This window comes from Megascapheus bottae, chromosome 7, assembly GCF_031878675.1.
Source record: "Megascapheus bottae isolate mThoBot1 chromosome 7, mThoBot2.hap1, whole genome shotgun sequence".
Lineage (NCBI taxonomy): Eukaryota > Metazoa > Chordata > Mammalia > Rodentia > Geomyidae > Megascapheus > Megascapheus bottae.
In genome coordinates this window covers 83,810,663-83,954,841 of record NC_143515.1, presented here as the reverse complement: position 1 = coordinate 83,954,841, position 144,179 = coordinate 83,810,663, and the positions used below count along the sequence as shown (strand labels likewise).

Genomic DNA, 144,179 nt, shown 5'->3' with positions numbered 1-144,179 from the left:
ATATAAACACCTTTTAATACTCAAAAAGTTAAACAAGTATAAAATGCTAAAATTCTTTTTATATGCTAGGGTTATATTTTTTGTATTCTGTCACCTCATTGTTAATGTCATGACAACTCTTCTCTGGTCTGCTATATCTGTTTGGTTTGAGCCTATTACTTCCTATTGGTTGCCAGAAATTTCTGGAAAAAATAAAAACCCCATACAAAATCCCATTACATTAATAACAAAGCTTTTCCTTTTGGTAACTTTCAATGTTTTCTCTTGCAATTTTATGATTGCCTTGAATCACTTTTGTTGCCTTCTTTCAACTCTCATTTGTTTCTGTCCTCCTTAGTATGATTTATTGTAGGTCAGCTAAGGGTCACCAGAAAAGAAGAGAAAATACAGGGACTTTGCAGAGTCATCTCCCTGTCAAAATTGGGGCTGAATCCCTGCATTCCAGGCTACAGGCACTGGGAGGAGTCAGCCATCCTCTGGTAAGCAGTGAAACGTTATCTCACAGCCACCCACGGGTGTGGAAGCCAAATCTCCATCTGCAGAAATTCCTCTAAGTGTGAAGGGAAACCAGTCAGAATGACAAAGTGGGACAATTGTTCCTTAACAAGAACTCCGTGTGCTTACATCAAATGCTGATATTTCAGCTGGAGTGGTGACAAACTGCAGTCGTGTGTTATAGTTCTCTCTATAAAACGTTAAAGGCATTATGTCATGCTAATCTTCAATAAATATGATTTTGGATTCACAATGGGCATATCCCACATTGCCTGGATGTGTTCACACAGGCAGGTGATGCTACTGGAGCCTTAAAACCCATACCAAGAATCTAAGTGTTCAATCCGTGGCTGTGTCAGTAAGAGATGCTGGAAAGGGCAAGCCCTAGGCACATGCCTCTCTGATGGCCCCATGACAACTATGTCAATGTTTAAGAGCAGCCCTGCACATGCATCTCATTCCACATTAAAGATGAGAAAGTTTCTAAATCCAGTTTCTAAGAACTGGTTATTAATTATTATACAGGAAACGAATATATTACTTATTCAGATATATATTTTCTAAGGTGATTGCCAAGTTTACTAATTTATTTTTTGCTAAAATGAAGAAATTTACTGATTTAGGGACTTTTTTTTCTTAAAGCTTAGGTATTGATAGACATGTAGATATAGGCCCATGGACACATTTGTTCCCGTTTTTGGCTCACAGGGAAATTCTGATTATGAATTAACACAAGGCTTGAAATGGACACTGTGTTAAAGCCAGGTGGACTATAACCAAATCTTACCTCTCCCTTGCTAGTTTTGTGGCCTCACTAAAATCAGCATCTTCTCAGAACTGTGCTGAGTGGCTTTTCCTTCACACCCAGCATCACAGGAGGGAAAACTCTGGCAGATCAAATATTTCCTTGCATTCCCTAATAAATCTCTTTTCTCCTTATCTTGTAGCTCTTCTCTCTGCCTCTCCAAACCTAGGGTCCCTAGCCTGACATGTTCCTGAAAGCCAGCAGAGCTGTGCACAACACAGCCTGTGCATCTCCACAGATATCTAAGGTGAAATTTGTTATGCAATACTTAGAGAAACATACTGAAACACTTTCCCAGAAAGTACATTGTAAACTTTCTACAGAACCCAACTCACTAACCCAATGGGGAAGATTGAGATTGACCTTTCCTTACAGCTCCCTGTTCAATGCTAGAAAGAGGTTCCCTTGAGCATCAGGGGAGTTTGGTTCCATGTCTGTGAAAAACTCCTGCCATTCAACTAGAATTCTTCTAGTTTTTGAAAAATGACAGAGGTAAGCAGATACCCTGAAAACTTTACAAGAAGGAAGAGGAAATACATTAGGATTCCTTGGCACAGGACAAAACTTTCTTAATAAAGACCCAGAAATACAACAAATTAAAGAAAGTTTGGACAAATGGGACTGCATTAAACTGAAGCACTTCTGTATGGCAAAGGACATGGCTGGCTAGTTAAATAGAAAACCCACTAGATGGGAAAAGATCTTCTCTAGTCATACAACAGACAAGGGCCTCATATCTAAAATTGAATCTCAAAAAACAAAAAAAATTGAATCTCTCCAAAACAAATCTTCAAAGAAAAAACCATCCCATCAACAGGTGGTTAAAGACTTAAAGAGAGACTTCTCTGAAGAGGAAATAAAAATGGCCTATAGATACATGAAGAAATGCTCGACATCTCTGGCCATAAATGAAATGCAAATCAAAGCAACTTTGAGATTCCACCTCACTCCAGTTAGAATGGCCATGATCAAGAAGATGCTGGAGGGGATGTGGCCAGGAGGGATCGCTTCTACACTGTTGGTGGGAGTGCAAACTGGTTCAACCACTATGGAAAGCAGTATTGCCATTCCTCAAAAGACTAAGCCTAGAGCTCCTCTGTGAGCCAGCAATTCTACTCCTTGGCATTTACTCAAATATCCAGAAATAAGGCATACTAAAGCCACTAGCACAACGATGTTTATTGCAGCATTATTTACCATAGCTAAGATATGGAACCAGCCTAGATGCCTCTCAGTAGATGATTGGATCAAGAAGATGTGGTACTTATACACCACACACTGCTGCCATCAAAAAGAATGACATTGCCCCATTTGTAAGGAAATGGAAAGATTTGGAAAAAATCATACTAAGTGAAGTAAGCCAAAACATAGGCTCAATGGTTTCCCTCATTGGTAATAATTAGTACACATTTAGAACTCTCCTAGCAGAGGATTACCATAGCTCAAAACTTAGGTACATAAGATCATATAGGATGAGACTAAATGAAAGGATCTCTAGGATATAGAAACAAGAGCTTTGTTTTGAGTGATTACTGTTCTTAATGTACTATGTTATTTCTCTTCTCTCTTTTTGCCCTTTGGTTATTCTCATATGGCTACTTTATCTGACTTTGTTACCTGGTATATAATATATGTGTGTGTGTGTGTGTGTGTGTGTGTGTGTGTGTGTGTGTGTGTTTATTTGTTTATTTGAAATAGGAAAAGGAAATGGGGACAACAAGGTGATTGGGAATGGGTGGGGGGAAATGGTGACAAAAACATGAGAAAGGGTATCAATGTGTGAGAAGTAATGTACCTACTACCTGCAAATGTAACTATAACCCCTCTATACATTACCCTGGGAATTTTAAAAAATGACAGAGGTAAAATAAAGCATTATAAGAACTCTCTAGTACCACTTTGGTCTCTAGAAAAAGTAGGCATATACATTTGGCAGATTGAATACATAGTACAACTCTTTCCTTTTCAGCATTCCTTTCCTCTGGCTGTCAGGCCTCTCATATGTAAAAGGAAGTCCTTTCTCTTCAAGACTTATGAAATGTGAGTCATTTATGTTATACAGTATATCTGTATTCATGTAATCTTTCAATGTGGAAAAATATATCCTGTATTCATGTAAAATATATCCTGTACACATCATGAGTTCATGTAAAAATATATCCTGTACATATCCCGTGTTCCTGTAATCAATTCAAATGCAATTATTCATGTTAAGAAATATATCCTGTTGGGCACTGGTGGCTCACACTTGTAATCTTAGCTAATCAGGAGGCTGTAATCTGAGGATCATAGTTCAAAGCCAAAAGGGGCAGCAAAGCCTATGGGAGTCTTATCTCCAATTAATCTGCAAAAGGTCAGAAATAAGAGGTGTCGCTCAAATGGTAGAATACCAACCTTGAGCCAAAAGCCAAGAAAGAATGCAAGATCTAAGTTCAAGCCCTAGAAACTGTACACACAGATACACACACACAGACACACAGACACACAGACACACAGACACACACACACACACACACACAGACACACACACACACACACACACACACACACACACGAAGAGGAGGAAATATATGTAGAACCAAGTAGCTCAAAACTGAAGATAAATGTTTTAAAGAAGTTTCATCTGTGGTAAATAGTGCTAACTCCGAGTCATCATTTACTCAATTTTCCTGGAAGAACTATATAATCACACACAAAAAATGTCATTCAAACCTGGCCAATCACACGGGGTGACTTTTACAGGGAGACCCATACAGAAAAAAAAAAAAAACTGAGCCTGAGTTCTGGTCTCACTTGCTGAATATTTCTTGCATGTCTCATGTCTGAGGGTGAGGCCTGAGTCAAACTCCATGCAGTGTTTACCTTGTTTAGGAACACAAAATGGTGGTGACTGGATAGGGACAGCAGAATTTGTGCCTCATGACCTACGAATGTACAACAAGAGCCCATAGCATAGGTGGCTTTGACAAGCAAACATTATTCCTCTGGTAACAGCGCAAGGGAGGATATGGGATGAATGACACTGGGCTCCTGGGAAGTCTGAGACCCCGTGTGTGAGGACAGATCCTTCTGCTTATTAGCAGAAGCTGTGTGCGGCATGGGGTGTGGTGCTGGACAATACGTCTACTTCACTCTGTGTTAGAAAACAAGAAAGGACAATAACTCCCTTGGAAAGAGTGGCTTGAGGAGGATGGGAAGCTCAGGATATGTGTCCCCACCACATGCCAACCCATAGTCAGCCAGAACTGGGAAGAAACAAGTTACATAAAGACTCTGACCTGACTGGACACTGTTAAGTGATGTGCCTGAAAAAGTACAAAATGGGCTAAATACATAGCTAGAGTCTGAATTCAGTGACATGAGAACTACAGCAAGACAATGCAGGGCAAGGTCATTATTTATACCTCCAGCTAAAGGGTATCTATCATCAGAAATGGAGGCAATGTCTCACCTTGTATAAAGCATACAGCCACTGCATTTATTTCTTGTGCTTCCATTAAGCAGTTCTTCATAGAAACATAACAGTTGTTTAGCAAAAGAGTATAAATTAGTTTTCAAATAGTACAATATCATGATTGCAAGGAAGTAATACATGTAAATACATTAAGGGAAATGAAAATTTAGACCTGCATCGCACAGACACTGGACTTTCATCTCTTACCTCATGGCTATGCTCCTGGGTAACCCTCAGCAGCACGATCGTCCTGAGACATTTGGGTGAGAACATTCGAAGGCCCAGATCCACTCAGAAACACATTTTCAGAAGGCAGGTGCTGTGTTAGTTACTTTCCATGCCACAGTGCCAGTAAGGTAGATAGGCCTGTTATTTCTCCTTTGCAGTTGGACCCGAAGCCCAGTGAATTTAGGATTTGACTGCTTCCTGGGTACCTAGATCACGGGCTGCTATCAGGAAGCCAAATATGGAAAGGCCTCCATTCTCCAAGGAGATGGGTTTCCTACATGCATGAGGAGCACAAGCTAACCAATGTTCCAGGAACAAAGTGTGTTAATTGCAGTGTGGAGTCCGGAATGTGTATTGTTGATGTCACACCACCGTCATCATGGTGAGGGAGCCACCCCATGCAAAAAAAAACCCCAAAAAACAAAAAACAAAAAAACAAAAACCAGAACCCTGCAAAGCTGGGCTTCAGTGAAATTTAAAAGTTTTGTTTTTCATTGTCTTCATTCTGCTAAGAGAATTAAAATATTTAGAAAATGTGTCTGTGATTGAAGATCAGTCACTGTATATTATATTGATCACAGAATCCAAATAATGAAAATAACTCTCGAAACTCGACAAACTAAAAACAAGCAAAATTTCTAAACAAACGCCTCACTGAAGAAGAAGAAGAAGAAGAAGAAGAAGAAGAAGAAGAAGAAGAAGAAGAAAAAGAAAAGAAGAAGAAGAAGAAGAAGAAGAAGAAGAAGAAGAAGAAGAAGAAGAAGAAGAAGAAGAAGAAGAAGGTAGGCAAATGGAATAAAGCATATGGAAATATGTGCTCTCCCAAGGCATGAGGGGATCTCCAACCAAAACAACACAGCCAGAACATATTGGCATGATTGAAATCAAAACGCAGAGCATATCAAGAGCATGTAGAGATAAGGGATGGCAGAAAGGCTAGCTCATGCTGATGTAAATGGCCCAGCCACTGCAGAAGGCAGTTAGGTAGGTAGTTCGTTGGTTTTTCCCTTTAATGATCGTTGCTATTAGTTTGTTTGAGGAGATGGATGGGATGAAACCCTGAGTCTTTCACATACTTGGCAAGTGCTGTACATTTGCAGTCCTTGGCAGATTCTCCTATCATGTGATTTTGCAAGTATGTTCCAAAATATTTCCCCAAGAAGAGTTATATTCACAATCAATATTCACAAACATGCTTTATAAACTGTATTCACAATTGACAACTCAATCTATAGAATATCATTAAGCAGTAAAGAAATTGAGCATGCATAAGACCAAGGGAAAGAAACAATTTTCAAAGGCTATTAGTAGCAGACCTAACCATGAGCACAAAAAGGCTCGGAGATAGTGCTCAAGCCCCGATTTTTAAGCCCAAGGCCCGGCAAAAAGAAAATGAATGAAAAAAATATTCCTTGAGGTGAACCAAGGTAAGCATGGTATTCATAATAAACCATGTGGAAATGAACTATGCAACTTGTAGGCAAAGGTGGAAGGGGAAAACTGAAGAAAAATGAAGGGAGAGGTGATGTTGTCCAAGAAAAGAAATATATTCATTACCTGACTTATAATGTATACAACGCCTTAATAATAACAATAAATAACATTTTAAAAAGAATCTTAACTATAAATTGCTGAATTTTTAAGAAATGACCAAGTAGTTTAAATACATTTAGACACTATTTAAAAGTATAGTTATCAACTTAGAATGACTTTCCCAGAAGCATTCTGAATCATGAGTGGATATCAGTGGACCTCCAGCAGTGTTCTGCACAACAGTGCTCCATGTCCACAGCTTTTGTGAGCTGCAGGGGGTAGCATCTGTCCAGTGAGGAGGAGCTTAAGCTCTGTGCTTTCTAAATCACACCGTGAACAGCAGTGCTCCCCATCTTCAGAGCTGCTGCAGATGTGGTGCACTTGGGAAAAAAAGAAATACAAGCTTTCTGAATATGAATAGTGTGGAACAGTAAATGATTTTAGCTTGGTCCTTCTGGACTCTGAGACATTAAATGAAACACAAACACATTGATGCAGTTTCAGATAGGCTTCATCATATTAAGGACAGTTTAGAAATTGAAATGCCTGAAAAAATATATATCTGAGAATTGGACAATACAATCATTGTTCAGGTTATTTATAGAGTATGAGTGTCACTGGAATTTTCTCAATTTCTGGCTTCCAAACCACAGCAGTGTGCAGTCTCCTTATCTCTAATATAATAAGCTGTTTCCTGTCTCTGTGAGCCTGCTTAACCATAGGAAGGGTCTCTGGGACCCCACTGCTCTTCAGTGGCACCGGCTGGAGTCGTGTCACTAGAGGGCACCATGAGACTACTGCAGGAAGCAGAAACAAGGGACAGTGACCACCACACAAAATCATCTTTTGCACATCATACATAATAAAAGAGAAGCAGAATAAATGTATGCCTCCAGTATGGACGCTAATGGTCATCATTAGCCTTAGCAAAGAAATTACACAGGATGAACCTCTGGCATGAAGTTCATTTAGGAAACAGAAAATCTTGCTATTTCAAACTTATGAGCCTGTTTTCTCCTCTATAAAAAGGAAACAGAAGTATTTATAACTTCTCTTCAGCCTGTTTCTACCATTCCAGGAAGGGGCTGAACATGAGTAAATGGAGTGTTCGGTCATTTTTCCAAATGAAAAGAGGTTAAATGGTACCACACAATATTTGAACTTTCAAACACAGTATCAATTTATGTGGAAAAGGAAGATATCTGATATCAAATAAGGAGCCAATTATACTGCATTTAAGTGTGGCAAATAAAGCATTGCATGAAAACTTAGTTAATGCTTCTTTAGTGTGGAAAAAAATCACACAAATATGGCATAACGATTTGATCATTCTTCCCCCATCATAACTTAGGAAATCCAGTAATTTAGTGCCTCAGATGCTTAAGTGGGGTGAAAGAGCTTCGTAGTAGAATGCTTGGCTAGCATATATGATGCCTTAAGCTCTATCTCTAACTTTTTTTTTCTTTTGACATTTATTTTTTCCCATATAATTTTCATTGTCATTAATAGAAGGGTTACATTACATTCGCCAAATGGAAGGTGCATTATTTCACAAACATTGATACCCTTTCTCATGTCTTGGTCCCCATTTCCCTCCCCCCACCCCCACCCTCATCATGTTTTCCCCCCTTTCCTATCCAATTTCAAATAACCAAATACGCATATATCCAATATATCAGATAACAAAGTGAAATACTGTTACAAATGGAAAGCAGTATGGCAGTTCCTCAAAAGACTAAACATAGACCTCCCCTATGACCCAGCAATTCCACTACTTGGCATTTGCCCAACTGTCCAGAAACAAGGGCATACTAAATCCACTAGCACAACGATGTTCATTGCAGCACTATTTACCATAGCAAAGATATGGAACCAACCCAGATGCCCCTCAGTTGATGAGTGGATCAACAAGATGTGGTATTTGTACACAATGGAATTCTATGCTGCTGTCAGAAAGAATGACATCACCACATTTGTAAGGAAATGGAAAGACTTAGAAAAAATCATATGAACTGAAGTAAGCCAGACTCAAAGGAACTTAGGCTCAATGGTTTCCCTCATTTGCCATAATCAGTAGAAACCTTGGGCTCTCCTAGCAGAGATTTGCAATAGAGCAAAACCTTGATACAAAAGGCCATATAGTATGACGCTAAATGAAAGGACATCTAGGGTATAGAAACAAAAGCCATATAATGAGTGATTGTTGTCCTTAATGTACTATGTTATCTCTCATCTCTTTTGTTGTCCCTTGGTTATCTCATATTGTAACAGTATTTCACTTTGTTACCTGATTTATCTCCAACGTTGTAAAAATGAAACAGCAACAATAACAACAACAGCAGTAGTAGTAGTAGTAGCAGCAGCAGCAGCAGCTTCAAAAAAGAATAAAGGGTGCCGATAGCAGATGCCGACATGGTATAAGAATCCTAGAAAATGGAATTCAAGGGTATGCGGTAGAGAAACACTGAGGCAGGTATCTGAAACAGGAATGCATCAAAATCTGCACAGTGGACAGTTAGAATTGTATGTTGTTTTCTTCCTCGTCATTGTCGTTGTCGTCGTTATGTCGTCATCGTCATCATCGTCGTCGTCCTCCTCCTCCACCTCCACCTCCTTCTCCTCCTCTTCCACTTTCTCTTTCTTCTTCTTCTCCTCCTCCTCCTCTTTCTCTTTCTTCTTCTTCATCTTCTTCATCTATTGTGGAATCAGGGCCTGGGTGCTGTCCCTGTGCTTTATGTTCAAGACAAGTACTCTATGCTTTCTACTTTGATCCACAGCACCACTTCTAGTTTTCTGTCAGTTAATTGGAGATAAGAGTCTTATGGACTTTCTTTCTTAGGCTGGCTTTGAACCCTGGTCCTCAGATCTCAGAGCTCCTGAGTAGCTAGGATTATAGATACAAGCCATTGGTGCCCGGTAGAACTCTATGTCTTATCTCCCCTTCTTAGCTAGATGGCTGCTGGGCACCAGTATCTTCCAGTCAGAGGAGGAACTCTTTTACAGAAATGACATTCTTCAGATTGAAGGCATCACTGACCAGTATTTGGGAAACTGCCAGCATCTTGGCCAACCAAAATCAAGATTATTAGGTAAGTTTCAGAATGGACAATCCAGATTCTGCTTCCCTTTTTGTGTCAGTCATAATGTGCATTGACAAAAGGCATGCCAGGAGTTTACAGAAACCACTTGCAAAGGAAGGAGAGACTGAGATGGACTAGTAGATAGAATTACATCTCAAAAACAGTCCAACAACATGAGAAACAAGTAAGTTTTACATCATTATTCACCAATGGGTACTGATTGGAATTTCAGTCTTTAAAATCTATCATTTTGATACTGTTTTAATTATTAGGATAAATCATGGTAAACTGCTACTCTTAGAGTTCAAAATCACCAATGCATTCAAATATCAGCAATGTCACATGCTCAACATAATTTTTAACTAAGGAGAAATGAACAAAATTCATTTGGTAGGCAACCGAGGAGAAAGCAAGAAGCTGGAGGTTCTATAATTACCTACTTATAGCAAAATGTGAAATTTTTATTGACCTTTGACATTATAAAACATTTATTTAGCTTACGTCGTTTGGCGTGTAAACAACCATAACAGGAGCAGATCTGCCCTCCGAAAAGATCCATAAAATATAAGCCCTCCTGCCTCTGTTCATTCAGTTCCACTGAGGATTACACAAAATCCCTCTTCCCTCTGCTGTGAGTCTTCTGTTGACAAAGCCACTGAGGTGCCCACTCCCCGGAGAGAACATGGGTGCCCTTGTAGCTTCAGGGTTGTAGGGCTCGCCATGCTGCACTACCACCTCCAAGCTGCTGATTTGCTCTCACTGAGATTAGGCTCTGGCACAGAGGCTGGGAAGGCACTGTTCTCCATTCGTCTAGTGTTGGCTGCATATTACTCCAGTGCATTGCATACAGTGCTGTTCTCTGACATTCAGGCTACTGACTAATTGTTTCAAATGTCTACTTTTTGGGACATAGTTCTCCTTTATCTTTTTCTGTTTTGGAAATAAATGAAGATAAAAACAGGTTGAAATACTCTGACTCCTCAGAAACAAAAAAGAACTCACTATATCCTTGCAGTCTAGGTCATGCTCAGTCAGGATTGATGCAAGTATGTGTTCTCTTGACTTAATCTCACTTGAAGGAAATCAATATGGCAAGATTTTTGCTACTGCTCCACAAAAGTTTATCAGCAATGTCCTTGACTTCTCTTTTCAGAAAATAAAATAGAAAAATGACATACAAAAAATATCTAGCGCTCATTCAGCATGGTCCTGGACCTGTGAGGTCCACGCAGAGAAGAGAAAACACAGCAGCCAAGCCCTCACAGTCCTCAGGCAGAGAGATCAGCATTACCATTGTGAGATACCATGCATTTTGGCTTTATGGACATCATACATTAGGCAGATCTCACTTGCCAAATGCTATAGGCCACACCTACAGCCTGCTTTTAAAGTTACTGGAGGGCCAGGAGTTTGGCCTAGGGGTTAAAGTGCTTGCCTAGCATGCATGAAGACCCGGGTTCGATTCCTTGGTACCACATGTATAGAAAAAAAGCCAGCAGTGGTGCTGAGGCTCAAGCGGTAGAGCTCTAAATTTGAGAAAATCCAAGGACAGTGCTCAGGCCCTGAGCTCAAGCCCAGGACTGGCAAAAATAAAATAAAATAAAATAAAATAAAGTTACCGGAGAGAGCATACTTACAGTCATGGCCACCCAGAAGGCTATGCCTGCAAACTTCTGTGCCACCACCCTCCCTCTCAGAAGTGTGTTTAGATTTTACACATTTTTTGCTAGATTTTGTTATGTGAGTTTTATGTCATGAAAGTTTTAATTAAAGATTTTTAAATATTGAGTAAGTATTCACCAGCCTGCCCTCCTCTCTCTATATATAAAATCACATAATTTATTTTCTTTAAAACAAGCCTCATGCAAATTACCCATGGAACTTGTGTTTAGAGTGTAAGATCATTTAGGGCTTAGTGTCATGTCAACAAAATTCTCTAAAATGCTTGAGTCCTTCTTTGGGGTGCTACACTCTGACAAGCCAATTGAACCAGGTCTTGTCAGCTGTTGGACAAACAAACCTTCTAGTCTGGGAGCTCTGTGCCAGCTGGAGTGTGTCCCTGCTAAGCCATAAGCTCCTGATGGCAGAGTTTCAGTAAAGCATACAGATTTTAACTCATGCATTTGGATCTAGCAAAGATTATATATATATATAATTATGATTATGATTATCTCAATAGATCAAGAAAAGGCATTTGACAAGATCCAACGCCCTTTTATGTTAAAAGCTAGGAATCCATGGAACATTTCTCAGTACAATAAAGGCTGTGTATGACAAACCTACAGCTAGCATTATACTTAACAGCAAAAAGCTAAAGCCATTTCCTTTAAAATCAGGAACGAGACAAGGATGCCACTCTCTCCACTCTTAGCCAGAGCAATAAGACAAGAAGCAAAGATAAAGAGAACGTGACACTTTCCCTCTTTGCAGATGACATGATCTGAATTTAAAGAACCTGGTAAACTCCATTCTCAAGTTACTTGAGCTGATTCAAAACTTTGGCAAAGTAGCAGGGTATAAAATTAACATTCAAAAATCAATGCCAGGGCCGGGAGTTTGGCCTAGTGGTTAAAGTGCTTGCCTAGCATGCACGAAGACCCAGGTTCGATTCCTTGGTACCACATATATAGAAAAAAAGCCAGAAGTGGTGCTGAGGCTCAAGTGGTAGAGCTCTGGCCTTGAGAAAGTCCAAGGACAGTGCTCAGGCCCTGAGCTCAAGCCCAGGACTGGCAAAAAAAAAAAAAAATCAATGCCAACAATCAGGAAAGCAACTCCTTTCTCAATAGCCTCAAAGGAAATAAAATACTTAGGAATTAACTTAAGGTTGTAAAGGACCTTTATGATGAAAACTTTAAAAACTCAAAAAAAGAAATAAAAGCAGAATTGAGGAAGTGAAAACAACTCTTCTACTCCTGGATTGGAAGAAATAACATCATGAAAATGGCAATCCTGCCAAGGGCTAACTACAAATTCAATGAAACACCCATCAATATCCCAATGTGTTTGCAAAAAAATTGTATTAAATAAAATACAAACATTCAACAGTGACAAATACTGACAAATACCAACTATCAACATGGTAAACATTTTTAAATGTGTAATTTTGAACTTATGTTTCTACTTTTTTTCCCCGGCTTTTGCTGCTGCAAAAGATTTTTTGCTGCTGCAAAAGATTTTTTGCTCAAGGATTGTTTGGATAAGATGATGCAATGAATTATGGAAAAAATTGCAAACTTCAGGAATTTTTTCACATTTACCTAATGATGTATGTTGTAATTGAGATTTATACTTAGGTTGATTTCATTAAGGACACATCTCACGTCTAAAACAAGTCAGTTCTTCTTTGCTAATTGTGCCATCATATTGAAGTGTTGGGAGCCAGAGTGGAATCAAACTGTACTTTGATTTGCATCAGATAATTGCTTGATTGTCTTATTGTTTTTTGGCCTTCTCCTGTTCAATTGATCTGAGATTTACCATATGAATGTAATCCCCAACAGTTCCCTGATTAACCATCTGGATGTAACACCTGGCAGGACCCTGGTCTCAAGAAGGGATATAAGCTTTGAGTTGATAATAAAGGGGCGGCAGTTTTTGCCTGGGCTGCAGACCTCCCGGACCCGATGTGTTTGTCTCTCTTCTATTTTTTCCAGTCCCTGCCCCCTATTTCAGGAACCCCAATTTGCTGCCGGTAGGCCCTGGCATTTAAGTACATTGGAAATCTCTTCACCTTAATTCCTAGTTAGCCACAGAGAACGTACACAAGGAAGCTGTTCTTCTTACTACCTGTGCTGGGTGGGTGTGTGGACAGAGAGCTTTGAATAAAGTATGACCATTATCCACCCCCCAAAAAAATCCTAGCTTAAAGGCTTTTTTCTTTCTTTGTACAAGTCAGGCATCTCTCTTACAGGGATTGCTTCATTAGATTAAAATAAGGCACTGTTTGTTTTCTAATCCTGTGGTATAGTCCTCAAGACTCCAGATATCAGCACTTGCTCACACTTAATGAACAGAAGTTCAATTGTTTCTGTTTTGTTCACACATTCGTTTGGTAATACCCACTTTCACCAGTTTTAACTCACTCCCCTTTTTAAATTGGTCCTTTAATTTACCATCAGTTGTTTTAATTTCATGTCTCTATTCATTTTTAAATATACATTGGAGGATGAGTTGGAGAGAGGGATTAATTTCCCCTTAGATACTTAAGTAAATGTTTCTCAAAGGTAGTAGCCAGGATGGAGAAATGTATCTTTCTTCCCAAGATGATGTAACAAAACACCCCAAAGCATAGTAAATTCCAAAAGTCTTTTAATTTGGGACTCTGAGTGTGGTACTGCTGTTCCTATCAAGACATAGTTGCAACTGAATTATTGCCAGGCCTGAGGTCTCTGAACACAAACACAGCTGCCTGCTATGGAAGTGACTCAGGAACAAGGGCCTAACACAGAGCTCAGAAACTTGGTGACTTCATGGTTGGGGAAAATCCCATCCTTCTAGCTACATTCCATTTGCTAGAAGCAGGCATTGCAGGTTGCCCTCAGGGTTAGAGCTTTCTTGGCAGCAGAAGCCACAGCACCAGAGTCACTGGCATCTCAGGGGCTTAGCTGCCACCACCTGGAAAGGGCTCCCAGCAAGAGATAAGTCACCAGCTGCTGGCCACATCCAGCTCATCCTCCAGGTCAGTTTGATGAAATGAGTTTTATGCATGTCACCAAAAGAAAAACTTAGTACTTCCAAACTCTTACCATGGAGATACATTTCTTCTGACAGATTAATTGGGATGTCCACCTCTCTTAGAAAAGTTTCTATTTGGGTTCCTGGGGAGTATAGCGCACTGCCAAAAATCACAGACACCTCTACTGGGGAGCATCCATCTCAAAATGTCTGCGCTCTTGAGGCTGACAAGTCCTCAAGAAAATGGAACCCCAAAATGACCCTTTATGCATGTGTCATATTTCCTAAGATTAGGCCTTCGATTCCAGGCCTACTTAGCACTTAAGGGGAGAGCCTACAAAATGCCTTCACTTACCCAACTGACTGTGAGTACCAAGCAGGAATGCTTCACCAGGAAGAAGAATCTGGTTGGAAAGGAGGAAAATGGCCTGAAAAGGCAAACCATTATCTAAAGACAATGCCATCATATACACAAGAAGATGCTCATCCTAACTAATGATTAGAACATTCAGGTTGGAACCATGAGAAGGTCCTCACAAGCATGGATGTGGTCTATTTCAAAGGAGTAGAAGACAATAAGCACCTGTGAGCCAATCAGAAGCCTGCCTGCTCAGTGCTGGGGTGGGGAGAAGGGATCTCAATTGTGTAGTGACTTCAGAAAACAGTCTGGCCATTCATCAGACAGTTTAAATGAACCTTCAGTTTGCCTCTGGGTGTATGCCCCCAACAAATTCCAAGCAGGGTCTTGAGAATAGTTGTCATTTCTAGGACAATGAATGGAAACTCCAGCTCAATCATCACGTTAAACAAAATTAACCAAAATGGGAAGTTCAAATACTGCTTGTTATCTCTCATATGAGATTCTAGTCCTTAACACTGAACGATGGGAATTTAAAATGGGTTCTGTGTTGGGGTGAGTACAGGCAAGTGACGTGGGGGCAGAAGATGGGGTATTGGAGGAGGATATGGTTGAAGGAGTCTACACACGGGTATGATAGCACAACAATGAAACTTGTTGAATTCATTTCAGGAAGGTGAGAGAGAGATGAGGGAGAGTGACAGAGTGGAAGAACTTGAGAAAGATACACCGAGTGAAACCCCTGTGTGCAACTAATACATGCTAAGTAAAATGAGAAAAGCTAATTTTGCATTCACGTTCACAATGGCTAGTTTGGAGCCAATGACAGTAGTGCAGGTACAGTGGCATCAGTGGGGAAGGAAGGGCACTCCAGTACAATCCAAATGCCCATGGAAGGAAGAACAGAGAAAGAAAATGTGAAACTTGCCGTCCAACATTATACCTCCTTAAAAAGAAGGGAAATGCAACATGTGCTACAAAACGTTTAAGCCTCAAGGACATTATGTTAGATGAAATGGACCAGTCACAAATGGACAAATGCTGTGCCTCCCACGCATATGTGAAGTATCTCAAATAAAAACCATGGAAACATTATAAAGTGGTAAAATCTCTGTACAACACCTTCATGATAACAATAAAATTATATTAAGAGTATCATGAAATGGAAAATGACTGCCAAGAGCTGAGGGATGGGAAGGAAGGAAATTAGTGTTTAATAGGCTTAAAATTTCAGTGTTGCTAAATAAAAAATGTTCTAGACATCTGGATGCAAAAATGAAAGGTACTTCACATTGCTAAGTACTCACTGAGAAAAATGTCTAGGAAAATCATTTTAAGGTTTTGTGATTGTAAATACCGTTAAGAATCAAGCAAAAATTTAAGAAGCACAAATGCTTATCTAATCACACCATATACTCATTCTGACTAATAGAACTCATAGAAACTTTATGATGTTAAGGGAACAAAATGATATAAAAATAAAGCCCAAATCAGTAAGTTCCTCTCTCCACTCAGTGTGAATCAATCAGCCACTTTTGCAGGCCTGTTGGCACCACAGCAGCTGCTCCATGTGGCCAAGCCAGGGCAGCAGTGGCTCACCAGGAGGGATGAATCCAGTCTGGATGCAACTGGAAAGTCAGTGGTTTGTGAGAATATCAGAGAACTTAGCTGAACAGAGTTTGCATTTTCCTCTAACAATAGTGAAAGAAAAATAAACATGTGGTAGCCTTACTTTTTTTTTCTTGAGCAAGAACACTAACCTGGAAAGAAGCATGTACTGAATGCTACCCATGAGCCTTTGCATGTTTCATGCATGCCTTCTCATATCTTGTGCTAGGACTTGGGCATCTTGGAGATCTAAGACATCTCCATGTTGCTGAGGGTACCTGGCTGCAATTAGTAATGAGTTCTAGCTTTTCCAAACCACAGGTGTAAGCTTTTTCCATCTTTGTCACATCAAGTGTCTTAGCACCTTCAGTCACATCTTCACTTTTATTAAATGGCTAAAGAACTTTTTTTCAGACTAGTGAATAGAACACAGGACATTTCTCTCACAGGAAAGACACTGTTTATGTCTGCTTATTCAGGAGATCCTTCCTAAGGCTTGAGATTTTCATGTTTGTCTCCTGGGGAACCACCTCCTAAACTCCAATTCCTGGATGCCATTTCACTGGAATTAGCCCACTGGCCTCTTCTTGTGCTGAGAGCTCTTTGATCTCTGTTTAAGCCTGTGTGCAGGTGCAAGTCTGTGAAGGACTTGGAGCTGTGACGTGCACTCTGGTGCCTGAGCCCCCAGTAGTTTCTTCCGTTTCTCTCAGGGCTAGTGCCTGGAGTTACAAACTCTTCCCAGGGACATTATGTCCTTTCCCAAAGCATCTGACTCCTAATGTTTTCTAGTGTGTGGAAGCAGGGACAGACGTTTATTTTAGATTAAAAAACTTTCCAATTTTACACGGTCTTGGACCTTCTGTGGCCCATACAGACATTTTCCCATAACCAATAACACTCAGGAACCCAGGGGGAAAGTTATTCATTTTTTTTTAAAGATCAAGCCTTAAAGAACCTGTTTTTCTGTGTAATGTACCAGCTGTTTCATGGAGCACAAGGCTGAAATTAGCTCACATCAAATAGCACTGCGGATGTCTGCAGAGGCTTCAGGGAGGTGGGAGGTGGGGGTGAAAGGCCCACTGACAGGGCACACTGCAGAGATTGTGTGTGACACTGCTACGACACAGCAGCCACAGGCTCCTGGCGAGTGATGAAACTCACTGGCAGCGTGCTGACCTCTGCTGTGGTGGGAAAGCCCATCATGGTCTTGTAGACATCGGAGGCACCTCTGTCTTCACTGCTGACATTACAACTCACTCATGTACTGCTAGGAGTCTTCTTGTATTGTACAGAACTTTAGAGATCAATTGATGCAGAAACAGTAACATTAAAATATAAACCTCAGAATGATTTTATTTGTACTAATGTTGTCTGACAAAAAAAACCTAGAATTTGCTTGTATTTTCCCATGTACTCTTTTTTTTTGCCAGTCCTAGACCTTGAACTCAGGGCCTGAGCACTGTCCTTGGGCTTTCTCAAGGCTAGAGCTCTACCACTTGAGCCACAGCACCACGTCTGGCTTTTTCTATGTATGTGGTACCAAGGAATTAAATCAAATGCAGGTTTTCGTGCATGCTAGGCAAGCACTCTACCACTAGGCCACACTCCTGGCTGACCAAGTGCTCGTGAATGTGTGTTCCTGTGTGTGACTGAAGAAACAAGGAGCACGGTGATTTTCTCCGTCTCTCAAAGTCGTTGCTCTTGCTGCACCTTTCCTCATTCCAACTCCTTTAGATTAAATAAACCTGTAGATTTGTCTCCATCTGCAGGAAACGCTCCCATGTCTCAGAGCCTTGGGCTTCTCCTTGTCTTTTATCAGCCTCTGCATTTCTTGTAAACAAGATCCACCGCAAATAACAACCAGCTAGAAAATTAGTTCTGAGGCAGCTCAGGCAATTTGATAACTCTAAAAGTAAACAGCAACACAACCAGGATTCAAACATCTAGGCGTTCTGGTGAGTGTTGCTTTCTTCTTTGGTGGTGTTATATTTCCACTTCTAAAAGGCTATGTTGGAACTCCAGGAGGGAGACAGCAACCTCAGACTGTGGGACCCACTCACTGTCTCTTCAGTTCCATCATCAGATCGCTTGGTGAGTCTACCTGGAGAGTTGTAAATGTAAAATGTTTTGTTTACCCCCCCTTCTCCCTCTCTCGTCTCTCTCCTCTCTCTTTCCCCTCTTTCCTTTCTTTGCCTAATTTCCCTCTCTCCCTTCTATTTCCTTGTCTTTTTCTCTCCCCCCTCTTCTTTTTTACTTTCCCTTTCTATCTCTTTCCTTCATTCTTTATTCTCCTCCCTCCTCCCTCCCTTTCTTCTTCCCCCTCTTTCTGTCCTTCCCTTTCTCCCTCCATTCCTCTTTTCCTCCCTCCCTCCCTCCCTCCCTCCCTCCCTCCCTTCCTTCCTTCCTTCCTTCCTTCCTTCCTTCCTTCCTTCCTTCCTTCCTTCCTCCATCTTTCCGTTTCTAAGTCAAATAGTTTGTGACTGCGTGTGTACAGTTCCATACTGTCTCCCTCGTGGCCAACATGTGCTGTGTGTTTTACATGCTCTGGAATTAGTTAAACATAATAAGTCTAGTCATCCTATTCTGTCTTTCACCTTTTCCTTGGCCACAGGCTCTCCACTGCATGAATGTTCTGCTCGATCAGCAAAGACCCCAAGTGTGCCCCGTTTCTCCCTCTCTACCCATCCTGAGCCTCAGCATTCCCACAGTTTAAAGTCTATTTTAAACTTTATCCTTTCCCACATTCTTTGTTTCCTTTAGATAACATGCATGTAATTAGGAAAATAAATTCAGACGCAGGCTAGCTTTAGGGAGAGATGGGTACAGAGCAGAGTGACCAAGATCTGCACAAAGAGTACTTCATGACATGCTTACTATGTGGGAAGAAGGAAGGGGATTATTCTAGAATGCTTAGGAAGATACTTGGTAAAGCACTAGAATAAATACTGGAATAAATCAACTCTGGAAGTCAGAGGTCATTTTTGAGTTCCTCACATAGTCACCCATCTTATCATCACCTGTGTTATGTTACCTTACTCTGTTAATATGGTGTCAGATCTTTGTAAGAATGGAAGCTACAGAAAGACTTTCTTCCACCTGAGCACTTGGGGAGAGGAATGAACTAATAGGAAGATGAAGTGCACAACACATAGCGCCCTTCACACCAGGAATGCATAGTCCTAGAGTAGACATATAGCGGGGAAACACACTCTTCCAGAAAGCTCTGTGATGGCGTGGGTGTCCCAAGTCCGCCAAGATGAAGTGTTGCAGGTCTTGGGGACTGCACAGAAGACAGAGACTTGACTGACATCTAGCCATGTTGCTTAGGAAGACATTACAGTTAGTTCCACCAAATGCTACAGTGAATATACTTGTGTGCTAACTTTCCAGGCTGGGAAGAGGAGTCTCCATTTCATACCAGCTCAGTCAGACAATGCTCTAACTGGTTCCTAGGTAATCCTCATTCCACTGAACAGGCAGAATGCTTCCCTTTTAATTCCATTTAGTATACACAGAAGCTCAAATAATGGCTGGTACACATTATTCAACAAATAGTGTGGATTGAATTAGCAAATGATTGCATTATCATTTCCAGTAGCCCCACTCCCCACTGATTCTGCAAAGTAAATACATTCAGTTTTCTGTGATGACAGAATAATGGAATGGTTGGAAAATATTGATTATACAAAAGATAGATTTTTATGATTTAAATAAAATATTATTTTAGGATATTTTTACAACTCTATGAAAACAATTTTGAGCATTTCAGCTAATAGAAACTAATTATATGAAATTCAAGTTTTGCTTTATTGTTGATGTACCCTCTACCTTACATATGTAACTAATACCCATCTGTACATCATCTTGACAATAAAATAAAATTAAAAAAAAGTACCATACCAATTAACTCTCGGACAAGTAGCCACTTTGAGGTCAGTCCAGAGTTACTGAATTGTTTCTTGAATTTATCTAAACTAATAGGAATGACATCTTTTCATTTGTGAAGCCAGATGAAGCCTGGGGTCTGGCTGGTGGCATTCTCCCACCAAGGAATAACAAGTACAGGTCATGATGGTTTCTAGACCAAGAAGGAGGACTCAAGACTAATTCTCTTCTGTTTCAAACTCACAATGAAGACTGGAGAGATTTCACAGAATGGTCACTCAACACCCAGGCACACAGCATAAAGGCTGCAGGGAAGACACATAGAACACAAAGCCTTCCCAGCACACAGCCAAATGTCCTGCCCTGGCCAGTCTCTCTCCTCCCCTCTCTCTCTGGAAGCTATGTTGAACACAGATTTGTTTTCACTGCTTTGTTTTCATTGCTAAGAACATAGTGATGAAATAGTATAAATGTACATATAAAATTACGTAGGTGGGGCTGGGAGTTTGATCTAGTGGTAGAGTGCTTGCCTAGCATGCACAAAGCTCTGGGTTCGATTCCTCAGTATACACAGAGAGAGCTGGAAGTGATGCTGTGGCTCAAATGGTAAAGTGTTAACTTTGAGAAAGCCCAAGGACAGTACTCAGGCCCTGAGTTCAAGCTTCAAGATTGGCCAAAAAAAAATACATAGGAGGGCTGGGAGTTTGACCTAGTGGTTGAGTGCTTGCCTAGCATGCACGAAGCCCTGGGTTCGATTTCTTGGTACCACATACATGGAAAAAGCCGGGAGTGGCGATGTGGCTCAAGTGGTAGGACACTAGCCTCTAGAAAACTCAAGGACAGTGCCCAGCCCTGAGTTCAAGCCCCAGGACTGGACATGCATGTATGCATGCATGCATGTGTGTGTGCACGTGCACACACACACACACACACACACGCACACACACACACGCCAAACACAGCAGTAGGCCAGCCAAGCACAGAGACTGATTGTAACTAGACATTGCCATGAAGTGCCTGGCTTTAAGAAAACCAAGCACAGGAACATAGGTCCTGAAAAAGAGTTCAAACAACTCTTCAAAGCATCCATTTTGAACCTGTAAATAAGGGGAGGCACAGAAATGGAGGAACAAAGGGTACACAAATGTAGCCATGGTGCTCTCTAGATATGAACCGTGCAACTTGTGACTGGGATAGGAGGAAAAACTGGGAAAGAGCTAGCTAGGGAAGGGGTGATATTATCCATAAGGAAATGTACTCTTTGCCTGACTTACGTAACTGCAATCCCTCTGTTTTCAGAATTTTCAAATAAAAATAGTAAAAACTAAAAACAAAACAAAACAACTACAAGTCCATGAAGTTCAAGGCTTGTGTCCTTCAATATTTCGTTAAATAACTTCAGTAATATGAAGTTTGTAAAATAGATTCCACTTATTTCCAATATCAGGTCTTATGTACTTCAAGACATGATGAAGATCAAGAAGCAAATAGCTACTCATGCCTTACAAAGATCTTATATTTGCTCTTTGAAGTTCTTTTTCATTCTAGGATCAAATCCAAAAATTCCACATTGCATGTATTGTGTACACAAATAATTTCAATGTCTATCAGTCCCTCAATTTTTTTCTTGTCTTTTGTAAAAAGAAAGAACTTTTAGTACTTTGGAAAGGCACCACTGGTCAGGTAATTGTTGACTTTCTCAATTGCTCTTATTAACAAAGTTAACCTTGATAATCAGGCCAATAATGTAATCTCCCAAGTTTCTCCTCTTGAAATTAAAATTTTTCCCTTTGTAATTAGTAATGTAATGAATAAATGTCTTGGAGGCATAGTACTTGAGGCTGTGTCCCCTGTTAGTATAACCCTACCACTTCCACTCTCCTAGGCTGACCTTGCTGGAGATGCCCTCTACTGTGTGTCCTCTAGTATGTTGCCCTGGCTCCCTAATCCCTTCCTTTCTCATCCTCAACTCACACCTTCCTGCTAGGAAGATCTAGGAGTAACTCCCTTGTTTATACCGCTGTGGAGTCACGAGGGTCTTCTCATGTAATGGTAAGTTGGCAGTTCCCTTGTTTATATCCTCACTCACAGCAATCTCTGTTTAATGGGGACTTTAGGGGGGGGGCTCTGGTGCTGACTGCTGTCTCTGCTGACTCTGGGTACATTAAGGCTGCAAGCTGGTGGAGCCAGCCAATCTTGTTCGTCCCCTTTACTGGCATTTACATGGTCTATTTATCCTGTGTAGAAACAATGACTTGGGATTTCAGCACAGGCAACACTGCTTCAAGTTAGAGCCTAGAAATGCCGATGGAGTGGGGTCACTGGGCTCATGTACCAGAAAGCTAGTTTTCACTGAAGAAAGAATTCAAGCATGGGCACAGAGGACACATAAGTATAAACGTATTTATTAATGCAAAGCACAGCAAAAGCAGAACAAAAGCGCATTTCTACACAAGAGGGTGGTAGGACAGCGAAGGAGCACCTGCTCTGTGTGTCCCAGGACCCAGGCCCCTACTGAGGTCTGCAGACAAGGGAGTGGAGTAGTCAGGCTTGGAAACTGGCTTAATGTGTCATTAACTTCTGGAGACTAAGTTGTGAGTCATCAACTTCTCCCACAGGCCAAATAGAAGAGTCCTTGGCCTTGGACAGACTGAGCTGCCATTTTCATATGCTTTGGAGGCTCTGGCTCTGGGTCAGCAAGGTCTTGCTGCATGCCACAGCCCTCAGGCTGTGATTCTCTACCAGTAGCCAGCTCAACATTTTTAGCCATCAGGTCCCCTACCTCCATGTTTAACTCTCTCGTGAAGAACAGTGTAGGAGTCTCTCTGCATTCACACTCTACCATGCCTCTGATTTGAACTCACATTACAGCTTTTCTCTGCCTTATTCCTGGTGTCATGTTTTTATTTTTTATTTTTTGACAAGGAAAAAAACCTACAGCAATCATTAGCTACAGTGCATTTTTTCTACTCGTTCCACTAAGAGATCATTTCCTAACTAATTATATCACCAATGGAGAGGATATTTACTTCATCACTGACTCTTTTGTCTCAACTTTCTGCATGTTTTATGGTTTTTGACTCATTTACCGTGCCTCCTTCTGCTTTCAGAGCTGTGAAATGGGTGGTATCTGTCAATTTGGTGGAGTGTTGTCAATCTGTTTGGAGGGTTAGCTGAGTTCTCCAGCATAGAGTTGTCTGGGTTGCCTTGTGCTTATAAGTTGCCTGCAAGCTGAGTTACATGTCACTAAGAATACTGTTCAGAGAAATAGAGTTTCCCTCTCAAACTAAAGTTTCTCTGCAGTATTTGTCAGATTTGATATGGTGCAATGAAAATTTTATCTTTTCTTCATTGTGTGACTTTCCTCAGGATACATGGCCACATGGATGAATCTGTAAATGGACATGTAAGTGGATGAATGAGTAGGTGGGCATATGGATTATGAGTGGATATGTGAGAGGGTAGGTGGGTGAGTGAACAGGTGGATAGATAGATGTATCTGTAGGTGGATGAGTAAATGAGTGGATGGATGGTTGGTGTATGGGTAAAAGGATGAATGGGTGGATGCATGAATGGATGGGTGAATGGATGGTTGGTGGATGGAGAATGGGTGGATAGATATATGGATGGATGCGTATATAGATGGGTACATGTATGGATTGCTAGGGTTAATTTTCTGTCTTTACTCTAGAACAATTTGAAGGAGCATAGACTTCCCGCTAGTTTCTGGGGCCACCAGAGACTGGCTTCCCCTCATCTGATTTCTTTGTCCCTACTTAGTACTTGCTGCTTTTGCTTTGTCTGGTGCTCTATCAACTGAGCCATGCCTCCAACTCCTCTCCTTATATCTTGTTATTCAAGAAAAAGAAACTTTGCTATATTCAAGCCAATATTCTAATACCTCCTGTTACTTGTTGCTACTTGGAGTGACAAGCTTATTTAGGCATGGATTTTCATCATTTCAGATGGGCATTTTGTCAAGAGTGTGCCTGGGAAGGCTGTGGACTGCCCAAGGAAGGCAAGACGGGAGCAAAGCCAAACAAAACCAGAGCAGGAAGCCCTCCTGAAGTGACACAGCACACCAACACCACCAGCAGGCATTCCTGTCTTGCTACCTTTTGTTGTGCAAATGTGATATTCAGTATTAGAGACAAGGGATGAACAATAATGCCAAAACACCTTCGATTTTCTTTATTTTTACTTGACTCACAAACATTTTTTTTCTCCTGAATGCCCTTCTGAGAAACACAGTTAACTTCCAAATGGCAAACATAAAAGTGTTTTTCAGATTGCTAGGCTTTGAGGGCTGGAGAATAAGGACCCCTTGCTTAGAAACAGAGCCCCACCCTGAGGTCTGGTCCCCAGTGGTGGCCCTGGGGACCACCAGTGAGTGTTTGCTCTGATCTGGAGAGCATCTCTGTTTAGACAGACTCCTTAGCATGACTAGTTCAGCACATGTCCCCCACTGGACTAGGAGGAATGCCAGCTGTGGGGCTTGTAAGTCATGCTATCCAATTGGTCCAACTCCAACTTTCATCCATCTTTAATGTGGGAGAGGCAGCCTCTGACTCAAAGAACAAGGTGTCACTATTCTTATCGGGCACAGTGAGTACCGACCCCAAAGCCCACAGCTCTGTTAATCTATGTGCACACTCACTGGTAGAGTGCAACATGTCCACATGCAGCTGTTACAGCACTGCTCTGGCAGTGCGGCCTTCGCAGCCTTCCCAGCCTGATCTCCCTGAGTCCTTCTTCAGGAGAAAGCTGTGGGCAACATGACCCCACTGGTGTGGCTGCAAGGGCGGCAACTCCACCTTGCTTCCTCTCACACGATCATGGTACAGAAGAATTGGATCGAGGTTTGTTCGTTGGTTATTAAACAGATTTCTATTTTAAAATAACTTTGCTTATTAGCAAATAGCTACTCAGCTGATTTATTCTGCACCCTATACAGACTTCACACAAACTCAAGTTTGAGGCTAGGTTTTTCTTTGTTCTTGCCTTATTTGCATTTTTTAAATAAAGTGACATCATACTCATGTGAATTTGCGTAAGACTTTTTAGCAATTGTTAATTAATCTTCATGATTAATAGCTGAGCTTCAGTGTGCCATTTTTAGTGTGTCATGGACATTTTAGCCTAATCTATACATCTCCGTGATGCCTGGGGCAGCTCTCGGTACCACTGAGCCACATCAAGTAAAGTGGATCTGGAATGAATTAGTCAGTTTTTGGCAGAAACAGGTTTGCACTCAGACTGTCCTGTCTAAAGCCAACAGTTCTCCAAAACAGTGTAAGTTATTTTAAAATTTATTTTTTTATATAGATGAGTAATAAAGGCATTTGGCACAGAAATGGATAATCTATACAATTTCTGAAGAATTTTAAGCCTTTCAGATTTCTTATGTGTTTTTCAAATTCTGAGCACAAAATCCTGAGATTTACTAGCCTTAAGCATTGCACTGTACCACCTGCTGATTCAGTTACTAGGACATTACCCTAAGGACTTGTTCATTCCTTGCTGGGAATGTAAGCATAGAAATTTGAGGCTGACTCTACTTGTCTCAAATGCCTCTGGAAGTACTTGTACCAAGTGCCTGTCAGTTTAGACAGCCTGGCATTCCTTGTAGTCTAGAAAGTGCCAGAGAGCAACTGTCAACACATACTTCATTTAGGCTTGGCACTCTACTCAGAACACCATTCTCCCAAGCTTGGAATGTCTTCTCTACTGGGTTGTTACTGTTGAAACATAAACAGGCTACCCTGTTTCTATTAGGACCTGTGCACATGTATGGCCCGCACACCCCCTCTCCCTTTTCCTTTTCTGGAATGTTGAACTTCCCATCAGGTGTTCCAAGATCAACCCTCAGATCTCCTTATTGTGATCCCCACTCACCATCTCCTCAGAAGCTCAGAGGTCACCCTAAAATTGACATGGCTAAAAATTACTCTTCTCCAAGTCCTGTTCTACTCCTTTCTAAATGTCTCTTATCTCTGTGCAGTTCAAATTCTTGTTTTCTGGGCAGCATCTTCATTCTTCCTGTCCCCAGACATCCTAGCTAGAGTCTCCATTTGTCCTGCAAGCCTTTTATAAACTACACAACCCATTTGTTCAGATTATGCCCACAGCCCTCCACTCTCCATAATCCTCTCCCAAGTTTTTTTTTTTTTTTGATGGAACTATTGAAGCACTCCTCTTGAAGACTGCATTGGATCATTTTGTATCCTTAATAAAGCATGTTGGGACTGACTTAGGGGAGGAAGCCAAGTGCTGGTGGCTCATACCTGTAATCCTAGCTACTCAGGCAGCTGAAATCTGAGGATCACGGTTTGAAGCCAGCCCAGACAGGAAGGCCCAAGGGAATTTTACCTTCAATTAACCTTCAAAAAGCCAAAAGTAGAGCTGTGACTCAAGTGGTAGAGCACTATCGTTGAGCAAAACAGCTCAGGAACAGTGCACAGGCTGAGTTCAAGCCCCAAGACTGGCACATGAGAAAAATGTGGGAGTTAAGATGAGATGCAGTGTTGAAGGATGAATCTGGTCATCCTGTCAAAATGAAACTCCATTGTGCAACTGATGCTAATACAAAGCAGATAGACAATGCAAGTGTGTCATCTGGAATAATAAACATTTTTTTAAATAAGATAAGAGAAATGTAGGCAAGTCAGGATGAAACCCTCCTGGGGTAGAGCCCAGTGTCTGGTGGACAAAGCCTTCTTTCGGCCTTCATTTCTTCTTGGGGTTTTGGTGAACAGTTTCTTTTGATTCAATCCAATGCTACTTTCTTTTCTTTAAAAAATAGTTTAAAGTTTGCTGTATCTGTGATCTTCTCCTGAAGATACATTGATATTAACTACAGTGGCCACCCCATACATCAAATGTTCCCAGTCAGTCCTCTCTGTGGTCTCACTTAGAAGGGCCTTCTTGGTCATCTTCAGTGCAGGTACATCCTTGTTCACACCCACCATCAGTTTTATTTTCCTTGCAGTGTTCTACATAGTATGTAAATGTCTACGGCGACTATTTATTTTCTGCTTCCTATTATGATGGCCTCATTCAGTTTTCTACCATTCTATTAAGATATCTGCATTCAGTTTTTCATAAACCTAACAGGTATATTAAAAGCATTTAGGCCTTGGCAGTGCCTCCATATGATCTATGAAGGGAACTCAATAGTAAATATCCACCTTGCCTTCAGACTCAGCACCGATCCATGTCTGGTGAGACCTTCACCACTCTGCAGATTCAAATGGTTCAGATAATGACCTCTAAAAGCATGACAGGCCTTGCAGAATCTGGCTTCACGAAGGCTTCCCAAGCATGAAGATGCTGTTCAAAGGTGTTATCTCTGCACCAGGACAGGGGGACTGGGAATTGTGGAGGATGAACGTGCTTGTTGGCCTTGGGCTGCAGTTTTACAGCTGTTATCCGAGCCTCTTATAAGGCTGATATATACAGGACTGTGGTTTGAGGCAAGAACACAGAGAAAAATTCACCAGACTCCATTTCCAAAATAACCAGCCAAAAGTTGGGCCAAAGGTGTGACTCAAATGGTAAAACCAGACTAGTGAGCTTGAGGCACAGAGTTCAAACCCTAGTAACACAAAAAAGTAAACTTTCCTTGCATGGTTCCTTATCTACACTGTTAGCTCAACTTGTGACTTAAAAAATTTGTGTAGGGTTGGGAGTTTGGCCTAGTGGTAGAGTGCTTGCCTAGCATGCACGAAGACCAGGGTTTGATTCCCTGGTACCACATATGTAGGGGGGAAAAAAAGCCGGAAGTGGTGCTGAGGTGCAAGTGGTAGAGCTCTAGCCTTGAGAAAGTCCAAGGACAGTGCGCAGGCCCTAAGCTCAAGCCCAGGACTGGCAAAAGAAAAAAATCTGTGTAAACTAGTATATCAGAGTATTTTCTGATATCACAATATACAATAATAGTTGCTAATATTTATTAATTTCTTCAAAAGTACTACTCTGTTCTAAAGATTTAAGGGTGTGTTTCACATAATCATATGTGGTAATGTTGAAGCATAGAGGAAAAGGTAAATTGTTCAGGGTGAAGCACAAAAGTGGTCCTGGGCTTATAGTTTTAATCACTGTGTGTACACTCCCGTGCAGGGAAGGTATTTATTATACCATTCAAGAAGGCTGACTCTTGCTAGCTGCAGACGTGGAAAAGCAAGCCCCCTTCTTCTGGCCCACTGTCCAGTGTCACAGCTAATCTTGCTATTCTGAAAGACAAGCCAACAAGAGAAATGCGCAGTACACTTACTCGATCATCACTTTGTCTGTCCTGGGGATCTTCACACCTAAGACCTTAGGGCCAGGGAAAGTAATCCAGTTTTATGGTAAGGTTGAAGAATGAATGTGTAGAACTGTGCCTGTGCAGAATATTTTCATTTCATGGTGCAGCCATCTTCCCCCCAGAATGGACAGAGGCCTCTGGAGCAGGTGTGTAATTTATCACACAAGGTAGAGCAAACTGATATGACCCTATTTAGGTCAGTGATGTAGAAGAGTAGGGAAGATCCATGTGTTAAGGCTCTATGGCTTGCTCTGGGGAAAGGAAATCTAGTTTCTTTGACCAGCCCTGGGCAGAGAAGACCAAGTTATTATGACTCCCCAGAACAGAATGGAGAACCGAGATAGGAGGACAGGAAGTAATGGTCTCCACTTTCAGATACTGTTGAGGCCCTCCCCACAAAATGAATTCTATCACACACTTCTGTGTTTGCGGGGGACGGGGAAGCTCCCCTCAGCCCCAAGTTTAGCAATCAATTAGCTGCAAGAGGACTTCAGTCAAAACCACCAGTTAGAAGTTGCATGCATATGTGTAAATTAATATAGGCCTTTATGTAGAGTGCTGGTGACTCATGCTTATAATTGTAACTAGTCAGGAGGCTGAGATCTGAGGACAGTGGTTCAGAGCCAGCCAGCCTGGACAGAAACATCAGCAAGCATCATACCTCCAATTAACTAGCAGAAAGCTGGAGGTGGAGGTATGGCTCAAACAGTAGAGTGAAATCTGAGTGGGAGGCTCTGAGTTCAAGTCTCAATACTGGCACAAAAGAAAAGATCTGATCTTTTACATCTTCCCTGTGCTGTGAGAACAGCCCCTCCCTGGGGCTAACACTGTGTTTGTTGCAAATATGGATGAACATGAACCCCAGGATTCCAATGGAAAAAAGCAGGTAAGCCTATTGTGGCACCACTCTGTCCAGCTGGGAGCTATGAGTCTTCATGTCCATAATCTAATTTCATCCACCAAAACCTGTTAAAACAAAATGCTAACAATCGTTACTGAGGTCCCATGAAACTGACTACTCTCCACAAACCATATCTTCCTCTGCACTGAACAAAGCAGAAACAGCACACCGCTGATAGGCTGAGTGATGTTTGACCTGCACAAAGGAGCCATGACCACAGACAGGATGTGCAATAAAATTAGTACAAAATGCTGAAAGACAGGTAAGTTAGCCATTTATTTATATAAAGAGAAAAACCACATATAACTGAATTAAAGGTCTGAAGGACAGGAATGCTTTAAACTTATACTAAACAATGCTCAGCTGGATGGTAAATCATATCAGTGTAGAAATAATTTTTGGTAGCTATCAAAGAAGAAAATAATACAAAAATTTTAATCTACAGATACATAGTTGGCTGGAAAAATGCCAGTTTGACTTCCAAGTGTTCCTTCCCACCAATCAAACTGTGAGTCAGATTTTGAAATAACTGTGATTCTATCTCCAGCTTGAAAACTCAAGTCCCCAGGCTGCTGCCCTTCAAAAGAGTACAGTGCTGTCACTTCTACTGGTTGACAGGAGCTGTCTGAAACAAGAAAAGAATCCAAGTTATTCATGCTTTCTAGAAGAGAAAAGGAAGCATGTATAAGACAGAAAGTGATTACTTAGGGTTCAGTCTTCTGCCTCGATGACACACAGTCCTTGTAATGCTTGCATGCCATCAAACTTTTGTAAACAGTGAATGTTTACCAATATTTCCTATATCCACACAAGTCAGAACTACACATTATTACATATTTTATGTACCTGGCAAGTGTTTGTGGTATAACTCTGAATTGTGTGTGTATGTGTGTGTATTAGTGTTGGATTTTCTGTAGGATTCACCTGTGTGTGTACTCCTCTCTCTGCTTCCTGTCACCCTATCAGCTACCCTTGGAACACACCCTTTGAATTGGTTCCTGAGACTGCTGTGAGCAGACCCCTGTAACCCTTAAAAGTAGAGGAAGGGAAAGATGCCTTCAGTTTTAGCTTTCCTATCTCTCTCTCTCTCTTGCTTCCTTGCTTGTTTTCTTTCCTTCCCTTTCTTTCTTACCAGTCCCTGGGCTTGAGCTCAGGGCCTAAGCACTGTCCTTGGGCTTTCTCAGGGCTAGAGCTCTACTATTTGAGCCACAGCACCACTTCCAGCTTTTTCTCTATATATGTGGTACCGAGGAATTGAACCCAGGTCTTTGTGCATGCTAGGCAAGCACTCTACCACTAGGCCAAATTCCCAGCCCCACTTTCAGTTTTAATCATTTCTGTTGGTTAAACTCATTTCTTACCCCATGGTGGACTTAAAATATTAAACTACTAAAATAATTGCAAAATATCACAGCATGAGGCAATCCTCCATCCATCTTCATGGTATCTGCTGAGTAGAACCAGCAACAGAATCAAATGACACTATAGATTAAATGGACTCGAAAGACATCTACAGAGTATTTCATCTAACTGTTGTATAATACATATCTAAATTTCTCCCAAACAGATCATATTTAGGACATAAAGCAAGTCTTACCAATTATAAGAAAATTAAATAATTCCCTGCATTCTATCAGACCCTGGCATAAGATTAGAACTCAACAAAAGAAGCTCCAGAAAATATTAAAAAACACAGAGATGCAGTAATACATGACTGAATAAGGAGTGGATCATTAAATAAAAAGAGGGCAGAAATCTTAAAGTTCTTAGAGTTCACAGAAAACAGAATAAAACCTAGAAGAACTTTTGGGATACATCAAAGGCAATGCTCAGAGGAAAGCTTAGAGCGATAAGTTCCTATAACAAAAACCAAAAGAACTACCTCAAATACGTAGTCTAATGATATACCTTAAACTAGAAAAACAAGCATTAATCAAGCTCAAAATTAGCAGATAGAAAGAAATTAAAAAAAAAAACAGGGACAAAAGCAATGAAATAGGGCCTTAAAATATAATTAAAGAATGAATGAAACAAAAAGTTGACTACTGGAAAAACTAAGATAGCTAAGGCTTTCTGCAATCTGATTAGAGGAGGGGAAAGGCTTTATAAATAAAAGTTGAAAATGGGGATTATCACAACAAATACAAAATAACATTCAGAAGTCATGAAGAAATATTTTGGAAATTTATATTCAAATAAACTGGAAAATTTTGAAAGAGTAGATATATTTTTAGATGCACTTGATCTACCCAAATTAAACCAAGAGGCTCTAGCACTTAAGCAGATCTAAAAAAGGGAATGAAACTGAAATAGTATAATGGTCTCCCGTCAAAGAAAAGTGTAGGACCACACAGATTCACTGCTAAATTCTGTCAGATCTTTAAAGAGCACCTAACACCAAGAAGGTTTTCAATGAGAGAGGATGGGAAATAACACTATCAAATGAATTCTATAAGGTCAGCATTTCACTCATTTTAGAAATAAATATGGATACACCACAAAGAGCCCTATGCTGGGAAACTAAATTCAACAACTTATCAAAAGAGTCAAACTTATGTTTAATGCATACTTATGCCCCATAATCAAGTTGTTTTAATTCCAGGTATGCAAACTTGATTCAACAAATATGGATTAATAAATGTAAAATAACACAGAAATAGAATCACGGATGAGAATCCTATGATCATCTCAACGGATTCAAATTGGAAAGAAAGAATTAAAAGTATCCCTATTTGGAGAATATGATCCTACACATAAAAGAACCTAAACACTCCAAGCAACACTCCTAGATTTGACAAACATCTTTCACAAAATAGCAGGACACCAGATCCACATACAAAAAAATCAGTACCCTTTCTATATTCCAACAATCAACAAGCTGAGAAAGAAAATAGGAGAACTGGACAGATAATTCTCAAAAAGAAGTATCAATGTCCAACAAATATATGAAGATGTGCTCAGCATCTCTGGCCAGGAAATGTAAATCCAAACAACAAGGATACTTAACCTCACTCTAATCAGCATGACAGTCATCAATAGCACAGCCATGGCCAGTGCTGGCAGTGATATGGAAGAAGTGGAATGTGTATTCCTACCACCTGAGGATGTAAAACAACAAGACCGTTATGGTAATTAGTATGAGGTTACTAAAAAGGCTAAAAATAGACCAAGTACCATACAATAGAGTAATGTCATTCCTGGATAAATATCAGAAGGAATGTAAGTCAGGATACCACAGAGGCACTTGTACATGCAGCACTAGTTATGTTCTCTATATTATGGAAACAGTCCAAATGGTCTAAAACTGATGAATGGATTAAGAATATAATTTGAGCTAGATGCTGCTGACTCATGCCTATAATCTTAGCTGTTCAGGAGGCTGAGATCTGAGGACTGCAGTTTTTTCATCAGCCTTGGAATGAAAATAGAAGATACTCTTATTTCTAATTAACCAGCAAAATGTCAGAAGTAAAGCTATGGCTCAAGTAGTAGAGTGTTAGCAAAAATGCTCAGGGACAGCACCCATACTTTAAGTTCTAGAATCAACATGCACACACAAAAATAAAATAAATTTGATACATATAAATACACATATACATAACTCAGCCATAAAAAGAATGAAATTATATTGTGTGCAAGAAAATAGATGGAATTAGAAAACATGTTAAGTAGATAAGTCAGGGTGGGAAAGACAAAGGTATCATGTTTCTCTCATATGAGGATTCTATGAACACACACACAGAATCCTACATGTGTAAGTCTGCCTATGTTTCATAAATACTCTCTCTTCTCACATTTGCCATTCTGTAACTGAGATTAGAGGAGGGTATGTTAGAGAGTGAATAATACCAAAACAAATATATTGTATTTGTGGATGAAGATAATAAAAATGAAATTGAAGTTACTATAGATGGGCAAAGTGAGATTAAACAAGGAGCTAATCTGATTTAAAAAAAATACTGTGTAAGAACATAGTACATTAAGGACAACAGTCACTCATTATATGGCTTTTGTTCATCTCTTTTGCCATCCCTTGGTTATCTCATATTGTTACAATATTTCACCTTGTTATCTGATATATTTTATGTGTGCTTAACCTTAATTGGTTATTTGAAATTGGATAGGGAAGGGGGGAAATCAAGATAAGCGGGGGGAGGGTGGGAGGAAAATGGGGACCATGTCATGAGAAAGGATATCAATGTTTGCGAAGTTATGCACCTTCTATCTGGTGAATATAATATAACCCTTCTATTAATCACAATAAAAATTATTTAAAAATGTACGGACAGATAAAAAATACTGTGTATGTGTATGTAAGACTCCTTTGAACTAGTAACATACACTAAAAAAAAGTGAATGAGCTTGGAGCCAGCAGTTCATGCCTGTAATCCTAGCTGCATAGAAGGCTGAGATCTGAAGATCATGGTTCACAGCCAGAGTGGACAGGAGAGTACATGAGACTCTGATCACCAATGAACCACCAGCTACTCTGGAAGTAGAGCTGTGGCGCAAAGTGGTAGAGTGCTAACCTTAAGCAAAGAAGCTCAGGGACAGCCCTGAGCTTCAATGACCAATGTCAACAACAAAAAAAGTGAATGCAGATCAGGAATGTAAAACAGGACCTGTCTCGAATGAGGAGGGGAGGAGAGAGGGTTAAAGAAGGAAAAAGAGTCAAAATACTTTGTGTACATATGTATAATAAGGGGCTGGGAGTTTGGCGTAGTGGTTAAAGTGCTTGCCTAGCATGCACAAAGACCCGGGTTCGATTCCTTGGTACCACATACATTCAAAAAAGCCGGAAGTGGTGCTGAGGCTCAAGTGGTAGAGCTCTAGCCTTGAGAAAGTCCAAGGACAGTGCTCAGGCCCTGAGCCAAAGCCCAGGACTGGCCAAAAAAAAAAAAAAGAAAAACATATGTATAATAAAACAATGACACTGGATGCATGACTTAGCGGTTAAAGTGCTTGCCTAGCATGCACAAAGCCCTGGGTTTGATTCCTTGGTACTACATACATAGAAAATGCCAAGTGGTAGAGTGCTAGCCTTAAAAACAGCCAAGGACAGTGCTCAGTCCTAGAGTTCAAGTCCCAGAACTGGCAAAAAAAAAAAATCCCCCCAAGCAAACAAAAAAAACAATATAGCTTGTTGAGAGTAGTGGGGAAGAAAAGGAGGGGAGTGGGATGATGAATAATAATAGAGGGATATCTCTCATCAAGGTACATTACATAAATGTTTAGACAGTTCAAAATTAAAACCTCTTGTATAACTAATTAATGCTAATAAATCAGAAATAAAAGTGATTGTAAGATGGTTATGAATTAGTTTCAATGAATCATTTTTCATTTACCAACTTTCTCGTGATAGCCAGAAAGCTCAGGATACAGCTTATATTCATTTCTGTTACCTGAAAGAAAGGGAGAAGATTTAGGAAGGTTAGAGGCATGGCTCAAGAGGTAGAGGGCCAGTTGTGATCAAGTAAGTGAAAGAAGAGCATGAGGTCCTGAGTTTACCCCCTGGTATATAACACACACACACACACACACACACACACACACAAAATTTCATAATTGACATAACTGCTATGCAAATATGCTGCAAATACACTTTTCAAAACTGTCAAGCTTATACTGACCTTAAGGTGTCAGTTAAAAACTATGCAGCAGCATAAATACACATTTACAAAATTATTTTAGGGATTAAACAAGCAAGAATATTTAGAAATCATGGACTGTGAACTTTTTTTCTCTCTTTTTGGCAGTGCAAATTTATTTATTTAGTCAGCTAGTTAGTTGGTCCTGGGGCTTGAACTCAGGGCCTGGGCATTGTCCCTGACTTTTGTGCTCAAAGCTAGTGTTCTACTAAGTGAGCCACAGTTCAACTTCTGGCTTTTTGCTGTCTAATTGATAATAAGTCTCAAAGAGTTTCTGGCACAGGCTTAGCCTTTAACTTGATTCTCAGATCTCAGCCTCCCTAGTATCTAGGGTTATCGGCGTGAGCCACTGCTGCCCAGCTGCATTCCTGAGTTTTGAATCCAGGTCTTAATACTTCCTAGGCTGGTGTTCTGCTGCTTAAGCACCACTTCCAGTCCTTTCGCTTTGGTTATTTTTGAGACAAGTCTTGCTTTGTGGCTGGCAAGGGACACTAGACTCTGATACATACGCTTCCAACTTAACTGGGGTAAGACACCTCATTTCTGTTGAGATGGCATCTCATGGACTTTTCTGCCAAACCTGGCCTCTAATACCATCCTCCTGAAGAGCCAGAAGTACAGGCATAAGGCACTCATTGATGTATGAATCACATCTCATTGATTAATGAAACTGTACAAACTCCAGTGATCCGAATCCCATTATCAATAGCTAAAGAAAAGCAACAGAATAAAAAAGGCTCACTTTTAATCTTTGAACCATATACACTTTCATTCACCCAGAGATTTTACAGTAGTAGTATATAATTTATTTTAAATAAACAGGGGTCTGTCTGTTAAATAGCTTCTTGTAGATTCATTTATTATTAGAGTCTCCATTTGTAGATGAATACATTTACTCTGAATTTGTTAGTTTATTAAACATAAAAGTTTTCATTTGAAATACATCTCAATAGATGGATGGGATGAGACTTCTTAAAATTGTTTGTGTTCATACAATGACTATCTTCTGGCTAGAAAACCAAAATTATAGTTCAGTGTTCCTTTTGCCTTTTTATAGATACAGGTGCAAAAGGGATAAAATTTTGTTTGTGTTTTGAAACTGAGTCTCACTATGTAGCCCTGGCTTTTAATTCTGGGCACAAACAACTACCCTGCTTCTGCTTTCCAAGTACCCAGGACTACAGGTGCTATCACAGTAACAATAATAGGATAGTTCTTCCTGAAATTAGGCAAAGTGGGCAGGTGGTATTTCATAATAACAACTTAATTTTCATAGTCCTGAGATACAGAAATTTCCAAAGCAACATAGTAAAAATAATATACTATTATGATGATAGATGTTTCGTTGAATGATCAGTATGTGACTTCTGATTACTATATAATTTTATTAATAATTATGATACAATTATGATACAGATACAATGTTCTCAGTATAAATTCTGATGACAATTCAATCAGATCATAGCTCAACTTTGTTCAAAATAAAGAAAGAAAATAATCTATAAGAGGACTAGCTGCTGAATGATGAAATGATGGGGAAAAAATGTATAGGTCATAAAAGAGAAGCTGATAATAAGCCTGCTGATGTCTGAAGACTTTTAATTTTCATTCTGTTCCCTCTTCTACTAGGAATAGTTATTATTTCTATACTGAAGTTTTTTAAAGGCACAATCTAAATTAAAGTCATCTTTGTGTTTCCCACAGACACGGATGAATTCTTCTTGGATAATAACCTTTACCTGAAAGATATCCCACTTTGACATAATTCTTTTAACTGGCGACTTTTATTCATGAAATATAGCATTTTAAGAGTGAGTCACAAAAACAAATGATACCAAAAAAAGGGTAAAGAACAAAACAGTGTTTCCTAACGTTCAAATAATTTTTAAAAAGTAACTTCAACTATAAAGCAGTGTATACTTTTCTATTACAGCTACTGAGGAGGCAGAGAAGGGCTGCAGATTCAAGGCCAGCCTAGCCTGAAGTTAGTAAGACTGCCTCAAAATCAAGAGAATTGGCCAAGAGTTTGGCCTAGTGGTAGGGTGCTTGCCTAGCATGCATGAAGATCCAGGTTCCATTCCTTGGTCCCATAAAAATAGAAAAAGCCAGAAGTGGTGCTGTGGCTCAAGTGGTAGAGCACTAGCCTTAAGAAAACACAAGGATAGTGTTCAGGCCCTGCGTTTAAGCTCTACAATTAGCCAAAATAAATTAATAAATAGATAGATAAATAAATAAATAAATAAAATCGAAAAATCAAGAGAATTGAGGGATGTGGGTTAAGTTTTATAAACTTTTGCCTGGAAAACTCAAACAATCTCTGAGTTCAATCTTCAGCAACACAAAAAGAAAAGAAACCAAAAATAGAAAAGGAAGGGAAAGAAAAGGAGACAAGGAAAAAATCGCCATCTATGTGATCTTGAGTTCCCAGAATATATGGTAAAATACTCAGAAATGTACACCTATGAGTATGCATGGAAAGATAGACTGTTCCCTTTTCCAAACACTGGGAAAATAGTCTTCAGAAGAAATAACAAAATAACAATTTTAAAATTACAGATAAACTTTAAGGTAGATTTAAAAAGCATCTTATGGGGGCTGGGAGTTTGGCCTAGTGGTAGAGTGCTCGCCTAGCATGCATGAAGACCTGAGTTCAATTCCTCAGTACCACATACATTTAAAAAAAAAAAAAAGCCAGAAGTAGTGCTGAGGTTCAAGTGGTAGAACTCCAGCCTTGAGAAAATAAGTCCAAGGGCAGTGCTCAGGCCCTGAGTTCAAGCCCAGGACTGGCAAAAAAAAAAAAAAAAAAAGAAGAAGAAAGCATTTTATGAATGAGAACAGAAGTTTTCATAAATAATAGGACTGAAACATTTACTCATGATTTGGAAGAGCTAGAGGATTTACTTTTAAATACCCAGTCACTCTTTCTCCCTTTTTTTTTTGCCAGTCCTGGGCTTGAGCTCAGGGCCTGAGCACTGTCCTTGGACTTTCTCAAGGCCAGAGCTCTACCACTTGAGCCTCAGCACCACTTCTGGCTTTTTTTTCTATATATGTGGTACCGAGGAATTGAACCCGGGTCTTCACGCATGCTAGGCAAGCACTTTAACCACTAGGCCAAACTCCCGGTCCCTCTTTTTCCTTTTTAAAAGTATAACCACATTGCTTGATTGTTTACCAACAATATTTAAAAACTAGTAAATTTTTATTTAAATTGCATTAAGAATACTTACTTTGGGAGCCAGAGTTCAGCTGACCTGGTTCAGATGGCTGCTGTGGTCTTGATGATGGTTTTGGAGGTAATTCTTTAACCTGGGAAAAACAAGGATTAATACAATTCTATGTAACTGACTTGTGTAACTAAAACCCTTCTGTTTCATAAAGATTTTTTTTAATAATAAGAAAAGACTTTTAAAACACTAAGCACAGAACATTTTCTGGTTCTCATAAGTTTGTATAGCAAACTTCATCCCATGTACTACTAAGTAGGTACCCTGAAACTCACAGGTAGGTTTGTATCTGTGTGATACAATTGGAAAAGGAAGCCTAAATGTGGGCAGGTGAATATCCACCCTTTATTTTTGGTTTAATTTAGCATTCAAGGGCCAAAAGAAACCTCAATAGTGTTGTGGGGGCAAGATGGTAACATACAAAAGCCTGGATACTTTACAGGCTAACATTGGTAGCAGTTGGTATTGGTTCCATTCATTAACGTCACTAAGTTTCATTCTTAGGGAAACTTTGTGTCCTTAAATTCTCCACAGAGTCCCAAGACATTTTTAACCGGGAGGTTTTGTATACAAGTAATAAAAGAAGTCCAGTTAGACACAGAAACTTGATACCAGGGAAAGAAATCTCTGGGACTACAGAAAGAAATGGTGAAAGCAGATATTACCCACCTTCCTCTGCTCCCTGGCTGCTTTTCTGGCATTGATGCGTTGTCCTTCGTTTTCATACTTTTCAGTAAAGGAATCAAGAATTTCATAAAGATCTTCTGCTTGAGCAGGCCGTGGGACATCTCCAAATAAAATGTCATAAGCGCGAATGTCCTGACAGTAAAATCTAGTAAGAACATAGATTGCAGAATATTTCTCTAAACTTAAGAACATATGTTTAACATACTATAGAAATCCCCTAAAAGTATAGTCTTAAGAAGAACATGTCTTTTAAGAGACAAAGATATTTCTAGAGTGAAACATACAATGTGCACACTGTGTGATCACTCTCATGTCAGACTACCATATTTTAAAACTTACAAGCTTTATCTCATGTTCAATTCTCCCTCTAAGCTCTATATAAAAGGCATAACCACATATACATAACACACACACACACACACACACACACACTCACACCTACACCCACATTCACAGAGAATTACACAAATATATATGCAGGCATATATGTTTTCATGTTTTTACTTTTTAAACTTGCTATAAAATTAGTTTTTACATATATACACTTTCTTTAAAATGTTCACATTTTATTCAAAATTAAATGAAATTTTCCTTGAGTCTGGAAGCCCAACAATTCACTAAAAAGTTGTTTCAGTTTACCAAGAATTAAGTTGAGATTTAGCAGAAATATCAGCCAAAGGCTTAGGATAGGAAGTTTGTAAAATCATGTGTAAGTTATACTTCTCAAACTGAGGAAAACACAAGTAAAAACACTACTGTTGAGTCTATGGTCTTCTTATTACATCTTCTTTTCTTTTCTTTTGCCAGTCCGAGGGCTTGAACTCAGGGCCTGGGCACTGTCCTCAGGCTTTCTCAAGGCTAGTGCCCCAACACTTGAGTCATAGCACCACTTCTGGCTTTTTCTGTGTATGTGGTACTGGAAGAATTGAGCCCAGGGCTTTGTTCATGGTAGGCAAGCACTCTACCACGAGACACACTTCCAGCCCCTCATTACATATTCTTTAAATCAAAAAATTACTTTAACTTGAGCTTACTTCCGATTAGTTTCTTTCCTTTCAATCAGACAACTCCCTTCTAGAGAAATGCCAGCAAAGAGTCCCCTTGATTTGCAGTATGTGAAGACAGCTGCAGAACTTCTCAGGGCCACATTTCCTTCTAGGTTCCTGAAAAGGATGGGAGAGAGATGACTGCTTGAATACTCTGAACTTTTAGCCAAGAGGAATGTCCCACTGTGTCCCAGCTATCTCATGGGAGGCGGGGGAGTGGAGGGTGGAGGGTGGGATTTCTGATGGCTATGCTAGCATTTTAATGTGGCCTACACCGAAGACAGGTCAACAAGAACACCCCAAGTGGAATCACTGCAGAATGGAATGATGGGAACGATGGCATGGGAAGGTCACACTGGAGAGAGAGTTGGGAATCTGGCATTTCCACAGAGGCAAACTCTCAAGAGTATTAAAGAATGCAGATGCTTCTTAAGTCAGGTGATTTTGTGCAACATACACATCTGTTCTATGGCTTTACTGTTTAAGTTCTACCTTGCTTAATAACCTATGAACAGTATTTCATCAACAGAAAAGGAAATTACAACTAAATTATTATAAACACTGCTCAGGTAAGGCTTAGCCATTTCAAATTTCCATGATTTACTTGAAAAAAAAAAAACAAATATTTTTTCTTTCTTGATCAAAACTGTTCTTTTTTAAAATTAGTACAATTTAACTTGCTTTGGCTTTGTCAATTTCAATAGAAGCCATGACTTGTAATTCTGAAACTTGTTTCTTCTTGTGAGTTCTGCTTTGAGATTTTCTAATGCTCCCACCAGCTAGCATGTTTGTTTTTCTGTGTATGTGTGTGCTTTTTTTTCTTTGTTTGATGGCTCCAGTCCTCTGGTTGATACAAAAATCATAATTTGGTTGGTTCATTCTAACTTCCAAAATATTTTGTATGGCTTACCTTCCCAAAGGCCCAACTGCCACAGTAAAATTTCCCCCAAGTGTCAGGTTTCCACCCTTTGCAAAAGCTTCTACTGCTCTGTCATAATTCAAAATGATTACCAAATCCGACACCTAAAATGTAGAAAGCCACTTCTTTAAAAATGGTTACAACTAAATGCCATGTAAAGTAGATGTTAATTTAAGTACAAATACATGTAAACCATGTAATTTCCATGTAGAGGAAACAAATATGAAGAGCCATTATTTTGAATGGATACAGGCAGAAGTCAACACTGTGGTGACAATTATGGTAGATGCCTGTGGGCTACCCTGTGCAAAGCTTCACAGGATGTCTCCTGCTGGCCTTTATTCCTACCAACCATTCATGTACAGCTGAGGCCCAGTGGGCTGCAAGCTGTCACTACTTATAACCAGAACCATGAAAAACAGGTGGCCTGAGCCACCTCATGCCCAATAGATTCATTTTTTTAAATGGTAAGAAAAATGGGTAGAACTTTATGAGTGAGCAAACATGCAGGCAAGCAAACAGATGGGCAGATGGGCAAGCACACACTCTAGTAGAGTGTGGGTGCTCTCAATGGGAGGGGGAGGGGGAGGGGAAGGAGAGGAGGAAGAGGGAGGGGGAGTGGAAGGGGCAGAAGGGAGAGGGAGAGGGGGGAAAGGGAGGGAGAGAGGGAGGAGAAGAGGGAGAGCTCAGTTAGATTCTCTATAAGTGTTGAAAACCCCATCCATGCAGATTTCTCCTTGTGAAATAAAAGTTCTGGGTTTAACTGGTGCCATCTTGGCAATGTAACAGATGCGAGGGAATGTCCAAAAACTCTTGGAGGTGATGGCTGTCCCCCATCTCCAGGTGATGTGCATGCCTAAATCCCTAGAAGAGGGGCGGGGACCTAGACAACAGGTTACTAGACCTGCCAGATCTATACATGAACTCTCAAGATCCCTGTGATGCTGCCTCTGCCCAAGACCCTGTCTAGGCCCCGACCACCCAGCTGCCATTTTGCACCATACTTCCTGTCTCCTGACTCGCCTCAGGGCACCATGGTGTCCCTCTTCATCTCTCCAGTGGAGTTGATTTGGTTTGTTGAGATGTTTTTCTGCTCTTTACTACCCTCTTGGCTCAGTGTCCTAACAGTAGTAAGTGCATTCAAGGCTGCAAGCGTTTTGAAGATGACTGCTCACAGTGGCCAGCTTTCTAATTAAGACTCCTGATTCAACCTCTAAACTACTGCAAATTGCATGGCTTCTTTATATCTCATGATTGAATTCCCATAGAACATTTGCTCCAGCTATTTACACCTTATATTTAGACCATTTCTAAGGATTTTGGTATAGAATGACAAAGATTCATGCAAAATCAATCACTTTTGCCAGTGATCATGTAACCTATACATCATAGACAATTTGAAATAACATGCTATTTTGTGTTTTTTGGTATTTACACTCAGAGAATATAAAATTTTGACCTGACCAGCCTCTTTAGTTGTTTCTACATTCATTAAGTTCTTCTGAAATAAGTATGTTAATATCCTGTCCCTCCAAGTGTGGTTGCTTAAGCCTGAAAACATAAACTAATTGGGAGGTGGAGATAGTGGATTCATGATTGAAAAATTTTTAAAAAAAGGTTCAAGCTTTTGTGCAGCAGGGACTGTAATTCAGACCAGTTTGGACATAAAGTAGGAATCTATCCTGAAAATAACCAGTATAAAATGTCTTTTAACAATGAGCCTTAAGCCGTGTGCAGTGGCTCATGCCTGTAACCCTAGCTACTCAGGAGGCTGAGATCTGAGGCAGCCGGGACACTAAAGACCATGAGACTCCAATTAACCACTAGAAAATTGAAGTAGCGCTGTGGCTCAAGGTGTAGGGAGATAGTCTTGGTCTGAAGAGCTCAAGGACAGTGCCCAGGCCCAGACAGAGTTCAAGCCCCACTAACGACTGGGGTGGGGGGGAGTGGTATCAAAGAATTTCAGTTCAGCATGTCAATTTGTGAGTACAAAGCATCTTGATCAGTGTAACCCTTTTCACCATCCTCATTTCCCACATTTGTACACTGAATATTTTAACTGCATTTTCCCATCCTTCCTCTCTCCATTAGCTTGACACACCTTCCTTTACCCCTATGGCACATGTTCCAGTTTCCTGATATTCTTTTTATTAAAGAGAAAGTTGTTTAAAGGAGTTACAAACATTGTTGGAAACTTCTGCAGACACCATATTTTAGTAAATGTGCTGTGAATATATGCATGTGACCTTGTACATACTTAGATGTATATTTGTACTTTAGATCTAGCTTCTACATATGAGAAAACATGCAACCTATGTCTATCTGATCATCTTACTTCAGTTAACATAATTTTTCCCCAGTCTATTCATTTTTCTGCTAATCATATAACATCATTCTTCCTGACGGATGTCTGAAAACCTACTACATATATAATTTTCTTGATCCATTTGTCCATTGTACGGCATCTAGGCTGTGTCCTTAAGTTGACTATTGTGAATAGTACAGCAATGCTCATGTGCATGCAGGAGGTATTACTGTATCCTGTTTTATAACCTTTTGGATAAATGCCTTAGAATTGTATTGCTGGATTATAGGGTAGTTCTATGTTTAGTTTTTGCCAAACCTCCAAACTGCCTTCCATAGTAGTTATACCAGCAATGTAGTAGGGTTCCTTTCCCCCCACATCCTTGGGGAAAGCATCTTGCAAACTGGCTTAAGTGGTAGAATGCATGACTAGAAAGTAGGAGATCCTGAGTTCAAGCCCTATCTTGATATCTCTTAGGAGACACAGAACTAGCCACATCTTCAGCAGCTACAAAAGTGTGTGAGCGCTGGCAGCTCAGGGTTTATTATTTCCACAGTTGAGAATGTGGAACACAACAAATTCTCTATAAGACAACTGGGCAACAGTCAAATGTTGCAACAGGGAGCTGCGACTGAAAAAAGAGTGAATCAAAATACAACTAATCATGAAGGCACAAATTTTTCAAATGTGACAAATCTTTAAATTTAAGGATTCAAACTGGCAACCACCAGAAGGAAAAGTTGGGGCCAATATTCTAGGGGCCTTCTGCTCTTTGACCTCTGTGCTATCTCCCTGTGTCTCTGAATGGTCCCCCCCCTTAGTAAAAACAAACAACAACAACAACAACAACAAAAACAAAACTTGCTCCACTGGTGTGATACATGGTACCTGAAAGCTGGAAAGCCCACATCTGAGTACATGGTAAGAAGGCTTGAGGCTCCTTTGTTTGGTGGTGGAAGTGTCTCCCTATCAGTCTTCCACAGAGATTGGGCCTTTCTCTCTCTTCATTCTCTAAACCCACCTTAGCCCTACTTGGGCGTTCCCTAACTGCCCTGAAAACCTTAGTATCTGCATGAAAATCTTCATATGTCATGCACATAAGAGGCACTGCAAATTACACAAAGAAAAATTAGGTGTGGACATCATCTCACAATATCTTTTTTTATTTTTTGTGCCAATCCTGGGGTATGAACTCAAGGTCTGAGTGCTGTCCTTGGGATTTCTCATGGCTAGAGCTCTATCACTTGAGTCACAGCCCCATTTCCAGGTTTTTCTATGTGGTACTGAGGAATCAAACCTGGGTCTTCATACATGTTAGGCAAGCACTCTACCACTTGGCCAAACTCCCGGCCTCATCTCACAATATCTTCCCTCCCTCACACACACACAGGCCCTTGAAACTTGGAAACAGATTTCTGACCTCTCACAATAATTTCTCTCAATCTAAGTCTAGATTCTGTCCTCTTCAGTAAGGTAAAATTGTTTACCCACATTATCCCAGGAAAAAGCTGTCTTTTTTTTAATCCTCAAAATCCAGTGAAAGGAAGATTGACCACTCTACCACTAGTGCACAATTTCTTAAAGTCTGATGTTTAACTCTCCACTGAGTAGTCAAAAGAGGCAACAAGCCACCCAGAGCAGCTTTGCAATGCAGTCAGTGGAATTCTGGACTTCACCTGTCTTGCTCTCATTAGCTGTAAAGACTGAGATTATGTACCAGACAGAAAAACCACTACAATTCTCCAAGTTACCCACTACAAGTAATGAAATGAATCTGGGGAATAGAGGGAAGAAAATGCTCCTTAAACCACCCTCTATACTACAGTAATCCAAGATTTCACTGGAGTGGAAATATGGAAGGTATACAGAGAGATGTCTACAGGACAAATGACCAATCCAAGCTGACAAGTGATGAACCCAAATGAAAAGCTTTACTACTAGATACAAATATTTAAGGGACTAAGGAGAATTTAAGAATCACCTTCTTTAAAAAATTTAATGTTTTTGTGGTAGAGAGCCAGCCTTGAGCTGAAGAGCTCAGGGATAGTACCCAGGCCCACAGTTCAAGCCCCACGACCACCACCAACAACAACAAACTAATGTTTTAACTTAACAATTTAAGTTGACTCTGTACCCAATTATGTGTCTGTAAGCCAAAATGCCATCTGAAGATAAAAGGGTCTTGGAGCAGTGCAAAACTGGCTAAGAACACATTGAGTGGGAAAAGACTTCCAAAATGGTATGTCCAAAGCTCTTTAGATTTTCTCCATGTATCATCAAATGTAAGCAGTAACAATTATTTTTAAAAACATTTAACATATCTAGAATTATAGATACATAGTAAATATGAAGATTTCATGAATATGATCAGTGCTTTTGTCAAGTCTTGGCAGATAGAATAGGAGCTGGTGACTGTTTCTACCAGTGGAGCCACTTTGGGGAGGGGCAGTGAAAGGGCACAACTACAGCAAGAGGTTATGGACCCTTGCTTGTTGGGAGCCAGAGTGGAATCAAACTGTACCTTGATTTGCATCAGACAATGGCTTTATTGTCTTATTGTTTTCTGGCCTTATTCTGCTTAAATGACCTGAGATTTACCATATGAATGTAACATCTGGAAGTTCCCTGGGTCTCAAGGAGGGAAGAAGCTGGAGTGGAAAATAAACTCGGCAGTCTTTACCTGGACTGCAGACATCCCGGACCCGGTGTGTCTGTCTCTCTTCTTTTTCTTCCTAGTCCTTGCCCCCTATTTCAGGAACCCCAATCTGCGAACCCTGGTTTGCTGCCGGCTGGCCCCGGCACTTGCTCAGTGCAATCTGTGTCCCACCTCAAGTAAAAGGAGCCACAGTCCCAGCTTCCAACCCTCAAGTGATGGCACAAGGATATTCACCAGAGAGAAAGGCAGAGTACATTAACAGAGAGCTCCATAGCTCCTCCAACGTCCCTGGAGCTGGAAATGGTTAAAGTCTAGAGTCCACAACAGTGATGTGGTTGTCACACAGCAAGAGGAGGCTGGCAGATCCTAGAGAGCAACAAGCTAACCCACAGGTAACCTATAAAGTTGACAGGAAAGAAAACACCTAGGATCCCTCCTCCAAAAACAGGAAGTGCTTGTTAGACAAAACTGGGAAAGCCAATATTAAAAACAAAGATGCAATCAGAAGGCTAATACCACCCTGTGACACCAACAGTCTAACAGCTAAATGGAGAATCCAGGGAAGGGAACCCAGTTAACCCTCTGTATGGTCCTAGCCGTACACTATTAGGGTGTGGCTACAGAACTCATGAATAGCCCTGCCAAAACGCTCATGAAATTGCTTTAAAGCACACCTGCTTCACTGCCCTGAATTCCAACAAACACGCTTTTATATAACTCTGTGTGACTACCAGAGTTCACAAACACAAGGATGGCTACAATGTGGCCACATAATACAATTCTTAGGGAATCACTGTATATGTGATTCCTGGTTGAGAGAAGTGTCAGTAAATGACAGGAGATTGTATTACCTAAAATATTCTGTTTTCATCAGCATCAACAACTATAAAAACAACAAATAAACCAGAGGAGACAAGCAAACACAAAGTTGTTACCAATACATAGACAGGAAAAAAAGGAAAGAAACTAGAACATCTGACATTCTAGTCATCCAGATTTCAAGTTTAGTAGACCGAAAACATTCAAACTATGCTCAATGAATTGGGGAAAAAAAGTTGAGAAGTAAAACTTCTCTGCAAAGCAATTCTCATCAAATAGAAATACTTAATTGGTATTGTGATAAGGAGATAAAAATCATGCAAAAGAGCAAATGAAATTCTGGAGTTAAAAATTACATTAATCAAATTCACTAACTGGGCTTAATAGCAGAGGCAGGCAGGAAATAATCACTGGATCTGAATAGAGAATAATAGAGACATGAATCATAAAAGCTAAGAAAAGACTGAAGAAAATAGCAGGAGTACTGAGTCTCCAAGAAGTAGGCAGCTTGTGTGACATGGGCCAGAGAGGTGGGGAGAGAGAAACAGTTTTTCAAAGCAGCATTTATAAGAGGCCTGTTTAAAAGATACTTTTGTGCCAGGTCCAGTGGTTTACACCTATAATCCTAGCTACTCAGGAAGCTGAGATCTGAGGATCAAAATTCAAAGCCAGCCTGGGGCACGAATGTACATGAGACTCTTATTTCCAATTAACCATCAGAAAACGGGAAGTGGGGCTGTGGCTCAAGGGGTAGGGTGGTAGCCTTGAGCTGAAGAGCCCAGGGACAGCGCCCAGGCCCAGAGTCCAAGACCCACAACTGATTCCTCTCCCCCACCCTCCTCCCCCCCAAAAGGTATTTTTGCTGGGCCTGTGAATAGTATCTGCATTCTCTGACCTGAGCTATTCTCTGCAGACAAACCAGCCCTCAGTCATAAACAGCAAAAACTAGAGACTACCGGCCAATCCTACAGATGCAAACACTGAGCTATGGTCAACTAGGCCACAATACCACTAAAATGCTGTCTTCCTATGGCCGCCATGGAATAAATCTTCTGCCCTTCACCAGCTCTCTTTATTTGGCATATGGTAGTCACAAATGGCCAGATCTAACATGGGACTCCTGAAGTTTGGGCCTGAGCTCTAAGATCTTGATTTTATGATGTCTGGTGGAAAAATGCTAGTCTGTACTCATGACGTACACAGAGCAGTGTAAGCGTGAGGAGAGTCACCAGATACAGAAATGTTAAATGTGGGGACACAAAGAAAAATTCCAAAGGTAGTAAGTAAGGAAAACGGTGCTCCATTAATGCACCAAAACAATGGAGGCCAGCAGGAGGTAAGTGGCAAGAAGCAGTGCCTAAGGGAACGCCTGTCAATCTGGAATTTGAGGGCAAGAACTTCTTTGGAAAATGAAGGTATCTCCAGATTAAAAGAAAAAAGTTACTTTGAGGGAATTTGTTACTAGTGGACCCATTTAGAAACACTAAAGACATACTTCAGGTTGAAATAACTCTAAGTAGTAATTGAAAATCATATTTTTAAAGTCCCAGTACAGATAAATATGCAGTTACCAGCAACAGTATAAATGCATATTCTTTTTTCTTCGGATTAAAACTGACCTTTTGGATTGATTGGTAACTTAAAAAAATGTTTTTGTTATCTTTAAGCAGTTTCTGATTGATTGGTAACTTTTTTTTTGGGGGGGGGGGTCGGTCGTGGGACTTAAACTCTGGGCCTGGGCTTTGTCCCTGATCTCTTCAGCTCAAGGTTACCGCTCTACCCCTTGAGCCACAGCACCACTTCCTGATTGGTAACTTTTTAAAAAAATGTTTTTGTTATCTTTAAGCTGTTTCTGAGTACAATGTGTCTTGGTCCATGTTGGCCCTTTGAATATTCTCACTCAAAACGTCCAACCCACCCACCCTTCCCCTCACTTTTCTTCATTTTGCAGAATATTCATTCATTGTTTCGAAACACAGGCTTCACCCACTTCTCTTCATTGATCTAAAACCATTCCCTAACCCCAGGCTTCCTTTTCAAGTATTTATTTTCAGGTGTTTATTATGTCGACCTCTGATTAGCCTTTCTAAAGAATTACACTATGTTCTTCCCAGATTCTACCCTATTTCAGTTAATACATTTGTGCATGCTTACAAACTACCTAATGTATTTACACATGTACTTATAAGCTTATTCTAGCTTCTACATAAGAGAGAAAATATATAATCTTTGTATCTCTAGGCCTGACTTAGTTCAGTTAATGTAAGACTTCTATATAACTATGCCTTTGGCCTATGACACAGAAATCAGAAGGGCAAGTAGGAATGGGGCTGAGGTGCAGAAGAAAAATAACTGACATCAGACGATGATTTGAATTCAGAGAAAACCAAACAGAACCAAACAGATATTTGCATCATAATGATGATAAAATATTTACTCTAAACTCATTACTGACACTTTTTAAAGGATATAAATTACATAATAAAACACATTATAACATACAATAGTAAATTATATAATGTATAATTTTATATTTTATAATGCAATTTATATATTATTTTGTTATATATTTATACTTTATATATTTATTATATTACATGTTTTATATTACTATGTATAAAACATATTAAATATTATATATTTAACTATAATAACTATAGTTGGGCTTGTAACATATAGATGTTATGTAACAGCAACACCACTAAAAAGGAGGAAAAGGAACAGACTGTAGCAAAAGAACCCTTTTTAATCTTATCAAATCATCTCAGTTTTTTGATAACTGAAAAAATGTTACAAACTCTACAGCAACCACTAAGAAAATGATTTGAAAACAAAGCAAAGGCATTATCAAAGAATTTTTAAAATTCACCTTACTAAACATTCACTTAATTTAAAAGGAAGTGTAAAGTAGAAACCAAAGGACAAAGCCAACTGAGATATATAAAAGAAGCAAAATTCTAGACACAAATCCAACTATCAACAATGTCAATATCAGGACATGAACCAAACAACTCAATAAAAAGGCCATAGGGATATATTTAAAAGGTCCAAATCTATACTGTCTATCAGAGGCACAATTTGGAATCAAAGATGGCAACAGACAGAAGATTAAAGAACTTAAATCTCTCAGCACTTCTAAAATAAGTGCTATTTGACACTACTTTAAAATTATGTGTTTAAATGGAGTCAAGGGTTGTGCAAAGAGGGGTCAGGTCATGTATATTAAAAGCATAGCAAGCTGATCTGGGTGAAGCAAATTCTCACCCAGGCAAGAGATACATGGGAACAGAGGCTGCTGGGAATACACTTTCCAACAAGGCACTGTTTCTAAAGGTACTAATTCTGCCTCACACAACGCAGAGATGTAGCCTAATGAGCAGAAATAAAACACAGACTTCTTTATACTGATTTATGTAGATTTAGTGCAGAGGAGAAGGCAGAAAGACAAGAAGGCAGGAAGGCAGGAAGGCACGCAGGCAGGCAGGAAGGAAGGAAGGAAGGAAGAAAGGAGGGAAGGAAGGAAGGAGGGAAGGAAGGGAAGAAGGCAGGCAGGAAGGCAGGCTTCACAAAAACATTTCCTTCTAATGAGGTCAAGAAATTTAAAACTAGGACAATAAATTCATAAAATAATAGCTGTAGAGGAAACTGAATGATTTCAGAATAATTAGATTCAATTTACCAAGTGAAAAGTTAGCAGATAAGGAAATTGGATGAAGAAAGAAGTGTCCCACTTGGCAGACCTCTGTCAATAGTACCACCTAATTGAGGGGAGTGGTAAGGAAGGGAAAGGACAAGAGGGAGGGGAACAGGAACACAGAAAAGTGAAGGGTATGTAGTAGGAAGTCTCTGTTTTTGTGTAAGTTATATGCTTAATCCACTTACCTCAATTCCTATTTCAAATCCCCCACCAAGCCCAGCTATTCCGATGGCTGAAGGTGCAGACCATTCTGATAAAACAAACAAGTAAAAACTTATTGCAGCATTTAATGTTCCTAACATATGAATATAGGAAGGAAAAACTTGATTTCTTTTAAAAGTAATGAGACTCACATGTTTTTCCTATAAATTAAAATTATTTGTAGTCTTTTAAAAGCTGGAGATATTTGACAGATATTAAATATTCTGCATGCATGACTCAAATTCACAGACTCATACTTTCTAAGGCTTCCCTAACTACACGCACAATACCAGACGATTAGTTTTCTGGGCACTAAACATTTGATCATTTTGATTACTGGTGTACACACATATATATGTATATATGTTTATCAAAAGAAAACCTTATTTCCACACACACATATATATATATATATATATATACGTATATATTTTTTTATAATTTAGCTGTAGTACTAGTCTTTGGTTGCAATTTTATCACAGAATTAAGGAGGATTCACAAGTTCATTAAAATCACTTCTATGAGTAGCATGACATTAAACTGTGCAGCTATTTAATTTTCTCATGTCAAAAACTTTTTGGCTCCTTTTGTGCCTAGTAGAAAAATAGGAGTTAGGCTAAAAACTCAAGATCATAAAATTCTAATAGGATAAATTTCTTTACATTCATAAACTAAACACAAGAATTCATTTGTCATAATATAGTATATTTTAAGGCTGCTATGTACTTACTTTTCCTGATATAGAAACTGTTATGTAAAACAAGACTAAAAAAAGTATTTTTAATTTGGTAGAGGAAGGCAGAGTCTAATAATGTTTATTCTATCCCAATAATGCCGTTCTTCTCCTCTCCTTTCTTTTTCCTGCTGGTGCATGTGAACGCATGCTATAAGGTAAGTGTTGCTTGACACATCAAAAACTGGCCTGCTTGGAGGTGCTGTGACTACAGAAATCAGTAATCCCCAAGTTAGTTTTTATTTCCTGTGCTGGGAATGGCGTGGCTTAAGGTCTCTCCTTTGGGTTTAGGAACTTGCCTTGCCCTACTTGGACAGCTTTTATACTACTTAGTAGAGTGTATAGGAGGATGGGGAAAATAGTTTTTGAAACTAATAGGAAAGTATAAACAGAAACAATCCTGTCAGAGAGACTGAAGGGCGCAGACTTCAGGGCTTAACTGCAGACACCCATCTCCTCTGACAAGGATCCCAACCTCCCTGCCCTCCCTGAGGGTGCATATGGCTTTGTTTGGTTTCACTGCTGGGATGGTTTTTCATGAATATTTGGTCAATGCTTAATAAAAAAAAAGAAAAGCATCAACTTTTATAACTCTCTAAAGAGCTGACTTTCTATGTATAAACTCTCATATTTTAAAATGTATATATTTTAAAACTTACGACAAATAATTGATTTAATAAGCTGAGCTATTTTGAATGCATGTTTATTTTATATGACAGGTCTGCAGAGGGAAGACATTTGGTGAATATGATATAGGAGACACAATGTGCCTCAATGATTAGAGCCAACATTGAGCTATGAAAATTATGAAAATAGGGCTGTAAAGCCAGTAGAAATTCCCATCTGCTATGGGGACACAGTGGTAGGAAATACCAAATCCAATGAATTCATACCTTAAGAATATGTGTTCACCAAAACCTCTATTTATTGTCTGTAAGTATAAGTTATTTATAATGAAAAAGCTATAGTTGAACAATGTTTCTTCTTATGTGACAGAACAGCAAATGTCAAATTATACCTAAGGGGGGAAGGAAGATGGCGCCGAGACAATAGGGATGCTGCCTAGCTCTCTCTCACAAAAAGAGAGAACGAGGGAGTCCCACGAGCCAACTACCTTAAGAAATCCACAACAACAAACTCAAAAAGCAATGGAGAAGGACTCAAACCGGAAAAGAAATCCAGATAAAGCTTACATCCAACTTTCTCAAAGAATTCGGAACGCGAGGACCCCTCCCCCACCTCTCGCTGCCGGATCCAACCCATGAAAGCCGCGGAAAGCCGCGAAAAGCCTTGAAAAGTGGCAGCTGGCACCGGCTCCAAGCCGCGAAAAGCGGCGGCAGTGGAGGGCGCCAGGCCGGGAGCCCAACTGCTGCAGAAACCAGCACAGAACCGGGCCAGCGAACGGCGGAAGCAGCGGAACCCAGACGCAGAACCAGAACAGCAAGCAGCGGAACCCAGATGCAGAACACAGGTGGCGGCAGAGACCCGAGGGGAGTGAAAGACTCCCCACCACCGTGGAGCACCCGCAGACGGATGCAGAGGCGTGAGTAATACAGCGCGTCCCCAAACACATCGGGAAAGTAGAGCGGGTGCCAAGCAATAGAACTTAACTCAGACCCCTCCACCCAGCCCGAGAAAGACTGGCGGGAGCAGGGGGGCAAGGAATTTAGAATCCTGTCCCTTCCCTCAACAGCCCCCTCCCTCAGGCCATTGACTGGAGATTGACAGGCGGGCTACCTAAGACCCAGCATCCCACCAAGGGAGGCGGGGCTGTCCCAACTCCCACTGGCCCAAGGGGCTCAACCCCCAGCCCTCTGACTGGAGACTGACAAGCGGGCGGACCCTAAGACTCAGCACCCCACCAGGGGAGGCGGAGCTGTCCCAGCTCCCACCTGCCCACCAGGCTCCTCTCCCAGGCCACTGGATCTGGAGAGTGGAGGGCGCTGGGACCCTGCCTTACAACAGCTGGTAGGGGGTGCGGGAAAATAGGAGCCAGCATCTGCCCCCCCCTCAATTCTTGAGCTGGGCATCCTCCAGCTGGGAATCCTGAGCAAGACAGCACCGAGGGGCCCCCCACAGTCACAGACTCTGACAAAGCAGTGGAAACACAGCTGGGATCTGAAGGGCCCACCAGCAGCCAAGCTCCCCTTCTGAGAATCAAAAAGGCGCAGTTCCGCCCTTGGAGCACACATCCTCAGCTGGGCCCCGCCCCCAGGAACAGAAGGGTCTCCTGCTGGTCCTGCTGAGAGCCCCTGAAACTCTCAATCCCCAGACCCTTGGCTTGGGGCCACCCCTGGAAGCAGCACAGGAAAACGTCTGCCAACCGCGCTCAGACAGAAGCTTGCAGATACAGCCCATGGTCCACTGTGAGACCACTGTTTGGGCTAAGAGCTAGTCGTGCAGCAACACATAAGTTTTATTCTAATACTTTCCAAACTTTGTACTCAAATACGCTACCTACTTACCAACTTAGGTCAGTAATCCTTACGCTATACCTTTTCTTCATTACTACAATATTCTTACACTCCTACGTTAATCCTCTTGTACCTCCCCTGACCTCTCTCATTCTATTTTTCTATCTCTGGACCTCTGTTCGTCTTTCAACCCTTATACTGCATGGATCTACACTTGATGGCTGTTGAGCAATACTGTATATCTAGGTGTTTAATTATTCTCTAGGCTCAGAGGGACTTAAAGACAATAGAGATTGGATTGAGAGGCTTATTGTTTTGGATATAAATCGCTTATCAGTGGATGTATTAGACTGGTCGGTAACTGCACAAAAAGAAAGAGTGATAACACCAATCAAAACTTGTGAACATCTAGTGTCTGCCAGCTACAGAGGTCTAGGTTGGTTATATCTGAAAAACTATAATCGTGTTTAGTATTAATCTTGCTCCCATTTTCAAATGGGCAGAACAAGAAACTCAAGAAAAATGTCAAATCAAGAAACAACATCCCCCTCCCAATGTAAACAGACAATGGAACAGTCACCGGCAAACCTAGAGGAGAGTCTTCCAAGTGCTACACAAATGCAATTGATAAACATCATTAATGAAAAATGTGAAAATATAAAGAAAGAGATAAGGGAGGAACCATAGCTGAACAAGAGGAAACCATAAACAAGGTGATAAGTGAAAAGGAAGAAGCCATAAAGGAGGCCATAATAAAGGTTTTTCAAAGAAAGATGGATGAATTCATAGAATCCACAAATAAAAAGATTACCGAACTCCAGCAAATGTTTAAAGAAAATAAAGCTACTGAGCTAACCACTCAAATGGAAATCAAGGAGCTAAAGAAATCCATACATGATCTAAAAGAAGAGATGCAAGGCATCAAAAATGAGCAATTAGAAGCAAGGGAGATGAAAAATAAAGTAGATAGCTTTGATAGCAGGTTAGACAATGCAGAGGAGAGAATTTCCAGGGCTGAAGATAATTTAGTTATTATAGAGAAAGAACAGAAAATGAGTCAATCCAAATCTAGGAAAAATGAGAGAGCGCTTCAGGAGGTCCAAGACACAATTAGGAAGCCTAATTTAAGGCTAATTGGTATTGAGGAGGGCCTGGAGAAAGAGGTCAATGGTATTGGAAATATACTTCAGGGAATCATCTCAGAGAATTGCCCAAATATCCAGAAGGGCAGGCCCATCCAGATACAAGAAGCTTTTAGAACCCCAAACAGACCTGACCAGAAAAGAACATCCCACCGCCACATCGTAATCTGAACTGGATCAATAGAAACCAAAGAAAGGATCCTAAAGGCAGCCAGGGAAAAGGGATCAGTAACCTATAAAGGAAAACCAATCAGAATAACCCCAGATTTCTCAGCAGAGACCATGCAAGCAAGAAGTAACTGGAAGCATATATGTCATGCCCTTAAGTCAAATAACTACCAATCAAGAATACTGTACCCAGCTAAGCTCTCATTCATAACTGAGGGAAAAATAAAAACATTCCATTCCAGGGAAAAGCTGCAACAATATGTCGCAACAAAACCAACACTACAGAGAATTCTCAAAGAGGTTCTATACATATAAAACCAAAATAAATGCAATATAGGGAAAGAAATGGCACCTAAACAGCATACCATCTAAGGACCACAAGAACTGTCAAGACACAGGCCCTAATAAAAGCTTTTAAAAATGGTAGGAACTAATAAATATCTCTCAATCCTAACTCTCAATATCAATGGACTTAACTCTCCAATTAAACGGCATAGGCTGTCTAGTTGGATCAAAAAGCAAGAGGCATCGTTCTGCTGCCTTCAAGAGACACATCTTACCCCAAAAAACAATCATCTTTTGAAAGTGAGAGGCTGGAATAAACTCTATCAAGCTAACGGCCCCCATAAACAGGCTGGAGTTGCCATCCTCATATCAGATAAAATAGACTTCAAACTAAAATTAGTAAAAAAAGACAAAGAAGGTTACTACATACTACTAAAGGGATCTTTCCTCCAGGAAGACATAACGATCCTAAATATGTACACACCCAATCCCGGAGCTCCGAACTTCATCAAGCAAACTTTACTTACACTGAAACCATACATAGATCGAAATACAGTCATTGTCGGTGACTTTAACACACCACTCTCACCTATGGACAGATCAACAAGGCAAAAACTCAACAGAGAAACCTTAGAACTGAATAACTATATAGACCAACTATATCTAACAGACATCTGCAGAATATTCCACCCAGCAACAACACAATATACGTTTTTCTCAGCAGCACATGGAACATTTTCCAACATAGATCACATCTTAGGCCATAAAACAAACCTGGTCAGATTCAGAAACACTGAAATTATTCCATGCACACTCTCAGACCACAAAGGCATCAAATTGGAACTGAACACACATCTCCACCAACGAAAACCCTGTAACTCATGGAGACTGAACAACACATTGTTGAATCACCAATGGGTCATCGAAGAGATCAGAACAGAAATCCAACAGTTTATGAAATTTAATAGTAAGGAGCACACAAAATACCAACTCCTTTGGGACACAGCAAAGGCAGTACTCAGAGGAAAATTTATAGCGCTGAGTGCCTACAACAACAAGTTGGAAAAATTGCAAACCAACAAGTTAATGTCTCACCTTAAGCTCCTGGAAAAACAGCAACAAACCAACCCTAATCCCAGTAGAAGAAAGCAAATTATTAAAAATCAAAGCAGAATTAAATGAATTGGAATCCAAAAAAACTATAGAAAGAATCAACAAAACAAGGAGTTGGTTCTTTGAAAGAATTAACAAAATTGACAAGCCCTTAGCAAATCTTACCAAAAAAAGAAGAGAGCATATCGAAATAAACAAAATCACAGATGAAAATGATAATATCACGACAGAAATGACCAAGATCCAGAATATCATGAGGGAATACTTCTCAAACCTTTACGCCAACAAATTTGAGAATCTAGATGAAATGGATGAATTCCTAGCCAATATTAACATACCCACACTGAACCAAGAAGAACTAAGCCAACTCAACAGGCCTATTTCAAGCTCTGAAATAGAAATGGCAATTAGAGAACTTCCACCTAAGAAAAGCCCAGGGCCAGATGGATTCACAGCTGAATTCTATAAGGTCTTCAAAGCAGAGCTCACACCAATACTCCTCAAGCTCTTCAACGAAATTGAAAATGAAGGTTCTTTACCAAACTCATTCTATGAAGCCAGTATAACCCTCATCCCCAAACCAGACAGAGATTCATCAAAGAAAGAGAATTATAGACCTATCTCTTTGATGAACATCGATGCAAAACTTCTCAACAAAATACTGGCCAACCGTCTACAACAACTCATCAAAAAAATTATACACTATGATCAAACTGGATTCATCACGGGGAGGCAAAGCTGGTTCAACATACATAAATCAATTAATATAATTCAACACATCAACAGGAGCAAGGACAAAAATCACATGATTGTCTCAATAGACGCGGAAAAGGCATTTGACAAGATCCAACACCCTTTTATGTTAAAAGCTCTGGAGAAACTAGGAATCCATGGAACATTCCTGAATGTAATAAGGGCTGTGTATGAGAAACCCACTGCTAGTATTACACTTAATGGTGAAAATCTAAAGCCATTCCCTCTAAAATCAGGAACGAGACAAGGATGCCCACTCTCTCCACTCCTCTTTAACATAGTACTAGAATTCCTAGCCAGTGCAATAAGGCAAGAAGCAAGCATAAAGGGGATCCAAGTAGGGAAAGAGGAAATAAAACTATCCCTCTTTGCAGATGACATGATTCTGTATTTAAAGAATCCTATAGACTCTACTCCCAAGCTCCTTGAGCTGATTCAAAACTTTGGAAGAGTAGCAGGCTCTAAAATCAACCCTCAAAAATCAACTGCCTACCTTTATGCCAACAGTGAGAGGAATGAGGCAATAATCAGGAAAGCAACTCCTTTCACAATAGCCTCAAAGAAAATAAAGTACCTAGGAATTAGCTTAACTAAGAATGTAAAGGACCTTTTTGACGAAAACTTTAAAATCCTAAAAAAGGAAATTAAAGCAGAACTAAGGAAATGGAAAAACCTCCCATGCTCCTGGATTGGAAGAATCAACATTGTGAAAATGACAATCTTGCCAAGAGCTATCTACAAATTCAACGCAATACCCATCAATATCCCAATGGCATTCTTTAAAGAAATAGAAGAGGCAATTCAAAATTTCATATGGAATAATAAAAGACCCCGTATAGCAAAAACACTTCTTAGCAGAAAGAACAGCGCCGGAGGAATTTCAATTCCAAACTTTAGACTCTATTACAGAGCTATAATTATCAAAACAGCTTGGTACTGGCACAAGAACAGGCCTGACGACCAATGGAATAGAACTGAGGACCAGATATTAAACCACAGACCTATGGCCACCTAATCTTTGACAAGGGAGCCAAAAAAATAGAATGGAAGAAAGACAGCCTCTTCAACAAGTTGTGCTGGCAGAACTGGTTAAGCACATGCAGAAAACTAAAGTTGGATCCTTCTTTGTCACCTTGCACTAGAATTAACTGCAAATGGATCAAAGACCTCGAGGTAAAAGCCGACACACTGAAAACTTTACAGGAAGGAATAGGAGATACACTAGGCCTCCTTGGCACAGGTCGAAACTTTCTTAATAAGGACCAAGAATCACAACAAATCAGAGAAAGGCTGGATAAGTGGGACTGCATTAAACTTCAGAGCTTCTGTATGGCAAAGGACATAGCTAGTAAATTAAGTAGGAAGCCTACAGAGTGGGAGAAGATCTTCACCAACCAAACAACAGACAAAGGCCTCATATCTAAAATATATCAACAACTCAAAAAATTGAATCACTCCAAAACTAATCTCCAAAGTAACAACCATCCCATTAAAAAATGGGCCAAAGACTTAAAGAGAGTCTTCTCTGAAGAAGAAACAAAAATGGCCTATAGACACATGAAGAAATGCTCAACATCTCTCGTCACAAAAGAAATGCAAATCAAAACAACTCTAAGATTCCACCTCACTCCAGTTAGAATGGCCAGGATCAGGAAAACGAATAATAACAGATGCTGGAGGGGATGTGGCCAGGAGGGATCACTACTACACTTTTGGTGGGAGTGCAAACTCGTTCAACCACTATGAAAAGCAGTATGGCAGTGCCTCAAAAGGCTAAACATAGAACTCCCCTATGACCCAGCAATTCCACTAATTGGCATTTACCCAACCATCCAGAAACAAGGGCATACTAAATCCACTAGCACTACAATGTTCATTGCAGCACTATTCACCATAGCAAAGATATGGAACCAACCTAGATGTCCCTCAGTTGATGAGTGGATCAACAAGATGTGGTATTTGTACACAATGGAATTCTATGCTGCTGTCAGAAAGAATGACATCGCCCCATTTGTTAGGAAATGGACAGACTTAGAAAAAATCATATAAAGTGAAGTAAGCCAGACTCAAAGGAACTTAGTCTCAATGGTTTCCCTCATTCATCATAATCAGTAGAAACCTTGGGCTCTACTACCAGAGATCTGCAATAGAGCAAAATCTTGATACATAAGGCCATACAGTATGAAGCTAATTGAAAGGACCTCCAGGATATAGAAACAAAAAGCCATATAATGAATGATTGTTGTCCTTAATGTACTATGTTGTCTCTCATCTCCTTTGCTGTCCCTTGGTTATCTCATATTGTTATAGTATCTCACTTTGTTATCTGATATATTGAATTTATTTGTATTTGGTTATTTGAAATTTGATAGGGAAGGGGGGAAAACCAAGACGGGTGTGGGGTGTGGAGGGGGAGGGAAATGGGTACCAAGACATGTGAAAGGATATCAATGTATGTGAATTAATGCACCTTCTATCTGGCAAATATCATGTAACCCTTTTACTAATTACAATAAAAAAAATGAGAAAAAAAAATCTCAGCCACCTAAGGATCTAGGATTATAGGTGCAATCCACCATGTTTGGCTTTACTGCCTTGGAAAAACAGATATTTTTAAATTGTTTTAATTAGCTATGGCTCACTGTTTGAATTATAACTATGTAAATATTATTCACACCTGAACTGTTTCATTTATTATGACTGCATTTTCTTTCCATATAGTTCTTGGTCTTTTCAAGTGTCACTCCAATAGTTATTAAAAATGTTTTTTTACCTGTTATTGATTCCTATCCAAATTATTGCTTGAAACTATAACTTTTTCTTGGAAGCATTTGTTATTGAATTTCCTGTTCTCCTACTCTATAATCTGAGTTAGCTCATTTTTCATCATAGTTGCTATTCTATGATGATAATATCCACTGTTTAAGTGGGGTCTCCATTTCGTGACTTTGCTGCATTCTTTTTTCTTGGTATGGGAGGTGGACCAATGGCCTTCACGCAGCTGCCCAAAGCCCCAAGCCCGGGATCTACACATGCCACTCTGAATGACAAAAGGGATTTTGCAGACATGAAGGGAAGATTATTCTGGATAATATGGATGAATTCACATACTCTGGACCCAACGTAATCACCTGAGTTAGAGTAAGGAAAGAGGAAGCAAGAGAGTTACTGTCAGAGCCAGTGACACATTTGAAGAGGCTGTGCCACTGCCTTTAAAAACAGGAGAAGATGCTATGAAACAAGGGGTGAACACAGCATTAAAGCCAGAAAAGACAAGGCCCAGAACTGGCAAAATAATAATAATAATAATAATAATAATAATAATAATAATAATAATAATTAAGATATTTTGGACACAACAGAATACCAGTCTTGCAGGTATTGTTTCTTAAGATTCTAGGAGGGCTATTCTACTAAATTAAAGGGTAATCCACTGTATTAGTTTTCTATTGCTGCCATCATATATTATCATGCCCTGAGTTGTTTAAACTATTTAGGTTTTATGTATAGCCCCAAGACCAGCAAAACAACAACAACAACAACAAAAACACCATCATTTCCCTAGGTAACTATAGGAGAATTTGTGTCCAAATTGTGTAAATTACACGTATACAATAAAACCTGTAAATTGGAAAAACAAAAACAAAAACAAAAACAAATTATACCTAAGGCATTTTAATTGATTATAACACCTACATAAGCTTCAAATATTACTGTATGATACCTACATAAGTTTCAAATATTAATATAAGCATTGTTTATATTTATATCCATAGAAAACATTTTGATTTCAGTTTTCTAAAAGATGAGTAATAGATTTTATCTCAGAAAGTAACACCAAATTATACTACTCTGGACATGATTCTAACGGAGTGTGAAGAATATTTACTTGACTTTACCTGTCACCCTCTGTATGGGAAGACCACGAAGAAATGGAAGAGAAGAAACAGTGTCTATAAATGTCAACTTACTTCCATCCGGAAGGCGTGCCAGGACAATCCCACTGCCTCCTCTAGCTGTCACCAGAAACCCAGCCTTGATCACAGACAGAACTGCAAGACCTTTTGCCTTTGCAATCACATGGGCTGTAGACAAAAACAAAAACAAAAAACAAAAGACCAATAATGATGAAAAAGCAGCTTGTAGCAGAGCTATGATCTTAAACAATGCATCTATGTTTACCTTTTACTAAAATGAAATGTTAGGTTCAAGTGATTGTTTTTCATGACTCTAAAAACTTCTAAGTTCATAAAACAATTTTATATAGTATTCAAGTGCTTTTATCAGTACTTGAATTTAGTACTTGACTTTAGCATTATAAAAATATTATCAACATATTGCACACTATTTTACTAGTACATTGAAGATATTATTGAATCACATTTCAGGAGTTCATTTGCTAAAATGAGATTACTAAATTACATATCCAATAAAGGAGAAAGTCCTCATTCTGTGAATTTTACTCAACAGTACATCCTTCAAAGAAACTAAATATCACTCAATGATAGTTCAATCTACAATAATCTTCTTTGCTAAATATTTTGTCAAGGAAATGAAAGCAGACATTCTTCTAGAACACAGAACACATGTGAAATTTCTAATATAATTATGCCATTTCAAAACTTACATTAGTAACAGACCCTTGGGAACTATGCTTTGCATATGCCAATAAGCATAAGAGTGGCAGAGCTATTCTAAGATATTATAAATACATTGCATAGCTGGGCGCGGTGGTTCACGTCTGTAATCCTAGCTACTCAGAAGGCTCAGATCTGAGGATCATGGTTCAAAGCCAGTCTGGGCACTAAAGACCTGTGAGACTCTTATCTCCAATTAACCACTAGAAAACCAGAAGTGGTGCTGTGGCTCAAGGGGTATGGTGGTAGCCTTGAGCTGAAGAGCTCAGGGACAACACTCAGGCCTAGAGTTCAAGCCCCATGACTGACAAAAACAAAAACAAAAAACAAAACAAAACAAAACAAAAAACAAACAAAAAAAAAACAAATAAAAAACTTGCTTTAAAAAAAAAAGCACACCCTAGGCTTAGTTCTGAAATAAAAAGGAAAGCTCATGAGTGCAAAAGCAATTTAGAAAATGAACCAATTTAGAAATTTACCTACCAGGAATGATCTTATCTGGTCCATTTCTGGAAGTTATTTCTGTGAATTCTCTTAATATTTTTGCAGCCTTCTTTGCTTCTGACTTTAGGTTTGAAGGTATAGGGTTATTCACTGAAAGAATTAAAAAGACAAATTAGTCAAAAATCTACTACATAGGTGTCAGGAATTTGTTGTAGCTTTGTTATTCTCATACATATTAACAAGTCACATGCTGCAAGCAAAGACAACTTGTAAGTCCTTAAATTATTAACTTCATCTTGCTTTTCCTAAAACATCAAATCTACTTATAAAAAAAACCTCAATGCAAAATCGAGATTATAAAATGATGGGATCCTAGGATTTTAGAAAAACAAAATAAAACAAAACTGTCTCTATTCTCCAATACGCCTTCTCTCCATAAAGTTAACTCATTTTAATGAAGCATAATTGTCTATATAACAGACAATATACAAATTTGTCTATTCTCATCAGAAATGTTTGAACTGGCTGCTTGTATACTTTCTACAAGTGAAATTCTGAGCTACTCTGATACTACGTGACTACATCCAGCATTGCATGCCTGTCTCTATATAGCATTTTATGTTTCCAATGTTGTCTGAACATCTTTTTTAAAAAAAATAATTGTTAATATAAAGGTGATATAGAGAGGGGTTACAGTTATTCAAGGCAGGTAAAGAGTACATTTCTTTTAGGTAATGTCCCCTCCTGTGTTTCTTTGCTATAATTGTGTGTATATTACCTTTGAGCTCTTGAGTGTGTTGGGGAAAGCAATTCATTCTCTTGCCACTGAATGAGGGATCAAAAGAGCCAATGGATTCTACCAGTTCTTGTGTTAGGCCAGGTGGTAATAGAATTCACTTTTGTGGTTTATGCAAGAAAAATAAAAATGTGTGTGCACCCCTTTAATCCTTTGGAATTATTCTAAATGGTTTACTCTATTATATTTCAGAATAGTTAAATACTGGTTCTCTATGTAGCCTTCACAATGTAACTTACAAAAATGAAATTCAAAGGGGATGAACCACATTTCTATTCCTGCCCACTACACTTTAAAAAACACATAACATTTTCTCATTGTACAAGGAATAAAATTGACGGGAGGTTTTTTGTTTTGTTTTGTGGGTCACAGGGCTTGAACTTGGCCTGGGCTCTCTCTGTCCTGAGCTCTTCGGCTCAAGGCTACCACCCTTCCCTTAAGACAAGCTCCATTTCCTATTTTCTAGAGGTTAATTGGAGATATAAGAGTCTCAGGTCCTTTTGTGCTTGGCTGGTTTTGAACCTTGATCTTCAGATCTTAGCCTCCTGAGTAGCTACGATTACAGGTGTGAGCCACTTCGCCCAGCTTTTTTTTTTTCTTTTATAACATCAGGGTGTCTTATGTGTGGGTCCACCATAATTTGTTTTTCCTGTCACATACTGAAAGACAACTATGTTGCTTCCAGTTTGGGGCTATTTCAAATAAACTGACATAAATATTCTCAAAAAAAATCTTCTGTGAACAAATGTTTAATTTCTCTTGGATAAATATTTAAGGTAGGAAAAGCTAGTTCCGAATGTTAAGTACATGTTTAATTATATAAGAAGCTGCCTGAGCATTATCTGAAGTGATAACATTTTAGTTTCAGCAATAATTTCTAAATGGCCCAGTTATTTCACATCTCACCAACTCTTGTTATAGATGATGTTTTAAATGTTTCTTTAGTAGTACTTCAGTGTAGACTTTTCATTTCTCATTTAAATAACACTTGAAATTTTCTTATGTAAATTTCTTTTTAATGGCATATGTCCATACTTTTATCCATTTTTGTTTTAACTTGGGTGTAGAGCTTGAACTCAGGGGACTGGGTGCTGTCCCTATGCCCATTTGTGTTCAAGGCTGCTCCTCTACCACTTGAGCCACCACACCACTTTCCCCAATTTTTTTTTTTTTTAATCAGAAACTGGTACTCGAGCCGGGTACAAGTGGCTAACACCTGCTATACTAGCTACTCAGGATCTGAGATCTGAGGAATGCAATTCAAAGTCATCCCATGCACTAAAGGTTTGTGAGACTCATCTCCAATTAATCAGCAGAAAACTGGACATGACACTGTGGCTCAAGAGGTAGAGCACTAGCCTTGGACTGAAGAGCTCAAGGACAACGCCTAGGCCCAGAGTTCAAGCCCCATGACCAAAAAAGAAGGAAAGAAAGAAAAGAATGAATGAACCTGGGATTCGAATGCTTGACACTTTGTGTTTACTGGCAGGCCCCTACCACCTGAGCCATGCCTCCAATGTCTCTTTTACCCATTTTAAAATGTGAATTTTTTCTATTGTGAAAAATTTCCATATACTTACAATACTCTTACATAACACTTATCTAACACTTCACACAGACATCATTACACCATACCACACAAACCTTTAATATTTTTCCAGCTTATGGTTAACCTTTTCATTTTTTGTCATTAAAATTTAGGGGCTATTTCTTAAAACACATTTAAAACTTCCTTCTCAATCTTACTGCTTTCATTCCAAATCTATTCAGTCACTGCTCTGTTTTTTGTCCTAGAGTCCACTTCACGTCCCTTGTTGGATATCTGTTGGAAGCAGCCACTTCCAGTCTGTATTTACTCATTTTTTTACTGTTTCTTCTGCGTCTCTGACTGTGTTTGCCTGTCTGTCCCTTCTAGTAGTATGAGAATGGCTAGACTTTGCAACCACTGTCAGTTAGAGAGTCTACATCTTGTCTTGTCGGTCATGATGTACTAAAGTGTAGCCTGTGGCTGTCCTGGGCCTGGTTCAGCCTCTCAGGCCTGTCTTGGCTGGTTAGGAGGGTGCCCTTCCAGTCCAAGTCTTCTGGTTCTCTTGGTGTGCACAGTGTTGCTCTCCACATCCCTTCACTTCAACAATTCCTGTGTTGGAGGGACCCCTCTTTCCCAGTGCATTCCACCAGTTCCAAGAGCTTCTGCAGATTTCTAGCTTTATCCTCGTTCTCCTTCCAGTTCCCTTTCAATTAGACCACATCTCTGCCCTCCCCAGTGTTTGCAAAGAGCCCTGTGGAAGCAAAACCTGCAAGGAGGAGTTACCTGGCTCTTTCCCCTTATGGATCTGAGATGTGTCTGTCAGGCCAGGGAAACAGAGCCTTGGATTTTGCCAAGTTTCTAGCTGTTCATACATTTGTCAATTCCAGTCCAGTTTCCATGTAACCAGCTCATTCTCAGATTTTAGTCCTGCTTTAATGTAACATACTGAAGGTGAACATCTTTATCATCTTCTAAAAATTTTCAAAGGAAGAAAATAATACATTGAAAAGCGTATTTTCAAATATCCAAATTCCCAGTTTCCAATTGTACTTAAACAGTCCATAGATTTTGAAAACTGATCAGTGAGTACATATCCCTGAGGGGCAGACCTTCATTTCCATTTTGATGGCTAAAATGGAGAGAAGGTATTGGTGGGAGTGAGCAAGACAAAGAGGATATGACCACAGAATTGCCTGACATTAGGCTATTTATAGTCAATGTAATACATATTATGAATTGTGTACTAGTTTCCTCATTTGGGGGTGAGTGCCAACGGCAAGGACACACAATCTAAATTTTCAGAGAATGACAGAATTGCACATAGAATTTGTACTGCTACTTGTTCATCCACTTATGTGCTTCCCTATCATGGGGCAACAGTGCCCTGGAAAACAGGGGCTCAGACAATGATGCGTCAATTTTCTTGCTTGCTGGACAGAGAAGGCTTCTGAAGGTCCTACTGAACTGCACACCATAAATGCCCTAGCTCTACAGGAAACACCCACTGGAGGGAGAATTGATTCTTGCTGCATTAGGTAGTAGAAATGTAGGGACTTGTTATGTGGCTAACTATACCCTAATGAATTTAAAATTATTTCTGAGCTCAGCCAGGTGTGGTGGCTATTGCCCATAATTCCAGTTATTCAAAAGACAGAGTTGGGAGGACTAAGGTTCCGACCTAACCCAGGCCATAGGCTAGTGGGACCTCCATCTCAACCAACGGCTGGACACAGTGGCACTCTTCTTTCTCCCAGCCAAGAGGGAAGCACACATAGGAGGATCTTGGTCCAGGTTGCCAGGGCAAAACATAGGACCCTACTCAAAAAATAAGTCCAGACCCCTAGTACTAGGGACGAAAACAACAACAAGAACAACAACAAAAACCCTACTCTCCCCACTGTATTTACTGAAGAAGAAAAGTAGGAAGGAGGAAGTATTTACAAAGTTAACTTTGTCCATAGGACTAGATTCAACTGTGTTTTTGATGTGGGTTTTGCTTGTGTGGTACTAGTGCTTGAAATTGAGGCCTCACGTTTGCTCCACTTGGTTTGCTCATTTGACCCACTACCATTCATGCCATGCCTACAACCTTGCTCTTTGATGATTATTTTGGAAATGGAGTTTCACACACTTTTTATACCTAATTGTCATTCTCTGGCTCTAAGCCTACTGAATATCTAGGATTACAGGTCTAAACCACCAGTGCCAGGCAAGAATCAACTGGATTATATCTGCATTCTAGTCACTTGAAAGGTGAAAAATGAATAAACACTGCAAATATAATTTCCTATATGTCAATATTTACCTCTGTGTAGTATATCTAATACACTGTTAGCAAGGCCTTTACAAAAAGCAAAATTGTGGTTCTGCCTTTTCATTAATTTTTGTTAGGTGGATATAAAAATGTTACCTTTGCTGTAGCAAGTGTCCCTACTGGCCTGGACACCTTAGAAAAATGTGCTGCAGAGTTAATCCCAACACTGGCCTCTCAGGAACCTTTTTCTGCTGTCTCCTCCTATGTTCTCCTGGAGCAAGTATAGGGTCCAGATCTATGCAGAGGATAGAAACTTGAGAGCCAGCTATGGAAGGTGGTGTCTGATGTGAAAATTACTAGCTATAGCAAAAGATATAAGGAAATGACATGGCTTCTGGAAGCAGGAAAAGCAGCCAGCAGACTCAGGAAAGCTGGGCAGCCTGATGGGTCCTTCAGCAGGCCAGCCAGGTGCTCTGGGTTCTGGATGGAGGGGTCTGAGGAAGAAACTTCTGTTTGATGTCCAAACCCTGGCTAATGAGATCCCTATGAGCTTCCTTTTGTGGTGTTCCTCATGACCCATGATGAGGAAACTCACATTAGAGGTTCCTCATTCCAGGGGTATCTCCAGGTGAATAAGTGATCCAGCAAGTTTATACCTCCAGGTGCTCTGGAAGGAAAGGCCCCCAAGTGCTGGATCACTTATTAGTGATTAGTTTAGCAAGCTATACCAAGGCCAGAACTAGCCTCTGCCTCTTCTTCAGCCAGAATTGATACAAAAGAAGACCAATGTTTTGTGTGGAAAAGCATTTTCAGGAGAATTGCATTAGAGACTGACTAGAAGTGGGTATCCATGTGGTACTAGCTTAAAAAATGCAGATGAACTTATAGTTCTTCCAGTCTTACCCATGCAACTCATTGTAGGATAGCACTACTTTTTGGGTTTTTATTGATTAAAAAAATATATTATAAAAGTACCATTTCTCTCTTGATAAATAAGTGCTAACCTGAGTCTGAGTGCAGTAGTTCACATTTGTAATCCCAGCTACTTGGAAGGCAAAGATCAGGAGGATCAAGATTTGAGGCTGGTCCAGGCAAAAATTTATTAGGACCCCCCCATCTCAAACAATAAGGGCTATGTGGTGGTAATGCCTGTGATTTCAGCTATAAATAAGGCATAGGTAAGCACTGCAAAAAGAAAAAAAAAGCAAGACTAAAAAATACCTTAAAAGTAGCCAAAGTGAAAATGGCTGGGTATATGGCTCATGTGGTAGAGCTCTTGCTTAGCAATCACAAACCCCTAAATTTAAACATAGTACTTGCCTTCCCTAAAAAGAACTAATACAACATTCTAAATTCCACTCCCTGCTTTGTTAGGCCCAATTTAGGTGCCATCTGGCCTTTTTAAAAAAAACAACAACAAAAGGAATCCCTGACACGCAAAGCTAAGCTATGCTGAATGCTGCCTCTGATGGATGATGCCATTCTGCTGCAGTCCATCAGCACTTAGCTCCCTCATTCCCAGGGTTCTAGCATCAGCCTTAGGTCTCCTGGTACGTTGGGGAACTTCCCTGCCCTCTAGGTTGGATTTCTTCTCCACATAAAATGGCCACATAAGGAGGATCGGAGATACTTTATTGTTAATTGCCTTCAAGGCTGTCATCCCCTCTGGAGTCCTCCTCTTCGGTTTTGGACCCTCAGGTGGCCTCAGGTTTAAAGTATCATCTGTATTTGACTGCTTCCCTCAGTTTAATCCATTCCAAATCTCTCCCCAAACTCCAGCTTCAACTGTAGCAGCTCCAACAGGAACAACTCAGCTCTACTCAGATGTGACTCCTTCCTACTTGCTGGTCACATGATCCCAGCCTTTCTTGCAAGACAGGATTAAGGGAGCCCAACCCAAAGCCAGGCTGTAACTTTTCTCCTTTACCACGGGAGAGCACAAGCCTATAGAATTTATTTACATGATGATCAAATCTTGCTTCCTCCTAGAGTATATTTTATGCTGGGTCTGCTCACAGCTTCGTTTAACTCATATAGTCATTTCTACAAAGCCAGGCTCCATTCAGATACCTCAGAAAACACGTTTCTATTACTTGATCTCTCCAAGTTTCCCTGTATCACCACCATGTGTGTGTAAACATGTGTGGCATGCATATGTACAGAAGTGCAGACATGCGGTGTGTGCATGTGCTGTGTCCACATGCACGTGGGTTTAAGTGTATAGTGCATGTACATATTTTGTGTATGCGTGCACACTGCATACATGTGTACAGGCATGTGGTGTTTGCATGTATATGGGCATGTAATGTTTGTAGAATGTGTACATGTGTGAGGTACGCATGTGTTGTGATTGTTTGTGTATATTATGTGATATTTTATTAACTGTAATATCCCCAACACAATAATACCTCTTTATGGTAAGCACTCAGTACATAGATGTAAAAGGAATACAGTATTTGTGTAGTCTGGAAGTACCTATGAGCAATCCTTAGGAAGATTCATTTACATAAAGTCCAGCAGATTTTGGTGAAAACATTGTGAGGAGTAGCAACATTTTTCAGACTCTCATGTTATATTCCCCAGATCTCGAGAGCAGGGCAGCACAGATGATGGGGGAGTGCCCAAACAGCTCCAACCCAGGAGGAGAGCACAGGAACAGATACAAAAACAACTATGAGAGCCAGGTGCTGGTGGCTTACACATGTGACACTAGCTACTCAGGAGGCTGAGATCTGAGGATGGAAGTTCAAAGCCAGCCTGGGCAGAAAAGTTCCCATGAGACCTGGGCAGAAAAGTTCCCATGAGACTCTTATCTCCAGCTAACCATTAGAAAACAGGAAGTGGCTCTGTGACTCAAAGTGGTAGAGTGCTATACTTTACCCAAGGCGTAAAAGGAGTAAAGGGATAGTGCCAAAGGCCCAACACTGCTGCACATGCTGAGGAGATGGACCACAGCTGTCAGCACACCTCACAAGCTTCCTCTCAGGGGGCAGTGATATCGCTTGTGGAAAGAAACCTCACCAGTGTGAGAAAGTTGGTCCTTCTGATTAATTAAAGATGCAAGGTCACCAAGTAGTGTCCTTAGAATTAATGATTACAAGGACAGCACAATCCCATCTTAGTGGGCAATGAGACACTTGATCATGTATGTGCTGCCTATGCTTTCCTGCCTCACCCATCTAACCACCGTGCTATGTGGTCCTTGTAGAGCAGTCACAGTGCCTCTACTCACCCTGTGTCCTGACCATTCCCTCATCCAGACAATGGCTGAATGGAATTACTCAGCTCTCTTTGCTGGGGAACATGTACTCCATTTATTTAAAGAGCAGCACAGAGTGTCTGCTTTCACTGATACTACTGTGGGGCAGGTAGACAAGTCGAGGTAGTAGGATAGTTTGCTCATGGGCATAGCACTGGTTCCAGCACGGGTCCAGAACAAGAACTGGACCAGGGAGCTGTACGGGTACCACTAGGGCCTGTCCAAGGCACTCTAGCACTTCTGTGTGTACTCGGCCAGACAGGGAAGTGGTGCAGGGAGATGTGGGAGATGCCCCAGGACTACACTGACTTCAGAGGAGTCCTGCCCTTGTGGTCACCAGGGCCAGGGAAAATCCATTCCTGTTAAGACCAGTTTAGACCAGATTTTTCTGACATGTGTAACTAAACAGAGTAAACAATAATAAGCTATATCCACAAAGACTTTTTATACTTCACCTCTCTTAATTGAGCTGTATGGAGCCAGTCACACAAGCATACTGCATAGCTAGGTATTAGCTACAAAAATATCCATTCCAGGGGGAAGGGTGGGGCATGAGAGCTACTGGATTGAGAAGCTTCTACTGAGCCACAAACCTCAGAGCTGTGCTAAGCAGGCGGTCCAGGTACCTGGATGGACTGCTCAAAAGTCCAGTCACAGTGAGGACTCCTCAGTAAATATTGGTAATTCGGTGAGATTTTCCACAAAACTGTACTGCAATGCACTTCTAACAGAAACAAAATACATGTGCTGCCCTCAGCTTCAAATCCTGACTCTCACATGCAGAAAACTGGAAGTAGAGCTGTAGCTCAAAGTGGTAGAGTGCTAGCCTTGAGAAAAAAACTTAGGAACACCCAGGCTCTAAATTCAAGCCCCATGACCAACAAAAAGTAAGAATAAATAAATAATAGACTTCACAAAGAGGGGCCGGGAGTTTGGCCTAGTGGTAGAGGGCTTGCCTAGCATGCACGAAGACCTGGGTTTGATTCCTCGGTACCCCACATACATAGCAAAAAGCCAGAAGTGGTGCTGAGGCTCAAGTGGTAGAGTGCTAGCCTTGAGAATGTCCAAGGACAGTGCTCAAGCCCTGAGCTCAAGCCCAGGACTGGCAATAAATAAATAAATAAATAATAGACTTCACAAAGAAAAACAAAACAAAAAAAGCCAGGCATGGTGGCTCATGCCTGTAATTCCAATCAGCTACCCGACTAAGTTGGCAAGACTATTGCAACCAAATAGTCTGGTGTGGTAGCATGCACCTGTGATCCCAGTTACACTGGAGGCATAGGAAGGAGAACCAAAGTCTGAGATTCACAGACAGGGGCAGAAAAAAATAACTAAAGCAAAAAAGGGCCTAGGATGTAATTCAAATAGAAGAGCAGCTACCAGGAAAAATATGAAGCTCTTTGTTTAAATCTAGAAAAAATGTGTGCGTGCATTTCAGTCTCACCTAGGTGGCAGGAAAGTTTGTTTTACCACACCATGGGCAAATAAGCCAATGAGTACAAGGACTGTGACTATCCTGGAATACCTCTGACCAGTATTAACTTTGTTTCATTTTGAAACACCAATCCCTTGTTTGAGAAGTCTTAGTAGGGAAGTCTCCTGAGCAGAACATTTGAAATGTTTTAATTTTGAAGATGAGAGGTAGTAATGACTTATTCTCATAGAAATGTTGTTTAAAGGGGTATGAGTGAATCAGTAGCCAATTCTCTTTAACTTAAATGCAACAAACAGTATGGATGTTACACTGTTATTCTGATTACTTTCATGTCCAACCTAGCAATTTCCAGAAGCTGCTCAGGTATTTCAATAACAGGCCAGCTTGGAGTAAAAAGTACCTTGAATCGGAGACCTATTATTCTCCAAACTGTCTATGCAGATTTTCTGACTAACTCATCATTCTTTTTTGCTCAAGGCTAGCTCTCTACCACTTTGAGCCACAGCACCACTTCCAGTTTTCTGCTGGATAACTCGAGGTGAGAGTCTCAAGGAAACTTCTCTGCTTGGGCTGGCTTTGAACGGCGAGTCTCAGACCATCAGCACCTGACCTAATGCATCATCTACCCAAATATCTCCTCACAACTGAATGAACAAAATGCAGGACATGCTCATCCAGAAACAGGCCTGGCACACTCTCGCCCTGCCAGCGGCCGGGCTTCCCTCCTAGCTGCCAGAGCAGGCTGTGGAGACACCTGAACCGGCGGAGAGGAGGGGAGGCCGGGCTTCAGCCAGCGGGGAATTTCCATAATCTCACTGCCCTTCACACCTGAGAAAAGAACGGTCACTGCAGCACGGAGGCCCTCAGCAGCAGCTGCTGCAACAGCTCCAAGGTTAACCCCAACCCGGAGACCTTCACCCCCGGGACCGTCACTCCCGGGACCGTCACCCCGGCGGACCTTCACCCCGGGACCGTCACTCGGGGGACCTTCACCCCGGGAACTGTCACCCCGGGGACCTTCACTGCAGGGACCATCACCGCAGGGACCGTCACCCCTGGGACCGTCACCCGGGGAACCGTCACCCCGGGAACCGTCACCCCGGGACCTTCACCCCGGGACCGTCACCCCGGGAACCGTCATCCCGGGGACCTTCACCCCGGGACCTTCACCCCCTGGACCATCACTCCAGGACCGTCACCCCCGGCACCGTCACCCCGGGGACCTTCACTCCCGGGACCGTCACCCCAGGGACCTTCACTCCCGGGACCGTCACCCCGGGGACCGTCACCCCGGAGACCGTCACCCCTGGGCCGTCACCCCGGGGACCTTCACCCTGGAGACCGTCACCCCGGGGACCTTCACCCCCGGGACCGTCACCCCCGGGAGCCGTCACCCCAGAGGACTCCACCCCGGGACCATCACCCCCGGGACCGTCACCCCAGAGGACTCCACCCCGGGACCATCACCCCCGGGACCGTCACCCCAGAGGACTCCACCCCGGGACCATCACCCCCGGGACCGTCACCCCAGAGGACTCCACCCCGGGACCATCACCCAGGGGACCTTCACCGCCGGGACCGTCACCCCGGGGACCTTCACTCCCGGGACCTTCACTCCCGGGACTGTCACCCCGGGGACCTTCACCCTGGAGACCGTCACCCCGGGGACCGTCACCCAGGGGACCTTCACCCTGGAGACCGTCACCCCGGGGACCGTCACCCAGGGGACCTTCACCCTGGAGACCGTCACCCCGGGGACCGTCACCCAGGGGACCTTCACCCTGGAGACCGTCACCCCGGGGACCGTCACCCCGGGGACCTTCACCCCGGAGACCGTCACCCCGGGGACCGTCACCCCGGGGACCTTCACCCTGGAGACCGTCACCCAGGGGACCGTCACCCAGGGGACCTTCACCGCCGGGACCGTCACCCCCGGGAGCCGTCACCCCAGAGGACTCCACCCCAGGACCATCACCCCCGGGACCGTCACCCCAGAGGACTCCACCCCGGGACCGTCACCCCGGGGACCTTCACTCCCGGGACCATCACCCCCGGGACCGTCACCCCAGAGGACTCCACCCCGGGACCGTCACCCCGGGGACCTTCACTCCCGGGACCATCACCCCCGGGACCGTCACCCCAGAGGACTCCACCCCGGGACCGTCACCCGGCTGGGAGCGAGCCGCCGCCCAGACGGGCGGGGCCCACGAGAGCCGTCCACCGGGACAGTTTCCACCGGAAAACGGCGGAGTGCTGAAGGGAGGCGGGCGCGGTTCGAGAGCGCAGCCCTCGCCGGCGCCCCAGGTCGGCCGGCCCCGTCCCCGCCGGCCTGACCGGCCCCGCGCGCGTCGCCGCGCCCCTCAGGGGATCTCGGCGGCGCGGGGTCGGCGGCTCCGGCCGAAGCCCTCTCTCCAGGGAGGGCGGCGGCGGGGACCGCGCGTCTGTCCCGACTCCAGGCCAGGCTCCGGCTCACGCCCCCCGTACTCACTGGTGCCCGGTGCCGCCGCACTCCGCGCCCCTCGGGCTCCGCACACCTGCCGGGAACAGGAAGGAGCCGCGGCCGGCCCCGCCCCGGGGCGGGCGCAGAGCGGCCTCAGGTGGGGCCGCAGGTATCCGCCCCGAGCTGGCTCGGGCTGCCGGGCGCCTCACGCCGACGTGCCCCGACTTCTCACCCCCGGGCGCCCCCACGACGGGGCCTTCCGCGACGCCCCGCTTCCAAATCGGGGTCCTCACACATGGGCCGACGAACGGGCCTTCCGTACGCCCTACTTCTAAGGCGGGGTCCTCCAGGACCGGCCCTCCGGGACGGAACCTTCCACGACGCCCTCTTTCGCGTCTGGAAACGCACGCACGGTGAAGTGGCCGCACCGAGAGGCTCGGGGCGCGAGCGCAGCCCGGGACCGAGTCCAGCCAAGACCCGGCTCCGAGGGCGCAGCTCTGCAGAGCCTGGGGTCCCAGGGGTCACTGGGGCCGCGCACCGGCAGGGGCAGCCAGCCAGCCCCGCCCCGCCCCGCCCCGCCCCTCGTCACCCCGCCCCCTTCACCCCGCCCCGCCCCGCGACGCCCCGCCCCGCCCCCTTCACCGCGCCCCGCCCCTCGTCACCCCGCCCCGCGTCGCACTTCCCCGCCCCCTTCACCCCGCCCCGCGTCGCCCCGCCCCGCCAGCCTGGCTCAGACTCGAGGCCCCTCCCACCACCACCCCCGCCCTCAGCTCGTAAGGGCACGCCCACCGCGTAGGTACCCCGCCCTCCTGCCTCCCCCGCCCTCCGATCGGCGCGGGCTCCGGGAAGCCAATTGCCTGGGTGCGCCGGCGGGACGTCCGCAGTGAGCATGCGCCGTCTGAAGACGCGCCGACGCAGTCTTTAGGCGCCAGCGACCACCGGGAAGATGGCGGAGCGCAGCCCCAAGTCCGTGCTCTTCGTGTGTCTGGGTAAGGGTGCGCCCGCCTAACGCTCTTCCTGCGTGGAACACCGGGGGCCCCTCGTGTGCTCCGTGGGCCTGGGGAGGCCCCGCAGCCGTGTGCTCCGAGCTGGCCGGCGCGTCTGCAGGGCGGGGGGCGGCCGCAGGGCCGGGGGGCGGCCGCAGGGCCGGGGGGCTGCCCGCAGGGTCGGGGGGCGGCCGCAGGGTCGGGGGGCTGCCCGCAGGGCCGGGGGCTGCCCGCAGGGTCGGGGGGCGGCCGCAGGCCCATCCTCTCAGGATTCACTCCACAGCGGTCTCCAGCCCGTGTGTATCTGTTTCTTCCAGATACACACTTTCTGCAGAACAAAGCACCTCCTCTTCAGGATGGGCTTTTGCCACAACTCCTGCCCTCCTTTACCTGTTCCCACCCACATACGAGTTTGCTGATCCGATCCAAATACAGGCTCTTGTTAAGATGCCTTGCTTTTACTGGACACTGTTGCGTCCTGCCTGGAAAACCTTGTTTTATAAGGTTAAACTCAAATATACCTCTTTGCTTCCTTTGGCCCTTCAGATATTTGATTCCATAAATGTCATTGTAATTACTTGACATTGTAATAACTGTGGCATGTTTTTGTTTGGTTTTCAGTTTCAGGGTAGTATAATACATGAACCTCACTAAACATCAATTTCTGTAAGGCAAAATGTAAAATACCACCCTGTTGATGGTGACCATTGTTTGATTTTTAGGCCCTTAATGAACACTGGTGAAATCAGCAAATTTATTCAATTGTTTCAGTTGTCAGTATCCCACGGATGTATTTATTTTTGCTTAATATTGCTGATTGTTTTCATCATAGGGGCTATTAATAGGCAAGCATATGTGTGCATATATTTTTCTTTACTACAGCAACTTAAAAACAAACAAACGCTCACTATATTCCAAGCAGTGGGAATGGTAGGGTAATGAATACCACAGAGAAAACTTCAGAACTATCTCAGTCACTATTTGTCAGTCTAGCAGTGCTAGTGGGCTTCTGGTTCACTTAAAGGGAAACCAGGAGTGGGGTATGGGTGGGGTGTAGTTTGGGATTAGGAAAGTCTCACCTGAAGTGACCTGTGAGCACAGACTTAAAGAGAGTGAGGAGGCCTGTTCATTTTGCATCAGTTGTCAGCTGGCATGGCTTTTAGACAGTCCTGCTGGCCACAACCTCAAATAGGGGAAGCTACAGTGGTTAGGCCTGGAGACCCAGTGAAGTTTCTCAACCAGGAGTCCCCCTTGCTCTCTGGGAGTCTGCAGATAACTTGAGTGACTGTTTTCTCTGCTTCCATAGATAACTCATATCATTCTAGACACTAGCAGACATTATACACAGTATATGCTTTTAGGCCTGGTTCTGTGTATCCTGTAAAGATCCAGGGTGAATACTTCAGCTTTGTGTGGGAAACTGTTTCCCCCCCCCACCTCCTCAATACCTTATAAATGATCAATCTTGACTATGTCCCAGTAGAACTTTATTCATAAACAACGGGGCCATTGGAACATTACCTAATGGTTACATGTTACAAGTTTTTCTACTTTTGCATTTTTTTCAACTACTTAAAACTGAAAATTATTCATGACCCTCTGTGCAGTATACTATGCAGTATATAGGCCAAGAGATGTAATTTCCCTATTTGAGGTGCAAATCTTGTGTGAGGACTTGGGTTTGCTGTGGGTTAGATAAGGCATCATAGGTTCGGAGCAGGGATGGTGAGGTATATAATTTGTTTCAGCTGCAGTGCTGAGATTAGACTGAAGGAGAGCTGGTTCTAATGACAGTGCCCTTGCTAGTCAGGTGGAAAATCTGGTGGGGGGAGTATGGATGCATTCTGTATAGTAAAAGAGTTATTCCTTCAGAGCCATTAGTTAAGGGTAGAAAAGCAGCAGAGGTATGTCAGTGTTTGGGCTCTTGGTTGAGCAGAAGAGCTTCTTCAGCAAGTTTATGAGAAGAGCTTTGTGCTTTTATGCCAGAGAACTACTGAGGAAGGTGGCTTTAATCTGAGCCCCAGCCATTGTGGCCGGTAAGAGAACCATGGTGGCATGTTAATTTATTTGAGCTTGTTCTGAAGATAAAGCCTGAGGCTGTACTGGTAAGCCAGTTATGCTCCATTTTCTATTGTTTTTATTGGTAAACAGGATTGAGCCCAGGGTCTTGTACATTGGTAGGAAAGGTCCCTGCCACACAGCTAAATCCTCAATCCTTGTGGATTTTAATAACGTTTTATAGTATTAACATTGGGAATCTGGAGACACTAGGTTACGTTTGAAGTTCTTTTCTGTTGATTTTACACTTGGTATTACTTGTAGCTTTTGTAGTAGAGCTTTTTTTCAGTCTGTACTTTATATTACTGCTTTAAATATAACTATCTGGAGGCAAAGCGTGAATGGATATCACCTTAAATAACTCATTGGCTCAAATTTTTCATTATTATGGGGAAATTAAGCTGTTATTTTACAGCTAATGATAATTATTAATAAAGAGGTAGGGTAGGGCTAGTTTATTACTGTTTTGTTTGGTGGTGGTACTGGGGTTGAACTCAGGTCTTGTTCATAGATAGAAACTCATCTCTTGAGCTACAACCCCAGCCAGTAGGGTCCTGTGGGGTTTTTTGTTTTTCTCCCAAAGCCATTTTAGACCAGGGTCCTATGTATGCCTCCAATCTAGCTAGAGTGACAGTAGTATGACACCATATTAAGGTAGAGTCTTGCTGTCTTTTTACTCCTCTGATATCAAAGTGCTATCCCCTGATGTATGTCTTCCAAGTTGCTAGGTTTATAGGCATGAGCTACCACGCCAGCCCAAAGTTCATCTACTGTGTTTTTAAATGTTGAAATGTAGGCATCTATTACTATTTCTAGAGTTCTAAAACGATAACACTTATCCTCATTTGACATATAGTGCTGGCTGTCAAAGTATTGCCCTCAAGGTATAGTCTGGTAATGAGTGATCATACACTCTTAGGAAGCCTTTCAATAATAAGATCTGTGCTGGTGACAATACTTGTTGTTAAATGGTTTGTTTTGTTTTGTTTTTTTAGCAACTATAGGAAACCATGATGTATATGACAAGGGCTCAGGTCTTGTAATATAGAAGCTGAGGAAAGTGGAAGTGAACTGGTCCAGGGACTGGGGCATTAGTGTTTTATCACATGTCAGAAGATTCTGGTTCATCTTGTTTACCAAAAGCTAGGACAGTCCAGCTGTGGAGGGTAATGTCTGTCATGTAATACCCTCTCTTCTAACAATTTCACCATCCTCTCTTGACTGTTTATAGCCACTTTTTTTTTTTTTCTTGCCAGTCAAAACTCAAGGTTTGAGCACTGTCCTTGGGCTTTTTCAAGGCAAGAGCTCTACCACCTGAGCCACAGTACCACTTCCAGCCTTTTCTATGTATGTGGTACTAAGGAATTGAACCCAGATCTTCATTCATGCTAGGCAAGCACTCTACCATTAGACCAAACTCCCAGCCCCTATAGCCACTTTCTGAATCATATTCCAAATGTTGGCTTACATGAGACCCTAAAATACAGTGCTTTATCTTTCTGAGTACTTTGAACAAAAATTAAAATGTCTGTTCTTGTTTCTTATCCTTGAAGCTAAGTTAAATTTTTATAAGGCATATCATAAAAATAAGAATTCTTCTCTCTCAAGCCTTAGGCCTAGAATGATTAATCCTCCTCCTTCCTTAAAAACCTTCATTTCGGTAGGGTCCTGCCCCATATTTGAGAAGGCTGTACAGATAAGTCAAGAATGATCTGCCTTGCAGAGTTATACTGTCTTTCACCATCAGGTAGTGTCTTTGTCCTGTCATTCTGCACTGTTGCTCATTCTTCATTGAACCTTAACATGAAACTGCAACTGTCTATGCGTTTTCATTCTGAAGGTTCCCATGGCACATAGAGTTGATTAAATACAGCCGTTACGTTTTTCTTTTGTTGACCTGGGTGATGCTTTGATGAGTGGGGAAAGGTGTTACACCTTTCTACCTTCCACTGTTGTCCAGTGGCATTTTCATATTCACCTCATAGATGGATTCTTTGTCTTCAATTCTGTGTTCTTCTGATGTTCTCTAAAAAGGTCAGCAGTTATTTTCCTAACTTGTATCAAGGAATTGTGTTGTAAACAGCTTTCTGTCTATGTACCCTAGTACAGTGCCTGGCTCAGAAGTAGTAAGGGTATTAACTCTTTGCTGAACTGATTGCATCACCATTCCCCTTGAGCTTATGAGTTCCTGTGGGCTGTATTGAGTCCAGACTGGGGTATGTTGTAAAGACCACCAGGGCGTGGCCCCTCGCTTGTATTCACTGCCATTTACTTATGAACAGGTACAACTACACCTTTGAATCTTGCCATCCCTGAATATAGTACCTCTCTGCCTATTACAACCCTTTATCTGTCCAGTCAGAGTTTTCTTTACATTTTGTTTTTGTAGAAAACTTTAGTTTTTTGTGCTCTTGGAGAATAGTGCTTATCTGCCTTTATTTTATTTTGATTTTGATAATTGTGTCTCCCCATGTACAGGGCTGGCCCACACAGATCTGTTTACAGAGATCAAATAATACCTTTTGTCTTTTTCCCTGTGTGGTAAGAAACTTGGCCCTTCTGTTGGCACTGGGGAAGTCACCTCTAATTTCTTGGGAACTTTCTAGGAGTTATGGAGTGTCAGTTACTCACAGTGGCCCTGTAGTTGATAGTAGTGAGAGACACAGTCTTAAGCTAGAAGCCCTGTGAGCCACATACAGCAGGGAGAGGGCCCTGAGTTCAACCATGTGACTGATTCAGTCGGTTGTCCCCCATCTTTAAATCTCAGTAGCAGCCCTGTCTACCAGCTACAGGGCAAGCTTCCTCAGTAACAACAGTGCTTTTGGGGTGCTGTGAACATTTGTGGCAAGAGGGCCCATTATCCCCAAGGACAAGGAAACGTCCTAGTCTGTGCCTTGTCATTCTCTGGCTAGTTCTAGAATCTTCTTTTAATAAAACTGCGCCATCTGTATCCAACTTCCCTGGCTATGGTGAGTCATTCTAGAGATTCATCAAACAGGATTCGTCTCACAATTCACAGGGTCTGTGAAAATCCCTGCTGTGTAGTCAGCTGGAATGGAGAAAGAGTAGCTCTGCAGACTGTAACTTGGCTGCTGTACTCATGGGCAGATGTGGCACTCAGGAAGGCCTAACCCTGAACCTCACTCTGGTTGTCCTCACACTCCTCTTAGCATAGGGTCCTAGCATATGATCACTCAGTAGATTGTGTTGACTTCATTTAAACATATTTGTTTATTTGGGTGTTGTTTTATGAATTAACTCATTCATAAGTGGGATGTGCTCTGAGAGCCCCACTGCTGGCAGGGAGACAGGCATTTCTAGTTCTGATACTTCATTTTAAACTGGGTTGCGACCAGCTTCATTGATTTCATTACCTACTGGCTGATTAGCATTCTTGTGAGGAGTGATTTGACTATTACTGCTTTCTTCATATTTTGTACCTGAGCAGTTGGTGACTTCACTGTACTTATGTTTGATTCTGTTCTGTCTAATGGTTCGCCCTAGATGGCTGTGTTGGCCTGTGGTCCTCCACAGGGAAGATTACAGCTACTCTGCCTTAGCTGCTCAGGGTGGATTGCCTTCATGTTAGGAGTCACTGTCCTCCCTTCACCACGGCTAACACTCTGTTGTGCCCTCTTCCTTCTTTCTAAGGTAACATTTGCCGGTCACCCATTGCAGAAGCAGTTTTCAGAAAACTTGCAGCTGACCAAAATGTTTCAGATAACGTAAGTACCATTCTGTACCTTAAAGAGGCCAGCCTACACACCTTTGGGCAGGAAGTGCTGGAACATTCTTTTTCTCTCCCACAGTGGAGGATAGACAGTGCGGCCACATCCACATATGAAGTGGGAAACCCCCCTGACTATCGAGGGCAGAGCTGCATGAGAAAGCATGGCATCCCCATGAGTCACACTGCCCGACAGGTACTGTACTGGAACTTGACCTGTGTTTTTTGTTACAGTGGGCCATTGACAGTGGTGCTGTTTCCGACTGGAACGTGGGCCGTGCCCCAGACCCAAGAGCTATGAGCTGCCTAAGAAATCATGACATTAGCACAGCCCATAAAGCAAGACAGGTAGAAGAGATCTTGTTATAATTTCTGCTCCATAGACTCTCATAACCTGAAAAGTTGCATGACTGTCTATAAAGGTTACATAAATCATAATGGGAGAGCTTTGGCCCCATGTTATCCTAGGCTTTCCTATCATGTAACAACATACCTTTCAGTTTCAATGAGCCTGGCTTTGTACTTATGGTATACATCAGAGGTAACAGTTTTAAGAGTTCTTCACTTAAATAAGGAAGGACTGGCCATATCTTAAATGGATTTTTCATTGGACAGAAAATTGAACATTTTCATTCTGATCTCTTCAGGCTTTTGTATCCTTGGCCAGTCTTTGCCACTGCCCAAGGCTTTCTTTTGAACAGTCCATCCAAATTAGTCCATCTGATTTTAAGGTCTATTTTTTTGTACCCTCAGTATATGAGGTGGATGCAAATGGAATATTTAGACAGATATGCCTTGACAAGCAAAGCTAAGAAACTCAAGAGCAGTTTCATGTTGTATTTCCACATAACTTGCTTTTTTATTCTTGCTTTTATGAAAATTCTCAGCAATGTTATTTTTTATAGCAAAGTACTAGTTAAGTATGTTTTATAAGTTGGTATATTGGCTGGTTTATAAGTGCTTTTTATTCTTGCCACAATTTGTATGTTTTCTAGTATTTTATAAATCTTAGTTTTTATAAAAAATTAAACCTAGGTTTAATAAATAGCATAGCCTTAGGGTGCTGTTTCTGAAACAAATGTAGTTTCTTGGATGTGAGCTGTCACTGTGGTCAGGTGAGTGGGATCTCTTCTTGTTGTATATACTTGCCTTTTCTCAGTAAATCTCACTAACTCATGCATAGACTGAGTTCCTGATTCCCTTGACAGCTGCTAACCACTCTTACAGAGGTGATCTTAAAAGTTGTTTCCTCCTTTCACTGTTGAAGGTGGTATCTTAGTAGGGATATGTTCTCTACAGTCAACTGCTCTGGGAGAGTCTCCACATAGCTCCTCCCAGCAGTCGTTCTCTTTTGTTATATCCTGCACTTGCTGGACACATGAAGAATTCCAAGTTTGGGGTTAGATGGTGCTGCTGTGGGGTGGGAGGTGGGTGCATGTGCTTGGAGTTCTGAAGGGTTTTTACCCAGCATTATTCTCTATATGTCAGGGTTTCACAGCCTCATGAAACAGCACTGGAGATGTGGCTTTTTTTCTTCTTCTTCTAGATAGTATTTCTGATTTTATATTTTGGAAAATTTTAGTTCATTAATTTTCTGTTGTTCCTTCGAAGTTGCTGTCATTTGCTTAAGTGCTGTATGGGTTGTTAGTTATTGGTTTCAGCAGCTTTGTTGGGGATTTAAAGAATACTTCCTGGTTGTTTTTCATCAGTAAGTTGTTTGGAAGTAGGGCTTGAAAAAGTTGGTAGTTAAGGGGAACTCTGGCTGTGAAGTTTGTGATCTCTGCATTAAGGTCTAGTCAGTGCTCAAAGAGGTCAGGAGGTAAGGCTTACACTGTTCTGTGCTTGGGACTTTTGGAACTCATCCACACCTGATTTTTTGCTGTCTGTGGCTGTGTGCCTGCTCCAGTTTCAAAGCTGAAGACTTTCTGGAGAGAGCGTGTGCCCTGCAAGAGCCAAGTCATGGGTGGCCAAGGAGCACATTCATAACTTGAAGATGAATTTCAATTTCTGTGTGTTTTTTGGTTGTTGTTCAGAATAGGATTGATTTTCAGAAGCTACTGCCCGACTAGCTTTAAGTAGAAATGCTTTTTGTAAGATGTAAGTCAAATCTTCTCTCAGTCATATATGGACTGACTTAATAAGTTCTTAAGCATTTTTTTAGGATGACTTAATTACTATGAGTCCCAAATAAACAATCTTTAGATAATTCTCACAACCAATTTGGAAAAGTAAAATATTTAGTACTCTTAATACTTGTTCTAATGGATTTTGAAATAACTTACTATTGTGGAATGTTAAATACAGTATAGAACTTTGTATTTGTTTGAATGGTACACTAAAAGTAAAGTATATACATTTATAAATGTTGACATATTTTTTATAAAATGACCAAGAATATTAATTGAGTTTTGCGCTTGTCTTTTTGGTCAGTCCATTTTGACCAGGTTTTCAGTGTTCCTTTTATAATTTCTTTTTACAATTATATGTACATATATTTCTGAGCTCTGTCCCCAGTCCTTTTGGTTTTTTTAGGGTTTTCTTGTTTTTTGGTATTTTTTACATAGGGTCTTCAGCTTTTCTTCAGGCCTTATACTTCAGTCCTGTTACTACCTCCACCTCCTGAGTAGCTGGGATTACAAGCATGAACCAACACACCTGACTTGATATAGGTTTTATTTTTTTTATTTTTATTTTTTATTTTTTTGCCAGTCCTGGGTCATGAACCACAGGGTCTGGGCACTGTCTTTAGAAACTTTCTGTTCAAGATTAGTGCTCTGCCACTTGAGCCACAGTGCAACTTCTGGCTTTTTCTGTGTATGGGATACCAAGGAATCAAACTCAGGGCTTCATGCATGCTAGGCGAGCACTCTACCACTAAGCTATGCTCCTGGCCCTTAATTTAGTTTTTTGAGATAGGGTCTCACTTTGCCTAAGCTTACTTTGAACTGTGAGCCTTCTGATTTTGTTTCCCAAGTAAATAGAATTCCACGGGCCACCATATTCATAACCTTCATATTTTTAAGTTTTTTTATTGTTCAAAAAGATTTGTTATTGAAGTTTTATTTATTTTTACTTTTGTTTTTGATCCTTTATTTTCCTTTTCCTTTTGATTCCACCATTATAGTAGTCATTAACATTTTAAATAGGCTTACACTTATGATATCAGAACACAGTACATTTTCATATTGCAGTCAGTAAAGGTCCTGCAAGGAACTATTTTCTCTGTCAGCCTAATTTGTGGATTTTGAATCAGAGAGAAGAAAGCCCTACACTGTAGAGAACCAGTCAGTCCATTACCAGCCTGCACTTGATAGTCTTACTGTAATTTGTCTTCCTCCTGCATTTTCCTCTCTGCTTCTTTTTTTTCTTTCTTTTTTTTTCCCTTAGAGGCATTTGCCTTTTGTGTAGTCCCACAAGGACAAATTCTGTCACTCCATTTGGTGTATGTCGTCATGGCTTAAGACATTCCACGAGAATCGAGAAATGAGTAGAGAGTGGAGAGGATTAAGTATGAGTCATTTTCATATGGTATTAGAAATATACATTGTTACTAGAGGACCAAAACTAATGATGAATTTTTGTGTTCATATCATACACTATTTTGTAATCATCCCAGGGAACCTGTGATATAATATTTCTTTGCAATGCAGTTCACAAAGTATATTAACTATATTTTAACCTAAAAATGTCTTGAATTAATTACTTAAATGGGTTAATGAATAACAGACTCAAACACAATGTACTTTTTAAACTAGTATGTCTGATCCTGATATAAATATAGACCCTGTGTTTTGACTTATTTACTTAATTTTAGGTTACCAAAGAAGACTTTGCTACATTTGATTACATACTGTGTATGGATGAAAGCAATCTGAGGTAATCATATTTTAGAGTTCTCTTAGTTCACTATTAGGCCAAGTTGTTTGTTGTGTAAATGACCTTTTATTATCTTACAGTTTTAATGTACAGTGATAGTTACAGTATATGGAATGGTTTCTTTAGAATAGCAGGGCATGCAGATGGTTTGCCTGGTAATTCTGTTTATAAAGATCTAACTCCATGGGGGTTGGCTGATTCACCTGGACACCAGTGGGGTTGTGATCTGTATTTGTAGAAGGAAATGCATTGATTTGTACAGATTGGTTTTGTTACTGCTATAATGATTTATGACTAGGGTATTTCTTATTCCCCCAGAAAGTCTGACAAAACAGAAGAATTAAAAAACTGTTGTTTTAATTTGTTCTGCAGGCCCCAGCACATCATGGGTAGATTGAGTTTATTATCAAAGGAACTCAAAGTTACTTCCCCTGATTCATTGAGCTAACTACAACCCACCCTCTATCCTTGCTCCATCCCCTTCCTCTCTCCAGTCCTCACTTGTCCTGCCTTGCCTGTCCATCTCTTAAGATTTGGCAAAGATGGCTTTCTTACTTCCTTTCTGTTGCCTTTGCTTGTCTCTGAAACAGTATCTTTTCTGGGGTTGTATCAAAATATATTAAATAGAAGAAAACTTGAAGATGTATATTTTGTGTGGCAGAATCCCTGCAAAGGTGCTTTTGTTGCATGCTGCTGCCTGACAGCTGACACAGCTTCATGGGGGTCTTGCAGCTCTATAAAGGATTATGTTTCATTTCAATTCAGGTCACATTGGCTTGACTTTGATATCACTATTTCTTAAACCCTCAGCAGATGTCCCTGTTTAACTTGAAACCATAGGTCAGAAAAATAAGTTCATGTTTCGATTTTACAGAGATTTGAATAGAAAAAGTAATCAAGTTAAAAACTGCAAAGCTAAAATCGAACTGCTGGGGAGCTATGATCCACAAAAACAACTCATTATTGAAGATCCCTATTACGTAAGTACAGTTCAGGTTGGGCAAGTTGTATCCTGTCATATTAAATGACAGGCTGAGGTCACTTAAGGACATCCTTGTTATGCAGCATTGCTAGTGTTTCTTCTTCTGTCCTTTCAGGGAAATGACTCCGACTTCGAACTGGTGTACCAGCAGTGCCTCCGGTGCTGCAGGGCCTTCCTAGAGAAGGCTCACTAGACTAGCCCTGCCTGCAGCCAACCCAGTGACTCGCCCACTAGTCCTGTGCCTAAGTGTAATGGCTTTCCTTAGCCCCAGCCCCTCTGGTTACTTCAGCTGACTTACTCTTTCTTATCTTAAAAATAATTGTAGGTGACAATTAGTTTTTTTTGCCCAAGAATAAAAGGCTTTCGTTTGGGGAAGTTAGTTGACTAGTGGAACTTCTCATTTTTCCCTGATTACAAAACGGTGGAACAAGTAAATATGGAAGAACAAAATACAACCCAGTGAAGTCATAATGATCTGAGGGGTGCAGTCTACCTGGCATGTTGCGTGCCTAGCACTGCTCAGTGCAGCTCCTCACTTTGTACCTGGCTGGCCTGTGCTTCTTCAGAGTCACAACAGCTCTACTGATAACAGCTCCCTCGCCTACCTGAGACATGTTTTAGCTCAGTCTACTCACAGTGTATACTTGTATGTTTTAAGATAGAAGCAGGCATGGCGGTGCCTGTAAATCCAGCACTCAGGAGGAGAATCATAAGTTCATTTCCAGGCTGGGCTATAACTTGCCTCAAAATACAAAATAAGGAAATACAGAATAAGGAAAATTGGAGGAATAAATCTTTAGCAGTCTTACTACTTGTTGCTTTGTATCTAGTTTATTTCATGGGAATCAGCTTATTTGCTCTGATTTGAGCCACTTTGCCTTTAAGAATTGAATTCTATACTGGAAGTACACTTGTATTGCAGGTTACCTTTCATCAGTAGAGAGTATGTTTTCCCTTTACTCAGGTGTCCAACAAAAGCTGACCAGATGTGAAAACTTTTAAAAATTGCAGATTTCTGTTATGTTGGTGTACCATAATGGTATGTGAGTAGTAATTCCTTCATCAGTATTTAATAACTTCCAGGCAAACAGGTAACTTAGGTGTACCATCAGCTCACCTCAAATCCTATTTCAGAAAATATTGTTTTCAAAATAAACTGTGGCATTATATAAGATCAATCTGGTGTTGGTCTGCATTGTTACTGACAAGTAAAAAGCATTTGCAAACATTCCCTTACTGTGTTCCTTTCCACATGGTCCGTGGTGGTATGTGTATTCTCAATCTTTGGGAACTAAAATAGGGAAACAGCACATTGTTGCTACACATAGTGTCTCTAGGTCATGGGAGACTTCCAGGAACTGCCTAGAAACATACTTGCCAGGGCTGGCCTCACAGAGTCAGTACCCCAGGCAGACCGTGGGTTTGGCAAGTGAGTGGCTGCTTTACCTAATCCCACTCCAGTCCTGCTCATGGTTCATAGTTGACCTCTAATCCTGGAGAATTGATAGTCAAGTGGTGACTTGTTCTCAAAAGCTGAGAGGAAGCAAGGAAGCATGGGTGCATGGCATCTTCCAGGCTAGGGTTGCCATTTCCTATAGCAGAGGACTGTTTAATCCTTGACTTGCCAGGGGACAGGGCTTACCTAGTCTCTTCTGAAAGAAAATAGCTTGCTCACTATCTCTGGCTTCTGGGGAATTACTGGTACATACAGAAAATTTAGGAGGGTAGGTTAAGCTGGGACCAGGATAAATGAAAAGAATTGCAAACTTGAGTGGTCACCCATGAATAAGAAATAATCAAATAAGACCAAAAAGTCTCTTGTTATAAGTTGATTTTTAATCTCAAATTCTTACTGTTGTGACTTAAGTGAAATTCTGATTTTCTTTAATGATTATATGTATATATGAAGTAAGTCTTCAAGCATACAGGACTTGAGGGCTGCTTGTTCCTTAGTGCTGGTTCACAGAGTACCATCTTACAGGGGGCTAGGTTTAATGGCTTTACCTTTGTAGTTAGAGCAATTACATCTGCTTGAACTCTACCCATAGAGATCTGGGACTGCTTAAGAGTCTTAGCGTTCCTCTTTGTTTGGGGTTGTCATAACTCAGATGTGGGAATAGTGGATGCACTCACTTCTATTAGCTATCAAATCAAGCATAGTTCAGGAAATGTCAGTAGTATTTAGTAACCTCTACTTTAAAAAAAGGCTGCTAATTTTCTCATGCAGACAGGAGCTTTTCTCTTGGCAAATTCCCAGTGATGAATTTAAGAGTTTAAAGTCACTTTGAAGATTCCATATGACAAACATTTCATTTCATTTACTACTTGTTTTTATTTACATTATTTACATATTGCACAATAGCTGGGATGCTATTTTACATTTTTCTTACATAGGATAAATGGGGTTAAGTTGGATATATTCAGATTTATGCACTACTTTCTCCAAAACAAGACTGAAGTTTTTTGGCTTAGATTCTTTTAAATCTTTGTGCAGTTCCAAGTAATACTCTGGGAGTTTAAATGTAAAAGTAATAACAAAATATCAAATCATACTGTATGCTATATGAAAATATAGTTTTAAGATTTCTGCCTATGTTTCTAAAGAAATACTCTGATTTCGCCTAACCAGAAAACTGAAACAATTTTCTTCTAGCACAACACATCAAATGTAGAGTGTTTTCTTGTTGTTGTTGTTTTTTAAATAGTGTGACAAGGATCATTGTCAAGTACACTGATTTACTGAATATATATCTGCACAGTGTCAACGTACAAAACAACGGAATTATGGAAGTCTGTCTGTAAAAATAAATCTTTTCCACAGGGAATGGTAGAGAAGATGGTTCTGCTCCCTGTTTTCCAAGGCACTTCTCAGGGTTCTTGGCATGTTGCTTCTTTGTAGCTGAAAACAAGTACATTTGGTTTCATATAACCACTCAATTCTAAAGGACCTGTGAACAGCAGCCATGTAATGTAACACATTTATAAACAAGGAATCTCAGTATGCATGTGTGTTTATGTTCCAAGAAGTGTAGTCTCATTTATTCTGGAGATCAGCTTAGTTGTGTAGTTAGGTGTCTACTGTGCCAAAGGGATGAAAACCACCATGCCCACGTGAATGTTTAAGAAATAGAATTCAGTCTTGTGTGTGCAGTTGGAATCTCCAGAAATTCCATCCACAGTAATTGGCGGATTTTGTTTGTGGCAATCCTGGAAGAGCTGGCCTGCCTTGTACCTCTTCACAAAAGTAAACAAAACTACTAACTCATCAAGGCTAAATGCTGTTTCTATTATTCCATGTTAGAATACTATGCATTGTTTATTTTAAAAAACAGGGATAAGTTCAGTTACTAGGATATAGTCAGCAGCCTACACTTGGTACTTAGTTATTTACTAATCAAAACCACATTAAAATTTTAAAAACGTTTCGGAGCTCAGCATTTCCTTTAACTGAATCTGTAGATCCAGTAATGTGTGGCTCTTAGGGAATGTACAGCTTCTCTTTGACCTAAGAAGGTAAGTAACAGCTCCCTAGCGGAGACCCACGAATTTCTTTCCTGGCTCTCCTCTTGGACCTCGTAAAGACATTACTTCCTCTGGCCGTTAAGAAGGAGGCTTTGGTTTGGACTGGAGTTTGGACAAGCATCTAATTCATCCTAGGATAGAAGATGGCACTGGGTACAGAATGTAACCGAGGACAAGACTCAGACATGTCAAAGAGCAGAGCGTGTGTACAGGGGACCCCCAGCATGCCTGGCCTGGCAAAGTGTTGGGTGACGTGCTCTGCCCCAAGTATATCACTAGTGTCCTGAAACAATCTGCAAGGTAGAGAGAAACCTGGCTGTGTCTACATTGGTGGCCAGCAAGGCAGAGGTTTTCTATTGCAGTGTAGTCCTTTTGGAATTTAGTCTTCAAAAACTCCAGCTTATGAACTTAATTTACCTAACAAGAATATCTGTTTTAAAGTATCTACTTCTTTGCAAGAATAAGCCTGTGGCAAATGGGACGGCTGTGACCGTCAAGCAGATGGCCTCGCAGTATAAGCTCGTGTGCACAAGCCTTAGCTGCCTGCGTACTGTGCTTCAGATTCCCCGGGCAAGTGGGAGAGGACCAACATGGGACTCCAGTTTCCTGCCACACCTACCAGGCCTGCCACATGTTTTGCCTGTGGCTTTCCTGTGATGTACCCATGTTCAGGCAAGCATAGCTGCAAGGGTCAGATTGTGCAGGAGGTCAAGTTCCCTGATGATGACCTGGCTTTAGGAAACAACCATTAGTCCTTGTAGGAGCAGTAAGCTGTCAGCAGAGGGGAAGCCGTGTAACATGCAGATGGGGTAGGTAGGTCTGTGGGTATACTTACTACCCCTTGTCAGCAACAATTTCAAACACTTGAAATATTTTCTAAAGGTGCACCTGGTTACCTCTTTAACAGTGGTGACCCAATTAGAAAAAAAATATAACAAAAAGTGACATTTTAATCTCCCCAGCACATCAAATTGGGAAGAAAACTGGAATATATCTTTACATTGTTTTAAAGAGGGAAAAGACTCACTTCACAAAAGACAGTGGATGAGACTGGAGAGCATTAGAGTCAGAAGGAAAGCAGCATGTACTTCACAGCTTTGACTGACATTAAAACAATAGCAAAAAGAGCCAGTTGTCCTTTTACAGCCTTCCACTGTCCACTTGCCTCACCCTGGTGTGGTGCCTGTCATTTAATGGCACGTACTCCTGATAGATGAGTGTAATGAGGCTGTGGTGGGCTGTGCTCTGAGGCTCCAGCCAGGTCAAATGTTCATATCACTGCCTTTATCTAGACAACATCAGTGCATAGAACAGTACCACTCTCATTTGTTAATTTCTTGAAACAAACTAGAGCAACCACTTGAAAAATTAAAAAAAATATATTTTCACTATTTTCCTGGATAGCTGGGATGTTTTCTGGGAACTGCCATTTGCGGGCAGGAAGCACATCTTACTGGTGATGGCATGTACCCCCTGGCAGGGACTAACACCCACAACACATGATACCAAACTGGCGAAATTGAGAGTTTTACCCAGCTGTCCAAAGTGCCTGAATCCTGCAGCATTTGCATTAGGGAAATGAGGCATTCTGTCTGTCATTCACTATTGGCTGCACAGTTGTTGCCTGCTGCTGATTGTCATATATCATTCCTGAACAGGCCAGTGCAAAATGGTAAACTGTAGACCAGCCAGGATCATAGCTCAAAGCTAATCCTGGCTGTGGGGTGGGGGAAGGAGTTCATAAGGCTCCATCTCAACCAGTAGTTGGATGCAATGTTACATGCCTGTAATCCCAGCTACTCAGGAGGCTGAGATCTGGTGCAGTTTCATGACAACCTGGGCGGGAAAAAAAAGAAAGAAAGAAAACCAGGTCCCCAAATCTGATTTCAATGTGAAAAAAAGCTTAGGTGTGTTCCCATAAGCCTATCATCCCAGCTTCATGAGGAAGTGTAAGTAGGTAGATCTTGCTTCAGGCCAACCTGGGTAAATAGCAAGGCCCTCTTTGAAATAGCCAGAGCAGAAAGGCTGAAGACATGCTTCAAATGATAGAGGATATGCCTAGCAAGCTCCAAGTCCTGAGTTCAAATACCAGTACTGCCAAAAAATATCCGGATGTGACCTGTCCCTGGGTTGATACCCAGTTCAGTGGTGGTAGGGGCTGTAAGCCACAGCTCCCAACCAGCCACATCGGGAGGTAAGTTAAATGGAATGTGTTTTCAATGGTGGGTTTATCAGGAGGCACCTTGTTACAAATTGAGCATTTGTATTTGTTTACGAGTGTTAGTCAACATGGGAAAGCCTAGAGGTAAATATGTGTGGTTTTAAATGTGTGCCTCTTCTGGGTTCTCAGAATTGAAACCAGCTGTGGGAAGTGTGTGTAGCTGCACTGCTGGGCCACTGAGAATGGCCAGCAGAGGGCACCTTTTGCTCACAGCCAAAGCTTTGAGACTTTTTTTTTTTTTTTTTACTTTCTAGTTTGCTAAGAATAAGGCTATATAAGCCAGATAGTTCACATTTTATACTCCTGTGGATTTTTTTTTTTACAGCCCAAAAGGGTTCTGATAGGGGAGCTTACCTTATCCCTCCATGCACATGGGACTAACAGCCAGCCGGGTTAGAAGCCTGGCACATCTTTTATAGTCTACAGTGAAAACAAACCACAGACACTTGTCAGTTACTGAGCAACAACATATAGTATCTTTGCTTCTGCAAATGAATCAACTTATTTCTTCAGATAGTGTCCTACACTGACCTAGAAGCAATGTGGAAATCTGTCATCCTAATCATGGGTCCTGATTTATCTGTTTCTTCAGGTATGCTATGACAAGCAAATGTCAGTAATGCACCTGAGATTTGTACACTGCTGCCCTTGGTTGCATGGCTGTTAGGCTCATGGAGATGACTGTAGAGTTCTTTCCAGGGAATGATGGTATCTTTCCACATTCTTGTGTGACTTAACTTGCATTTTGCCTAGACTGAGTCTTCATCTGTAGCAATTATGACAAAAATTTCTGCATTTCTGTATTAACATTCTAAGTAAAGTAAATCAGAAGCAACAGCTGGGTAAAAGTAAAAGCTGAGTGTGGCCACATTCCTGTTGTCCTGGTCCCCAGAAGGCAAACAAAGCAGTAGCACTGAATTTGAGGCCAGCCTAGCCTAATGGTAAGATTTTGTCTCAAAACCCATACCAGAGCCAGGAATGTGCCTTAGTGGTACAGTGCTTGCCTCACATGCATGAAACCCTGGGTTCAATTGCTTGGTACCACACCTGTAGAAAATGCTGAACTTGGCACTGTGGCTCAAGTGGTAGAGAAAGCTCAAGGACAGTGGCCAGGCCCTCAAAACAAAAAAACAAACAACAACAACAACAACAAAAAACCCCACTATGTTAACCTTGGGGGGTGGGGAAGCAAAAACAAAAAAAAATCGGGGTAAGTGCCCAAGCTCTGAGTTCAAGCCATAGGGCCGTAGGTCCAAAATGAGGGAGGGAAGGGAAAGAGTGAAAAAGGAAAGAAAGAGAAAGAGAAGGAAAGGAAGAAAGGCCTACCACAAACTCTGCAGACATTTGGACTAGACTTGGAAAGAAAGCTGTAGGATCACTTCTGAGCACATACTGATGTTCTTTATGCCTTGTATGTTTGCCATTCTATTCTCCTGCCTGGTGCTACCTCAGAAACCACATATTAAAAAGTCTACTGGCTATATCCAGGAATTTCTTCAAAATGAAGTGGAAAGCTATATAGTTCATCACAAATTACTGAGGTTTTATTTCACAGGAGTAGAAAGGGACAGTTCATACTGAGAATCTGAATGAAAATTAGTAAGTTGACAATAATGAATCTGTACAATATGCTAGATAAGAAGCTAACTTGAGTTCTAAGAACATGCCTCCCCCAAATTAACAATCTATACCCTTCAGTTTGAGAGCTGGTCATGTACCAAGCTTTTATTGCTCTTCTATACTCTTAGGAATGTAGCTTACTAAATATGTTATGTGCCAAAGGTGAGTGGGTTTTAAATTAAAGGACTGGTCTCATCAACAAATCTACTTCCATGTGTAACAGCCCTAGAGATCACAGCTGGTCCCCATCTCAGTACAGAGTCTCTAGCAATGTCCCCCTCACCCCAATACACAATAAATCACCTAGAGATCTTAAATGCAGATTTCATTCCATGGGATAAGTAGGAACTTAGTTCTGCATTCCACAAAGTTCTCGTGGCCTATACTGCTTGAGGAGGCTCTAAGGTCCAGCTTTCCAGGATCTCAGGGATTTCCCTTTGTATACAGTGGACCGGAAGTGGTCAATGCCAGCTCCTGAGCCTTTTATGCTCTCAACAGTGGTAGAAGTAGCCACAAATCTCATGCATGGCTATCTGTTAGACTTTAAGATACCTGGAGATGCAGGAGAAGCTAAGGCCAGGACCTCTAGTCTTACAGAAAAGGAAGTGGCTACTTTGAAAAGGCTTTGCAGAGTTAGGCAAGGGCCTAAAGCTGACACTCAAGTGACAGCACTTGGGCAATTTAAGTTGTGCCTCATTCACAAGAATTGTACCTGCTGACCCAAAGTTCACTTTCAAATTTAAAAGTCTATGTTCTAGATCAACAAAATGCATTTACTCACATTTAAATACTTAAAAGGTTCTATGGTCTCAGGAAGCAATTTAGTAATTTTCAGCAAAGGATACGGGAGGATAGTGGGACAGAGGGTTCACATCAAAGCCCAAAGGATGAGAACAGTTCAGACCTCCAAAAGTGGAAACCTGAACTCCAGGAGTATGTGCTCCCCTTGCACTGCGAGCCTTGCTTGCTGGAAAAGAACTAATAAGAAGGGCTTATTGGGCCCTGACCCACAGATGTGTCCACACACCTAGCAGAGTGTTCTCACAAAAAAGTAGCACTGTAATGAAGATATTACCATTCAGAATGGCTCTGCTGCCTAAGCAGAGGAAAAAGTTTTATTCTATGTAAATTGGAGCTTTTTGGAAGGCAGGATGGGCTGCTCTAATTTGCTGGATGTCTGGGTTTGTCATGGCTTTTCTCCTGAGCTTTAAATGAAGTAAAAGTTGCCATCCAGTTTTAAGGAAAAAAATCATTTTATTAATAGAGCACACAATTATTTGGCAAAATAAAATATTGTGTTATGGATAAATTCCCAAAGCATGACAAAGAGAATGAAAAGCTAGAGGAGAGAAAGTTTGGTTAAGATTTGGATAGGAGCAGGAACTTTACATTTCTAAACTGAAGAGTAAAATTTAAAAATAGCAAATAAAATTCCTGGATGATGAGGTTATTATTGATGGAAAGAAGTCTGTTCAGAGCAGTGGAGAGGGACTGGACAGATTAGCACTCGTTCCAGGTAAATACTCTTCAGTGTGGTGTCCACTGCTGTAGACTTTAGCTATTTGCTCAGGTACTTGGGCACCCTGGTTTCGAACTTAGACAGGGACGGACATGCCCCTTGGGCATTTCAAATCCCAGAGCCTACTGCACGGGAGGTCATGGAAGGCTGCTGGCCAGTTAGGTATTGACTTACATGCAGGGATGGTACAGTCTCGAGTGTTGTGGTAAAGTCTGTGGAAGTGTTTGCTGCACTTCGGACTGAAATAAAGAGGTCCTGGAACACAGAAGAAGATGGTCATGAAGGCTCTGGGAACAGGAGCAGGGAGGGCTGAGGAGAGAGAGAATACATACCTGTGAGGTGCTTCAAAAACTTGTCCTTCATCCTTAGATCTCGAGGGACAATCTCTGGGGAGAGAAACCATTCCATCACAATGTTTGATTCAAGTACTTATCAGATGTGACTTGAAGTTAATGAAGAGAATTTGGAGGATTACACCAACAAATTACAAAGCATTCAAATAAAATCCTTGACTCTTACATGAAATACAATGTAAAGACTTATTAGGTGATATCTTTTCCAATAGTATTCTTGTAAAATTCCAATATTACCTATTTTATGACTATGATAGAGTTAGAGACCATAAAGTTACAAGGTGAAGATTTACTTTTTTCATAGGTTCCATTGTATAAATCACCCTAAGACCCTTCATACTAAAGAGCTTGGAAATTAAATTCCACAATATTTCAATGTTCTAGAAAGAAATTCTGATCATACAAACAAAAGATATGCTATAAAATTTCTATCTTGAAGGTAAATACATAGATAAAAGGACAAAATGCTTTTCAAGCCACTTGCTATGAAGGCTGGTAGGCATGAATTGGGGATTCCAGGAAAAGGCTCTTTCATACTCCCCTTCTTCCTTAGAAACTGTCTCCAGCAAAAGGTTCCTTGTCTGCTTTCTGGTTTAGGCCTTGGTTTTTGCTTTTATTACAGTTCTCTGTGGTCAATTCTCATTTCCCAGACAAGGCCAGTAATTTCTCTATGATTATATCCAAGATGCCACACTTTATTTGTACTGGAAATAACTCTTGGTCCTTTCCCACATCTCAAGAGGGACATTGGAGTTTGGGTCTTCCACATGCAGGGTGGGGACCTCCCAGTGTCAGTCTTCATTTACTTTTCACTTGAATCAGTCTGCACAAATTTGACCTTATCATATTTGACCTAATTGTGTCATGAAAGCATTAAAAGCTTGCATGCTTCTCTGGGAAATTCCCCATAGGCGGCTGCTCTGGGAAGGCTCCACCAAGGGGAGAGCTCAGGCCATTTCCTCCCCAATCAAACACTGTACTGAGAACACTGGTATCTCCAAAATAACAGAAGCCAGTTTTGTGCAGAAATTCCTATCCTAGGCAACAGCTTCAGGTCTTAGATGTAAACTAGGAATGGTTATCTGAGGGGCTTAAAAACCTCCTGTTACTACCAGGTCTTTTGTCAGAAGAAAGGAAGAGAAAAGAGAGGCAGGGAGGAAAAAGAGGGAGAGGAGAGCCAGCGAAAATTCTATTTTTCTTTAAACTATCAAAATTGATTTTTAAATGTGTTTCTCAAAGGCAATTTTATTTGCAATAAAATACTAATCTTGTTATTTGGCATCTGGAGGGCTATACTGCCAGGATCTTGAGCAAAGCGCAGAAGCCTCTTGGCTTACAGTGCTGCTGGCATTCTCTTCCCTTCAGGAATGCCCCTGGACCCTCACCCACTGCCTCTGGATTCTCACCCACTCTGTCCCTGGACCCTCACCCACTCTGTCCCTGGATCTTCACCCACTCTGCCCCTGGATCTTCACCCACTCTGCCCCTGGATCCTCACCCACTGCCCTGGACCCTCACCCACTGACCCTGGACCCTCACCCACTGCCCCTAAACCCTCACCCACTCTGCCCCAGGACTCTCACCCACTGCCCCTGGATCCTCACCCACTCTGTCCCTGGATCCTCACCCACTACTCCTGGACCCTCACCCACTCTGTCCCTGGATCCTCACCCACTCTGTCCCTGGACTCTCACCCACTCTGTCCCTGGACTCTCACCCACTCTGCCCCTGGACTCTCACCCACTCTGCCCCTGGACTCTCACCCACTCTGCCCCTGGATCCTCACCCACTGCCTCTGGACTCTCACCCACTCTGCCTCTGGATCCTCACCCACTCTGTCCCTGGACTCTCACCCACTCTGCCCCTGGACCCTCACCCACTATCCCTGGATCCTCACCCACTCTGTCCCTGGATCCTCACCCACTCTTCCCCTAGACCTCACCCACTCTGCCCCTGGATCCTCACCCACTCTGCCCCTGGACCCTCACCCACTCTGCCCCTGGATCCTCACCCACTCTGTCCCTGGACTCTCACCCACTCTGCCCCCGGACTCTCACCCACTCTGTCCCTGGATCCTCACCCACTCTGTTCCTGGATCCTCACCCACTCTGCCCCTGGACTCTCACCCACTCTGTCCCTGGATCCTCACCCACTCTGCCCCAGGACTCTCACCCACTACCCTTGGACTCTCATCCACTCTGTTCCTGGACCCTCACCCACTCTGTCCCTGGATCCTCACCCACTCTGCCCCTGGATCCTCACCCACTCTGCCCCTGGACCCTCACCCACTCTGTCCTTGGATCCTCACCCACTCTGCCCCTGGATCCTCACCCACTCTGTCCCTGGATCCTCACCCACTCTGCCCCTGGACTCTCACCCACTCTGCCCCAGGACTCTCACCCATTGCCCCTGGACTCTCACCCACTGCCCCTGGACCCTCACCCGCTCTGTCCCTGGATCCTCACCCACTCTGCCCCTGGACTCTCACCCACTCTGCCCCAGGACTCTCACCCATTGCCCCTGGACTCTCACCCACTGCCCCTGGACCCTCACCCACTCTGTCCCTGGACTCTCACCCACTCTGCCCCTGGACTTTCACCCACTGCCCCTGGACCCTCACCCACTCTGTCCCTGGATCCTCACCCACTCTGCCCCTGGACTCTCACCCACTCTGCCCCTGGATCCTCACCCACTCTGCCCCAGGACTCTCACCCACTGACCCTGGACCCTCACCCACTCTGTCCCTGGATCCTCACCCACTCTGCCCCTGGACTCTCACCCACTCTGCCCCAGGACTCTCACCCACTGCCCCTGGACCCTCACCCACTCTGCTCCTGGACCCTCATCCATCAGCGGCTGGGGCGCGCCCTGCCTGGACACTTACCCACTCTCTGCTCCTCGGGATCGGCCCCATAGTCCGCCGCTTCCCTGCGACCCAAGGCGAAGTCTGGCTCCCCGAGCAGTTGCAGCTTCTTGGCCTCGCCCAAGTGGAATTTCTTCAGCTCCTGGACCAGCTCCACAAGGAGCCTCAGCAGCGTCTGTGGATCCGCTGGCCCCCGGGGCTGCGCGCGCCCCCAGCCGGGTCCCGCGGCGCTCAGAACCAGCAGTAACCCCAGGAGAAGGGAACGCCCGGGAGCGCGCATGGTCCCGGTCTCAGCGGCTGCCGGAGGGAGGGAGGGAGGGCGGTGCGGGCCGTCGGGGCCGGCGGGCGGCTGGAGGACGGCGGTGAGGGCCGTCGGGGCAGCCCGGCCCGCTGGGGAAGAGCGCGTCCCTCACTTGCTCCGCGTCCCGCCCTACGCCGGGGCCCGCGGCTGCGCCCCGCTCCAAGTTCCCGCACACGGTGCCCCAAGAGGACCGGCGCCCGCACAACTTTCCGTAACCTCTGGGAGCCTGGAGGAGGACGCGGCTGCCAGCAGCGCCAGCTCAGCCTCCGCCGCCGGCCCGCCGGTGTCCAGAGCTGGAGGCTTCGGAGAGGCCCCGCCCGAACCTGCGGCGGCTGGGTCCGGCCACCTGTGCCCGAGAACCAAGTCCCCCCGTCGCCGGGTCCACCCGCGCCCGACTGCGCACGGCTCGGCCTCCGGCGGCGCGGACTCGGGGGCGCGGGGCGCGGGGCGCAGCTCGGGGAGACCGCGACCGCCGGCGCTCGAGCCCGGTCCCGCCGGCCGCGGCGCTTCTTATCCCCGAGGCCGCCGACGTCAGGCGGGTCCCCCGGGCTCCGCGCGGCCTTAATTAGAACCGCCGGTGCTGCGAGCCGGTGCGGATATTCGTCAGACCCCCCGCCCCCATTTTCTACCCGCCGCCCCCCTTCCCACGGTCCCCCCTCCCCGCCTCCCGGCCCGGCGTCCCCGCGCGCGCCCTCCCCTCGCCTCCCGTCCCCTCTCCGCAGTCATCCCCCCGTTCCTGTCACTGGTGACAGCATGAGAAGCAACGCCTCTACCAGGAACCAGGATCTGTTTTTGTCTAAATGCAGATCGCGGCTATTAAAAAAGGAGCTGCTTGATCGACTAGACATTTAATAAGTCAGTGACAGTCGGTTTCTCGGGAAACTGCGCGTGACGGGACCGCTGGTCCCGGGTCTGGAGGAGGCGACGCGCAGGCTTCCGAGGCGGCCCTGGACCCGGCCCGGCCCCGCGCCCCCGCCAGCCCCGACGGCCCGAGCCGCGCGGAGCCGGGGAGCGGGGCCCGGGCCCGGACACCGGCCGCCGGCGCTGCGCCCTCGAGACAGCCTGGCTCTTGGACGTGGCTGGGCTCAACAATTGACTTCCTTCGCTTATTTTCTTTTCTTGTAGAATGTATGGTCCGTCCATGGCGCACTCTCCCATTTTCTTGGTGCTTTCTGGGCAAGAGCTGGACGTGTTCCAAGTCAGAGATTTGACTGGGAGCGGCCCTGGAGTACGCCACCACCAGAGAGCCAGCGGTTCGGGATTAAACCTTCCACCGTGAACCGGCGCAGAGGCGCCCAGGACGCGCGCAGCCTGGGCAGGACACGTGCGCGGGGAGGGGGCACCCCGGGCTCCAGGCACCGGACGGCACTCCCCCCCCCCCAGCCCTCCCCTCCCCTCCCGCTCCTCTTCCCACCACGCCTTGCCTTGCCACCTGCCTACCTTCCTAGTCTGCTGCCTAGGAAGAGAAGTGTCTGGCAGAATGGGGCCCGGTGGAAATGTGAGAGTCAAAGATGTGGTCCTGGGAGATGGATGTGTATTCCTTTGCTTTCTTTAAAGAAATTTCTTGATTCCCCGACGAGGGTTTGGCAAGTTTTATTCTGTTTGCTTTCCGTGTGACTGAAATTGTTTCTGTGGAAATACACGTAGATTAAAGTAAAATTTGTGTCGAACAGCTCTTAGGCAACTAAAGTGAGGTAGTTTTACTTTCTTCCTTTTCCTCCTCCTACGTGATGAGAACTTTAAGTTCCTCTAGCAAGAGCCACAGCTCTGCCCACTGCCCACCGCCCAATTTCCTCACCCTAGGGCCGGTCCACAGCGCTGCCTGCCGCTGCAGGCGGTGCAAGAAGTTTTCAGAGCAAGGAATGATTGAGAAGCTACAAGTTGAGTTTCTTTTCTCTTTCCGTAGCTTAATTAACTTACCAAGACACTTCTAAAATAGTGCTTCGTAGATAAAGTCATACTTAAAAAATATGAAGAGACTCTCTCACCACAAATCCTACTTGTGTAGGAAGCCTGCAGTGATGAATCTTGCTTGCCCTTTTGCCTCTTGCACTTTACTATAGAGAGCTGGATTCCTTGAAAGACTTCACTTCTCAGCCACAGCCGCACCCTAGCAGATGCCAGCCCACTCCTAGATACATGTGTACATTGACAACAGTAGTGCCTGTCTGGTGTGTGGATTCTTGAAACCCAGCAATCAAGGACCAGACAAATAGCGTGTTTGTTTTTGTAACGTTCCTTACAAAAATGACTCTAGGCAGCCCTTACTTTATACAAACAATTTACAGAGTAAACAACAACAATAACAGCATAATTAAAGGAGTGTTCTGGTGTGCTTATTTATTAACCTTTACTGAACTTTTCATTTTGCAAGATTGGTAGGTTGAACTTGGAGGAGATCTCCAGATTCCAGATAATCAGGTCAGAGTCTGATCCGCTGAACTCATTGACTGTGAAGATAATCAGCGGAAGGTATATGCAAGTCCACACAAACGTGACGTCATATTGACAAGGCACTTTTTTTTGTGTAAAATGAGGCAATCAGACACTGTCCCTGTCTAAAACTGTAACATTCTGTGACTGTTAAAGAAGCCTGAACAACAAAACTAGTGTTTCCTATGAAAAGATGAAGAGCACGCTCTAAAAGTCCTCACTGTGAGTTTCCCCGTCTATTTTCAGGCAAAAAGAGAGAAAATATTCACAGTAATGTAATTCCATCCTTTAGTAAGTAGACAACTAGCAATTGTCAAGGATCCAAAAATCCAAAAAGATAAGAGAGAATGTTAGCATCAACTATACATCCATGACACGGGATGGGAAAGTCAGATTTTGCTTTAGAAACGGTATAAATACTGCTCCAACATTTTATCTGCAATCATTTTTTGTCCCTACAGGGTATCATCTAATTTTATATTAACATTATCTGTCCTCCAAGGCTGCTAATAATAAATATGTATATATATAAGTAGAAGGTATATAATACATATGAACATGTCTCAAATGCACGTTATATTTATTTTGCCACTATGTTAATTACCTAACAATCTGACAGCTCTTAGAGAAAAAAAATCACCTTTCATAAAAGATCACTATGTATAAGTAAATATTCTTTAATGTTATATTTTCAGTAATTCTCTTGTTTTTATTATTTAAAAAAACTAGCAATATACTAGTAACCTATTAGAAACTGTATGTCATTTTTTGGGGGGCTGTCGTGGGACTTGAACCCTGGGCCTGGGTGCTGTCCCTGAGCTCTTCAGCTCAAGGCTACTGCCCTACCCCTTAAGCCATAACCACTTCTGGTTTTCTGGTGGTTAATTGGAGATAAAAGAGTTTCATGGATTTTAGTGCCCAGGCTGGCTTTGAACTGCAATCTTCAGATCTCAGCCTCCTGAGTATTATAGGCATGAGCCACAGGAACCTGGCTGTATACATCTTTTAAGAAGATTTGCTAATATAAATTTTATAATGTAATCCCTTACAAGAAATGTGTGTCATAGCTACCAAATACAAAGTTCTACCTGATTCTTTCTGTTCTGTTCCAAAGGATAGACAGACTCTTCACCTGCTTCTCATTCTTTGGCGCCATATTTGCATTTCTAAAACTGCAGTGCAACATATGTTCAGAAAAGCCATGAGCCAAAGTTTTGTTTAAAGGACTGAAATATTTAATAGCATGACAGACTTACTTTTGCCAAATTTTTTATGTCATAGTCAAGAAGAGTGTCTTTCACTTGTGAAAGGCCTAAAGGACGTACAGCCTTTGGTCTTCTATCTACTTTAGTAAGAAAATCTAGCTGCAAGAGATGTCTTTAAACCCCTTGGCATATTTTACCTGTTGGAAATCTCCACCTGGCATCTTTCAATGGCAGGAGTAAGAATAAATTTTACTGTGCACACTCATTCTCAACATTAAAAGGAAAAGGTCCTCCATGTGAACAACATATATTGCCTGTCTGTGGAAATATATGAACAAAAGAAAGAGTTATCTGCGTTAGTAAACCACACACACAAATACCTGCATGCTGTTGTGTCTGCAAGAGATAAATATCCTTATGAAAAGTGACACATGGAATGATCCTGGGTCAAGTAGGGACCTGTACTCCCACAAAGTTGCTTTGTACCAAACCTAGACATTTGTTCTGGTTTGTTTGTTTGTTTGTGTTGCTATTATTGTTTTAGGATAATCTAACTACTAGTTCGTGGTCTCTTGCATAAAGCCTGTTTCTTTAGCTAGTTTAACAGTGGCAGGACTGCTTCCTGTGCCTTCCTGCCTGGATCCTTGAGTCTTTGCTGGGCCTGAGCTTATATCAAGAGATATGAATTTAGTTTCAAGAGAGAGGCAGGCATGCCATTGATCAGCTCTTATTCATCACTTAGCACAGAGCTCTCCAGCTCCTCTCCTGACATGGGGTGAATTGAAATCAGTAGGAAGAAGAGGAATTTGCTTCTATAGAAAGCTGATACCCACTAGAACATTTTCTTTCCCCTTAAGCATTCCCAACCCTAGCCAGATATTGGCCAAGCCCATCTCAAAGACAAGAAGCAAAAGAGAGTGTTAACCACAGATAATATGTTTAGTTTTCTGGCACATCTTGAATTACATTTTTTTGTCTTCTAGTCAAGTATTGCCTCCTTGTAGCTGGGGAGAGCTTTGGGGTATGTTTTTTGTTGTTGTTGTTGTTGTTGTTGTTTGCTTGTCTTTCTTTTTTCAGCAACAAACATTGAATGCGAGGGAATCTCATTGTGATAATTCTGCAGATACTTGGGTATACTTTGAACAAGTCCCTGCCTTCTATTATATTCTCTTCACCCTGCTCCTTCAGTGATATATCACAAAAACTTGGCAGAGCAGAGTGCAGAGACATGGTGTGCACAAGTAATGGGAAACTACATAAACAAAATACGAGCTTGTGTGGAATATTTGAGCCCCAAAGAATAGAATCCCCTATCTCCATGACCCTGCATCCTAAAAGCTCATGCCTATTTCACAGTGCAAAATACATTCAATCCATCCCCAAGATACCAGGATTATTCCAAATTCTAAGTGCAGTATCTCCTCCTAGGTTTATGGCCAACCTATCTGTGAAGGCTTGTAAAATTAAAAGTCACATGCTTTTAAGACACAATGAAGGGGCTACATTCCTATTCTAAAAGAGAGAAATAGGTATATAGAAGTGAACCAGACGAAAGTCAGACCAAAACCCAGTGACTTAACATAGCAGCATCCAGGAGGCACCATGCCAGGACTCCCAAGCCCCTCTCTCCATGGAGGTCAGACATCCAGGACAGAAGGAAATGAAATGACAGGCCTTCAATCAGGGATCACTCAGGGGTTCAGCACAAAGATGGGGTGAGAGGAAGGGAGAGAGTTAGAGAGGCAGTTTTTCTGACTTTCATTTTCTTTCTAGAATGGAAAAGAGTGGACAAACTGCAGAGACAGCTTGGATTCTGATTCCTGGCCTCATTGGTGTGACCCTTCCCCTGTGAGCCTTCTTTATTCCCATCAGATAAAATGACAGGATACATTTCACCCCAGAGGTCTGTGAACATTAAAATATGTTAACTCCTTAGTCTAGTATCAAAAAACTAAATTGAAACTAATCAATAGTTGCTAAGTCTTTTCATAGTGTACACTGTCTTGGCAATGTATCTTCTTTTGTAACAATGTGTCATGAAGGAAAGCAGCTTCCAAATCCTATTCAGTGTCCAGAGCATCAGAATATGAGATTTGCCAAAGCTTCATAGAAAATCTGTAGTTAGAAAGTGAACAGAAGTATCTGGAACTAGTAAGGTTTCATGTGACTGGCCAGTAATCAAGATAGTGACCAAAGTTCAGGATAGTAATTGAGAGTCTGGGCCTGTAGGTGGAATGCATTGCTGCATAGCCAGAATATGCTATTAAGAGTGTAAATACATATACATTTATGTATTTGGTTAGTTTCAGATGAGCATGAATAAAAATTCTTCATGATAATCCATATTTTGTGCATTTGGACCTTAAAATCATGAGGGCATTTGGCACATTATTGTTGTCACAATGCAGTCTCTTAGGCACATAGGATGCTATTTTAGTCCATTTGAGATTCCATCATAAATTATCATAAACTGATGGCTTGTAAATAACATATCCATGTAGTGCAGTGGCTCATGCCTGTAATCCTAGCTACTCAGGGGGGTGAGATCTGAGGATCTCCGTTCAAAGCCCGGGGTCTTTATTAAAGACCATGAGACTCTTATCTCCAATTAACCACTAGAAAATGGGAAGTGGGGCTTGGCTCAGGAGTAGAGCAGTATCCTTGAGCTGGAGAGCTCAGGGACAACGCCCAGGCCCTGGGGTAGGGCGGTAACCCTGAACTGAAGAGCTCAGGCACAGCACCCAGGCCCAGAGTTCAAGCCCCATGACCCTCCTCACCCCCCATCCCCCCAAATCCATGTCTCACAGTTTTGGAGGCTGAGAAATTCTCAGGCTCTGTGTGCAGTGTGAGAATTCGGCTGACGACCATCTTCTCTCACAGGCATTCTTGTGCCTTCCTCTGGGTGGAAGGACATGGGGCTCTTTGGACATAATAAGACTTCACCCTCATGACTTCCTCACTCCCTCTTCCTATGGTGATCATACTTAAAAAAGAAAAGAAAGAGGAAATGTGTAAAATCAAATACTGTCCAAAAACAGTTGGGTTGGTGTGTCAGAGGTGGTCTGGGTTGAGGGCCAGGTGTTTTCTCCTCATACACAGGTGGAGGTACCTGGACTGACGAGCCCCTAGCACTGCTCCAAGACTTGCTTGTGGGCAGGACGCCTATGCCCATTACTTCTAGTCTATTACCATCGAGAAGTCATGAGGAGAATGGAGAACACTACTCACTTGCTTTGCCATTAAGTCTGGAAGATATTTGATGTCTGTTTTTGCTCTGCTATCGGTCAAGCTACTGTCAATGAGTGTTTAAGCAACTCACCCCCACTCCCCTCTTTGGTCTGTTAGCTCTGTAAGATTAGTCTTGATTTTAATAAGGTGCTTTCCTTATTTTGTTCTCAACATAAGGCAGACATGCCTAAACATGGCCAGGAGGGTTTGCCTTTTGTTTCTGTATGTATGGATAAGGAGAAAAATTCCTGAGGAAGCGAAGAGTTGTGCTGGTTCCCTAGGGAAGGGCAATAGTGGCCCAGAGACCCAGCCAGGGCAGCTGGTTCACCCAGTCTGTGGCCTAAGCTCATGGCTTTCGTGTCTACATGTGTGAAATGGGCCATTATCCATTTCTTTTTAGTGTGTAGGTCTTTTTAAAAGATTGAGTAAAATAGTGGATATGGATACTCTTCACAAAAAGAGCAGCAAAGCAGTACTGCTTTTCAAGTTGTTCATGACTCAGTGGACTTTGACCACATGAACTCTTGACTCTTCTTTCTGAATTATGCATTTGGGGGCCTGTTCTTATACAGAAATATTTGTTTCCTGCTACCTGCCTTGGAACTTGTCCTAGTGAAGTGGTGATGAAAGCTTTTTTTTTGTCTATAGTGTTACATTTTTATGAGTGCCTGCCTTCCTGCCAGGTGTAGGCCAGTAATGCTGGACTAAATGTAGCTATCTTCTTAGTTTTCTCTTTCCTTTTCAGTCTCCCAGATTCTGCTGTTGTGTGGTCAAAATTAATAATATAATAATATAAAATTAATAATAATAAAAGCAATTAAAATTAACAATAATTAATTGTTAGTCATTTAAAGTATTGATATTTAATAATTAATTAAAATTAGTAATATAGTGAAAGGCATAATAATTCAAATATGGAACTGTTTTAAATCTATGTATGAATTGAAAACATTTTCATTTTTTTTTCAGTTATGAGATCTCAATTTTTTAACATATGTTTTTGTCCCCTTGGCACTTTTGACTTATGTTTCTGCATTTTTCTACCAGCCTTTAAAATCTGGCCACTGGTGCAGCTAGTTGATTTGTAGGCTTTCTGACTGTGTACCTTTTATTCCAGGCTTGTTGTGCTATCTGTGGACAAATGACCAAGTCAAATAATAATTATTATGCTGTTCTTGTGGACCCCTTTCAAAAGTTTTCAGAGACTACTCCGGTTTCTTTTCAGATTGTACAGATCTTCCACTTTTTCAAAGGCCCTTAGAACAACTGAGGAGGGCTGAGTTCTGCTAATTTTCCTATCTGTGCTTTGAGGTTGCCCTTGGCATTGGGCCAGGGGTCACTCATCAACATTCTTTGATTACTGGGCAAAACCTGTTGTAAAGCTGAATGGTGTGGTTATGAGTCTTGCTGCTGTATTGTTATTTTTTATTTTGTGTATAATTGTTCCTATATACTTAAAAGTAAACATTAAAAGGTATTAAACTGGGGTTAAAACAGTGAGTGGATTGGGGAACCATTAGAATTTTGAAAACAACAACAACAACAAACTTTGCCTTAGCAGGATTTTGGCAGGTGACACTGGATAATCACTGCCTCCAAAGTGTGAGCATTTGAATTTGAGCTGCAATCCCATCTTCAGCCTGTGCTTTCATATTACTTAACTAAGGCCAACTGTTTTAATAATTTGCTCATTGTTGAATTTGTATTATGAGATAACAGTGGATATGTGCAGCAGGAAGTAAGTGCTCCCCACATTATTCAGGATCTTCTATACGATTTTTTTCCAGATAAGATCTTTGCCAAAGGTGATCTATAAGCATTATGTTAATGAGGATGAAGTCAATCTAACAAAGAGGGAGGCTATATTTTCCAATTTTGAAGCAATTTCTGGTCTAAGGATTGGCAGTAAATGGTATCCAAAGGACTATTTTTGTTACAACATATATATATATATATATATATGTTATTTAAAGTGCTTGACAGCTCTTATTGTCTGTGATTCTGTTCTGACTCAAAGATTTCTAGTGATAAATCATATATTTACCCCAAAGAGATTCCATTGTTAGTGTCAGCGAATTGAAAACACAGAGTAATAAACATGGTGAACACAAATTCATATCTACTCATAAGTTACAGTTTCATTGGTCCTCACTTTTTTCTGATATAATTTGTACATATAAGAAGCAAATCCTCGGGCCCGGGAGTTTGGCCTAGCGGTTAAAGTGCTTGACTAGCATGCACAAAGACCCGGGTTCGATTCCTCGGTATCCCACATACACAACCAAGCCGGAAGTGGCAGAGACGAGACACAACCAAACCGGAAAAGTGGCAGAGACAAGACTGCGACGGCGACAGAGAGCGAAAGAAGCGAGCTGAGCTGAAGTGAACAGAGCCCAACCGAGTGGTGACCGGAGCGTGCGGGAGCGAGCCGAGCCAGAGCCAGCGAGGCCGGAGCGAGCAGGGCCCGGAGCGAGCAGGGCCCGGAGCGAGCAGGGCCCGGAGCGAGAAGGGGCCAGAGCGACCCGGGCCGGAGCGACCGGGGCCGGAGCGACCGGGGCCAGAAAGAGAAGGGGGCAAAAAAAAAAAAAAAAAAAAAGAAGCAAATCCTCAAAGAAACAACCATCCCATTAAAAAGGTGGGCTAAAGACTTAAAGAGAGACTTATCTGAAGAGGAAATAAAAATGGCCTATAGACACATGAAGAAATGCTCGACATTTCTGGCCATACAAGAAATGTAAACAAAAACAACTCTTAAGATTCCACCTCACTCCAGTTAGAATGGCCATTGTCAAGAAATCTAATAACAACAGATTCTGGTGGGGATGTGGCCAGGAAGGATCACTACTACACTGTTGGTAGGAGTGTAAACACATTCAGCTACTATGGAAAGCAGTATGGCAGTTCCTCAAAAGACTAAACATAGAGCTCCCCTATGACCCAGCAATCCCATTCCTTGGCATCTATCCAAATGTCCAGAAACAAGGACATACTAAAGCCACTAGCAAAATGATGTTCGATGGAGCATTATTTACCATGGCTAAGATAGAACCAACCCAGATGCCCCTCAGTAGATTAATGGATCAAGAAGGTGTGGCACTTATGCTGCCATCAGAAACAATGATATGGTACCATTCTTAAGGAAATGGAAAAACTTGGAAAAAAATCATATTAAGTGAAGTAAGCCAAACCCAAAAGAGCACAGGCTCCATGGCATCCCTGATTTGTAATAATTAGTACACATCTAGGACTCTCCTAGCAGAGGATCACAATAGCTCAAAACCTATGTGCATATGGTCATATAGGATGAGACTAAATGAAATGAACTCTAGGATATGGAAACAAGAGGCTTATCTTTGTGATTGTTGTTCTTAATGTACTGTGTTATTTCTTTGCTCTTTTTATCCCCATGGTTAATCTCATGTGATTATTGTATCTGACTTTGTTACCTGGTATCATGTATATGCAATTATTCGTTTATTTGAAATAGGGAAAGGAAGGGGGAAAATAAGATGAATGGGAGGGGTAGAGTGAGGGAAAGGGGGACAAAAACATAAGAAAGGGTATCAAAGTTTGAAAAGTAATGTACCCATTACCTGACGAATGTAACTGTAACCCCTCTATTCATTATCCTGACAATAAAATCAATTAAAAAAAAGAAGTGAAAACTCTTTACAGTTTTGACTTTTATTTGAACTGTTAACAATGATCAGATTTGTAAAAGAATAGCCCTATATGTAGGAGTTTGGTTTCTTGTGTCTTTTAATATACAGTCAGTGTTGAGAAGAAGCCATGTAATATGTCAGTGTGTCTGCAAGAATATTAGAGTGCAAATGAAAGATTGATCAACCATTCAGATAAAGGCTCTAGAAAGTTTGTCATCTGTGAAATTTCAAGGCAGGTGCTAGCACAGCTCCTTGTGCATGGGCAACTTGAGCTTCTCTGTCTAGCCAGCAGATTCCTTAGGGACTCACTGCTGACCTGGCCCAGAGGTCATGGCTGTGACTACACACCTGTACCCCTAGAAATATGGTGAAATTTAACTTGAAATGAATGTAAATGTGCTAAGGATATTTGAAGAGCTAATAAACACTTTATAAGGGAGGCTACTTTTTTGTATATTAAATCCCCATTTCCTTATGTCATTATATAGAAACAGAATTTAAGAACCATTTGTGCATTAGAATTATGTTAATTGCATCTGTCCATTTTACCCTATTTTATAATGGCTATTTTAACATTAAGATTTACAATTTCTTTAAAAAAAGATTTACAATTTCTTGACTACAGAAGAAAAAGACATTTAATTTACTAATGTAAGATCGTTTTCTAAGCCTCCAGAATACCCAGCTTACTCAAGCTGAACTTGAGCTCGGGCTGTGGGAGTGCATGGCACCCTTTTATTATGCAATGGACATAAGAGTCTCTCCAATTTGCACTTGGGCTGGCTCTGAATCATTATTCTTAGATCTCAGCCTCTTGACTAGCTAGGGTTACAGATATGAGCAACTGGTTCCCAGGTAATCAATTACTTCCAAAACAATTTTAGATATTGTTGAAAAACATATTAAAACCAGCCAAATTACAGTATCTGAAAGCTTGTGTATGTCACAGTAGTTTTAAAGAACTTTCACACACACACACACACACACACACACACACACACACACACACACACACAAAATTATATAACGTAAGTGATTTGAAATAAACAGTTGATTTTAAGGTTAAAAATTGTATAAAAGAGTTACAGTTATATTAGTCAGATGAAGAGTACATTTCTTTTGGACAATGCCACCCCTTCCCTTGTTCTCTCCAAGTTTTTCCCTCCCACCCTCATCTACAAGTTGAATGGTTCCTTTTCAACATGTCTACTGAGTACTCTGCTGCATTTGTTCACTCTGTGTCCCTCCATTTCTATGCCCTACCTACAGACAGATAAATGAAGTGAAAACAAAAACAGCAACAAAGGGAAAATACCTCTTGTTTCCATTTCCTGGAGTTCATTTGGATGAATATTATTTTATATGGTCAGATGCACACAGCTGTTGTGCCTATGTGATCTTCTCCTAAGAAAAACCTCCTTTGGTCTCACTATATGTAAATGCCTAGAGACCTGTATAATTTATCATGCTCCAGTTTTTTTTCTTTTACCACCCAGTGTGCTTGAAGATTTATAGGCACATTCTAGTTACTACGAATGAGGGAAACTATGCAACCTATGTTTCTTTGGTCTGGCTTACTCTGCTTAATATATTTTTTCCAATTCTTTCCATTTCCTTATGAATGGTGCATATCATTTTTCTGATGGATAAGTAGAATTCCGTTGTGTCAAATCAATTTACAAATTCAATGTAAATCAATGAGATAGAGAAAGTAATCCAAAAATTCATATGGAATAACAAAAGACTCCAATAGCAAAAAGAATCCTTAACAGCAAGAATAGTGTTGGAGGAATACCAATACCAAACTTCAGTCTGTATTAAAAAGTCAGTAATAAAAACAGCTAGGTACTGGCACAAGAATAGGCCTGATGGCTGATGGAACAGAAGACCTGGAAATGAACCCCCAGATTTATAGTCACTTAATATTTGATAAAGGAGCCAAACATGTCTTGTCTTTCTAGACTGGGAGCAGTCTTTCCCTCTGATGCTCTGTGAGTCTTACTTTGCGGAACTGATAAAGAGCTGGAAGGAATGGAACCTTGACCATGGAACATATTTAGAAACGTAAGGTGGCTGGCATACTTGCAGACAAGCAGTCATCTCCTTAGCCTTCTCACTAATGAAACCCAGGCGAGGCAGAGATGGTGGCTCTCTGGTCAGCTGCACACGTTATTTCCTCAGTCTCCAAGTAACAGCCTTCTTAAAACCATGAAGACAAAACCCAGGATAGAGGAAGCAGAAGACACCTGGATGTTGATGATATTATGGACTGTTGTTTCCACGCTGAATTGTTTAGCTAAGGACTACTTGGTTTTTTGTTGTTGTTGTTGTTATTGTTGTTTTTTATTTTATTATTTTTTCTAGTCCTGGGCTTGGGCTCAGGGCCTGAGCACTGTCCTTGGACTTTCTCAAGGCTAGAGCTCTACCACTTGAGCCACAGCACCATTTCTGGCTTTTTCCTATGTGTGTGGTACCAAGGAATTGAACCCGGGTCTTCCTGCATGCTAGGCAAGCACTCTACCACTAGGCTAAACTCCAGAACCAGGACTACTTGTTTTACACAAAAGATATTCTCTATTTGGTTAAGTTTCTGCAAACTGGGATTCCTGGTACATATTGAGAATATCAACCTTAAGATATATTACTAGGTAACAAATGTTGCAAGACACACAGCTGAACAGCAAGTCAGCAATCTGGGATGAGATCCTAACCCTCACTGGAACTAGAAGAACATCGCTGCTTTCAGCTGAATAGGACTTAGCAAAAATATTTACAAGTTGTACAAAAAGTTGAAGATTGCCCATCTTGTTTTCAGTTCTCAGAGTAATGAAGGACTTAAAATCATATAGCAGAATCAAGGCCAAGACTTGGGCTCTCGAGAGTGCTCTCTACTTCATTCTAGTTTTTTATGTAAATAGTCTATTAATTCTGGCACAAACTCTGGTGCAGAGGTGTGACAGCTGCATGGACAACATAGACTGAGTAGTTGTGGGAAGGCCAACTGGGCAAAAATGAAGGAGGGAGCTGGGCTGTTTCTTTCTGTGCTTCTGGAAAGCAACCGGAGGATGGAAGAGCAACAGCTAAGTCCTCTGCTCCTCTCCCAGGAGCAAAGGCAATGTCTCTGTCAGCTGGTCCTGCTGAGGACCAAACTCTGGGGCCATTCGCCGATGTTATGTGATACAAGTAAGCTTGAGAATCTGTGGTCAATACGAATAATACTTTTTTAAATTAGTTTGATATTTTCTGATATTTCTTAATATAACTTGTGAAAATGCTTTGGTTCGATGTGGCCTGGTCTTTTGGAGACAGGTTAATGTGTCATCAGACAGGAGTGGGTGCAAGAGATGATCAATGTACATTGATTTGAGAAGGCCACCAACCACGAGGCACCTCATCTAACCTGAAACACTCTAATATCCCTGAAGCTGGGGTGCTGCTATGATAACCACCCCTCCATCCATGCTTTTGTTAAATGAAACTACAATTTGTGTTCAATTCCCATCTTCCTGCTGGCACTCCAATCTGGGAATGACAGAGCCACTTCACTCTCTGGGTTAGGAGGTAACTGTTCCGCTCCTCAATGCTATTTTCTTCTCTGACAGTATATAAAATTAATCTAATGTGCAAATGTATTAATAAAAATGGCTAATCATGTGCTAGTAGCTAATTTTACTAAGATATACCTAAGAGAACATAAGAAGGTCCAATACTGTATTTTGTTGAATAATACCAGTAGCACAAAAAATATACTTCAGTGTAAAATAAATACTATAGTTTGTATTTATGGAGGACAAGTTGGAAGTCCTTCTTTACCATGTGGCATTCTGGGAGCCTGGGTCCCTTCTCATGGACAGGTAGGTGCAGCTTTACCAAATCTCTGTTCCATTCCCCTCCCTTTCTTGACTCATTTTTCTCCCCTCCTTAGCAATGCACATATTTCAACAGGAAAATCACTCATCTCTTTGACCAGAATATTGCCATCCAGAGACTAGTGTCTCTCCCCAGTAGGGTAATGGGGGGGGGGCTGGACAGAATGGACCATCAAAGTGAAGAGCACATCCCAGGCTTTCCTCCTCTTCAGGCCGAGCCTCCACTGTTGATGACTTAGAAACATCAAAACTCAATCTTTTAAAACATGGCAGTGTTTAACGGATAGCACAAAAATTTTGACTAACTTTCTAATTTTATTTGAGATAACCAATTGGCAGAGAAGACATTTTGTTCTCTACAGAATATTCACTCACTCCCACCAAGATCCACTGTTCCTGATCCACTCTAAGAAATGCTTTTATTCCCTCATTATCGTTGTGGGAGTGGGCCACACACACATGCTCACACACACGCACGCACATACACAAAGACATGAGATTAATTCTCAGGGAATGGATATGCTATGACAGTGTCTGTGCAACAGAATCTGATAGAGTATCATGAGCCAACATTTCTACCAGATAGTCTTACTGAGGGTCCTGCTTCTGCTGCTAGGTTGTGAGTGTGTGATAGCTCCTGTTTGGACCTCTGTCCAGTGGCTATGAGGGGGCTGGAGAGGGTACGATGCTGACTTTTTACTTGTAAACATCTGGAGTTTAATTCAGATCAAAATAAAGCAATCACAGAGGGCAATAGACACAGGTCTGTGTTCAGATCAGGAGCCTGTCAGCCAGTGAGCCTTTTGCTGTTTGTCCATCCTGGGAGAGCTGATATTGAAAAGGTGGCAGTTGGTGTGGCACTCGGATGCACCGAGTGAATCCAAAGCAAAACACCACAAAGGCCAAGAAGACAGGTGTTTCTGCTCATCTAGATTAGAATCTGTGGGAGGGCCCCTTGCTTCTTCCCACCAGACTGGGGTCTGAGACTGATGTGTTATTCCCTTCTTTGTTGTGTAATATAGTGCCTTGAACCTGTTTCTTCTGGACACTTCCTTCTCCAGCTGGGGTTAGTAGTTGGCTGGGCCTTCTGTGCAGGCGAAGGCTGTCTTTGGTTTTAGCCTTGATGAGGGAGAGATCTGTTCCCAAACTGAAAACACATTGAGGCTTTTAGAGCCCAGGCTTATTGGCAGGCCACCCACTACTGTAGCCCAACTTTTCCCTTCTCCCTTCCCACAGTCATAGTGGAATACCCAGGTTCAAGGAAGTTTGTCTAGGGCAGAGCAGCTGCTGTCGATAACTGCTGCTCTAGATGGCTGCCCTGGGATAGGACTGAGATGCTGCCTGGTTTTCCTATTTGACCCTAAGTGCATTTATTTATCATTTAACTGATTCCCTGCCTGCTTCTTTGGGCTTTACAGAAATGATGTCTCCGATGGGAGGAGAAATGAGGGAAATTAAATATAATAAAGTGTGGAGTCATCCAGTTCTTTTCATGGCAAACCCTATTACAAGTTTTGGCAACAAGAAGATGTGAGTTTGTGATGTGAAGGACGTGACACGTGTCAGGGCTCTGCAGCTTTTGGTCAGCACACTGGCACACAGAGGCCTTGCTTGCCTTATGGTCTGTGTGCAGGCAGAGGGGCCTAGGGTGTGTATCTGTTGAGAACTGTGAGGTCCAGTGCTCTGTGGTGATCTACCACAGGCATGCCACTGGGCACCAGTTGGAATCACTGGATGGGTTCTTTCTGGGTGACTTTTAATCAAGCCCATAATCAGAAAAGGTTAGCCAACTTTTCTTTGTAGATGATGAACATGAGGAGATCAAGAATGAACCTGATTTGTTACCAACAAACTCCTTCCTCCCTCCCTCCCTCCCTCCCTCCCTCCCTCCCTCCCTCCCTTCCTCCCTCCCTCCCTTCCTTCCTTCCTTCCTTCCTTCTTTCCTTCCTCCCTCCTTCCCTTCCTCCCTCCCTTCCTCCCTCCCCTTTTCTTGGTTGTGGTAATGAGGATGGAAGTCAGAGCTTCATGCTTATATGTTCTACTCCTTTCAGGCCTCCAATCCTCTTTTGTTTTGGTTGTTTTCAGGTGCAGTCTTGCTTTATGCCTCTCCTTGTTGTTGGGGTGACGGGCATGTGCCACTGTGTCCATACCTTGTGTTTTCCTGGGTGCCAGTTGAGAATAGAGTCTCATAACTAATTTTTACCCAGGCTGGTCTGAAGTCATGGTCTCCAGACCACTGCTTCCCAATAACTAGGACCACGTACACTGCCCCTTTTGAGGGAATGATTAACACTCATGGGACACTCAGCCAATGCTTTTCTTAAATTACTGAATCAAAGCCTTTTACTCAGTTTTAACCAAGAGTGAAAATTTAAGACAAGTCATTGCGGACATTTTCAGTTGGAAAGTTTTAATTCTTTTTAAACCTAAGCTGCTCACTCAAATGCTATAGAAGACTCTGTTCCAACATAGAAAACTATTGAAACATGGCTCTGATGGTTATCTGAAAGATTTTCAGCAGGGCTAGTCAATCAAAACAGCTACCAAGAGTAAGTCACTCTTGGATTGGGACATCAGGGAGTGTCAGTGTGTCCCTCAAGTCTGTACTTACGAGGGAAAGCCAGCCAATGGTTCTTGCATAAATACTAAATGATGCTTAACATCTAAATGATGAATTATGGAGCTTGCTTATAATATTATTTAACTGAGTTTGAACAGAATGTTTCCCACATTATGGGATAAGAATGAGGGCTACTGAGAACTGATTGCTTTCTCTACCTACTGAGAGCATCAAGCGAAACTCACACATAGATAGGCTGGAAGAATAGGATGCTTTTACAATACCCCTCAGGGGCCAGTCAGACTGGAACAATGGGAAGAAAATTCAGTTTTGATCTCTAAATAAGAGAAACAAACTTATTCAGCTGAGTCAGGTCAGGGAATGTAACAAAGCAGAGCTCCTGGTGAGCGAGGTGGGATAGAGAGAGATGGAGATCAGAGTTTGAGGCAGTTCCATGCTAGGTGCAGATCTGCGAAGTGAGACCGGACGGATTCTCCACTCTAACCTCCAAAACCAACTTGACCTCTGTCTTCCAGCGTGAAGCTCAGTCTACCCTGGCCCCAGCCTGCTCCACGAAACTGTGAAGTTGGAGTGAGTCACCCAAGTAGATGGTACTTTTCACTTTCTGTTGTGTAGTTAGAGCTATCAACCCACACAGAGGGGAGAATTTGAGTCTCTCATTTAGCTAATGCTTTTATTGTGATAGAAATTCAGAGCTACTGCTATGCATCTTGCTGTCAGGAGTTCTGTGGAGGGCCCTGCAGGTGGGTGAGAGGGTGCTGATTCCAGGCTGTCTGGTTTGTCCAGACCTGAGGTCCGCACAAAGAATGCTCAGCTAAGGAAGTCTCAGGGCAATCTCACAGCGTAAACTCTGCTAGGACTTGTAGCTAGATTCCAGCTGGCTGCCCCCATCTTCTGCAATCCTGGCAGTCTGGCTCCAGGCTCCTTCTCTCCACCCTGTGCCTCAGCAGCACTCCTATTTCCTCAATCCAGTTCCTAGTAGGAGCATTGCCTAGGAAAGGGTTACCAAATCAAGATGATTAGCTCTAGGGTTTCAAGAGGCTTGTCTGCAATTTTGGCAAACAATTTCCTATCTTAGTGAAATCTAATGTGTTTGGCTTATTTTTCTCGAGTATTTAAATTTCCTGTTGCTTTACAACTAACCAATGTAGTTTTATAGAGATAAGCAAGCCTTTGGTTTGGTAATGCATTCATATGAAATGAAAGTTACAGTTGGGACTTTGTTTTTATATTGTTGCGTGGTAGAGCAAAAACCAGAAACCCACAGAATTGGGTATTGAGCAGAAGAACTTGTTTAAAGAAGCAAATATAATATAACACTTATTTCCCTCCCCTTTCAGGGAAATGCAATTGTACTTCTACAGAGAGAATGCAAACCAGGACATGTGCTCATCTTTGCACTGTGACTGCAAGTCATTGCTCAGTGTCTGAGGCCCAGTAGAAAGGACGAGGTGGAAGGGTCTGGCTCCCTTATATGCTCATGTATAATAAACGCTGATTAGATGAGCCAGGCCTCATGCTCCATGGTTCTGTTCGTAATGCAAGACATCTGTTGAATGTGTGTGTTGACCAGGAAGCTGAGGGTATCAGGAGTTTTCTCTCATTGGCACAAAAAATGTTAAGGACAGATTCCTTGGCTGAGGTGAAAAAACAATGTGAGTCTGCATACAGAGGTGATCCAAGCTTCCTCTTTTCTCTCTTGCTTGTGCCCCCTTCGTTTAGTTCCCAAATAAAGTCAGGATTCCATAGTCTGCCTGCATGGCAGCCCACCGGCCACTTCCTTGGCCTCTGGCCAGATCACTTAGGCTCCACTAGCACTAGAATTTTTCATCTTTGCCTGGTGGCTTAGCAAGTGACAGGAAAAGCACCCAGATGTAAACAGTGGCCCTGAGCTGGCAGGAAGGCTGGAGGAAGGCCAGCCCACTCTCCCACCCCAGGGGGAGTGAGAGACCGCACAGTGCAGCCCCCACCCTCCTGGCACCCACAGCCCCAGGACACGTGCTAATTACAAGGTCAATTAAAATCCAGGTCTTTATTTTAAATTGGACTTGACACTTCAAACACCCTGGCAGAAATGCTTTCAAGGGCCCCTGTGACCAGCTGAACTGTGATCGAGGGCAGGCATGGCCATGCCCTCTGTCCTGCTCACAAGCTCTCATCCTCACCATGAGAAGGGGAAACTTGACTTTCTCAGAAGGGAAATTCCTGGTTGGCTAGGGTGGCAAGGGGCTTAATCCTTTCAGATTTAAGAGTCAACCAAGAAAAATGCAACTTAAGAGAGGATGGCTACTCTGGGGTGGGGTCTGTTTCCAGGAGTGGACTATGCCAATGAGGGGTCATTGGAACTCTTTCAACTGGCTTTGAACTCAGCTATGATCATTTGCAATGTTTACTTTTTAAAGAAAGAAAACAAGTACATTTAGGGCAACAATGATCCTAGTTCTTTTCTATAAATGTGAACAGTTCTTTGTCTTCTCCCACTTACAACCATACAAATAGAGTAACAGTCAGGCACAGGTGGCTTAGGCCTGCAATAATGGAGGAGGAGGGGACGAAGAGGAGGAGGAAGAAGAGGAGGAGGAGGAGGTGGAGGAGAAGGAGGTGGAGGGGGAGGGGGAGGGGGAAGGAGAAAGTAGAGGAAGAAGAAAGAAAAGAGGAGGAAGAGGAAGAGGAGGAGGAGGAAAGGAGAAGATGAAGAAAGAAGGAAAAAGAGAAGAAATAAGAAGGAGGAGAAGGGTGAGGAGAAGAGGAAGAAGGAGGAGGAGAAAGAGAAAGAGAAGGAGAAGGGGACACAGAGAGAGAGAGAGACAGAGAGAGAGACAGAGAGAGAGAGAGACAGAGAGAGACAGAGAGAGAGAGAGAAAGAGAGAGAGAGAGAGAGAGAGAGAGAGAGAGAGAGAGAGAGAGAGAGAGAGAGAGAGAGAGAGAGAGAGAGAGGAGAAACAACATAGTTTCCCAGTTCCCATTTGTCTGCTCACACTAGGTCTGCTTGCTAGCCTGGGCGCTGCATTCCCAGTGCTTAGCTGCCTCTGGATGTTTCTGAGGGTGGGTGGTGATGCAGATTCCTCTTGGCCTCCCTCCGTGCATTTACAGGTGTGGCTCTACACTGGCATTTATACTTCAGCGAGGGCCAAATTCAACTCTTGGTTTCTATCCACAATATGAAGTTGGAATTTCTCCTGGCTCTTGTAAGCTCCACGTCACGGTGCTAGCCATTTAGATGAATGCTTTCTCAGAAGTGAATTGGGAGAGATAGGGTAGAAATTACCAGCACTGGAAGGTCAGGAAGTGTGAAGTAAAGTCAACATTTTAAAAAACGTGGTTTTAAACCTGTCATTTTGGAAACTATGCATTGTGGACAAATGTGGGTCTAAGCAGTAGTATTACATGTAGGAAGACAAAGAATGCAGTGGGAAAAACACCCACCTTGCTCATTTATCATGAAACACATATCAGAGATGTTTCCTTCCATCTTTTGGGGTGACACGTGGAGGCTCACTGACTGCAGTGAGGATATGATTTATGGACATGCTTCCAGCAAGGTGAGTCCTTGGGGACGGAGGTTCTGACCTGTGCACTCCCACTCCCTGGTGACCAGCAAGGCACTGAACAGCCAACTGGCTCTGGATCACTCACCACTCAAGCGAGTCTCCAAGTGGTTGTGTGGGATGAGCAGAGGATGGTCCCCGAGGTAGGCAAGCTGAGGCAGTGGAGAGTCGCAGCTTTGCCTTGTTGGATAATGTGGGCCAACTGCTTGATCTCTGCAGTCCTTGATTTCCTCTGGTGTGGAGAGGTGTTTAATCCTGACATCTGGCCTGGCTATCTGTAAGGAAAATCATGGTTGCCTGGTCAAGTCACGGTTGTTTCACTCCTATGTGAGGATCTGGCCTGGCACAGGGGAACTGTGGACACTGAGGAACGTGCTTGAGAGGACAACACAGGGGAGGGGCAGGAATGGGAGGAGGCTCGAGGGATCAGAGCCCCCAGGTTTAACCAGGTTGCATGATGTTAGCACACTGCATATTCCCAGCTTAGAACCCCTGCCACTCAGGGCCAGCATGAATGAAGTTACCTAACATGGTGTCCTAGAGGTCTATTTTCCAACTCAACTCGGTGAGACATTGCTCATTCAGCTAAAAGCTCTCCTGAAGGAAACATAACAATGTATTAAGCATCTGAAGTAATCCCAATTTCTAGTTTTTAAAATGAAATCATGAAATTAGCATAAAGTTACCTGGGAACAACTTATCTAAGAGGGAGAGAGGGAAACTAGCAAAGATTACCATGAATGTTGAGCAGGAACACACACAGGACAAAACTGCTTACTTTACTTTTTCTTTTTTCTTTTCTTTTCTTTTTTTTTGTGGGTCATGGGGCTTGAGCTCAGCCTGGGCGTTGTCCCAGCATGTGTTGTCATGCTCTGAGGGGCTTTGCAGCTTGGCACTTGGTACCTAGTACAAGTTTCTAAAAGTGGAACAAAGTAACTCCATGTGTCCAAAGGAGAATGTTTCTAGCCCTGCAGGTCTCCAGACTTTCCATGGCCAACTTGAAAGGTCAGAACCTTTGTGTGCTATTGGGCACACGGGAATCCACTTGGGTGAGGGTGGGACTCAGTCTGTGGCGGTCCACCTTGCTTAAGCTCTGTGGTCACACCCATCAGCCACTGTGAGCTGCCCTAGTGGAAAAGACAGCTCTTTGTAGGGCCAAATTGGTGAGGCCCCTTACCAGGGACCTCAACTACCTTCCCCACCCATCTTGTATCACACAACTCAGTGTTTCCAGATGTACCAAGTTTCGTGGCCCCCAGAAGCTGGAAACCTTATTTTCTACCTCCTTGAGATTCCTGCTGATGAGACTGGACCCCTGCCTCCACATCACCTCCAAGAGAAACATCTTCTGGCTAGGAAGAGGAGTGGTGGTATGGCACTGGTGGCTGGTGTTAACCTACACCATCCAAACTGGCACTACTTCTAAAGGTGAGACCCAGGAAGGGCCAGGAGTGCATGCTTGAACTGTAATTTCTGAGATCTCAGAAAGTAAACCATATCTGTTTGTTTTTGTTTAATTGTTCAAGTTTTATATAGCATTCCCATAAATAAAACATTGTGCTTTGAGAATGTGAGGGCATGGAAACAAATGTAACTTAGCCTTCAGCAGTGTCTAATATTCTAGTCTCCAGCGATGTTTTTAGGAACCCTGAATTTTACATTAGAAAATGATTTTTAGTGGTGAAAGTGTTACCAAAATGTACACTTTATCTCTTTATTTATCCTGAAATGTTACTGATGAGCAAGTCTTCCATATCATCCATATTCTGCAAGAACATGGGAACTGTTACCACGCTGTGACCGCAGCCACTGTTGAGAGCCTTGCTCCTTGTCCAGGGAGGGCTGCATGAAGACCTCATCTTACCCCAGCCAGAACTGGCAATCACCAAGAAAAGAAACAATCAAAAATACTGGCAAGATAGCAAGAAAAGGGACCGCATCTACTATGGAAATCAGTATGAATGTTTCTCACAAAACAAACGAAACCTACTTTAGAACACTGATATACCGTTATTAGGTATATCGCTAAAGGTCGTAAGCCAATATACACTTGTGCACCTGGGTTTCCTATAGCTCCGTTGACAATAGTTAAAAGGTGGAACTGGCAGAGGTGCCCAGTACCTGATAAATGCACAAAGAAACTATGAAACACCTATCATAGAATACTATCCAGCCACACAGAAAAACAAATGAAATTAGGTCATTGTCAGGAAACTGAATATAACTGGAGACCAAGATATTGATTGAGATAAAGCTAAAAAATCCAAATATTACATGTTTTTGCTCATTTGTGCAACTGAGACCCCAAAGATACACATATTCATAGTCTATTTGGGAGGACAAGGGAAGAGAAAAAGAATGAGAATGATTCAGGGTTCTATGAATGAACAAGGCACAAGAAAACTTACAGAATGCTGTTGAACCATAAGGTAGCAGGAAGATGGGGAGAGAAAGAAGTGCAGCAGGGACTAATCCAATAAAACCTCACATATGTGAGGCACCACATTGAACTCCTTTGTAAAATGAATCTACACTTTATAAATACAGAAGTACAGGGGAATTATAATGGGGAGGGTGTGAGTATGTTGGAAACAGAGGTCTAAGGAAGAAGGTGAATAAGGGTAAATGTGCTTAGAGTACTTTACATGATACACATAAATAGAACATTGAAACCTGCTGAAATTGTTTACAGAGGGAACAGAAAGTGACTTTGATTGTGGTACATTGTATGATTATGGAAATATCACAAGGAAATATTATACAACTAACATGCTCATAAATGTGCAGACATTTAACACCTATGTTAACAAGTTTTAGATACATTATTGGAATAATACTTTGCATGTTACTTTTTAATGTTACTACTATGAGTTCTAAAGTCACATTTGTAGATCCCGTTACATCTTTTTTTACTTATGTCACCAAATTCTAAAAATAGCCCATATAATTCACAATTTTATATTTGCAAACAATTCAGATTCAGGGTGATGCAGGACATAATACTTGCTCGAAAATTTGTCAAGAAAAGAAACATTTAAATCTCATTTTCCTACAAAGCGAATGCCTCATTTGCACAGTATTTCAAGCAACTTATCATTATTGAATGACTTTATGTTTTAAATAAAATCAAGTTTGAATTAAAATGTAATCAAATGGAAAGTTTAAAACAAAAGGAATTCTGGACAAAATTACACCTTTGTGCATGATTTTAAAACTTTCAGGAAGTTCTAGTAGAGAATTCAAAGGCTCAGGGGGTGTCCTGCTGTTCCCAGACCTCAGCCAGGTGATGCAGCCAGCAGTGTAGCAGACATGAAGACTGGTGCAGTCAGATCTGAGAGACGTGAAAGAAAGTGTAGACCAGAGAAAAAGAAAGAAATACCTTTGTTCATATATATCATTGCTTGGGCAGAAAATTCTAAGGGATGCACAAAAATGCAAGAGGCCAGAGTTTGGCCTAGTGGTAGAGCTCTTGCCTAGCATGCACAAAGACCCGGGTTCCATTCCTGGGTACCACATACATAGAAAAAGCTGGAAATGGTGCTGTGGCTCCAGTGGTAGAGCTCTAGCCTTGAGAAAGTCCAAGGACAGTGCTCAGGCCCTCAGTTCAAGCCCTAGGACTGTCCCCTCCCCAAATATAAGAAAAATGTAAGTGGTGACACTGACTAAGGGTAATGTAGAATCTCAATGTTGCTTTGATTTGCATTTCTTTTATGGCCAGAGTTGTTAAGCATGTCTTCATGTGTTTCTTGGTCACTATACGTATGTAACTGTAACCTCTCTGTACATCACCCTGACAATAAAATTAAATTTTAAAGAAGAAAAACAGGATTTTATTTATATTTACATTTCACAAACAATATTCATTTTAAAAGATATTTTAAATGTTTTTTCCCTTTGCCAAGGTCCATTTGTAAAAATATTCCTAAATATATCATCAAATCTAATTAGTATCAAAATGTTCTATCTTGTCTTATAAGTCAACGATAAAAAATGAGTTTATGTAATTTTGTATGACATGACCCTTATCTTAATGATAATTTTAATGACTATATAATGCCCTTATGTTACTAGGAGAAGTAAGCAGAATAAGATTACTTACTATAATTAATCTTGGAAAATCTAAACTATTTATGAATATTGGAAGAAAAACTAGTGTAACTTATAAAAAATTTCTTAACACATGTATTGTATAATGTAATATGGATTAAATACATGGTATTTGTTTTAAAATGTTAAAAAAGAAAATGAGATGCAAAACAAATACAATAATCAATTGTACTTTGTAGTAACATCAAGTAGAAAATGAAATAAGCCTCTATAGTAAAACCATGAAGAAGTACAAGATTGGTCATGATAAATGCAGTAAGAGTAAGGAGCTAATGTGGATATAAAGTTTAAGATATATCCTGCAAAATTAAAAACTTTGAGGGAAGGGAAGGAATTTGGAGGGATAGGAGAGAGGGATGAAATTGATTAAGATGTATTCATAAACTGCTTTATTGAATGGCAATTCCTTTGTACAACTTTGTAAAGATTTTACAAAGGAACTAATTTTAAGAAGGAACTAAGCAAATAAAAAAGTGTGCTGTTTTCCTCAATTTTGTAAAAAATAAAAATACTAAAACATGATTTTAGAGTAAACAAAATCCAAACCAAAATCTGAACATGCTGCTTTTGAAATAAATCTCACACCATGCTCTGAGTCTACGGTATTGAAGTCTGCTCATGGCTCGTGGTGAGGGGGACACGTCCATGTGTCCATGTGGTGGCAGAAGGTCACCTAGGGAGGTGACCTGAGTTCTGATACAAGCTTTAAAGAGGAATGCCTTTTTTGTGTGAAACTACAATATCAGAATAAACATATGAATAGAACCCAGTCTTTTTCCCTACTTTTCACTACATATGTGAATAAATTATGATTCATGTACAAAATACAAGCAAGAACTCCAAACACTGGAGAGTATTCTGGCACTGGAATAGGCAAAGATTTCTTAAAGAGAACAAAGCAAAGCTCTGGCATTACAAGGAACAGATTGGAAAATTAAACTGTCAAAATTTTAATTTTTTCTGAAACACATCATTAAGAAAATATACAGGCAAGTCACAGACTAAGAAAAATATGCATGATGTTTATATCAGACAAAAGATTTGTGTACAAGACACACATATAACTCCAACAAATTAACAAAGTAGATAATCAAATGATTCAGTGACTTATACAGACTCTTTGAAAATGTAAAACACGTGAAGTAATGATTTAAAAAACATTAGCTGCTGGGACGATATGAATGATTATCTCAAAGTGATATAATTCGTTGAAATGGCAAGGGGCCTGTGACACTGCGCCTGCTCATATTTGAACCCTGGCAGTGTATGAGATATGAAAATTTACCTGCTGCCTCTGACACACAAAGACTTGGATAAGAATGTTTACAGTGGTTTCACTCATAACTGCCAAGTGGTCAATTCAGATGCCCATTGGCACAAAAGTAGACTTCCACACACAATGGTACCACCGAGCAGTATGACACACACACAACCAACCTCAGTCTAAGAAATATCTGCTCAGTAAAGGAGCCTACATAAGAGCACACCCACGGAGTGATTCCCTTTCTAGGCAGCTGAAGAACAGGCGATCTCGGTGGAAGGAAATCAGGGCACCTTTAGGGCTGGTGGGTAGGGGCTTAAGGAAAGACTATGGTGAAAGAAGCAGACATGTCTTGACTGATGTGGCCAAAGGACATGTAGAAACCTAAGGACTTTACAGGAAAGGGGACTTTGCTGTATGATTAGACCAGGAGTTCTGAAAAAGGTTCCATCATCCAGATGATCTGGGTGTGCCCTAAATGTGGGGTTATAAGATGTCCTTACAGAAGGAAGGTCTGAATACAGAAGAGAAAGGAGATGAGACCAAGGCACCAGGGAAGGTGAAGGGCCAGTGTGACTTAGGGGCCAGAGCCCATAAAGGAGGGCAGACTACAGGTGCTGGAAAGGAGGGAGATCCAGCTAGTGGACTCCCTGCTTCAACCCACCCTGAACAACCATCTGATAAGACTGTAACAACAACCTACAACAACCCACGTGGACATCCATCTGATAGGACTGAAATAACAATTAAGTGATGGGTGTTACCAGGGATTCCACAGTCATTTGTTACAAATGCCTTGTTTCAAAAGGTGAATAAGGCTGACATAATGGGTTCACGACTGTGCATTTGCCAAAATATCAAAACATGTTCTTAAGGTCACTGTACTGACCTATGTGAAGATTTTACCTCAGCTTAAGAGAACCTCAAAAAACAACAGACACAAAATAAGAAAATCAATTTTATACCTAGATTTTAAGAAATGCACCTGTACATATGCGAAATGAGAGTCTTGAATCCTTGATGCTTTTCTGATGGAAATTCAAATAAGGAATTTCTTTTGAAGTTATCATTTAAGTGAAAGAATTCCTCATCCCAAACGCTGTATCTGAGTTTTGTGGCTCAGCAGCAGAGCCAGCCACACTTGAAGTACTAACTTTGATTTCTCTAGCTCCTTTGCAAGTGGGGTTCAGCCTATTTTCCTCCCTCCAGCAGACTGAGGGAGAGATTGGATGGTCATTGTCCACAGAACCCCAGCTCGGTGGTGCCTTCCCCTTTCTTCTTTTGGTACCTCAGAGGCAGCTTTGGTGGTGGATCCTTAGATTTTCATTCACAATTTGTAGTTTATGTCTTTTTGTTTGCACTTCTAAATTTAATAAAGAAGGAAAAGACAAAAATTTCTCAGAACAGTGAGAGCCAGAAAGGACTATAAAAGGTTAAAAATAACTTTGCACATGCTTAGAAATGTAATTGCTTTGGATACACAATCTGTAGCCCTCAGCTGTCCGTGCTGGATGCCAGCATATTGTACGAGGGGTTGGTATGCCTCCATTACGCATGCTCCCTCAGAACAAAGGGCACATTACCAATCCAGCCAGGAAGAGCACCGTAGAGCATGTGACTTTTGCAGCACTTATTCTGTGTTCCTACAGAATAAATCATGCTGCAAAAATTCCACCTGGATGTGATTCCAAATCTGCTTGCTTGCATATTGAACTTTCTATAAAATTAGATACTTGCTCTTATTCAAACTGAGCATCTAAATTTTCCAGTTGGCAGCATGTGAGACAGGTGCTTGCTTGGGCTCTGAACTCCAGATCTGTTCTGTGGCACTAGTATGAGGCCTTGGAAGCTGAGTGCTGTCCCTTATGCAGAGGACAGGCAGGCTGAATCCAGTTTTCCTCCCCTTACTAGCTCCCTGCCTCTTCCAGCCCGTCCTATGTCTTAAAAGGTTAAACTTGTAGAGTTTTTCTCTTCAACAAGAGAACTTTCAGCCACAGTCAACAAGAAGGCAAAGCCTTGAGAAAGCAGAGCTGTCTTGAAGAGTGTTTGAAGATGACTGCCCACCCATTAGGGTCATCAAGACGATGGAGACAGGCAGCATGTTTCTCTGTCTAGACCAGGAAATCCCCAAAGAGAAGCTATAGCGCTGTAGTGTTCAGAAGCCCTTAGCAGCAGAAATAGTCTGTTTCTACCTTGGAAACAACTGTGACCCATCATAGGGTGGAGGCTCACCATAGGGTAGGCATGCCATACCTAGCCCAGCCAGAAGACTGTAGCCAGAAATCAGTCATGGAGGAGGTGCCTCCGTGGTCTGTATAACCTCAGATGGGGTAGCTGTGCTGGGTGTGTGGGCACTGATGGCTCAACTCTCCTGGGTGTGCACATAGAGCCCTCAGCTGTCCTGGGTGTGCACACAGAGTACTCAACTCTCCTGGATGTGCACACAGAGCCCTCAGCTGTCCTGGGTGTGCACACAGAGTACTCAACTCTCCTGGGTGTGCACACAGAGCCGTCAGCTCTCCTGGGTGTGCAGGTACAGAGTGCTCAACTCTCCTGGGTGTGCAATAGAGCCCTCAGCTGTCCTGGGTGTGCAGGTACAGAGTGCTCAACTCTCCTGGATGTGCACACAGAGCCCTCAGCTGTCCTGGGTGTGCAGGTACAGAGTGCTCAACTCTCCTGGATGTGCACACAGAGCCCTCAGCTGTCCTGGGTGTGCAGGTACAGAGTGCTCAACTCTCCTGGATGTGAACCTAGAGCCCTCAGCTCTCCTGGGTGTGCACACCAAGCACTCACCAATTCTGGATGTGCACACAGAGTGCTCAGGATCACACTTAATTGTATTTCCCCACCAGTCCTCACTAGGTGCCTGTCTGTTAACCTAGACAGACAATAGTGACTCCAGGACATATTATGAAATTGTCTAGTAGAAAATTAAGGACAAAGCAGACAATAAAAGCAAATGTGAGGCTTGGCACCAGTGGCTCACATCTTTAATCCTAGCTACTCAGGAGGCTGAGATCTGAGGATCACAGTTCAAAGCCAGCCCTGACACAAAAGTCCATGAGACTCTTATCTCCAATTAACCACCAGAAAACCAGAAGTGGCTCTGTGGCTTACGTGGTAGAGCACTAGCCTTGAGCTGAAGAGCTCAGGGATATGACCCAGGCCAATAATTCAAGCCTCATGACCAAATATATATATATATATATGAAAAATTAAAGAATGTAAAAGCATTTTTTGGTCAATATCCTGATGGAGGAGAGGAGGAGTAACACTTCTTTGTTTAATGGAACCTCCTTCATACAGCTACTTAAGGACAAAAAAATTTGAAAAATTTTCCATAAGTAAAAACAAAAATTCCAAGAGATTGTAGACAGAAACTTTCAAATAAATTTTTAAATATTAAAAAAAATCCATATGACAAAAGGTAAATTAGAAAAGTGCTGGAAACATTGAGAAATGCTTTTGGAAGCCAGAGCTGAAAGAACACTTACAGATAAATCCCATGTCCCACTAGGTCTAATTCTTCTGTGGCATATGATCCTTTTAATATGCTGTTAGACTATGTGCAGAGGAGAATTTTTCAACATCAACAGCGCTGGACTGTCGTATCACTGAACTTGAGGGGACTGGGTTGAAGCCTGAAACTTGGGGCAAGGGTGACAAGCCACTGGATGCCCCTTCGTGAGCTGGGCACGTGCCGGAGATAGACTTTTACCCTCTGAAGGAAACAAACACTGGCAGCTTTCTGAGCTGAGGAGTGCTCATTTACCTGTGGATCCCTCACCAAGCCGGTGACTAGTCAGAAGGTTTGTAATGCTCGTCGCTAGTGCTCTACCACTCAAGCCACATGGCCACTTCCAGCTTTTTCTGGCTAATTGGAGATATGAGTCTCTTGAATGTGTGCGATCCAGCTGAATTTGAAGCACCATTTTCAGGTCTCAGCCTCACACGTAGTTAGTATCACAGGTGTGAACCACTGGCTCTTGGCATTATACATTCTTAAAATTAGAATAGCAAGGCATCTCATGTCTCATCTTTGTAGGATATGAGGAAGTAAGAAATCTGACTGAGTCCAGTATTTCATCTTATTTTTCACTTACAGTGATTTATAATTAGATTTAGTTTCAAAATGCTTTTCTCTAGTGAAATATTTCCTGTTATTTTATCATTTTGCTTTACATGTAGGAGGATACGACACTTGTTGACATTTGCTCTGGCTCTCCAGTGTTGCCTCCAGTGATGGAGTGGATTTTGCTACTGGTATCGTTTCTGTTTGTTCCCTGGTATCGTTCTGTTTGTATGCCTTTGTTCATAATACATGGAATGTTATCAAAAGTATGTTTATTGAAATCATTGTGCCTTCCCAAGACATTCTTTAAAATTCATGGTACACGCATATGACTGCACATTCATTTTCTTTAAATTCATGTCTTTTTCTTTCTCCCTTCATATATGCCTGAAGATATTGGAGGACACATTTGTATTTCACTTTTAAAGTTATCTTTTCCAATAAAATGTGGGAAATTAAAACGTTTTAATTTTTTTTTCATTTTAAATTTGTTTTGTGATATGTACAACTAATGCACTAAAATATTTTGAATAATTGAAGTTCATATATGCCTATATTCATATAGGCATATATTCATGATCACACTGGGTTATATAAAGTGTTTAATATACCTATAAGTGCCATATACCTTTCTATTGTGAGCTCAGGTGATTGAGTGTAGTACTTTCTGCTTTCTTAGCTGTCTTGCTTAGCTGGTGTTCTACTGCTGAGCCATACCTCTAGCCCCTTGGTTATTTTGGAGATGGAGCCTCATAGTCTTTTCTGTCTGACCTGACCTTGAACTGAGATCATCTAATTCTCAGCCTCCTGAGTGACCAGGATTCCTTACCACTGTTCATTCTTGCACTGTCTCTGTCTCTCTCTTCTTTTACTTTTTGCCATACTGGAGACTATACTCATGGCCTCACACTTGTTAGGCAAGCACCCTACCAGTTGTACCATGTCTTTAGCCTCTTTTTACGTTAGTTATTTCTGAAATGGGTCTCATTTTACTCTTGCTGAACCTGGGGTGTGATCTTCCTCCTTGCACTGCATTATGAGGGATTACACACAAAGGGGTCTCTGGGTTCAGGTTGGTTGGGCAACTTCTTCCCCCAATTGGCCTCAAATCACAACCTTTGTATTGGTATTGCCTTCTCCTAAGTGCAGGAGTGCAGGTTTCAATTCCCTTATCTAGATCTAGATCCCTTTCCTTCTTTTCTACATTTGTTGTATGAAAAATGATGTTGCACATAGTGGGAATTTCATATCCAATTCTCATGCAGATCACTTAATTTAACATATGCCTTTGACCCTACCCTGAATTACTGCAATATTGGCTTGCTGGGCTGAGTTCAACAGGGAGCAGTAAGAGTTGTGATTCCAGATGTGTGTGAAGTGGGTTTCCTATCGTAGTATCTGTGCTTCCCTTAGACAGAACCCTATTCAGAAAACGGTTAAGTTAATTGAGAACCTAACAGATGTGCTTTGATAATCTCAATCTGTTATCAGAGAAAACTCAACAGTGGTTTTGCATTTCTGACTGCACCACTATGCTGAAGCGGAACCTCACTTGTTTTGACAACTGAGGCAGAGCTGACTTGGTGTTGGGAGATGGTGAAGTCACCGCACCACAGGGTGATTCAAAGAGCCCTCTTTCCCCAGCCCCCCAGCCCAGAAGAGTTTCCTGTCAATGATTCCATGGCGTTTCCAGATGGGAGCCAAGCATACCAATGCCATATTTTATCTAGGACACTACCTTTAGTCCCTGAGAGACAGACTGATATAAATTTGAGTCACCCACACTTGACCTTTAAAAGTCACCTGATGTCTGGGAGATATCCCTCATTTTCTGCCTCAGGTTGCTCTTAGAACAAAGAATTCGTAAGAGTGAGTAAATCCAAACCACAGATGTCAGAGGTCAAGCCATGTGCTGGAGAGAGCTGAGCTTTCAACCCAACTCCTCATGCCCTCCTACCCTCCATGCTGAGGACCTCAGTTAAACCCTCATTGCTTTGTCAGGTGCAATTTACTGAAGTCATAAAAATTGTGCCACCCACATGCTTTTTGAAATATTGGTAAATTCTTTAATAAAGTGTGCTTTATATATCAGGAACTCTATTTCTGGAATTAAACGCCCATACTCCAGTGCATATACCTAACCAGAAAAGATTCTTTTCCCAAGCCTGGCTGAGGGAGAGAAGTGATTAAGAATGCAATGAGGGGCCGGGAGTGTGGCCTAGTGGTTAAAGTGCCTGCCTAGCATGCACGAAGACCCGGGTTCAATTCCTCAGTACCACATTCATAGAAAAAAGCCAGAAGTGGTGCCGAGGCTCAAGTGGTAGAGCTCTAGCCTTGAGAAAGCCCAGGGACAGTGCCTAGGCCCTGCGCACAAGCCCAGGACTGGCAAAAAAAAAAGAATGCAATGAAGGCTGGAGATGTGACTCGGTGGTCACAGTTTGGACAAAGCCTGGATCCCAGATGCAACATGACAAAACATGTATAGAACCATAACTTTTTTTTCCAAGGTGAATGCATTTTGTTTGAATAGGAAGCTGAATGGAGCAAGGGAAGTTTCTAAGGAACCTAAATGTATTAAAATACAGAGAGCAGGAATTATAGGGCTGGTGATTTGATCTTCATTTGGAAATTTAGAGGCCATCCAGAACTCTGTGTGGAGGTTAGCATCATGCTTGAGGGAATCGTGGCTTACCTACAAAGGCTTCAGAACAGCCCATAAGCCCATGAACTAGAACCCATACCTCTTTGCCTTAAAATTTACCATCCCATCAAGATAGTACATTAGCTATGTGATTTTAAAGACTTCCATATGATGAAAACCATGTAGTAAGTTTTTACTATGCTTTCCTGTCTATAAGGGTACTTTCATTGGCATTTTATACTTGATTATAATGTTTAACATTCACATTTTAATTGATTCCATGTATAGTGTACAATGTCAAATTTTGATGCATGTACCTATGCTGTAAATCAAGCTGATTAACATAGCCATCACTCACTATTTTTTAAAGATGAGAGCACTTAATATCTACTTTTATAACAAGATAATGTCTACTTTTTATAACAAATATGCTGTTACTAACTGTAGTTGTATATCATATAATGCATCCTCAAAACTCATTTGTTCTAACAGCAATTTTGTATCTTTGAACCAATATCTTCTCCTTGCCTCTGATTGCTTTGTCCTCGTCCCTTCTATGACATTACCATCTTCAGACTTTATATGCAAGTCAGACCAAGCAGTGTGGATCTTCTGCCACATTGTCTTCCTCTACCATCAGGACCTCACGTTTCACTCACATGGATGAAATGGACAGGGTTTTTAAAAGGCCGAATAGCACTCCATGTATGTATGTATGTGTGTGCATACACATACAAACACACATTTATAAACGTATATACATAGAGATGCATAATTATACCTACGACTTCTTTGTATGGACATTGAGATGCAGATCTCGCTTGTGACCCTGGTTTCGTTTCTTTATATATGTATCATTAATGGAATTATTAGATAAGATAATTTTATCTTTAATTCCCAAAGGAAACTCATTATTTTCAATAATGGCTGTATTAATTTTATACTCTTACCACTAGTGTGAAAAGTTCTTTCTCCACATTCTCACAGACAAGTTATCATTTACCTTTTTGATCATTATGAAGGGTGATATTTCATTTGTGGGTTTAATTTGGATTTTCCTCATTAGGATGTGGAATGTGTTTTCACATTCCTACTGTGCATTTGTATATCTTACTTAAACATTACCTACTAAGGTGCCTTAGCCATTTCTAGATTTGGTTGTTTTATAGTTACTGAAATTTTTATTTCTTTATATATTTTGGATACTAATTCGTCATCACATGTGTGGTTTTTTAAAACTCATCCCACAGCTTCTATGTGAAGTTAAAAAAATGTATTCAAGACCATGTCTTGTTCCCTTGGCTTTTAAAAGCCTTGTTTTGATGTCCATATTCTCAGTTTTGTTTTTATTGCCTATACTTTTTTTGCCAGTCCTGGGCTTGAGCTCAGGGCCTGAGCACTGTCCTTGGACTTTCTCAAGGCTAGAGCTCTACCACTTGAGCCTCAGCACCACTTCTGACTTTTTTCTATGTATGTGGTACTGAGGAATTGAACCCGGGTCTTCGTGCATGCTGGGCAAGCACTCTACCACTAGGCCAAACTCCCAGCCCCTATTGCCTATACTTTTAGGATCAAATAAAACTGTTTTTTTAGATAAATGTCTTGGAGCTTTTTACCATGTTTTCTTCAAGCAATCTACAGAATCAATTCAACTCTTCTCAAAAGTTCAAAGACAGCTAGTCACCAGTGGCTCTCATCTGTAATCTTAGCTACTGAAGGGGCTAAGATTGGAAATGATGGCTTGAGGCCAGTCAGCAGCCCTGAGTTCACGCCCTTCCTGACCTGACTCTTCTGCAATGACATCTCCTCATAGGAGTAGAAAAAATGGACCAGAAAAAGACCTCAAACAACTCAAGCAGATGTATTAAGACAAAGACAGAGGCACCCTACTTTCTGATTTCAAACGTATCACAGAGTTATCAACATGCCCAGTGTGTCAGAGAAGATGGTGCATGGAGGTGGATTGAACATTTGAAGCCAAATCAGGAAAGAAGGTAATTAGACACTATCTTAAAACTAAAATAAAAAGGCTAAGAGTGTAGCTTAAGCCCAACAAAACATACAATGAACTAAAATTAAGAAAGTTTGTGCATTAAAAAAATACAACCAGTTTAGTGAAAAGGCCCATAGAGCAGGAGAAAATATTTTCAAATTGTGTGTCTGATAAGAAATTAACACCTAGAATATACAGAATACTCATAATTAACCTGCAATTTTTTAAAGTTCAAGTAATATATAGAGGGATTACAGTTACATTCGCCAGGTAGCAGATGCATTACTTCTCATACACTGATATCCTTCTCATGTTTTTGTCCCCATTTCCCTCTTTCAGACCCTCCCAATCATCCTGTTGTCCCCTCTTCCTTTTCCTATTTCAAATAAACAAATAAATGTATATATAACATACAAGGTAACAAAGTCAGATAAAGTAACAATATGAGATTAACCAAAGGGCATAAAAAAGATAAGAGAAATAACATAGTACATCAAGAACAGCAATCACTCAAATAAAGCTCTTATTTCTATATCCTAGAGATCCTTTCATTTAGTCTCATCCTATATGAACTTACATACCTAGATTTTGAGCTACTATAATCCTCTGCTAGGAGAGTCTTAGATGTGTACTAATTATTACAAATAAGGAAAACCATGGAACCTATGTCCCTTTGGGTCTGGCTTACTTAACTAGTATGACTTTTTCCAAGTTTTTCCATTTCCTTACAAATGGGACAATGTCATTCTTTCTGATGGCAGCATAGAATTTCATTGTGCATAAATACATCTTCTTGTTCCAATCATCTACTAAGGGCATCTAGGTTGGTGCCATAACAGCTATGGTACACAACGCTGCAATGGACATTGTTGTGCTAGTGGCTTTAGTATGTTTGTTTCTGGCCGATTGGGTAAATGCCAAGGAATGGAATTGCTGGGTCCCAGAGGAGCTCTATGTCTTTTGAGGAATAGCCATATTGCTTTTCAGAGTGGTTGAATGAGTTTGTACTCCCACCAACAGTGTAGTAGCGATCCTTCATGGCCACATCCTCCCAGCATCTGTTGTTATTAGATTCCTTGATCATGACCATTCTAACTGGAGTAAGGTGAAATCTCAAAGTTGTTTTATGGCTAGAGATGTCGAGCATTTCTTCATGTGTCTGTAGGCCATCCTTATTTCTTCTTCAGAGAAGTCTCTCTTTAAGTCTTTAACCCACCTTTTGATGGGATGGTAGTTTCTTTGTAGATTTGTTTTGGAGAGATTTTTTTAGCTGTAGATATATTTTAGATATGAGGCCCTTGTCTGTTGTATGGCTAGTGAAGATCTTCTCCCATTCTGTGGGCTATTTAACTTGCTATCTCCTTTGCCACACAGAAGCTCTGCAGCTTAATGCAGTCCCATTTATCCACACTTTCTTTAATTTGTTGTGTTTCTGGGTCTTTATTAAGAAAGTTTTGTCCTGTTCCAAGGAGTCCTAATGTATTTCCTGTTCCTTCTTGTAAAAGTTTCAAGGTCTTTGATCCATTTGGAATCAAACCTGGTGCAGGGTGACATAGAAGGATCCAACTTAGTTTTCTGCAGGTGCTTAACCAATTCTGCCAGAACCACTTGTTGGAAAGACCGTCTTTCTTCCATCCTATCAAAGATTAGGGGGCCATAGGTCTGTGGGTTGATTTCTGGGTCCTCAGTTCTATTCCATTGGTCCTCTGACCTGTTCTTGTGCCAGTATCAACCTATTTTGGTTACTATGGCTCTGTAATGGAGTCTAAAGTTTGGTATTGATATTCCTCCAGCGCTGTTATTTCTGTTAAGGATTGTTTTTGTTATACGGGGTCTTTTATTATTCCATGTGAATATTTTGCTTCTTCAATTTCCTTAAAGAATGACATTGGGATATTGATCGTATTGCATTGAATTTGTAGATAACAATTGGCAGGATTGCCATTTTCACGATGTTAGTTATTCTAATTCAGGAGCATGGGAGGTTTTTTCACTTCCTCAGTTCTACCCTGCACATGTTAAGTAAGCCACTTTACTTAAAAATGGAAAAAGAGAGCAGGAGTGTGGTTTAGTGGTAAAGTGCTTGCCTAGCATGCACAAAACTTTGTGTTCTATTCTTTGGTACTACATACATAGAAAAAAGCTGCAACTGGTGCTATTACTCAAGTGGTAGACCACTAGCCTTGAGAACCCCAAAGGAGAGTGCCCAGGCCCTGAGTTCAAGGCCCAGTACTGGCAAAAAAAATGGGTAAAGAACTTGAGTAGGCATTTCTTCAAGAAAGAGATAAATGGATAATCAGATACAGGAAAGGTGCTTAATGTCACAGATAACTGAGAAAATTTGATGAGATCCCACTGCATACACATCACAATAGAGGATGGCTTTTATGGAACAGATAGGAAATAACAAGGATTGCAAGGATATCGGGAAATTATGTACTGTTGATGAGCATGTAGAATTAAACAGAATTAGCCAGGCAATCTAGTAATTCTGCTTCTAGGTAGATACAGAGGAAAAATGAAGACAGGCATTTAAGTACACACAGATAAGAATATAATCCAGTAATTCTGCCTTTGGGTAGACACACAGGAGGACTGAAGGCAGGCACTTAAGTACACACAGGTATGTATGTCCACATTTGTCCCACCATTACTTCCAGCAGGAGTTTGGCACTTAGGATCAACTTTAGACTATTTTAACACAAGCTATTTGATATATCAAAGAAAATAGATATATGTGAATGGGAGAATGGAGGCATCTAAAAGAATGTTACCTCTGCATTTTGAATTTGTAGTATTTTTTGGCATATTTTGGAGCCATTTCTAACCCTGAAAGCTCATGATTCAGAGATGAGCTGAGAGCTCAGGATTTAGGAGGTGATCCCTCATGGACAGAGCTGAGCTGAGAGCTCAGGATTCAGGAGGTGACCACTCATGGACGGAGCTGACCTGAGAGCTCAGGATTCAGGAGGTGATCACTCATGGGCGGAGCTGAGCTGAGAGCTCAGGATTCAGGAGGTGATCCCTCATGGATGGAGCTGTCCTGAGAGCTCAGGATTTAGGAGGTGATCCCTCATGGACGGAGCTGACCTGAGAGCTCAGGATTCAGGAGGTGATCACTCATTGATGGAGCTGTCCTGAGAGCTCAGGATTTAGGAGGTGATCACTCATGGACCGAGCTGAGCTGAGAGCTCAGGATTCAGGAGGTGATCACTCATGGACAGAGCTGAGCTGAGAGCTCAGGATTCAGGCAGTGATCCCTCATGGATGGAGCTGTCCTGAGAGCTCAGGATTCAGGAGGTGATCCCTCATGGACAGAGCTGAGCTGAGAGCTCAGGATTCAGGAGGTGATCGCTCATGGACAGAGCTGAGCTGAGAGCTCAGGATTCAGGAGGTGATAACTCATGGACGGAGCTGAGCTGAGAGCTCAGGAATCAGGAGGTGATCCCTCATGGACGGAGCTGAGCTGAGAGCTCAGGGTTCAGGAGGTGATAACTCACGGACAGAGCTGACCTGAGAGCTCAGGATTTAGGAGGTGATCCCTCATGGACAGAGCTGAGCTGAGAGCTCAGGATTCAGGAGGTGATCACTCATGGACAGAGCTGAGCTGAGAGCTCAGGATTCAGGAGGTGATCACTCATGGACAGAGCTGAGCTGAGAGCTCAGGATTCAGGAGGTGATCACTCATGGACAGAGCTGTCCTGAGAGCTCAGGATTTAGGAGGTGATCCCTCATGGACAGAGCTGAGCTGAGAGCTCAGGATTCAGGAGGTGATCCCTCATGGACGGCGATGAGCTGAGAGCTCAGGATTCAGGAGGTGATCCCTCATGGACAGAGCTGACCTGAGAGCTCAGGATTCAGGAGGTGATCACTCATTGATGGAGCTGTCCTGAGAGCTCAGGATTCAGGAGGTGATCACTCATGGACATGAGCTGAGCTGAGAGCTCAGGATTCAGGAGGTGACCACTCATGGACAGAGCTGAGCTGAGAGCTCAGGATTCAGGAGGTGATCCCTCATGGACAGAGCTGAGCTGAGAGCTCAGGATTCAGGAGGTGATCCCTCATGGACGGCGATGAGCTGAGAGCTCAGGATTCAGGAGGTGATCCCTCATGGACAGAGCTGAGCTGAGAGCTCAGGATTCAGGAGGTGATCCCTCATGGACGGAGCTGAGCTGAGAGCTCAGGATTCAGGAGGTGATAACTCATGGACGGAGCTGAGCTGAGAGCTCAGGATTCAGGAGGTGATAACTCACGGACAGAGCTGACCTGAGAGCTCAGGATTTAGGAGGTGATCCCTCATGGACAGAGCTGAGCTGAGAGCTCAGGATTCAGGAGGTGATCACTCATGGACAGAGCTGAGCTGAGAGCTCAGGATTTAGGAGGTGATCCCTCATGGACGGAGCTGACCTGAGAGCTCAGGATTCAGGAGGTGATCACTCATTGATGGAGCTGTCCTGAGAGCTCAGGATTTAGGAGGTGATCCCTCATGGATGGAGCTGAGCTGAGAGCTCAGGATTCAGGAGTTGATCCCTCATCGAAGGAGCTGAGCTGAGAGCTCAGGATTCAGGAGGTGATCGCTCATGGACAGAGCTGACCTGAGAGCTCAGGATTCAGGCAGTGATCACTCATGGGCAGAGGTGAGCTGAGAGCTCAGGATTCAGGAGGTGTCCCTCGTGGACAGAGCTGAGCTGAGAGCCCAGGATTCAGGAGGTGATTACTCATGGACAGAGCTGAGCTGAGAACTCAGGATTCAGGAGGTGACCACTCATGGACAGAAGTGAGCTGAGAGCTCAGGATTCTGGAGGTGATCACTCATGGACGGAGCTGAGCTGAGAGCTCAGGATTCAGGAGGTGATCCCTCATGGACAGAGCTGAGCTGAGAGCTCATGATTCAGGCAGTGATCCCTCATGGATGGAGCTGACCTGAGAGCTCAGGATTCAGGCGGTGATCACTCATGGACGGAGCTGACCTGAGAGCTCAGGATTCAGGAGGTGATCACTCATGGACGGAGCTGACCTGAGAGCTCAGGATTCAGGAGGTGATCCCTCATGGACAGAGCTGAGCTGAGAGCTCAGGATTCAGGAGGTGATCCCTCATGGACGGAGCTGAGCTGAGAGCTCAGGATTCAGGAGGTGATCACTCATGGACAGAGCTGACCTGAGAGCTCAAGATTCAGGAGGTGATCCCTCATGGACGGAGCTGAGCTGAGAGCTCAGGATTCAGGCAGTGGTCACTCATGGGCAGAGGTGAGCTGAGAGCTCAGGATTCAGGAGGTGATAACTCATGGACGGAGCTGAGCTGAGAGCTCAGGATTTAGGAGGTGATCCCTCATGGACAGAGCTGAGCTGAGAGCTCAGGATTCAGGAGGTGATCCCTCATGGACAGAGCTGACCTGAGAGCTCAGGATTCAGGAGGTGACCACTCATGGACAGAAGTGAGCTGAGAGCTCAGGATTCAGGAGGTGATCCCTCATGGACAGAGCTGAGCTGAGAGCTCAGGATTCAGGAGGTGATCCCTCATGGACGGAGCTGAGCTGAGAGCTCAGGATTCAGGAGGTGACCACTCATGGACAGAAGTGAGCTGAGAGCTCAGGATTCAGGAGGTGATCCCTCATGGACGCAGCTGAGCTGAGAGCTCAGGATTCAGGAGGTGATCCCTCATGGACAGAGCTGAGCTGAGAGCTCATGATTCAGGCAGTGATCCCTCATGGATGGAGCTGAGCTGAGAGCTCAGGATTCAGGAGGTGATCCCTCATGGACAGAGCTGAGCTGAGAGCTCAGGATTCAGGAGGTGTTTCCTCATGGACGGAGCTGAGCTGAGAGCTCAGGATTCAGGAGGTGATCACTCATGGACAGAGCTGACCTGAGAGCTCAGGATTCAGGAGGTGTTTCCTCATGGACGGAGCTGAGCTGAGAGCTCAGGATTCAGGAGGTGATCACTCATGGACAGAGCTGACCTGAGAGCTCAGGATTCAGGAGGTGATCCCTCATGGACAGAGCTGAGCTGAGAGCTCAGGATTCAGGAGGTGATCCCTCATGGACGGAGCTGAGCTGAGAGCTCAGGATTCAGGAGGTGATCCCTCATGGACAGAGCTGACCTGAGAGCTCAGGATTCAGGAGGTGATCCCTCATGGACAGAGCTGACCTGAAGAGGACACTGTGACCTGTCAGGTCACAGCAGCTTGTGGCTCAGAGCATAAATACTGCTTATCAGTGGATGAACAGAACTCAGAAAACATTTGTGATGCATATGTCTATTTCACTTTTATTAGCTCCATCAATATATTTAGACATTGTAGTAAACATTGTTTGAGCCTTGGTCAATGAGATTGCAATCTTAATTAATCAGAGACAAGGCACAAATAGAAAGAGTACTGAGAGAAAGAGCAGTGTGTAGCAGTCTCCCTAGTGAAGGTTTCAGAAGCACTTGACTCTCTGCCTAGCAGTGCAAAGACCTTGCTGGGTGTATTGAAGATTTAGAAGCCTTGCAAGCACAGGGCTGGCTCTGGAAAGACATGAGGGACAAGCAAACTCTCCTGTTTCACACAAGGAACTGGGCCAAAGAGGGGAGGTTCACCCCGAGGGCCCCGCAGCCGGCATTCAGTTCTGTTATGCTTGTGTGTGGTCCTTTCTGGCTCCTTGTGTTTGGAGGGAAGGGTGTTTCTTCCCCACGCAGGATCTCCTGAATGAGAAAGGTCAGTACATAGGAGCCCCACGTGAGTACCTGTCTGAGGAATTGAGAACATTAAGGATATTACTCAAGCATAGGAGATGAGAAGAGTTGACAGCTTGAAATTACACACGAAACATAAAGTTTGAAATTTGAACAAACCACAAACCCTCACAGGAGGGCTTATTGCAGTGCACTGAGATGGGCATGTGCCAGCGCACTGCAGATGGGACACAACTGCATCAGGTTCTGGACATGATGTAAGAGCAGACCAGGAAAGTTCTTTGTCAACTGGATAGAGTGCTCGAGAGAGACCAAGAGTGGGTATTGACGCAGGAAAGAGGGGAAGAGTGAGCTGAGTCACTAGTTTCCTGAGCCAGTTGGGGAGGGAAGCGGTGCCCTGTGCAGGTTTAGAGGGTGGGTTCAGAACCTGGTCAGGACAGAAACTCAGGCTGGTGTAGACATGCAGGTGTCATGAGCTCTGGAGTTCCTGATGCCAGGCTGGATGCTCCAAGGAGGAAAGGGAACAAAGGAGAGCCCAGCAAGCCTGGTACTGTGGTGGGCAGAATTTCTGCTCAAGGGGAAGATAGTCAATGAGGAAGGACAAGGGAGATTCTTCCATAGAGGTAGGGTAGGTCGCCAGCCCAGGACTTGTGTCGTCGCCTGGCCTGGAATGGATGAAATAGGAGCCTATGCCTAGCATGACTGGCATGCCCTAAGTTGGCCTCTTAGGATGGTGACTACTCCTGGGAGAGCCCAGATCAGACATGATGGGGAAGAGCTCCCCTCCTTCCCAGCGAGGACGCTCAGACCATCTGGCTCTGGGGCCCCCGTTTCCTTGGCTGCGTGGAAGGGGGCCCCCGGCACACTGAGGAGCAGACTGCATGGCAGGGCAGTGGAGACAAAGCTCTCTGAGCACACATCATGGACACAAAATTACGAGGTGATGACTTGAAATTTTGGTGCAAAATATACCGGCTCACAGAGTTTGTCTAAAGTTCTGGGCAACCTCTAGAAAGAGCAGCTGTCAGGACTGGTGGGACACAGCTCATGCTGCATGGGTCTTCACAATTCTGCCTTTTCTTGGAGTCTGTTTTGAAATTTCTAGGGACATAAGATGTAAGAATTCTTCCCACACACGCCCTGGGCCAAGGAAGGCAGGCAGGAGCCAGACCACTAGAATCTGTTTCATTTTATTTCATCTAAAGTAACAAAGACTGGGCTGGAAGTGTGGGTCAAGTGGTCGGGTGCCAGCCAAACAAGTGCCTGAGTTTATACCCCAACACCAACTAAATAAACAAATGATAATAAGATAAAATAGCAAAGGTTTGGGGATGGATGTGAGGCGGAGCTCCATTCACAAGAGAGAGTGATTCTTCAACAACCTGGCATCTAGAGTACAAGAAGAGAAGGTGGCGCATGTTCCAGGCCTATGTACACGGCCAGAGGAGGCCTGGACAGATTTCCTTTCTGTCTTTCGGTCCTCCCTCTTGAAGCAACCTGGTGTTGGTATGAAAGGTGAAGGAAACCCTGTCAAGAAGCGGGCAGCCCCCGTCAAGCCTTTCTCCACTGAGGACAAGCCCCAAATGTTCACCGTTCCTTCAGCTGCACCATTGAGAAGGCGGGTGGGCCTTCCAGGGTCTCCACACGCCATCCTCGTTCTGAAGCACCTTGGAATCGGGGCCCCAGCACAGCCCTGTAGCTTCAAAATTAGAAGTGTAGGTCAAGAACCTCAGTTAGCAAAATAGGGAGGAGTTGAAACTAAAAAAAAACAACAACAAAGAAACAAAGATTTTTTTAAAGTATGAAATTCATAAGATTAAATATATAAAGAAATTATTTTAAAGATGAAAATTCTGTTATAAATCTCAAAAAATGATTCAATATTAATTTGGAAAATGGATATTTAGTAATAAATATAAGCAGCATGAAAGCAAAACAATAATATTTTCATTTAAAATTTAAATGTTAAGATAATGTCACAAACATATGAGACCAAGTTTATCAGATTCATATATTTGATATAAAAATGGTCAAGTATCATCTATTTCCTAAGTGCCTCTTAGGAACTAGGGCAAAAAAATCTATCTTTGGTCTCCTGCCAGAAAGAAAATTTTATTAGTAGCTGATCAGGAACATTCTTGAATCTGACAGACTTTGGAAAATTCATTGTTTACTTTTCTCTGGCTGACCTCTAACCTCATGTAACAAAAAGACTGGAGTATGATTTCTCTCTGTCCCCACTCCTTGTTTTTCTTTCTTCTTGTCTTAGTTCAACTGTTTCTATTGCTGAAACAAAATACCTTAGCCTGAGTATTTTAATAAGCAGAAAGTTATTTATATCTATCTGGAGACTGGAATTCAGGCTCAATGTGGTGGTACCTGGAGTCTGGTGTCTGGAGTAGGTTGCTTCTGCTTCTATCAAGGTGGCGTTCTCTGTTTTCCTGTGGTTGAGCTGTTGTGTTTCACGGAGTAGCCTCATGCATCCTGAATTTACCCCATCCTCTAGCTACATCAAGAATTCACATTATGTGGCTCTCTGTGATGTATAAGAATAAGAAGTCATTCAAGATGGGATGTGTCCTGAGAAATGTCCCATCTTGAGTGGCAAGTGGCTAAACTTAAGAAGTCCACAGAAACAGTGAATGTCAGAGACTTTAGTGTCCCTGGACACTTGGTCAAGAGTGAGGTATTGTTAGGACACCATGAAGCACTGTGAAAGCAATGCAAGTGTTCATGATGAGCTTTTGTTTTAATGTTCATTTTTCCTTTAAGTAAGTGACACTTTTACAGGCTGAGCTGATTTGATTTTCTAAATGACAGCTGTTTGACCCTTCTCCAGGAGGCTGGCTGACCTGTGGAGAACCACCACCGAAGCCTCCCCCAGTCTGTCCTCATGCCAGCTGTTCTGAACAGTTCTGGCATCTTGAGGAAGTTACATGGCAGCCACAACTGCCTGCCAAGGCACAGCTATGGCTCCTGAAGACACTGTTCCAGCAAACAACTTGCATTGGACTTTTTGCCACCATAATCTAAGTTAACTCTAGATGACACTGAAATTTAGTACACTTAAAATAAGTGCATCATCAGGGATGCAGATTGCAGCTCCAGCACTCCAAGTCAGTACAACTCCATTATGTGACCGACGTGTTCTCAGGGAGCCACGTCCGTCTAGGTTCTCAGAGGCAGCAGATGGCTGCATGACACGCTCCTCTCAGAGCTTGTACTCCTGATCTGAACGCAGGACAGTCCTAGAAGAGAAAAGGAAGAGGCTGCTGCATGCTCACCTGGAATGATATTTAGGACTGCTGTTTCCCTCACATCAGGAATGGTAAAGGCAGAGCCCTGTGGAGAGCTGCTGTTGGCTGTGAAGACACACCCAGGAAACAAAACAAATAGAAGATAGAACAGAGGCATTCCTTAAACCAACAGATACCGGCAAATCTTTATCCACAAAAACGAACTGCGCACCCTACCCTCCCGACGGAGGCAGGCTGTCACACAGCGCGATGCATCAGTGCGCTCACATTCACACAGCCTCTGCATGAAGAGCGCTGTAGTTGCTGCTCTAAGGACATCTGACCTCTTTATCATCCATACGCGCCAGGCTGTGATAGACTCCAACCAACACGAAAGAACTCTTTATCTCCCTCTAGGAAACTGCCAGGTGTGTGCTTCCTCCCTAGGTATCCAGCCATGGTTATCATCCCTCAGGCCACACCATATGGAGTTCAGAATCTGAGTTCTGACGCAGATGCCTTTCTGATAAGTAGTGCTGCAGTTGCTTCCTGGGAAAAGCTGTTTTCTGGGCTTCAATGTACAGTGTTGTAGGCAAAGAACTTTCCTTAAAGATATGAATTGTGATTAAGATGTTTGCTTTAATTTTAATGTTCAGAACCAAGAGAATAAAGTTTTTGTTGATTGGCAATCACATCTCAGTTGGCTTGCTGCAATGCCGTTTTGTGATATGGTATTCCTTACAGATGGACAGAGAAAGTACTTTGTAAGACCAGGCCTTCACACACAGAGAGACCAAAGGCAGATACTCTCTGGAGAGGATCTCAATACTTATGTGTATCTGATTACATAAAAAGTAATATTTACTGAACTCCAGGAAATGGAAACAAGAGGTTTTTCCTTTGTTGCTGTTTTTGTTTCCCTTTCATTTGGCCTTGTTTGTTCATTTATCTGTTTTTTTGGAAGTTAAGGGGGCACAGAAATGGAGGGACAAAGGTGAACAAATGCAGCACAAGACACTATATTGAAAATGAACCGTACAACTTGTGGGTGCGGATGGGAGGGGAAAACTGGGAGAGAGCGAGGGAAGGGATGACACTGTCCAAAAAGAAAAGCACTCTGTACCTGACGTATGTAACTGTAACCCTCTGTATATGCACAGTAATCTACACATCACTGTACACTAACAACAATAAGACACTTATGAAAGGGATAGAAAAGAATTGCCACAGAAAGACCAGAGACTCCATGTTTGTGTTGGTGATTCTGAGATTCTTGAACATAACAGCCTACCTACAATTTATTCTGAACATTAATTAACATTTTTCACACAGATATCTATTCTGCTCAAAGCATTTTAAGATTTGATTTAATTATAAACTCTAACAAGCCAAATTGTGTGTTTTTCACATTGTTAAGGACCACACACTTACTAAAGCCTTAGGAAGAGTCAGTTTATTGTGGAAACCATCCAATGTTAAGAAGTACTGCTGTCCAAAAATACAATCGTGAAAGATGAGGTTAGGTTTGTTAGTGCTATGTCGGATGAGGTTGCATCAAGTGGGAGGAGTTTTCAGTTTTCTCACACCGAGCAAATTTTATTAAGCTAAACTATTTTTTAGGTAAATCTGTGGTACCTCTCCAATATACTATATGTCCAACAATCTTGGTACTCTGAAACTGGTTTGTTTTTCTTTTAGTATGGTCGTTAGTTT

The 144,179-nt window shown here is 42.2% G+C and overlaps 3 protein-coding genes across 7 annotated transcripts; 1 reads left to right on the top strand and 2 right to left on the bottom strand.

Moving 5' to 3' along the window:
- Positions 1-29,575: 29,575 nt before the first annotated feature.
- On the bottom strand, positions 29,576-74,421 carry Sh3yl1 (SH3 and SYLF domain containing 1). Of its 3 annotated transcripts, none has more exons than XM_090336227.1 (12): positions 73,978-74,421; positions 66,949-67,087; positions 65,322-65,509; positions 62,254-62,364; positions 61,105-61,218; positions 50,510-50,574; positions 40,839-40,951; positions 39,917-40,045; positions 38,865-39,027; positions 38,199-38,277; positions 34,669-34,725; positions 29,576-29,948 (listed from the first exon to the last, which is right to left on the bottom strand). In XM_090336227.1, the coding sequence occupies exons 3-12, from the start codon at positions 65,410-65,412 to the stop codon at positions 29,758-29,760; spliced, it is 1,113 nt and encodes a 370-aa protein (XP_090192353.1). In that variant the 5' UTR covers positions 65,413-65,509; positions 66,949-67,087; positions 73,978-74,421; the 3' UTR covers positions 29,576-29,757. The 3 variants fall into 3 exon arrangements, with proteins under 3 accessions (XP_090192353.1, XP_090192354.1, XP_090192355.1); XM_090336228.1 differs by having other exon boundaries at positions 65,322-65,468; XM_090336229.1 differs by lacking the exons at positions 65,322-65,509; positions 66,949-67,087 and having other exon boundaries at positions 73,978-74,413.
- Positions 74,422-74,670: 249 nt separating this feature from the next.
- On the top strand, positions 74,671-86,311 carry Acp1 (acid phosphatase 1). 3 transcript variants are annotated; one of them, XM_090337542.1, is made up of 6 exons: positions 74,705-74,918; positions 80,625-80,698; positions 80,935-81,048; positions 84,515-84,576; positions 85,451-85,556; positions 85,674-86,311. In XM_090337542.1, exons 1-6 carry the CDS (start codon positions 74,876-74,878, stop codon positions 85,749-85,751), a joined length of 477 nt encoding a protein of 158 aa, XP_090193668.1. In that variant the 5' UTR covers positions 74,705-74,875; the 3' UTR covers positions 85,752-86,311. The 3 variants fall into 3 exon arrangements, with proteins under 3 accessions (XP_090193670.1, XP_090193668.1, XP_090193667.1); XM_090337541.1 differs by lacking the exon at positions 80,935-81,048 and adding an exon at positions 80,783-80,896; XM_090337544.1 differs by lacking the exons at positions 85,451-85,556; positions 85,674-86,311 and having other exon boundaries at positions 74,671-74,918; positions 80,783-81,048.
- Positions 86,312-87,892: 1,581 nt separating this feature from the next.
- On the bottom strand, positions 87,893-97,936 carry Alkal2 (ALK and LTK ligand 2). Its single transcript, XM_090337540.1, has 5 exons — positions 97,678-97,936; positions 94,773-94,826; positions 94,615-94,695; positions 91,656-91,721; positions 87,893-88,457 (listed from the first exon to the last, which is right to left on the bottom strand). The coding sequence occupies exons 1-4, from the start codon at positions 97,934-97,936 to the stop codon at positions 91,657-91,659; spliced, it is 459 nt and encodes a 152-aa protein (XP_090193666.1). The 3' UTR covers positions 87,893-88,457; position 91,656.
- Positions 97,937-144,179: the final 46,243 nt, after the last annotated feature.

Coding starts and splice junctions, on each gene's coding strand:
- Sh3yl1 (XM_090336227.1), bottom strand. CDS start 65,412: ATGTATGAACAGCTAGAAACTTGGCAAAATCCAAGGCTCTGTTTCCCT. Junction 61,219..62,253: donor ACCAGATAAGATCATTCCTG/GTAGGTAAATTT, acceptor TTTTGTCTACAG/CCCATGTGATTGCAAAGGCA. Junction 39,028..39,916: donor AGGAAAGAAACTAATCGGAA/GTAAGCTCAAGT, acceptor TGTTCTTACTAG/ATTTTACTGTCAGGACATTC.
- Acp1 (XM_090337542.1), top strand. CDS start 74,876: ATGGCGGAGCGCAGCCCCAAGTCCGTGCTCTTCGTGTGTCTGG. Junction 84,577..85,450: donor ATGGATGAAAGCAATCTGAG/GTAATCATATTT, acceptor TCGATTTTACAG/AGATTTGAATAGAAAAAGTA. Junction 85,557..85,673: donor TTATTGAAGATCCCTATTAC/GTAAGTACAGTT, acceptor CTGTCCTTTCAG/GGAAATGACTCCGACTTCGA.
- Alkal2 (XM_090337540.1), bottom strand. CDS start 97,936: ATGCGCGCTCCCGGGCGTTCCCTTCTCCTGGGGTTACTGCTGGTTCTG. Junction 94,827..97,677: donor TCCCGAGGAGCAGAGAGTGG/GTAAGTGTCCAG, acceptor TTCTCTCCCCAG/AGATTGTCCCTCGAGATCTA. Junction 94,696..94,772: donor GTTTTTGAAGCACCTCACAG/GTATGTATTCTC, acceptor TCTGTGTTCCAG/GACCTCTTTATTTCAGTCCG.